Source organism: Scardinius erythrophthalmus, assembly GCF_964197995.2.
Source record: "Scardinius erythrophthalmus genome assembly, chromosome: 19".
NCBI lineage: Eukaryota > Metazoa > Chordata > Actinopteri > Cypriniformes > Leuciscidae > Scardinius > Scardinius erythrophthalmus.
The window spans coordinates 19,007,947-19,115,323 of NC_138239.1; the positions used below are offsets into that span (position 1 = coordinate 19,007,947).

The window sequence follows — 107,377 nt, forward strand, 5'->3', positions numbered from 1 at the left end:
GTTGCATTTTTATCTTTTGATGGGGTAATTTCATGCGTGGGCTTAAACATCCAAAATTAGGCCCATAGCCTACTTATAACATATGCTTGATAAAATAGCCATAAAAAAGGATTAGGCTACGTTATCCAAAAATAGCCTACTCACTTTCATGTTCCAAAACCATATGACTTTATTTTCTGATAGGGCTATTGTCGACATGTCTAAAACTATATCTAGGCTAACGTTATGTAAAATATCTATAAAATCTGTTGTTTTATGGGCTACTAAACTGTGGTTGTCATACTCACTAAGTGTTAATAAAGGCACGATTGTACATTTAACTACTCTGAAAATAATGAAGCTATTAAATTTTTTTTTTATATTCCTATAGAAATTCGTATATTCCTTATTGTCTTTGAAAATTCCCTATAAAAATGAAACTGCCATTCTCTTTCAAAAAATAATAATTGTATTTTTTGTAATTTATCAAAGATCAACGATCTGTTCTGTAATTCTGGTTAGGCACAAGTTTGAACAGCCCGCTTACGCTTAAGGACCCCTCAGCATCCAAACATGGCGGCGGTCACAAGGCTGTGCAGTGTCCTCCGGTTGTCATTTGAAGGTGCGTTTTGATTAGAACTCTTGTTGAATTCACTTTTTTTAATAACTCTATTGAGCGTATATCTTTATGTTTGGTAAAAGAGATAATGTAAAGAGTGTGTAGATTATAAGAGGTTTGAAGAAAAACTAGTGTGAATGCTAGCGGTCCTTGAGAGCAGAAGAAATAATGATTTGCCTTATTAAAATCTTGTAGGTAATACGTAACTCTAAAATGGCATATCATCATATAGGTAGCACAAAATTTCTGCTCTAAATAAATGCCACCCTAGACATCCCTGCCATAGCTGTCAGTCAGTTGTCATATTGACCACTGATATTTGAAGCATGTGTTACTAGTTACAGGATGTTATCTTCAATTGTTATATTGTGTACACTATGTCTTGTCTATATTATTTTAAATAAGTATGAGATGACATTATGTGGAGAACTTCATGTAAGCAGTTGCTTAGTATGGGAAGTGTTCATGTGTACCATGACTAGTGTATTCAATATAGCCGTTTCAGAAACTTTGATATCATATCTTTGGGCTTCTTTGTTTTTATCAGAAGTGTAAAAAGTACCTGAAATCAATACTTGAGTAAAATTACAGATACCTTAACCTTACAGTGAAAACGACTACATTACAAGTTACTTAAAATTTATTATTTCTAATACGACTTGAGTAAGTCCTTTGCCCAAGTTCACAGACAAGGCTTAAGCCTAGTCCCAGACTAAAATACATGTTTGAGCTGTCTTTACTGAAAGCAACCTTGCACAGTTTTTCCTCAATATGCACATCAGTAATGTATTTTTTTCTAAGCCATGTTTTTAAAAGCTACTTAAATGTCCTAATTTAGCTAAAGCTCAATCCTGACTTAAAGGCACACTATGTAAGATATTTGCATCAAAATATCCACACAAAAAAAAAAACACTAAAACAATGTTATATATTTTGTTGATTTGTGTACTTGTAATATCTGAAATGTTTCTAAGAATCCAGAGAAATAATCAGTTTTAAACAGAACACGGACCATGTCCGTGTGTCGCCTATCAATGACATAATACCCGCGTTACCCTCGATTTCCGGTTTTATTTTGTAGAAACCATGGAAACAACAAAGACGCTTTAATATATTATGTGTTTTATTAGACAGGTGAGCAACTGTTTGGATACATTCATTGTCAGAAAGCGAATCATTGTTATACAGCTCAACACAGTTAGTCTTTTTGTTTAAATCTCGTTTTCTTGATTTACTGCGAGTACCATATTTACCATGCCTAATATCGATCTAGCTCACTGCAACAAGTGTCTCACTCATATAGTAGCCGCCGAGCGAACGCACAGAGTAGCATTATAACAACTTTTATCACACTCAGATGTATCTAATATGATAAAACAGTGCTGCGTTATCTCACATACGCATGGCAGGAAGAAGCGGAAGCGGTCGTCTGCGGTATAATAAAAGCTCCACTGCTCTCGAGCTGTGTGTCGTGCTTGTCTCTCATTAGCAGTTGAGTCATTCTAGAATTGGGGGTACATTTCGAGTCTCCCAGATAAACCTTCTTTTATTTAAATAGCCTAATAAAAAACTTTTTTGAATCAATTTTGAATAATAACACAAATTATATTACACTATCACTAAAAATAATGCTTTATGTATATTTAGGAATACAATTTAATGGGGAAATATTAACTAAATGACTCCTACTGCACCTATTATTGACTGTCTCCGCCTCCTGATTCATACATTCAACTTGAATTATCATGAAACAATTAAGTCTAATTTTCAAATATTTTTTGTGTTTACTCTTTTAAGTTATATAAACAATTGCATAGAATATATATTTTCTGTATTATTTGTAATTTAATTAATAAATAAATAGATTTTCTGTCTGTCCCTACATTCTGGTCAACTCTGTTACCTCTGTTATAAAAAAATAAAAAAAAACCTCCAAAGCATTTGTAGAAAAAGCATGTGACTTGCACCAAGGGATGTCACTTCCTCTGGTGGGAAACTCTGGAAAGCGTGAAGTATTTCATTATTCTTCTCTCATTAATTTGTACAAAATGTTTAGTATACACCAATCGTAGATTAATTATTTGTCAAATCTATTATTGTGATATTGCAGTGAATCTCTCATTCAATTTTTAAAAAACGATAATATGGTGAAAACCCATAAAATGATGATTTTAGACATGCCATGTGGTATCTGGTTTGAGTTTAGCATTTTGAGATAAAGCACAAAATGGTGGAAAATGTCAACTCTGTTATCAACCCATATAAATCAACCCATTTTGTCTGTAACAGAGTTGACAGATTTTTACATTGATGTTCAGTTAGTAAATTGATGTTCAGCATTAATATTTTAAATCTTACAAGTTTAAGATCAGCAAATATTTAAAATGTTGAATTTAAAGTGCCTTCTATGAAAATCAAAAGGTTTAACAGAAAAAGAAAATCATATTTTTTGTTTTCTTTCTATACTTGAAATGGACCCGCAATTCTGGAATGACTCAGTTGCTCCAGCGCCATCGTTCCGCTCCAACAGCTTTCATAACGTTAATACATTACCAGTCATCCATGAATATGATTTCTGCCTGATGCCGTCGTATTTTCCACTGGCTGTAGAGGTGAAGACAACAACAAGACAACCATGATTCAGCAAAATCAAGGCATCATCAAGCTACACCTTTGTTTTGAATAAACGACCTCTAGTGGCGAAAAATTACATAGTGTGCCTTTAATCTAAGCCCTTCTGAAACCGGGCCTCAGAGTATCTGATATTAACAGTACTTAAGTATTTTACTTGTACTGAATATAGGCTCAAAGATGTACTACTCAACACCTAAGAGACATGCCTGTGAAAAATAAAACTGAACAATATTGCAATTGACTTAACAGCCTGTTAAACGTCTACTACAAACACTCAAGTCTCAGTTAAAGATGTTGTATGTAATCTTTTTGACTGAATATGTTTGCAGAGGTTTAGTAAACATTGTATGTTCACATTTTTCTCTGAAAAACAAAGCTACAGCCAGTTATTGTACTTTGAAATGTGCGTTCCGTGTCGGAATGTCTGTTTTTGCTTTGGTCTGTGCCATACCGCACTTTGCCAATTTGCCCAATAGTATTTCGACACCCGAGTTGAACTTGCCAGTTGGCGGAATACGCAGCGTATTGCAGCCATGGAAGCCAGCAAACAAACTAAGTCAGAGATCGCAGATTCTACCCGACCTAAAAATCATCGGCATCCATTTAAAAAGCTCTATGTCCAGAGGCATGTTAAAACGCTGATAAATCAACTCATCAACTTAGAGTGTACGGCTTGTCGCCCTACATTGTCACTTGCGCTCATTCCTAATATTTCAACTCAATATTACATACTGCACCTTTAAGCTCAAGTGCTCAAAAAGGGCACAAGCAAGCCAATATTCTTCAAAAAGGTTGTTTCAATATAACAGACAAAAAATTAATGTTAAGTAAAATTAAGTAGTCAAAATTAAAGGTGCAGTGTGTGATTTTTGTGTGTGAAAGATGTCGTCGTCTGAGACAGCAGAGAGTAGCCAGTTAAGCAATGAGGTTTCTTTACAAAGATAAATTAAGACATTATGTTTACTTAATTATTCAGTAACACGATATGTTATTGCTAATATTATTGTTACTTGTTCATCATTGTGTCAGTGTTTTATTCGCTGACTTTAGTTAGCTTCTTTGCACAAAGAACAACATAGTGACAAAACGCGTTTGTCCATTTAGGGCTACTGTAAAAACATGTCAGCGCAAAATGCCAATTTAAATGTAAGGGGAACCACGGTGTATGTAGATAGAAATGGCTCATTCTAAGGAAATAAAAACATAACGGTTCATTATGTAAGGTATTCATTACCACTGAAAACATAGTTATGTATATGATATTGCATTTCTGTCAACAAATCCTCCTAAATCCTCCTAAATATTACACAATGCATCTTTAAGTAGTCAAAGCCTATTTGCACTGGACATGCTGGTTTCAGCCTCATCACCGGCTGCAGCCATGTATCTCCATGCATCTGCTAATGCACTCACATTTGCGTAAAATAGCCTTGTTGACAAGTTTGGGTAAGGACAAAACACACAATATACAGTAGTACCTTCAATGCCCTGCAGAAAAAGTTAGGTGCCATGCAAAATGTAACGAGTAATTGCATTAAACTGGGTACACACTCTACGTGTTTCTTGTCAGACTGTACGAACATGACACCCATGTCACACTGTAGGATCTCAGTTGTCATTAATGTCAGTCAAGTTACATTAAAAACGGACACACAAATAGAAATGGTGGCTAGCAAAAAACAAAACAAAAAATATCTCGCGTTAATTTTGATCATGGGTTTTCTTAAAAAAGAAAACTGAAAAAGAAAACAAAGATGTGTGTGGAGCAAGTTGTGGTTTGTTGTTGTCTCACTAATTGAGTCATCAGGTTTGGCAGTCCTATTGGTGTTTTGATTTGACGGTTGTTGTCGAAGTCACTGCAGCACTGTGTGTCAAATCTTCTGACACTGGCAGAATTTTAATGGAGATAAAATTTTATCGCAATGGTCATTAATTGGCTGTCTGCGAAAACGTCAAACTAGTGATCAAAGACTACATATTTTAGCCTAGGATCAAAAGAATCTTTTAGGATTCTCATAATTTGTCTCAGACTGCCAAATCATGGCTAAAATTGTACAGTGAACCCTGCTTTACTCATCAAGGCAAGGTAAGTTTATTTATATAGCACATTTCATACACAGAAGTAATTCAAAGTGCTGTACAAACAGGAAAACATTTTTAAATAGGAATAAAAATGGCTTAAAAAATGCCTAAGAAATAAAAATAACAATTGTTATTGTACATCACAAATGTACTGGAGCAAAGAGTACATATACTTATTCAAAAATGCTAATATCTTTGATACTCAATCAAACTACAAAGTAGTTATAAATATATAGAGTATAATAACTAATTACATTTACTTAAATACTTTACACCACTGGATTTTATTGTCTTTGGAACTCTTAGGTGATCTGATGCAGTGATGGTTAACAATTTAAGTTTTTGGAGTAGATAGTGAACTCTTATTTGTGCTTTTTTTTTTGTCACCACAATGAAATCAAAATTGACGGTTCTTAAATATTATGGAAGATGGCAGTATTTTTATCTGTGCACATTATTATTATTTTTTAAGTCATGATGTGCCTTTGTCATTTTTAATCAAAATAACTTCCTTCTTGCTGAGACATCTCTTCTCTGTTGATGTGTTACTGCTGCAACGGCGGGGCAACCTGTCATTCACATGTCACAATAGCAAACCACAGTCGTTTCCCGATGGACTAAATCAAGACTCCTGCCCTACATTTTCTCTTGTTTAAGAAGCTGCTTCACTCTGATATACTTCACAATAGGGAAGAAAAGACTATTGCAACTTCCGTTTTACACCGACTTTAAGAAAAGTCCTGTCCTCTGTCTGTCTTGTCCCCAGGTGTCGGAGCACTGAGAGCTCTAGGGGACGCTGCTCACCTCTCCCACTTGGCCAGACGCAGTCCCACCCAGTATGCTCCAGTCACTGCAGCCCTGCAGCAGAACAGACATTCAAGCTTCTTCAACAAATGTAAGCATGCTATTATATGCTTTGTTTAGATGATTTTAGACGGTCCCTGCATGTACTGTACCATAAGTTGCTTTAAGTGTCTGTTAAATGACAAGTTTCCAATCCTCATAGCGCAAAACATCCCAGCACAGCTTTACAAATAATGTCCCCTAGATATTTTGAAATGGTCTGTAAAATGATACATTTTTAATGGAATTAATTACATCATATGTTGTTTAATTGCATGAAATGAAGGGCCTCTATTTAAATGAAATGAAAATAAATTATTCATTTAATTTTTATCGAGCTATCATATTTATTTTACCAATCTACTGGTCACAGTTGAAAGCAGAACTCAGAAATGACTTGTATCCATTGGGCAGGCAATAATATATAGTAATTATAAATAAGTAAATAAATAAATGAAAGTAATGGAGCAGCAGCCAGGTTCACTGCATTTTTTTCCTGACTGACTGCGAGGCTACAGGCTGTGGGCACGTCAATGCCATTTACTTTCTGGTCCAGTCTGGTTAGAAAATAAATCCCATTGGGTCAGCTGGGTTTTTCTTTAAAAAAAAATATTTATGCATGTCGGGTTCGGGTATGAAGTGATTCGGGTCGGCTACAGATTTTAGGACTCTAGAAGACCTCTAATCTAGTCCAGAGCAACTTATTTTTCCGATGGTAGCAAAATTACTTATAGGTCATGGGGCATGGCTTGCTTCTACATGAATCTTGCTAGTATGGAGAATATTGTAGAAGTGATGCACAGACAGTCTTTTGCGAGTCAACAAACCATCTTTGCTGGACCATGAAATCTGAATATAAATATGACTCTTAATTTGAGTGAATTAAAAAAAACATCTGCTTAAGAGCCCCTTTATTCTAATATATGCAACATCGTTTGTTCCCGCATCTCTTTTGCTTGTCTGCTTTCATAAGGACCTGCTCCTCGAGACATGAACAGTTTTTCATTAACATAGTGCAAGCTTAAGAAAATGATACAATTATAAAGAAAAATCTGTGCATCCAAAAACTTTTTGTTTTGTTTTAAACTTTTAGAACTGCATAGGGATGTGCCTTCAGCATCTCTCTTGCAGATGGTGTGGTTGAGTCTACCAGCATAAGTGCGCTTTTGAATGCTTCGGTTTTATGTGCGTCAGTGTGTATTGGGGATGTTTGGTTGTCAGATAGAATTATGAAATTTCTTGAACTGCTTTTGTTGGAATCGGATGCTTCATTAGGCCTGGCAGGCCTCTCGGTCTCATCTAATTAAGTCCTAATTAAATCAAAACAACATCAAACAACTCCCAATGTCCCAGATTACCAACCCCTCTACACACACACACACACACACACACACACACACACACACACACACACACACACACACACACACACACACACACACACACACACACACAATATGGATAAAAGTTCATACTTGCATGGTAAAACCAACTGCTGAAATTTACATTTTAGTGTGCAGTTGTTAAATACACTGTTTAAAACGATACCAAGGGTTTATTATTTATTCTTCACCTTATTTGAGCATGTTTGAGTGTTAATAGACTGTTAGTGATGTGTTGCTGTAGGTGTGTGTGATTTTTATTCACATCCATTTATTCCCTTAGTGACAGCGGATGAGCTTTGGCGGGGTGTCTTAGCCGAGTCCGGTGCTGGAGCCAGAAAGGGAAGAGGAAAGAGAACCAAACGTAAAATGAAGAAAGATCTCAACAGAGGCCAGAACCTTGGAGAAGGTACATCCCACTTTTGATCAATTTACTACTTTCTTGCTAAATAAACATTTTAAAATCTTACTGACCCTTAGCCAGTTTAACCAGTAGTGTACTGTACATGGCCATTTTGCCACTCTAAACAGGCGGTTTTTGCTACTGTTTGCTACTTTAAGACTTCTAAATTATCTTCGTTATGATTGTCTAATCCTCACCATTGTAGTTCACACTACCGTTCATCAGAAACACTGTATAAGCATGCATTGATATATAAGTGTGGACAAGTAAAAGGTGATATACCATTTTATGACCTGTTTTTGCAGCATACAAATGATCTGAGTGAACTGAGTGAGCTTGTGTAGTGAACTTTTGAGGCAATGTATGTCTGCATTAGAGCTGTGCTATTCTGGATAATTTGAGAATCACAATGTTTTTGTCACTATTCTGAATAGACAACTAAACAAATTTAGTAATGGTTCTGACATAATGTTAATTCTTTTTAAAAAATATGTAATTAATTTGAATTCATTAAAAAAAAAGCAGTTTGAATGAATGATTCAATGATTCGCTCATAAAGACTTTACTTGTTTCATTTCTTTACTTGTTTCTTCCGGATAATTAAGCATTTAGGAAAAGTCACTGGTTGCTTTCTACTGGTGTAACAATGTAATTGATATGATATTTATTTGAAGTGTCAAGTTACTTTCAAAAGGTGATTTACTCAATCGCTATCGTAGACATCAGTGTTTATTTCTGGACTATAAACTTTTATCCAAGTACTTGATCATTTGAATGTTTTTACCACATAATGATATTGCGTTTTTGAAAAGACTGTTTGTGAAGACGTTTCATACCCATACATGACAACTGTTCTCTCTGGCTCAGTGGCAGCACCAATTCAAATTTCGAAGTTCGCTGCCATCATACTTGTCAAATTTAAAACACATAGCCGAATCATCGTCATTTAGGAATAAAAGCATGTGGGTGTTTGAATCAAGATTGTGATCTTTTAACGATTAATGCATCTCTGGTCTGCATAGTACATCAAACATTAAGGAAAATGCTGTTTAATAATAAACTCTAAAAAAAGAACTACTTTTATTACCCACTCCAGATTTGGTGTTCTCTGGACAGATTTAAGGCCAACACTAGATTAAAATGGCTATAAACAACAATAACCATTAGCTGTCCATTTCTTGAGGTGTTTGCGCCCACCATTCCAGTTAATGAATATCAATCACGGCTTCAAGTCTAGAGGTTTATATCTCCCGTTGGAATCTAACCATCTTCTAAGCTGACATCACTCACTGAGTGCCACAGTTATCGAGTGCCATTATTTACTTTCACTTAAAAAGACCTCAGGGGAATCTATCGATTTATTTTTCTTCCTCTCTCACACTCTCTCATGGAGGCTTTTCTTGAAAGAAGGTAGAAACTTACAGTAACATTAAGTGCATGCACTTAAATGGTTTCTTGTGTCCTCTTCAGGTCGTGCTGGCTACCTGTGGCCCGGTCTGAATACTCCGGTGTATAAGGATGGGTCCGTCCAGAAACCCTCACAGCGGGGAGAGGCAGAGCAGAAGGAGGTGGCAGCAGCCCTGCAACGCCAGAGGGATGAATGGGAAAAACGCAGGAAGACCAAGATAAAGAAAGAGAGAGGCTGGACCGGCTACTCCTGGGGTGGGATAAGCCTTGGCCCGCTGGATCCGGGGCCCAACGGAGGTGTGTGTACCTTTTTGATTTGTCCCATTCTACTGAAAATTCTTGGTCAGGGAGATGTATAGCTGTATACTTGATTTATAATGAATGTATCTGAAATAGGCAAACACTTTTATTAAAAAGGGTGTGTACACAATCTTTGACCATATAGTAAGATGTATGGCGCAACACCTGCATCTACACGCTTCGGTTGCTTTAACACTCAGACACGGCGAAACGAGATGCAGAAAGTGCAATCTCCTTGTAATTTACACAGCTGTTCATCTCTGTTCTGCCGCTCACCATCTTGCCGCGCGAATGTATTTCCTGCCGTCTGTTTGGCCGATGGGATGTAGGTGCAATCTCTGGTAGTCGTGGTGATGGATTGCCCAGCGACGGTGAGGCCTGGAGTCTAAATCATGTCTAGATCTGTTCCAACAACTTCTCACCCCTGAGTCACAACAGCAACACCCCCCTCCTTTAAATCGAGGAAATATGCTTGTCTCAGAGGCAAAATGAAACACCTGTAATGAGTTACTGCAGCAACCGAAGAGCCCTGGGGTTAGAGGTCATAACAGAACACTCACATAATCTCATTTAACACGTTTGCTGTCCCTGATCAAAAGCAAATAGGCTGTGTGAGCCCTTTTCACAATCTCAACCTGTGCTAATGACTTTTGGTGTTTATTGTCTTTTATAAAAAGGTGTGACTGTGCTTTGTCCTTTTTTTTTTCTTTTAGAAACTTATGAAGATTTTGACTCACGCGTCATAGAGGTGAGTACGAACTGAACCATGTATTTTGTAAACATGAAACTGCATTAAATTGTACTTGTTTATCCCCCCCCCCCCTTAATTTGTTTAAAATTTTTGTACTTTATAAAGGCCGGTCTACAGATGAATGTTGCAAATTTAGCTTTTGTACAAACACTATGATACTTGCATTGAATGGCAATTGCAATTTTCCAGTTGTTTCTATGTGTGTATCTGTCCCTGTTCAAATTTACCATGAATAAATTTGTGAGTGAAAGGGAAAATACTTCATCAGGATTTGATTGGATTGTGAATTGTTATTATAAGTTAATATTATTTTCCTCTACCAATGACAAGAGATTGAGTTTTTGTGCTGGTTTGGCCTTTCTGATTGATTTATCTGCACAATATGCAGCAGCTTGTTTTTTTATTTTATTTTTAGAAATCAATACTTTTATTTAACAAAAATGTGTTAAATTGATCAAAAGTGACTTTAAAGACATTTCTAATGTTGCAAAAGATTTGTCAAATTGTTCTTTTAAACTTTTTATTCATCAAAGAACCCTGAAGAAATATAGTCACTGTTTCCACAAATCTGTTTATAATTAAGCAGCACAATTACTTGATAAAAGTAAGAAATAAGCACAAAATCAGCATATTAGAATGATTTCTGAAGGATCATGTGACACTGAAGACTGGAGTAATGATGCTGAAAATGCAGCTTTGCCATCAGAGGAATAAATGACATTTTAAAACAAATTTAACACTTACATTTTCCCTTGGCTTCTTTTCACTGAGGTCGTCACAGTGCATTTTTGGATTGCTTAATCCACAAAGGACACTGTGTTGCCTTAAAATTGCCAAAAGGAAGTAAAATGCTTCAAGAGGCAGCATCATTTTGCCTACTATTTGAAAACAGCCTTTATGTCGAGAAAAGGCCTTAAAATGCTGCCTAGAAAAGTAGCTAAATAGGTTTGGAACAGAGCTAGTGTGTTAGTGATGTCGTCAAAGAGATGTTCTTTGGAGATATTTGCAACATTTCATCTTTTTTGAATTCAAGAGAATCAAGAGAAAGTGTTTATTGTTTGGTGTGTGTATCTCCCTCGTGTATGTGATTGCATGTGTGTATTTCAGAGCTTCTGAACCAGTCTCTTGAACTCCTAAATGGGAGGCAGTCGGGGCACAAAATCTGCTCAGCACAAAATTATCATGTAGTGTGTAGTATCAGGAGAATTATCTAATTATACACAACAATGAACGTTTGATAAACAAATCTCTGTGTAGAGCCCCTGGCTGGCACCACAAGACCCATTTGGCAAAGAAATGTTGCTGAGTTTAGAAAGGAAATCAGAACAACAATTCACCTCGGGTCCTCATCTCTCTTTCACTGTCTTTTTGCTCTACTGCATTCTCTGTCTTTCTTTTGTCCTCTGATTCTTTCATTTACATAAAGCTTTGTTGGCAAAGAAGTGGACAGCTTTACAGCCAAAGGTTTTTCTTCCCTATCTGAACACTGCAAGGAATCAAAATGAAGGCTGATGATTTAGGGGAATTGTCCTCTTTTTTTTCTCTTTTTCTCATTAGCTGTGTTTCAAAACTTGGGGATCTGCCTCAGTGCTGTGGTAGATTTTCCTTACGCACCTGCCCTAAGTTAACCTGAGGGCGTCTCCTAATCAACACTTACAACTTTATATACTCTACTAGGCGTCTCCTCTTCAATACCTGCTTCAAGTCGGAAAACGCCTTACCCCCTTTGAACACTTGGGAGTAAGGTCTCTAGTGTTCCACTTAAGCACCATCACTTCAGAATGGAAATAAGATCTTTAGTGCTCCAGGAAACACTGTCACTTGGGAATGGAAGTAAGATCTATAGAGTCTAGTCGGCCGCGCAGCAGTAATCAAACAAACTCCGAACAATGCCTTTGAATATGCTTTAATCACAGCCGGGTGGATCTCAAATCAATCACAGAGAATCCCTTAGATCAAAAGAGTACAACAGTGTATGGCAAAGGTGGCATGATTCATTACATTATTTTATCTTATATGACTGGTTCTTCTTATTTATAATTCTTTGTTACTAGGTAAAAGCAAATTTGGATTCCTTGATACTTCAGCTTGTTGCTAGGGTCACGAAGTTTAATATTTACGCTGCCATTCAAAGGTTTTTGATCAGAACGATTTTTTAAATGTTTTTAAAAGAAGTCTCTTCTGCTTACCAAGGCTGTATTTATTTGATCTAAAATACAGTAAAAACTGTAATATTGTGAAAAATTATTACAATTTAAAATAACTGTTTTCTATTTGAATATATTTTAAAATGTAATATATTCCTGTTTTGGCAGAGCTGAATTTTAAGCTTCATTGCTCCAGTCTTAGTTTCTCATGATCCTTCAAAAATCATTCTAATATGCTGATTTGGATTTCTTATTATTATCAACATTGAAAACAGTTCTCATTAATATTTTTGTGGAAAATATGATGCATTTTTTTTCAGAATTCTTTGATGAATAGAAAGTTTAAAAGAACAGCATTTATTTGAAATAGAAATCTATTTATAAGTGTCTTTACTGTCTTTTTTGATCGATTTAATGCGTTTAATGCTTGCTAAATGAAAGTATTAATTTCTTTCAAAAAAGAAAATCTAACCCCAAACTTTATTTTTTGTGCAAGGTGGAAACATGTTTCCATGGTGTTTAATTAATTCAATAATTACTGAATCAAATCCACCTTGGATTTATTTTTTCCACTGAGCTTGTCACCGTGCATTATAGGATTGCTTACTCTATAAAGGTTACTTGCGATGCTGCCAAAAGGATGTGTTTTAAGAGGTTGCATAATTAAGTTACCTTCTTTTTGAAACAGAATTCACGTCAGGAACGTTGCTGTGATGCCTTAAAATACTGCCTACAAAGGCAGCTCTCTGGGGTTTAGAACAGAACTATTCTGTTGCTCTGTCTTTTCCCATCTCTCTCGTTCTGTCATTTTGATTGACGTTTTAGGGCCGCTGGCAAAAGTGACTAGAATGAACCACCACATACTGTGAGTCAGACCCCCTCAGTCTTTTGCAGTGTCCAGCACATTAGCTCTGAGTCTGGAGAACAACATATCGCATGTGACCGGGCACATGGTGGCGTGTTGTCCTAACATTACCCCCAGAGCTTATGAGAGAACCCAGTACACACACAAGCGGGCTTGCACAGAAATGAAGAGTTTTTGCTGTTCTCCAGGACCTCTGTTTCTGGATGCAGATTAATTTGAAGTGGTTTTGAAAAGCTTGGTGACATTATCAGACATGCATATAAAGTGCTGCGCTTTTCCTTTCCTCCATTTCGCAGTCTCCTGGGTGTCCTAGACAAGGCACAAGTAAAGTCTGAAAGGGCCCAAGTACTTATAAAGCCACATTAATTAAGCCAAATATTTCCTGTAAACCCAAGAACCTCTCCCAAGGACACACGATGTCTGCCAAGAGAGAGGGAAGAGAGCCATAGTGCTGTAGAGCGGATGATACATGAGCAAGACTGAGAGAGCGAGACAGACAGAGCAGGGCAAGAGAAATGGCTGATAGTTAAAGGAAAGTGATAAAAAGATAGAATGGTTATGAAGATAAATTAAAGCAAGAGGAAGAATTTTACAGTTTTAGGCTCCCATATGCAGTTCATCATGTCTTGTAATAGTTAAATGATCTCATTCCCCTTTACCACATCTTACACACCATTTCACAGTCACACTTAACATTGTCAAGTTAATTACATTGTTATTGTCATACTACTCTTATATACTACTACATTTTACACCTTAAAATTGACTAGGTCTAATGCATTAAAAAACAACCAATTTTAGATGTAGCAAGGCCAGTGAATCTGCAAATAATGCAATGCTTTTTAACTTTCGTTGCAATTATTATAATTCATTAAACAAAATTATAAATGTTACTATAAGAAATATTACTCACTGTAAAATGGGTTTTTAAGGAAAGTAATATAAAAAAAAAAAAATCAAATATTAAATCATAGAGCTCATATTTTGGCGGAAAACTTGGTTGGAGCATAATTGTATTCCCAAATGCGGTTGTAAGCGATCCAAACTCACAGAACATGCAGAGATGGGGTTTGTGTGGGGCAGCATTTACTGTGAACTGAGACACTCTACAACAGTGAGAACACCTATGTACTTTAAAATAACACAGTCACACTTCAATTTGAAACATGCAACGAAATATGGCTTCTATTCATTTTTGGTAGATATATGGAATTTGTTGTCTAGTCCTACTTTACACTGTAGTCAAGTTTACACTTGTGGTTCTTAACTTGTTTGGCCATGGGACCCACATTTCCCCATGGTCATTAAGCCATGTTTTTTTTAGGATTTTGAACCAAGAACATTTATTTATTAAAAAATGGTTAACACACAAGTCCCACTTAACATACACATAAATTGTAAGAATATCACTAACACTGACGAATAAAACAGTATTTTAAGGTAAGGCTATTAAATAGCAGTTCCAAACTAGTTTTTGTTAATACAATAAAGTTAAGTTGGTATGAATTACCACACAGTCATCAAAAATATAGAATTGGTGGTATTTTGGATTAAAGGGATAGTTCACCCAAAAATGAAAATTGTTATCATTTACTCACCCTCATGTTGTTCCAAACCTGTATGAGTTTCTTTCTTCAATGGGTAGCCATTGACTTCCATTGCATTTTTTTTCTTCTACTATGGAAGTCAGTGGCTACCATCAACTGTTTGATTACCAACATTCTTTCAAATATTTTCTTTTGTGTTCAACAGAAGAAAGAAACTCAAGGTTTGGAACAACATGAGGGAAGGTTATGGAAACTAACAGTTGTCATTGTAAATACACAATACTAACAAGAACTGTTAATAAAACATATGGACGCCTATCCTGATGAATAGAGTTAATATCATACCTGCGTTCAAATCCTAGTTTATTGGTACTTTTTGATAATTTCATGACTCACTAATGGACAACGTAATGATGTTGCACTCTCGTAATTTAACATTCATTGTGAACTGGCCCTAAACAAGTTAAGAAAATATTGTTAGAATAATGACACTGTCCATAATAACCTGTTGCGTTTTTAGAATGCTGTGTCATGCAAAAGGCTTTGAAGAGGCAACAGCTTTCATTCACTTAATTCTATTTTTTATTTTATTTTTATGCAAGACTTTTATTTTGAAAGGAGTTTTGTTGTTGTTTGAAAGGAGTTTTGTTGTTGACTACACTCCATGACCCACTCAAAACAGTCTCACGACCCACTTTGGGGTTGTCCCACTGGTTGAGAAACACTTCTTTATGCTGTAGCCATGGTTGCATTGTCTACATATTTTACACTGTACTCCAGATTACTTTCTAGACATACTTCACACTCTATGCTCAGTCCCATACATGCATCATTTCATTCCACATACAATTTCTCAGAAATTTCTCAAAAGTGGTTTACATTGTGCTATGCTCTCTTTAGCATGTATTAAAAGACACAAAATGAGAACTGTGACACCCAAATTTGCAACAGTATAGGAAACAATTGGAAGCTATTTCTAATTACAAATGGGATTTGAGAAGAGCTATATTATATAATCTTGGTTCGCTAATATGTCTGACATATCTTTGTTATGAGGATGTAGTACATGCAATTTATAATGGCTGATTAGCAAAGATAAACACACTCATGTGCACTTTCTTTTATCCCTGAGCAGCATACAGAGGTGGAGTTGTTGCATTTCATTAAAATGATAATTGCGGGTTAGGACAACGGTTGCCGTGATTACATAATGACATGGCCTAGACCAAGTACAGCTAATGAGCAGATGTGTACAGTTATGTGTCTATACAAACCTTTGTGTTTGGTTTTCCTTCAGATGAACAAATGTTTTGCTTTTACTGAAGGTGGTGTGTATGTGTTTGTCTAAGCCATCTGAACAGATGGCATGTGTTTCAGCATCACACTGACCAAATGCAGGTGGGAGTCTCCCCCACCCAACTCTCCCTCTCTTTTTAAGAAAACATTGTTGTTCTTTTTGTCCCGTCATCGTTTTTGTTTAGTGCTTCCATTTGAATAGCACAGTGTGCCATTACTGAGACCTCAGTGATCTAGAAACCGAGCAAATGACTACAGTGGATCTTAGAGAGAGTGTCACCAATTATAACATCTAGCGATTTAAGTAAGTGTGAGATAATGAAGTAGTCACATGTATTTCATTGGATGCACAGTGGTTCTCAACCTGGGTGCTCTAGAGATGCAGATAATGACAAAGTAGTAAAATTAGTTAATCTTAACAGTGTAAATGGATCATTTGGGGTCAGTATGATCTTACTGACCCTAAGTTTTTGAACAGTGTTGTATTTTTTCAGTTATGCACTTGTAATGAGATCCCAAAGTGTAGAGTTTAATTGTATGAAGTTGGATTTCAAAAAGTGACCAAAAGGGTAGAGAAGAATCACTGATAAACAGAAAAACAGCTGAACATGGGAAATTAAATGATACTGAAGATTTAGGATCACCTTTGGCAATCTTATGCATGTGTGCCACCATTGGCATGAAAATTTGTAACCATTGGCGCAAGAGAGATTAATACTGTTTTTTTTTTTTTATTTAGAGATGTTAAACTCCCTTGTGTTTGCATGCGGAACTACCTCTTGTGGTAATCCTTATCCTCACACAACCTTGTCTATTTAATTATGAACTGTATGAAAGCCAAATAATCCAAATGAACCATGCAGTGTGGATAAACCATGTAAACTGGCCTAGTGGGTTGCACAGGGGCACTTTGAGTGATGTAGTTATTTTGCTGTCAGAATAATACTTTATTATAAAAAAGAGGAGACAACCAAGGGTTTAAAGCAAGGCTTTCTTGCAGAATATGACGAGTATGTATAGATACGAATATAATAATGAAACAAGATATGGCACTTCAAAGGGTTGCCGACTGCTGGTTTAGAACATATTCAGCTATATAACTTTGTGCTTGAGCTCTTTGAACAGTCTTAAATCCACCCTGTAACTTCATCTGAACATGTTTAGTTCTTGCCAGTGGGTGGCTTTTTCTTTCAGCACAAAGATCTCATCATATCAATAATACTCCTACAGCAAACCTTACATAACAGATTTCAGTAAGGAGCGGGAGCAAGAATGCTTTTATTCTGTATTACTTTATACTATACAATTACACACACATCTACAGCCTAGAGAGAGAGAGAGAGAGAGAGAGAGAGAGAGAGAGTGTGTGTGTGTGTGTGTGTGTGTGTGTGTGCGAGAGAGTTAGAGAGAGAGAGAGAACGACTGCAAAGTTTTTTACACAAGGTTTGTGTTCTCGAGCCACCAGGCACTGTTGTTGTGCGGATGAGCGGGCCGGAGCGCGTTAAGGGTTTTCTTTTAGAACGATGTCGTGTTAGCGGCCCCTAAGTTAATAACTGACGACAGTCCATATTGTTAAAAGCGCTATATTATAAAAGAAGGTGACTTGACTTGACTTGCAGTGTTTCAGATGCGTTTCAATGGAGCATATTAGCCTTGGTTTGTACTGCCTCCTGTTGGTTGTTTTAAGGAAGTACACTTAACAGAAATCAAGCCCCTGCAGCTATTGGCAATCATGTGTGATGTTTGTTATTTGATTGACAGGTCAAGAGTGTGTTTAACGTCACAGCCAAAGAGAGCAGGAAGAGATCCATCAGTGCTCTGGTCGCTGTGGGCAATGGAAATGGAGTCGCAGGTAAATCCGGACACGTGCACCTTTAATGATGATCCTCTAGCCTGAATTTCTTAATCTAGATTCAGGTCCTGTATACATTTTTTGTTGTTGTTTTCAGCATTTTTAGCAATAAATTCACTCATATGAAAATAACACAGCAATCCATATCTTAAAAATTATGATTATTATTTATAAACAAAACACAAGATTAATGCAATTCCTGTCCTTCATAAAGTTAGAAAGCCTCGTGTGTTCACAGCAGGTGTTCTTTATTAAAGTAGCCTCCACTAGTTGTTCAGATAACTCACTGACTAGTCGGTTTTGAAAATATGCACTTGTGCACTTCTTAAGTCTTGAGTATATGGAATAATGCAGTAGTTTAATATGAGGCTGGGAGAAATACAATGGCCATAATCAGTGTCAATGAGCTGTTTTGTTCTCTGCTTCTCTGCAGGGTTTGCACTGGGGAAAGCAGCAGACAAGAACACTGCACTTAGAAAAGTAAGCCACAAGTCACATGCATACATTTTCACGCCCACCCAAAGTCTCATAACGGACACTGATTGCAGGCACAATTCTCCTCTCAAACAACCTGAGGTTAAACGACTTGCTCAAGGGCACAATAATGACAGAACTGGGCTGTGAGCTCAAGAACTCCTCAGTTCCCATGGCACACTTTGAACCTTCAGCATTTCAGTGTTAGAGCTACCAAATCAGGTTACAGTGAAATCATCTTGACATTAAATACGCTGCTTTGTTTTACAGGCAAAGAACCGAGCCATGCATTATCTCTACTACATTGAGAGATACAACAACCATACCAGTGAGTCACACTCTACTCTGTGTGCGAGTGTTACACACGTGCGTCACTGTCTCTCATATGTGACCCTGGATCACAAAACCAGTCACATGTCGCACGGGTATATTTGTGGCAATAGCCAACAATACATTGTAAGGGTCAAAATTATCGATTTTTCTTTTATGCCAAAAATCATTAGGATATTAGGTAAAGATCATGATCCATAAAGATATTTAGTGAATTTCCTACCGTAAATATATAAAACATCTATTTTTGTGAGTGAATGCAGCACAATCGTGAACATAAATGCACAACTTTAAAGGAGATTTTCTCAATGTTTCGATTTTTTTGCACCCTCAGATTCCAGATTTTCAATAGTTGTATCTCGGCCAAATATTGTCCTATTCTAACAAACCATACATCAATGGAAAGCTGATTTATTCAGCTTTCAGATGATGTATGAATCTCAATTTCATAAAAGTGACCCATGTGACTGGTTTTGTGGTCCAGGGTCACATATAACAAACAGACATTGTAAATCATTGTAATTCATAACACTTTCACGTTGATTTTGCTGGCAATATGAAATGAAGCAACGTCATTAATATTAATATTCACTTTTTACTGTTTTTATTTTAAAGGGGTGGTTTATTTCACTTTTCTAACTTTAGTTAATGTGTAATGTTGCTGTTTGCACATAAACAACATCTGCATTTATGTAGTTTACAGATAAACTACATAAATTCATCAACTCACCATTCAGAAACATCCTGTTGCATTCTGCATGTTGTCACTTCTTCTTGAGTCATTATTGTGTGACTCCGGTTTGAACATACACATTGAAATTTTCAGTGCATGCCTGTGTGAGGTAAAAGAACAGGAGCTCTTGAAGCTCCGCCCCCTGTGCCGGGAGCAGCAGCTTTTAAAGGGACAGACACAAAAATGGTGCGTTTATGCTCACCCTTAAAAAGTGACAACTTTAACATGCTATATAAAAATATCTGTGGGGTATTTTGAGCTAAAACTTCACATACACAGTCTGGGGACATCAAAGACTTATTTTACATCTTGTGAAAAGGGCATTATACCACCCCTTTAAAAAATGAATCAATTGTACAATACTGCAAAAAATGGTTACCTCGTTTAAAAAAAGACAACTATTTTCTAAATAGTCCTATTTTCTATGTAATTTACTAAAATTACAATGCATTTTTATACACTAAAAGATTTCTATTTCAAATAAATGTTCTTTTGAGATCCTGAAATTTTATTTATAAATATTAAGCAACATAACTCAGAATTAATAATAAGAAATGTTTCTGGAGCACCAAATCAGCATATTAGAATGATTTCTGAAGGATCATGTGACACTGAAGACAGGAGTAATGATGCTAAATTTAAACTTTGTCATCATAGGAATAAATTCCCTTTTTTTAAATTCACTGAAATAGAAAAGTTATTTTAAGTTATAATAATATTTCACAATGTTACTGTTTTTATTGTATTTTTTTAAATCAAATTTGGTGAGCAAAAGACTTTTTCAAAAGCATAAACTAAACTTTTCAACAGAGGTTTATACTCAAGAGAGAAAGTGTCACATGACTCTGAGTTTGCAGACTTCTCTTTCTATGTGTTGTCAATGTCTATCTTTTCATCCTCATGTGCAGTATATCATGACATGGAGTCTAAGTTTAAAAGGACCACACTCAGAATGAAGAAACAGAACAAAGGTAACTCGCACACAATCAATCACAGTTTGCGTAATAACAGAGCTGTGTGCCCAGTATGTCAGAGCTTATCCTGTATGTTTTGCAGTCCACATACATCCACCACATTTTCAAGTCTAAAACCTAGTAGCATGCTACTGTGCCCACTTTGGATCAGATTTTGAAAGGAATGATCTCTGATTTTGTGACTGTGTGCATCACTTGTGACATCAGTCAGTACTGCATGTTAATAGTGCAAAAATGGCAGTTATAAAAAACCTTTGTCATTTCAAACTGTCAAGCACATGTATCAGATTTCCCTTCACGTCTAGTCTGAGCCACAATGGATTTAAGGATTTCAGACATCAGAGCTGAAATTGTACAATTACGACTCATACTCATAGCTTTTAAGAGCTGATGTTGGTATTTGAGATGGAGTTCTGAGTTCAGCTCTGATGTGACTCAAATCCTCAGAGTCCATGTCTTACCTCTGACACTTAAGTAATGAAACCTGGCGGGAACTGTTATGATTGGACCTGAAACTCGCAGAGAACCTGATCTGCCACCTTTTCCATCTGTAGACTCTGTCTTGTAATGTGTGTTTAATATTGTTCTTGAACACAGCCATGGGATCACACTTACTCTGGATGTCTGTTCTTTTGCTTTCTCTCCTCCAGTGTTAATCTCACCCATTTTTTTTTTATGGGTTTTTTTTATTTCAAGATGAAACTAGATATGCTAGTTATATGATGATGATAAACAATTTTAATAAAAATGTACCATTAATGAAAATGTCAAGATAAAAAATAGCAAGGTATTAATAATGCACATGGTCTGTAATGTACTACCTAACCACATACAGTATAATGGTCTTAGTTAAAGGGATAGTACACCCAAACAATTGTATTCTACCGTCATGTCATTCCAAACCTGTTTGACAGTTTTTTTCCTTTGGAATATATTTTGAAGAATGTTGGTAATCAAACAGTTTCGGTTACTGTTGACTTCCACTGTATGGACGAAAAAACAATGGAAGTCAATAGGACCTGAAACTGTTTTGTTACCCACATTATTAAAAAGATCTTCTATTAAGCTCCACAAAATAACTAAAGTCATAGAGCGACATGGTGATGAGTAAATGATGACAAAATGTTCATTTTGGATGGACTCTATATTTAGATGTTATTTTTGTTGATTTAAATTGAGCCATATAAGTCTCAATAAAATTACCTGATATTAATGAACATGACAGTATTATCAAAGTCTTGACTAAAAATGTTTTTCAAAAGTAAAAAACGAAATAAATAAAAACGTACTCGGTTACTAACGTAACCTCGGTTCTCTCTAGAAGAGGGAACGAGTACTGCGTTTTATCAAAACGCTACGGGAAAAGTCTCTTTTCACGAAACACTGAAGCAAAAATTATCCTTTAATTTTCATATATGTAAAACGCGTTGCGGCAGCAGCAGACAGCTATGGCGAGACGGCTTGCTCGCTCATTGGCTGCTCTGCGGCAACTGCTTAAGCCTATCGAGCGAGGCCTGAGATGACATCAGGCCAATGAGGGCGCTTCGCGCCCTCCTCGCCACTTCCCGCCGAAACGGGCGTGGCTTACCTCTATAAAAGGAGCTCGAGAAGGCTGACTCACTTGATTTTGATCGCCGAAGCGAACCAGAGTGAACCGTACGCACGGCAGAGAACGCAGTACTCGTTCCCTCTTCTAGAGAGAACCGAGGTTACGTTAGTAACCGAGTACGTTCTCTTACGAGAGTCCTCTCGTACTGCGTTTTATCAAAACGCTACGGGAACCCCTTGCAAAACGCCGTGCGTGCTGGGATAAAAACACTGATCACCGGAAGCTATTTCAGGCATACAGTGCATAATCACCAGATTGACTCACACAGAGTCAGGGAATAAGGGCGGGAGCCTTGATTCCCTAAATTGTAGCGTCGTAGAATAGACATGTCCACAGACGCAAGTATAACATCACATAGACAGGGTAGGGAGCCTGAACTAATGTGGAAATGTGGGTCTTACACAGTTCTGCCCAAGATAGTCGGTAGCGCATAGCGCGTGAGTTTCAGCGGTCTGACTAGACGGCTGAACGGATTACACCGACAAAAGCTTAGCCTGCAAGGCGGGAACCTCTAGGTTATAAAACCTGATAAATGTAGACGGCGAGGCCCAGCCTGCCGCCGTACATATATCCTGTAGGGAAATCCCGCTGGACCAAGCCCACGAAGAAGCCACGCTTCTCGTGGAGTGCGCTCTGACTCCCAACGGGCATGGAATGCCCTTGGCAGTATAAGCCAGCGCTATGGCGTCAACTATCCATCTGGATAGACTTTGTTTCGAAACAGCCATTCCTTTGGAACGTCCACTGAACGAGACAAAGAGCTGCTCTGTCTGTCTGAAGACAGCAGAGCGGGACATATAAGCTCTTAAAGCCCTAACAGGGCAAAGAAAACTCGAGTCCCCTTCCTCACTTGATGCCGGCAGGGCAGCCAGGGAAATGACCTGAGCCCGAAAAGGCGTGTTGAGGGATTTCGGCACATAGCCGTGCTTAGGTTTGAGTATGACTTTAGAGTCATTAGGACCAAACTCCAAGCACGCCGGGCTCACAGAGAGCGCGTGCAGGTCGCCTATGCGCTTCACTGAAGCGAGAGCCATCAAAAACACTGTTTTGAAAGACAAATGTTTGAGGCTAATAGACTGGATAGGCTCGAAAGGGGCATCTTTCATGGCCGCTAGGACCGTAGAAAGGTCCCACAAAGGAACTGAAGGAGGTCTAGGCGGATTCAGTCTCCTAGCTCCCCTGAGGAAGCGGATGACTAAATCATTCCTTCCCAGCGACTGACCCAGCGTTGAACCAAAGAACGCTGAAATAGCCGCCACATACACTTTGAGCGTGGAAGGGGATCTGCCCTTATCCAACAGCTCTTGTAGGAAGGAGAGAACCTCCGTTACCTCACACTCGAGGGGTGAAATGCTCCGAGCTGTACACCAGCCGGAGAAAACCGACCACTTCGAAGCATAAAGCCGCCGTGTCGACGGCGCTCTAGCCTGAGTGATGGTATTCACGACTCCCTCTGTGAGACCAACGGGTATCCGTTGAGCACCCACACATGAAGGGACCACAGTTCCGGGTGTGGGTGCCAAATCGAGCCCCCGGCCTGCGAGAGGAGATCTCTCCTCAACGGCAGTGGCCATGGATCGATATCTGTCAACTGCATAAGAACTGGGAACCATATCTGGTTCTCCCAGAACGGAGCTACAAGCAGGACTGGGCATTTCGTTTCCCTGACCCGTTCCAGCACCTGTGGCAGGAGGGAGACGGGGGGAAAAGCGTATAACGGGCAGCGCGGCCACCTTCGGGACAGCGCGCTGTCGGTTTTTGAAAAGAATGCGGGGCAGTGCGCGTTTTCGCGGGACGCGAAAAGGTCCACCTCCGCTCTGCCGAATCTCTCCCACAACAGCCGGACTGTTTGTGGGTGTAGAGACCATTCGCCCGGGGGAACATTGTTCCTGGACAGTCTGTCTGGGCCCACATTCTGAAGCCCAGGTACATGCACTGCTCTCAGCGAGCGTAAGTTGTGCTGAGCCCATAATAGGAGGCGTTTCGCCAGCCTGTACAGGGATATGGATTTCAGACCGCCCTGGCGATTTATGTAGGACACCACAGCCATGTTGTCCGAGCGGACTATGACGTGTTCGTCCTTGATGCGGGGACAAAAACGCGTCATCGCGTTGTGCACTGCCAGCATTTCTAGGCAGTTTATGTGTTGGAGCTTTTCTCGTTCCGACCACAGGCCGAAGAACGGTCTGCCCTCGAGCAGAGCTCCCCATCCCGAGGTGGATGCGTCTGTAGACACCATCCTCACTCTCGAGGAAGTCCCCAGGCTTACACCTGATTGGTACCAGTCGTCCGCCGTCCAAGGCGTCAGGGCTGAAACACAGCTGTGATCGACCTTGAGGCGTAATCGACCGGTCGCCCACGCTCTGCGCGGTACCCGCGCTTTCAACCAGAACTGCAGCGGGCGCATGCGGAGCAGGCCCAGCCGGAGAACTGACGATGCTGAGGCCATGAGACCCAGCATCTTTTGAAACTTCCTGAGCGGGGTGACAGCGCCGCGGCGAAAAGACCTCGCCGCGCGCTGAATGGCCAGCGCGCGCTGTGGTGACAGCCGCGCTGTCATAGACTGTGAGTCCAGAACGACACCCAGAAACGAAATCGTTTGACTGGGGTTCAATGAACTCTTCGTCCAGTTGACTGTGATACCAAGATTCTCGAGGTGATCGAGTAAAATGGTTCTGTGCTCCACGAGCTGTGATCGTGATTGAGCTAGGATCAGCCAGTCGTCCAAATAGTTCAGCACTCGCATGCCTCTGAGTCTGAGAGGAGCGAGCGCTGCGTCCATGCATTTCGTAAATGTACGAGGTGCTAGGGACAAGCCGAATGGCAGGACTGTATACTGGTATGTCTGACCCTCGAAGGCGAATCTCAAGTATCGCCTGTGGTGTGACGCTATCTGTATTTGAAAATACGCGTCCTTCAGATCTATCGACATGAACCAGTCTTCTCGGCGAACGTGCGCGAGAATTTTGCTGGTTGTGAGCATTTTGAAACTGCGTTTCACTAATACTCTGTTCAGCCGTCTTAGATCCAGTATGGGTCTGATACCGCCGTCCTTTTTGGGGACTAGAAAGTATCTGCTGTATAGTCCCCCTTCGCTTAGAGCTGGGGAAACGCGCTCTATCGCCCCTTTGCTTATCAGTTTTGATATTTCGGCTCGAAGTAGGTGAGCTACTTCCAACGAAAACGTAGTTTCGACGCGCGCTGTGAAGCGGGGAGGGCGTCGGCAAAACTGTAGCGAGAAGCCTCTCTTTATAATGCCTAGCACCCAGTCCGAAACCCCTGGGAGCGCTGCCCATGCATCTGCATGGCTGGCTAGGGGCTGGATACGGAGCGCGCTCTGATCGCCGTGCGACAGAGGCGCTTCGGGGGATACAAACATAGGCGTTATGCCTGTGGCATTTGAGGCGGGGCGCGCGCTTAATACAGCGGGCGAGACGCTCATCCTCGACCTCGCTACAGTGCTTAGCTGAGTGAGGGAGGACTGAGAAAGTCTCATAGGACCCATGTGAGCGAGTAGATGTGGGCTGGGAGCGGGCACATTTACTGCTTTGGGCGCGGCGTCTGCCTGAGCAGAGCGCGCGCTCACAGTTCTCGTTTTTACAGAGAGCCTGTGATGTGTTAGACATAGTGTTCGTGGGCACTGGGAAGTGGGCACTCTCACTATGCTGGAAGCGCAATCGACCTGAGTCGATTTTATGTGCGCGAGCCCTAAGTGTAGGGCTGTGCTTACGTGCAGTGATGGGCACTGAGGAGTGGGCATCGAGACTACATTTATAGCACCATCGGCCGTGGCCGGGACACCAGAAAATACACTCTTTCTGAGATTTATCTGGGTAGCCGTGAAAACGGCTTTTGTGTGCAGGCAAGCGGGCAGCAGTGCGGGCTTGCTCTCTGCAGAAAACACTGGAACAGTCGCAAATCTTGGGACTGAAACAGTGGGGCGCTTGGGTGAGAGGCCGGCCGCAACGGGACTCACACACCTGCGCTTTCCTAGGCTTGCTAGGACTTCTTCGGCACTTCAGGCTTTACCACGATCTTCGATCGCGGCCCGCGCGAGGAGGGGCGCCGGGCGCTGGACCGAGAGCGGGGCCTCGAGCTGCGCTGCTGTGGCTGCTGCGATGAGGCGGCCGAAGGCGGGGGCTGAGGCTGAGAGCTCCGCGGGGTCCGTTTGTCACGACCCGCTGCAGAACCGGAGCGCTTCGGCAGGAAGTGCTTGAAGGCTTGAGACGCTTTTTGGGCCTCGGTAAATCTCTCCACGAACTCGGAGAGAGAAGAACCAAAAAGGCCGGTGGAAGACAGCGGGGCATCGAGAAACGCAGTGCGCTCGGAATCGGCCATCTCCGTGAGCGTCAGCCATAAGTGTCTCTCAGCGACAGTGGCGGAAGCCATACAGCGTCCCATGGCTTGTGCGGCGGCTTTAGTAGCTCGGAGCGTGAGATCTGAAGCGCTCCTTAAATCCGCGATGCAGATAGCGTCAGGTCCCATCTCGTCCAGTTTACGGAGGAGATCACCCTGGTAGATCTGCAGCGTAGCCATGGTGTGTAGCGATGACGCGGCCTGCCCAGCGGCGGAGAAGATTCGCGCGAGCAGCGTCGACGTCATGCGGCAGGCTTTAGAAGGCAACACCGGTTTAGCCCGCCGTCCAGCAGAGGGCGGGCAAAGGTGGGTCGCTATCGCCTGTTCCACCGGCGGAAGAGAGAGGTAGCCTCGGTCTCCGGCATTATCCAGAGAGGAAAATGCGGGTGACACAGATGAGCGCGTCCGCGCAGAGAAGGGCGCGTTCCAGGCCTTCGCAACTTCTTCATGTAACTCAGGAAGAAAAGGAGCGGGCTTAGATTCCGGAGAAGTGCGCTCACCAGGGAGGAAGCTACCATCCAGCCGGGTTCGAGAGGGGGGCTCCGGTGCAGACCACTCGAGGCCGAGGCTCGCCGCGGCCAGCGCGAGTACTCGCATGAGCTCCTTCTCAATGTTGGCTCTCGTTGAGGGCTTGCGGGCAGGAGGCGCGAGGTCCTCAAAGCTCGCCCAATCCTCGCTGCCTGAAGCTATCAGAGAGCAGGAATCCTTCTCCCCCGACGCAGCCTCTGAACCGACTTCCTCTGATGAAGCGGCGGCAGACTGCGGGCGCTGAGCATCAGGAAGTGATTCGAGAGAGGCCGGTGAAGCTGGCGGGCGAACCGGCGAGCTTGGTCGGGCTGGAGCGGGTTCCGGGACCCGCTGCGAGCGGCGCTTTTTACGGCGCGGCATTGCGGCGGTGAATGCAGGCTTGGAAAAGGATGCCAGGCGAGTCCTCAGAGTCACCATCGGCAAAAGCTCGCAGTGAGGGCATCCGCCGTCAGCGAGCGCGAGCGCTGCATGGTCCTCACCCAGGCAGGAAACACAGATGACGTGCTTGTCTCCCTCGGTGGGTGGGGCTCGGCACGAGCCGCAAGAAGGCATCTTAAAAAAGACGCAGCTCTTTTAGGGGTGAGTGTTGCAGAAAACACACACACACACACACAGAAAGGCAATGAAAAGGATATAGGCGCCGGAAAGCGCAGCAGGTACGGCTGTAGAAGGCGGCGTTGGCCAGCAGCTTCGAGGGCTCGTCCCGCTGATGTGCTTGCTTCAACGACGCTGCTTCCGTGATCCAGCGATGCGTGCGCTTCGCTGAAGAGATTAAAATCAAGTGAGTCAGCCTTCTCGAGCTCCTTTTATAGAGGTAAGCCACGCCCGTTTCGGCGGGAAGTGGCGAGGAGGGCGCGAAGCGCCCTCATTGGCCTGATGTCATCTCAGGCCTCGCTCGATAGGCTTAAGCAGTTGCCGCAGAGCAGCCAATGAGCGAGCAAGCCGTCTCGCCATAGCTGTCTGCTGCTGCCGCAACGCGTTTTACATATATGAAAATTAAAGGATAATTTTTGCTTCAGTGTTTCGTGAAAAGAGACTTTTCCCGTAGCGTTTTGATAAAACGCAGTACGAGAGGACTCTCGTAAGAGAACTTGTACAAGATCTTTACCTTCTCCCTTTACTGTTTTCTCTCTATCAGGTTATGGTCTGCATTGTCATCGGGCAGTGATCACTCTCTGTAAACTGATTGGGATAGAGGATATGTATGCAAAAGTAGACGGTTCGGTCAACCTCCTCAACATCACCAGGGCTCTCTTCCATGGCCTGGCCAATCAGGTGAGAGATAATAACAGTACCATAACCTATAAGATCAGTCTTTGGACACGTCTCAGTGGCTTGTTTGAAATAGTGACTGTGATTTTGCCATGTATGGTGTGTCCCTGCATCAACATCTTTGGTAGACTATTTACTGACTATTTGCCTAAAATATAGCAATGTTTACTTGTTGAAAAATACTTGCCATTGTTGTAATTTTGATGATAATATTTAACTGGTTTAAATAAGTAGCTGTAGTATTATTAAAGGTACACTGTATTTTATTAGCTAAAATCATTGTCTTTATTCATAAATATGTTCTCATTGGTGTAAAATTCCCTCTGCCAATGATCTGACTTATCCTCGTAAGCGAAGAATTTTTTATCTTTATTTACATTTGACAGGTAAGTCCTTGGAAGCTTCAATGTCGTTCCGCCATTTTGAAAAACTATAATAGCAGAGAGGGACAAAAAGCATTAGCCTACCTCAATGTGTTTCCACAACGCGTTTTCGTTCAGAGCCAGCGTCACATGACTGAAACCAGCTGAAACGGACAAGGAGATCAGTGAGAGGCGCTTGTCACTGCCCCGGCAAATTTAAAAAGGCTGCACTGCACGGTACTTCATAATGCAGGATCATACTTATGCCGAGCCACAGGAGAAGGAATTCTCGTCGTCAAAAAAGCGTGACCAGCGAAAACCACATCACCCGACAGACTTGATGAAGTGCTATTGGAAGACATGTTGTCATAGCTTCTTGGTACGTAACGGCTACCGTTAGCGAGGCGCTAGAGAGCACTATTCGTCTGAATGCAAAATACAATTTCACCGCTAGATGGGAAAAATTCCTACACAGTGTACCTTTAAGATTACTGAGATTTAACTGGTATATGTAAAAATTGACTAATGAATTTTTGGCATCATGATAAACCTAACCCCACCATTAATTACCTCTTAAGTCAGAAATATATTATGGGTAAATAACAATGTTGTTTAAGCCCCTACTCCATTCTTTATTCTCAAACTAAAATCAGATTGATGGTTGATGGGAATGTTCTTCCAGGGACACGTGGTGGTGCCAGTCATGTTTTTTATAGTGTGTAAGCTGTACCAACAAGATTTTACTGTGGAGTCTTTTCAAAGTAATTTACCTTAAAATAAACTAATAGAAGGTGAATTTTTTCATCTGAAATGCTACTCAAATGTAAAAAAGTGCAAAAAAGTAAAAAAGTGCTAGTATCCTTTCTCTCCAGTGGGCCAGATGTTGTTGTTGTTGTTTTTAGCGCAATTTTCCACCGGACAAAATTGCGATTGTTAACTCATGATTTCTGTTCTGTCTGTGCGCACCAATCTTGCACTTCTATCTACTCCTCAACCAGACCACCTAGAGACTTCGGGTTTTCGGCATTATGTTAAGGAAGGTCTAATCTCGGGAACGCACAAAAAAAATCCAGGAAAAGATTTACTATCTCTTAGTGTTGTGATCCCATGAAGTCAGAAATTTGCGCTAAAACACTCACTGAGTTTTTATTACTTGTTTTGTTTTTTATTCAAATGATGTTCACCTGCAGCATTTGTGCTGTGTTTGATAACCCTTTTTTAAAGTAACGGAAAGAGATCAGGCTAAAGGAAACAAAGGACACTCTAAACTGGCTTGGAACTGACTTCCTCTCCCCTGTCCCTCTACAGGAGACTCATCAGAATCTGTCTGATAAAAAGCAGCTGAATGTGGTGGAGTTCAGGGACGAACAGGGCCCTCTGCCCATCGTGGTTGCGCGACCTCAGCTCGGTGCCCGTAAGGAACCTGAAGCGGAGGACGATGTGCCCAACCCACGTCTGCACTGGGCTGATGTGAAGGCCGCACAGGGTGTTCAGAGATCAGTGTGGGCAGGGGTTAAAAGGACCATCTGGTGATCTGAACGGGGATGTCCAGCTAAAACGCACTGCAGGCCGACTCTCTAGTACCGAACTGAAAACCGTTTGCTGGGAAGAGTGTTGGGGCATGTGCTTGGATTGGAACCATGCTGCTAAACTTCCGTTTCACCAAACAGTCCAGAAGTAGCCCCAGAAATGTGTTGATGTGTCCATAACATGAACGAGGAGCGTGGAAGTGAATGTAGACTTTGTACTCACTTACCTAAGACTGTAAATGCACCAATAAATCTACATTAAAACCCCTTTACATGTCAGCTTTTGTTTTTTTTGTATAAAAAGCTTTTTTGCACAGAATGCGTTTTTGCATTTAAAAATGTGTGATGCTGCACAATGATCGAACGTGTCTATTAAGTACATACAGTGGGGAGAACAAGTATTTGATACACTGCCAATTTTCCAGGTTTTCCCACTTACAAAGCATGTAGAAGTCTGTAATTTTTATCATAGGTACTCTTCAGGAGTGACGGAATCTAAAAGGAAAATCCAGAAAATCACATTGTATGATTTTTAAGTAATTATTTGCATTTTATTGCATGACATACGTATTTGATACATCAGAAAAGCAGAACTTAATATTTGGTACAGTAGCCTTTGTTTGCAATTACAGAGATCATACGTTTCCTGTAGTTCTTGACCAGGTTTGCACACACTGCAGCAGGGATTTTGGCCCACTCCTCCATACAGACCTTCTCCAGGTCCTTCAGGTTTCGGGGCTGTCGCTGGGCAATACGGACTTTCAGCTCCCTCCAAAGATTTTCTATTGGATTCAGGTCTGGAGACTGGCTAGGCCACTCCAGGACCTTGAGATGCTTCTTACGGAGCCACTCCTTAGTTGCCCTGTCTGTGTGTTTCGGGTCGTTGTCATGCTGGAAGACACAGCAATGACCCATCTTCAATGCTCTTACTGAGGGAAGGAGGTTGTTGGCCAAGATCTCACGATCCCCTCAATACGGTGCAGTCGTCCTGTCCCCTTTGCAGAAAAGCATCCCCAAAGAATGATGTTTCCACCTCCATGCTTCACGGTTGGGATGGTGTTCTTGGGGTTGTACTCATCCTTCTTCTTCCTCCAAACACGGCGAGTGGAGTTTAGACCAAAAAGCTCTATTTTTGTCTCAGACCACATGACCTTCTCCCATTCCTCCTGTGGATCATCCAGATGGTCATTGGCAAACTTCAGACGGGCCTGGACATGCGCTGGCTTGAGCAGGGGGACCTTGCGTGCGCTGTAGGATTTTAATCCATGACGGCGTAGTGTGTTACTAATGGTTTTCTTTGAGACTGTGGTCCCAGCTCTCTTCAGGCCATTGACCAGGTCCTGCCGTGTAGTTCTGGGCTGATCCCTCACCTTCCTCATGATCATTGATGCCCCACGAGGTGAGATCTTGCATGGTGCCCCAGACCAAGGGAGATTGACCGTCATCTTGAACTACTTCCATTTTCGAATAATTGCGCCAACAGTTGTTGCCTTCTCACCAAGCTGCTTGCCTATTGTCCTGTAGCCCATCCCAGCCTTGTGCAGGTCTACAATTTTATCCCTGATGTCCTTACACAGCTCTCTGGTCTTGGCCATTGTGGAGAGGTTGGAGTCTGTTTGATTGAGTGTGTGTACAGGTGTCTTTTATACAGGTAACGAGTTCAAACAGGTACAGTTAATACAGGTAATGAGGGGAGAACAGGAGGGCTTCTTAAAGAAAAACTAACAGGTCTGTGAGAGCCGGAATTCTTACTGGTTGGTAGATGATCAAATACTTATGTCATGCAATAAAATGCAAATTAATTATTTAAAAATCATACAATGTGATTTTCTGGATTTCCGTCTCTCACAGTTGAAGAGTACCTATGATACAAATTACAGATTTTGTAAGTAGGAAAACCTGCAAAATTGGCAGTGTATCAAATACTTGTTCTCCACACTGTATTTACATAGACAATTGAAAAGCAGCACAGTGGAATGCAAATTTGCATTCTCTGTCAATACTGTATACGTAAAGATTTGCACTCAGCTTTATAATTGAGTTAGCTGACAATAATAATCAAATGCAAAAATGTTGAAAGGACATTATATTGTATTCCAACATTGGTGATCTTCATTGGTGTGCAGGTAATAACAGCTCAGTTTCTATATCATCTCATACTCATAGCTTTAATAAAGTTAGTTTTGTTAGTATTATTTTGGAAGCTGGGGTTAAATGCGAGTGCTTGAGTGTATTTTATGTTAAAATCTATATTTTTGTGATATTCAGATGTGATTCACCTTCACTCATTTTAAATGAGTGCATTTGCACAGAATATGAATTATTAGGACTTGACTTACTTGAACTTGTGAGGACAACTGCATTATTTTTGTGTGAAAAAGCAAGTTCAGACACTTGAATGCTACTCTAAAAAGCTGGTCTCACATCATGCAAACTAAAAAAAAAAAAACCTGAATAAATTACACTTTACAAAATTCAACATCAGAAAATATTGAGACTGTGACTGACATAATTTGCCTGTATCAAAATGCATAATTTATATAGTCATATTTACAGGCCAAACATTATCAGCCTCAGGAATTAATTACACAGGGAATTATGTCTAGTTCATATTCTTTTATTAAAATATGATGATGTTCATAATGTGTGTAGTAGCTAAATATAAAAAAAAGATTTATCTGTTACAAAGATACAAGAAGTATACAAAAAACCCGGATGTTGTTTTTTCATCTGCATCTACACAGGGAGTTATCATGCTAGTACAGATACCATTTTAAAAAGTTTCCCTTCTCCCAAATATAAGAAAGCATCATCATTACAGAAGCAATAAGGTCAGAATAATCTATAAAAAGTGTTAAGTGGGATTATTCCATCATGATTGCTGTGGTTTTTGAGTAGAGGGCGCTCAGGACTGACCCCTGAGATTCATCTCTCTCAGCCCCTAGTAATTTTACAATGTTTTTCAATATATGTCGAAATGATTTCCTTTTGATCAGATTCTTTGATTAGAAGGATTTCCACCGCACAGCAGAAAGGATGCAGTGGATGAAGTAAAGCAATGTGGCAATATAAGAGAACACCTGAAGGAGAGAGAGGGCAAAAATTTAGTCAAACATTTGAACTTTAAACGGCTTTAAAAATCATTTTAAAAATGGACATTCATTTTTGGATTTGCTAAAGATCACCTTTAATAGTGTTTATAAATGATTAGTATTCCCTCATCCTCTCCTCCCTTACCTGTAACCTTACCTCGTGGGTCAAAATGACCCGAAGCCCAATTTTTTTGTCCAGAAAGCTCATATCACTTCATTTGGATATCTGTTCTATTTTTTAATGCATTTTTTTTTTTTGCATTATTTACCTCTAAATTACAGATATAAATTTAAGCCCATTCTTCACATTATTACAACTTAAATACAAAATGCAATTATTTGCAGTATTTACTCTGCAAAAAACTTGTTATAGCAACTCAAAGTCTCACACTGGGTCTCTCTACTGAAAAATATATATCATGTCAATGACTCTTGCCACTAGATGGCCTTATAACCACTTCATATCTGTGTGCAGTCTGCATTGTGACTGAATGATTTTTATTTAAAAAAACAACAACAATAATAATAATACATTTTATTTATTCGCCTTTCTGGACACTCAAGGTCGCCTGTATATTGCAACATATAACAACATTGCCCCCACTATATGACCCCCCCCCCCCATTATTTTTAATGGGAATTCCTAGGTGTGTGTGTGTATTGATCCACAAGTGAAGGATTTGTTACTATTTTTATTAAAACCACATCAACTCCTCAAATTCAGGCAAAAATTGTGTGTATTCCAAGTTCAAGAGCGACAAAAGTTCCAAGGTAAGTAAACACTCGTTTTTTAAACACTAAAAAATTAAAAGAAAATTAGTTTTTGGTCAAGATGACCTGAGGAGAGGATGAAGATTAACTTTATGTGAGCATTAGATCTCGTTAATCTAAATATAAAAATGGGGGAAATGAGCATGAAAAAAACAAAACTATTCAACATCAACATATAACAACAAAGTGTGTGTATTTTGTGCTTACCACAGCTGCAATGTCGATTTGATAGTACTGAAAGGGATAGACTAGAAATTGTGCTGAAGTCAACGTTTTCATGCCGATGGTCACATAAGCCAGGATCACTGAGGCGCTCAGATAGAACATAACAGCAATAAGGTGATAAATAAAGTCCTGCACACAGAAGACATCATCAAAGCCAGTTCGTTTATATATATAATATATATATTATTTCGCCAAATGTATTTACTCATGAATTACAAGGGCAGGAAACTGATTATTTATTTAATTTTTACAGTTCGTGCCAAATTAATGTGACAACTTCTAAATTAACTGGTTTGAAGTGAAAAATGTCAGTTAATCTGAATATCAACCTGACTATTACATTAACACAAGTTATTTTTGTGGGTTAGATAAAGTAGAAATAAATCATTGAAATTATTCCAGATTTTCCAGTGTATTTTTTAGTGTGTAACTGTATGTATGTGTATATTTTTAAGGCCCCCCTCTGGACACCACATTAAAAATGTCCTAGAGGCCCAAATGACACACATACACACACCCACAAACTCGCACTATAATCTGCTCTCTGCTCACCGCTGTAGCCCAGGCGCTGCTGTTTTTGTGCCCTCCACATGCGAAGATGATGAGCCAGAGGAAGGTCATCACAAAGCAGAAGACTGATACAAACATCACCCATCCCTGAGGGTTATTCTCAGTCACACGTGTGGATGCCACCAGGATCCATACTAACCCTCCAAACACCTGTAGAACAAACACACACACATGCAAATTCAGTATAGTAATTTGCGCATTCCCATTGTGCAACCAACCAGACTAGACCTTTCGATTTAGATAATTAGCCGGTTAACACACTTATTCTTATTAACACTTCCTAGGTCATGAATCAGTATATTGTGTACACACATTCAGGCACTGGTAATGTCACTAAGGATGCTGATGGCTCACTAAACATTGGGACACTGATGACTCATTTCTGTCAACATTACATCCTCATTGTACAACATCACTGCTGGCAATTATGAACTGACATTATGTTTGAGGGTACGTTTACATGACAACGATATGCTTAAAATGTAGAGTTTTAAAAATAAGTTTTTCCTTTGAGTTTTCCACGTATAGGCAACAGACGACACCATCACGGATCCGCGAAAACGACTAAAAACGCTGTATTCTGCTGCCAGGCCATTAGATGGGGATGAAACACTATAGATTGAACACGTAATACGCATGTGCATGATGTCAGGTCATCGTCTTCGTGTTTTTGTTGTTTACACAGAGACCGTTTTCAAAAACTTGCACTTTGAAACCTTTTACAGTCTATGGGGCTGTTTACATGACACCGTTTTCAACTAAAAACGGAAAACTTTTTATGCGTTTTGACCGTTCGTTTACACAACAACGGCGTTTTGGATGCCTGAAAACGCAAACTTTTGAAAACGGGTTTCAAAGTGCAAGTTTTTGAAAATGGTCTCCGTGTAAACAACAAAAAAACTCGAATCTCTGAAAATGATGACGTCATGCACATGCATATTACTCGTTCAGTCTATAGTGTTTCATCGCCATCTAATGGCCTGGCAGCAGAATACAGCATTTTTAGTCGTTTTCGCAGATCCGTGGGATCATTTCGACAATGGTGTCGTCTGTACGCGGAAAACTCAAGGAAAAAAACTTCTCCGTTTTAAGCATATCGTTGTCATAATGGCCAAAACTTGAAAACTGTCGTGTAAACAGCCCCTCAATGTTATTTAAAGGAACACTCCACCGTTTTTTTAAATGGGGCTTATTCACCTTCTTTCCTACATTTAGATAGGTGGGCAAATGCATTTTTGTCTCAGTGCATGCATTGTTTTAGTTTGACAGGGTCGGCGCTAGCTTAGCTTAGCATAATGAATGGAATCCTTTGTTGCCAGCTAGCATGTCCTGAGTAAAAGTAATATAAAAAATAAAATAAAAACACCTAATTACTTCTTGTGGCCTGCGTATTCACAACAAGTACAAATAGTGATGCAGATTAACACTAGGCGATTTCCTATGCAGATATTGACTTGGGACTATATTAGGGGGAAGCACAGGCGAAGCACTGCTTCTTGGGCGCAGAGATATCACACCCAAGTAGCAGTGCTTCGCCTGTGCTTCCCCCTAATATAGTCCTTAATATATAAGTCAATATCTGCCTAGGAAATCGCCTAGTGTTAATCTGCATCACTATTTGTACTCATTGTGAATGTACACAATGCATCACACACATGACCGGCGTCGGCCAATAGTGAGCCTACGTGGTGACATGTAACACAGACGCGCAGTGCAAAAACACTACGCGAACCAACTAGAGGTCCAGAGAGAAGAAAATGAATAGTGGAATAAAGTCGTTATTTTTGTTTGTTTTTGCGCACAAAAAGTATTCTCGTCACTTGATATACTTAAGATTGAGCCACTGGAGTTACTTGGACTATATTAACGATCTCTTTAATAACTTTTCTGGGCCAGCAAGTTTCGGTCACATAGAAGCCTATGGAGGAGTGAGACATGGCTCAGATTTCATCAAAAATATCTTAATTTGTGTTCCGAAGATGAACGAAGGTCTTATGCGGTTGGAACAACATGAGGGTGAGTAATTACTGACAGAATTTTCATTTTTGGGTGAACTAACCCTTTAAGTAAAAGTACAGAAGTAGCCTACTCGTTTTTAAAAGAATTTAAGTATCAAAAGTAAAAAGTAAATGTCAATGCATTGTTTTATTATTGTTTCATTGTTGTGTGTAATAGGCTACTTACAGTACCTTATGCCTCTAAATCTATGCCTGCCTACCTACCCTCATATTAATATCAAATGTATTTCTATAACACAGTTCCAGTGTGACTGAATGTGAGATTGAATAAGTGCACTCAGTAACATCCACAATGGTTTCAGACATGGCTGTTCCCTCAAATAGTGCCCTATTTAAAGTTTTTTGGCTTTTAAATATGTTAGCCTTACTGTTATCTATAAGCTAGTGTGCTCCAAAACAATGACAAAATTCGCATTTATAAGACCAAACCCAACGTTGAAAATGAAAATCAGGTTGATGTCAGAAACCAACAACCCGAATTTCATTTCCAACCCAACCCAATCCAACCAAAATCCAACGTCTGTCTGATGTTGGGTGTTAGGTTACTACTTTCTACTCAAGGACCTTGACAGAAATGTAGTGGAGTAAAAAGTAGCCTGATATTTGTCTTTCAAATGAAGTGAAGGTAAAGTAAAAAGTTTACAGAAAAATATATACCAGTTCAAGTAACTTACAGATACTCAAAAAGTGTACTTAAAGGTGCTCTAAGCGATGTCGCGCGTTTTTTAGGCCAAAACATTTTTTGTCACATACAGCAAACATCTCCTCACCATCCACTAGCTGCCTGTCCCCTGAACACACTGTAAAAAAATGCGGTCACTGTAGACACCACAGGCTCCACAAACGGCAAGAAAAACAAACTGGGCTAACCCGCACCACGAAACATAACAAACTGCTCCACCAATAACCGACAGGAATGATTTAGGGGTGGAGTTTGGGGGGTTAGTGCGCGGATGAGGAGGAGGGAGGGTCTAGCTAGCCTCCGTTTTGTTTGACAATACTTTAAACATCAACAAGAAGTGACATCACCCAACATCACTTAGAGCACCTTTAAGTAAAGTATAGGCTTACTCAAGAAAATGTACTTTGTTACTGTCCACCTCTGCCTATTTTCCTGTTTGTTAACATGATATTCGGCATAAAGCCTATAGACAGCTGATCTTAAATTTATCCTCATTGATTGCCCCATGCTCAAATCAGTATTTCATGTCCACGCATTTTTTTGTGTGTAGGCTATTTGGTATTTTTTAATCTCTAAATAAAAAAATAAATAGCCTAGTTTACATTAAGTTGTCTGACAGTGACAGGTTGACTGTGCATTATTGGTCCACGTATTTATCTTTACCATATGTAAAATTATCTAAATGGCCAACTGTAACAGAGAATCAAAACAAAGAACAAAAGATGAACAAGCACGCAAACGTCTGTTTTCTCTGTGTCTCTTGCACATATCCTCCAAACAGACAGACTCATATCGCCTTTCATTTGAGCTACTGAATCTGATACATGACCTAAACTCACATTCATGCCCTTCATAGCTTCTACTGAGCTCAGACAAGAGCCACAACCACAAAACAAACTCCTCTTTTTTAAACACCATTCTTTGATCCATCGTTACAGGTTAATTCGGAGTATATGGGTTCCGTAAGTGTATTGTGTGTCCCTCATTAACCTCGGTGTCAAATGCTGCTGTTGTGGAGGTGCTGGGCTGAGACCTCATGTCACCAGAAACCCGCAGTCAATTACAGTTTGTAGTAAATATATATGTAATAATAATTAGAGAAATAGAATAAAATTCTAATAAATAAAATGTAATAATCGTAAAATAATTTATATTTGAACTTCCCTTCTCCTACCGTTCCATTCTCCTATTTAATATAAATAAAACTAAATGAAGTGGAACCACCAATAGCTACTTTGGAAACATATATCAAATTTGACCTTGAACTGTAGGCTCTAGCCTAAATATATATATATTTTCGCTTTACGTTTCGCTTTACTCTTTTTCCATTTCCGTTACCTTCAAATGTTAAAATAGAAAAAAAAATGCTTCATTAAAAATAAATATAAAAATAAATAGCAAACAATATTACAGAAATATTCTGAAAGATTATTTTAATATTTACCCATATTCATCTGATATGCTAGTTTACAATAACTGGAGAGAAAAAAAACAAGAAAAAAAAAAAAACCATGAAATGTTCCGTTCACGCACCAGTTCGGGCAGGTAGAAGATGTCCGGTGCGGTGGTGCAGATCCGGAGTCCACTGGGGAGGCTCGACATCTGCTGCGTGACCGCTGCCATCGTCGCGCTCCAGCTATCCTCAAGAGGAATGAATGGAGTAACGGAGCCACGGGCGCGTCTTTTCAATGTCCACTGGAGACCTGAAAAACCTGCTCTGTGTGAACACACCCTACGCGAGGAGAGCAGCGTACCTCACTGAGCGGGCTGTGATGTTGAGGAACCGGGTTTCGTGTATGTGGGTGCAGTTTGGCAACGGGTTGAGTAATAGCCTACTGAACTCAGGTCAATCAGCTCAGGTGTGCGCAAATACACAGACACACTCGACTGTGGAAGGGAAGATGTTTACTTAGTGAATAAAGTTAAAAGCAGAGTCAAAATCAGTTAACAAAGTGGTAAAATTATTGCTGTTTAAAAACAGTTATAAAGACCGATAAGGACAAGGAGTGTCCTCTTTATTCAAGTGCATATAGTTTTCAACTATGTCGACATCATAACTTTAAATAAACATGTATAAAAATAGGGTGAGGTCCAACAATAATCGGTAGGCCTACTGGGTGGAACACGATTCTTGATGCCCTTACGAAATATAGCTACATCTTTTGACTGTAGATTCGTGATTTTCTAAAACATCCAGCTTGTAAAGTGTTTAAAGCTGCATTTCGTAACTTTTTTGGGTTAAAAATGATCCAAAATAAAATTTTGAGCAAGAATATAACCAGCCAGTGTTCAAAACTAGGCCTACCTGCCTTAGCTCATTCAAAATGGTAAGCTTGTAATAATGTTTTCAATTCTAGTGGTACTGGTGGATTTCCGCGGGAAATTCAAGCATGTCTTTGCGTCATTACGTCACATCTGTACATAAAGAAGGTGTCCCGGCTAGTAGGCTATATTGCATGTGAGGATGTTAGAGGTGGAGATTTATAGCCTTTTCTCACAGCACTTGATATAATTAAACTTATCAATTTGATGGCGGATCCAGAAAGGTGCAAGACAATCACCAGTGACAACTGCGATTCACCCGTTGAAAAATGCAAAAAGAGACTGCAACCGGGCCCATGCGAAAACAAGGATAAATATCAGAAGGGCATTAAATGTAGTCACGCAATGCTGATTTTGTTAAAATTAGCAATTTGAGAACAAAGTAGGCTATAATTTGCACGGTTTGATGTGATATGAGCGACCGTTAGATTTAATCAGCGCGATTTACTGAAATGCTTTTTTTTCCCATTAGATGGTCAGAACAAAAGTGGATGTTACTTGTTCAGATGACATTTTCTGTTGAAAATTTATACTTCCAAAAAGTAGGATCTGTGATTCCGAATGACAGTATGTAGTCTACACCGGCGCGGTGACCATAGGCGGTGACTGACAGCCGCACATTCTCCTCAAAACATTGGATTCATCCGCGCTGTGCCGTGCCAAGGCACAACCCACGTAAAGTTGATAATAACTGCAATTGCAGATTTCGAACAGAGATGGCGACAAAGAGGAAAAAATACGGACTGCAGCTTTAAACAAAACACTTTATTTAAAAATCACTGGACAGCAATATAAAAAGAAATGACAAGACGTTTCAGTGTTCGTCCAAACACCATTGCAATGGCTCGCAAAGTCACCCTGAAGATGGAATGTCCATGATGCTAACGAGATGATCAACACACCTGGAAGAAGATGTGGACCAACTAATTATTTAAGTTGAGTAAGAATCCGTTTGTGTGATGATTTTGATTGATTCTATCAAACTATAGGGCTAAGTACTGATATACATCTCACAATTTGATTAGTTACTGATTTATTCGAAAATATTTCAGGTAAATCGAAAAGAGTTAAATCTCTTTATACTATAGACTATAGGGACTCTCACTACTTACATTATTGTAAAAATAATAAATAATCTAGTGATTAATATTGAAGAAACTTGAGGGTTTTAAAATCCTAACGCAGAAATGACAACCTTAGATGCTACAAATTGGTAAAAGTTGCAACAGTTGTTCTCTAAATAAGAGAGAATGTGTGATAGCTTTGACGGACCAGGTCAGAATATTCTCATGCAATCCGATTAAAGATCTCAATACAGGGCAAAAAGAAAATCTGGCTAATCATGAAAATGAAGTCATTAAATTCTAACAAAATATGATTAGGAAAATGGTAAGATCACGCAGAACACACATAAAGCTGAATAAATGCATGGGATTGTCCTAAATGACATCTGATGTTGTAATTTGTTAGTGCATGGGTTCCATTCTTTTTGGCACTTCAAAGGTTGATTTTGTTACCACTTTATAAACCGACAGAGATGTCTATGTCTCACAAAAACAGCAGATTGCATTTCTTCATTGAAGTGATGATATGTTTTGAACTGGAAAGATTAATGGGATAGTTCACCCAAAATTGAAAATTCTGTGATTAATTACTCACCCTCATGTCGTTCCAAACTCGTAAGACCTTCGTTCATCTTCGGAACACAAATGGAGATATTTTTGATGAAATCCGATGGCTCAGGGGTGCTACATTGACAGCTATTTAATTAACACTTTGAAGGCCTAGAAAGGTAGGAAAGACATAGTTAAAATAGTCCATGTGAAAAAGAGTACTTTTTGTGCGCTAAAAACCCCCCCAAAATAACAACTTCATTCAATAATTTCTTCTCTTCCATATTAGTCTCGACGCATGCATGTGTGGTGATGATGACGCAGGAGCAGGCGTTCTGACATATGACCCGGAAACACAGGGCTGTGTTTACAAGCAGAGGAAGATGCACGCTCAGATCATCAGTGCCAAGCGATGCTTACTGGACAGGAGAGTGTGTCTTGCATCGATTGCGATATTGTCATGCCACATCTTTAAAGTTTGGATAATTCAGAAGATGAGACGACATGTATCTCGCTGTATAACAGAGGATCCCGGCTTTCCACACGCATGCATCGTGGTGCTCTCGTGAATGCGTGTCGGAGACTGATACGGAAGAGAAGAAATTGTTGAATAAAGTCTTTTTTTTTTTTTGCACAAAAAGTATTCTCGGCGCTTCATAAAATGAAGGTTGAACCACTGTAGTCACATGGACTATTTTAACAATGTTTTTCCTACCTTTCTGGGCCTTCAAAGTGTTAATTAAATAGACCTAGAACATTTTTTGAGCACCTGTCTTGCCTGTTCCTTTCCTTGTTTTTCTAACCTTTTATAGCAGTCAGTATCAAGTGCCGTATATCATTTTAAACAGGAGAACTTGACATTTCAATCTAGCTCATTTAAATTCCCAATTTTTCATGTATTTTGTTTTAGAATGGATGAATATACCAGATTTGTATATATATTTGTTTTTACTCAACTCAAACAAAACCTCCTGAAGTTTGGATTTTTTTCTTTTAGAAAGTTTTACTTGGATATTCTATATTTCCAGATTAAATTTTGTCTACATGTAACAATCCCTAAGCAAGTTATAGCCATTTATTACAACATTATTATAGACGATTTTCAGTGAAGGTGTTTTTTATTTACTGATGTAGATTTAATGTAGATGTGTCCAAAAAAGTTCAGGAAGTAAAATAAGAAACATTGGTTATATAATAAGAAATAAGGGATCGTATTTAATCAAAAATATCTTGTGTTCCGATTCCGAAGATGAACGAAGGTCTTGTGGGTTTGGAATGACATGCGGGTGAGTAATTAATGACAGAATTTTCATTTTTGGGTGAACTATCCCTTTAACATGATGAATATGTATGAAAGAATGTAAAATACTTTTAAGTTGATTAATAATAATTAAAAGGGAAAAAATGAGGTGGCAAATAATTTTACTTCATGGAATGTATGTGCTTGCATGCAACAGACAACTGGTCTAAGTGGTAAAGTACTGTGTGCTATTTCTAACGTCAGCAGTTCGTATGAACTGAAAATGTCTCTCACCTGGTTACTCCACATCCTGCTATTTCTTAGAAATGGTCCCTCTGTCTTGTGGTCTAGAGAATAAGAGATGTTTTTGTCTCCTTATATGGTATAGATCTTCTTTCTCAATAAACATAACAGGAAAACAGCAGAGTGAGGTTAGTGATGTATAAAAAGGCAGCCCTCATTCGGCAAGGTTGCCCTCGCTGCAGAAAACTCTGATGTCTGTATGTGAATGGCCTTCTTGCAAGAATAAAACTCAAGAAAGACATGGTTTGGTCTACCTGGTTTATTGCAACTCACAACAAATATCTGAATATAAAAATTTCCATAACAATGGGGGGGAACAAAATGTACCCCATGCCCATGGTTAAATATACTGCTGGATTCTGCCTAATGAGAAATGTCTGCCTGTTCCGTGTCAGCCAAAAGTGTCATTCCTGAGAGATTTGTCTGTCCTTGTTCATCCTATAGAGTTATTTTTGAAATTCTTGTCTGCACTGCCCAGTACTCCAGCCCTGCGTACACTGTCTCCTCTCAGCCCTTCAGCTCCTCCCGCACTGGCTCCACCTCCCTGCCTGGATTTGTCTTGGGCTTTGTATTCACCAGTCCATCCCTTGAGTATCTACCCACTAGCTCCATCCAGAACCTCCATGCCAGTCACTGCACCTTGGCCTGTTGATAAGTCGCCTCCACCGTGGATCTTTGCCCCCTTGTCTCCACTGGGAACCCTCATCCCTCCGGCTCCGCCTTAGTCAGTCGCCGCTCTACCTGCGCCATAGACATCCGGGACTTCAGCTGTGATTTGTACCTCCACCCCTTTGGCTCCGGCGCACTCCTCCTGCCCTCCTGCTTCGTCTCCGTGTTCTGGTCCCCTGGCTCCACCTCGGTTGCTCGTTTCTGCTGTTCTGCCCTGCCCTACAGGACCTTCGTCATTGCCCGATCCCTACAGTCCCTGGGTCTCCACTCCAGCTGGCTTTGTCTCGTTCTGGCATTCCCCTAGTTTTATCTGGCAAGGCTCCCCATGGCTCCTCCGTCCGTCGACTCTGCCTTGGGCCTGCGTCCTGGCCCTTCTGCTGAGGGTTCCACCATGGCTCCTCCCTCCTTCATCTCCACCCTGGCCCTGCTTGCTCCATGTCCCTGCTCTGTGTCCGCTACTTAAGCCCCCACCCTCCCTCCACAGTTGGACTATAGTTTCAGCATGGGGCCGTGCCTTCTGGGAGGGGGCATGGGACTAGGTCAACATACACAAGCATGGAACAGAAACAAATCAAGGGGGCACCACTCTAAGCGACAAGGAATACTATTAGCTCTGGCAGGAATATTATGTGGACAACTTGGTAGTCATGTGACTTCTACGTGTGGGGATTATGTTACTTGTGTATATTTGCCAGAGTTACTTCCTGTGTTTTCAACTGAATATGGTGTTTGATAAAAATACCAAAACATGTTTATTTTTATGTAGATCAATAATTTTTTTTAACTTTACATAATGAGTTGTTAGAACATACATCTTTTAACTATCTCACAGTTTTTGTACCTCCTTGTCATTATGATATCAAATAATATGGACTAAGATTTCTGTTTTTTTTTTTTTTTTTTTTTAGGAGGAAGGCTCATAGGTATTAGATGCACACTTTCAGTACAATAATTGTTTGTTTTTTTACAGCTCAAACAAAGCTGAAATACATTCATGGACATCAGATTACATATAACCAGAATGTCAGAGGCATTGAAGGACTATAAACACTTCATAATCTTTAGACCAAAATTAGTCTTTAAAGATCATCTAATTCTCAGCTTTAATCTGTTGCAGAATGCTCTAGAAGCATTTGGCCATGCAGAAGCGTTGAGAACATGTCTCTCCACCCAGTTTTATACTGAGCACCTCCTCAAAAATCCCATTGTTAGTTGGTTAAAGATGGGTGGCTAGTTAAAGTAGGAGCTGGTTAGTTGGCTGGTTAAGGTAAGGATCTATCCCCAATATTCACTTGATTGGTTTGAGGTTGGTTTGTTTGCTTTAGAGATAATTGTTTTGACTGATACCCAGCTAACAAGGAACGATCTAAGAACTTTGCTAATGTTCTAGCAAGGTTCTCTCAATTGGCTCGTTTCCACTGAGCAGTACGGTACGGTACGGGACAGTTCGGGTCTGTTAACCATGATCTGGCTAGCGTTTCCACTGCCAACAGTACCCTTACTTGATAGGCGTGGTGTTTCGATCAACGTCATTTTAGCGCGAAGAAGAACATAGTAAACTACAATGGATGACATACAGCAGATCTTGTTCTTGCTCCTCGACATGTTTGTCACAAGAAGACAAGCGCCGACATTAAGCTTTTCTCAATATCAAGTACGCAAAGTTTGTACTTGCCATGTGCGACTCCTACATGCAAATGGTACAGCGCGTTCTTAAAAGCGTCACTCAGCTCGCTCTGCTACTCCGGTTATCTCTGTTACTCTGTATGTACATTTTAAGCAACAATAAAACGAAATATGTTATAAAACACCACTCTGCCTCTTTTCGTTTTCATTTAAATAAATGAAATAAATGTCCCTATAATGTTTAATATTTCATTTAATATTAAACATTATAGGGACACAAATGTGGTTCATGCGCAACGCATATTGATTATTCACTGCACGTTATACGTTATTCTATTTATAACAAAACACAACCCTAACGTTACCTCTTTTCGTAAAAAAAAATAAATAAATTAAACATATTCCAGGCAATATATGCATTTGTACAAATGTTGCAATAAACATCAGTGATAATCTTGTAATAAAAAAATGACAAGAAACCATATTTCTTTCTGTAAAATTTCAGTTTTATCAATAATAGCCAATATAAAAGTTTAAGTAAAAGGTACAAGAAGCTATACAATAAGAAATAAAGCAAACAATTCAGTCAAATATCCAAATGCAGCGCTCTAGTCTAACATTACAACAGTAACGTTAAAGTTAAATACAAATAGCCTATAACATTAATATAAAACTAAACTTAGCCCTCAGCCAAAACGATTGACAGGGAACGAATTATATATTCACGAGACCAAAGATCGCCCGTTAGGTCTACACAAGACGAATTATATCTCATGTTTAACCACTACCGTCAGCGGCGAACGTCAGAAGAACTAGCCGAGGAAAGGCTCATCCAGCCGGGAAACATGAGCGCCGAGCGCCCGCTGACCGCATGGATCTCACAACCGGGGGGAAAAAAAAAATCATCTTTATAAATAAACCACAGATTTGAGCTTTAAACAACTACATTCTCGCCTGAAAAACTCTTAAAAATTACATTTCGTGATACAGTAACAGTAATATTGTAGTAAAACTGTATATTAAAAAATGGCACCTCTTATGTTGTCATTCCCCTTGTAGCATGTGCAAGTGACGATTCTCTGTCAACCAATCAACGTCCTGCAGTGAGTCTAGCTCCACCTTTTAGAACCGTTCCACTGTGCTAGGTACCCCAATGGAAGAGTACCTAAAAAGTGGTACGGTACGGTTCGGCATTTTGGTACCATTCACAACTTTTGATAGTGGAAACGCAAATAAATGCGTACCGTACCGTACCGCTCAGTGGAAACGAGCCAAAAGTTATGAACAAAAGTTCTTCCAGTAATGTTAATAGAACATTCGTTCAGATTTATCTGGTCTTTAAAAATATTCTCAAAATGTTGCCACAAAAATGCTTTTTTTATACATTGTTCATGCAAGATTTTTTTCTGAAATGGTTTAGTTAGATGTTCGTATACTATTTTTTTAAATGTTGCTACTTATTTCAGAATGTTTAGATGGATAACATTTAAATGGAATGTAAGTAAGGTTTTTGTAACTTAATGGGAATGTTAGCAAAATGTTTATAGAACATATTTTTGTTATCTGGGTTTTTTTTTTTATAGAAATTCACACTTTTTCACTAAATAGGGTTATCGGCTCTTAAATATCTGGTTTACCAAAAATGGCACCATCTGGCCATCTAAGTCTTGAAAAACAGTTTCAAGCAGTGCCATTACACCACTGTGCATTCAACAGGAAACAACATTGTTTACAGGTAAAGTAGCATAATATTTAATGTGCTATTTGCATAAATGATTTGAAATTCAAAGCAAAAATATTAGTCTCCTAACTACAGACTGCTCAGCTTCAGACTGTTCACCTTGGTTATTGTGTCAAACGGCAGAAATGGAACAATAAGTAAAAATCAGTTCTGCACATTTGCATATCTTTCATAAAAACAATATCATCAATATGTCTGTTATTTGGTTCATTGAGGGTTTGGCGGTGATGTTCTGTTGAATGAGTGTTTTAAAGGGCTTTAAATTTGACTACACAAGTTCAAGAGGACTTCCCTCGGAGAGCAGAGCGGACTGCATGAATCCAGTACAGTAATGTGACAATGAAAGCCATCACCTGTAAACAAATGAAACACACCTTATGCTACGCTCCAGTTAATTCACATCAATCATTATAATTACATTTAGGCCTGGAATAGTCTGGCACCTGTACGCTAATGTTTGATCCAAAAGTTCCAGGCTACACACTAGGCTACATAAAGAGCCAGGGCAAGGTAAACTTTTGAACAGGACAATCAGTGTAAATTGTTATTAATTTGTTCTAAAGGGCAGTACTAAATAATTTTGACCAAAATAAGAACAATTTACACTGATCATCCTGCTCAAAAGTTTACATCTCCCTGGCTCTTAATGTAGTATGTTGCCTTGAGCATAAATGAGTGATATAAAGATTTTACTTTCATTATCTGTGATGAACGAGTCCTTGTTTTGAGATTTTGACATTGCGGCAATGCCATGATATCCAACATCCTTAAGAGAGCAGAATACAGAACAAAAGTGAGAATGTATGTCATGTCCAGGACTTTATTATTTGGTGCCCTTAATAAACTATTAAAATGTCTAGGTCTACATTTGAATTAATGTTGGTCTGATTAACCAAACTTTGAACAAAAAAGTACTGTGGTGGAACCACGGTTCAGTAATGGTACCGTATGATAATATTGTGGTACTCCAGAGAATACAGTAATATTACCATGCATGCTGTCTCCAAAACTATGTCCAAAAAACATGCTAAAACCATGAACTGATGTTTTATTACCAAGCCAGGCCAGATGCTGCTTTGGTTTATGCCAGTAATACATGAACCAGAGAGTGCAGGAAGCAGAAAAGGGCCTTGATGACCCAGCCCTGAGGATTTCCTGGGTTCATATTGGTGGAGGCCACCAGGGTCCACACCAATCCACCAAACACCTGGAAAAAAACAAACATACAGTAAAACTAAACACAGTCACTCATGTATATATATTAAAAAAACATGTATATAAGACTACAAACAAAGTCGTATGATATGTCGTATGATAATTTTCACTCCTGCTGATAATATGGGCCATCTCTTGCCATATGCAAGATTGTCCATGAATTTTCTTGCCGATGATTTTTCTGAGGTAGGTCACCAGGTCTTTCCCCGACCCTCCACATTACATGGTTTGGGACTCATACCCAAACACGTATTTACACTCTTCATGTTTTTGGATTGTGGGGCAAACTGGAGCCCCCAAAGGAAACCCACGCTGACACGGGGAGAACATACAAAGTCCAAACAGAGAGGACTCCTGGATTAGCCGGGGCTCAAACTGGGGACCTTCTTGCTATGAGGTGACAGTGCTACCTAAAACAGCTAACAAAAAGATATTCTACAGTTGTAATTTAAATTATTAAACCCCCATCACAAATCAGGTTTATTGGCTGTTTGCAATGAACAAATGTGATTGAAATGGCTTAACTAAACAAATGTTTCAAGTGGTTTCCCCAAATTCAACTGAAAATGCAACTCTTAATGACTTCTGCAGTCTCAAAATTATTCAAATCCTTCATGGCAAGCATCTTTAGTATTTAGCAGAACACCATTTTGCTGTTATGATCTGCTGCAAACGAGATATGTAACCAGACACCAGCTTCTGGCAGAGTTTCTGAGGAATCTTAGCCCATTCCTCATGAGCAATGGCCTCCAGTTCAGTAATATTCTTGGGTTTGCTTGCTGCAACCGCCACCTTCAAATCCCACTAAAGATTTTCTATGGGGTTCAAGTCAGGTGACTGTGATGGCCACTGTAGAATCTTCTAGGACTTCTTCTGCAACCAAGCCTTGGTGGAATTTGAGGTATGCTTGGGATCATTGTCCTGTTGGATGGTCCAATGACGCCCAAGCTTTAGCTTCCTCACTGTCGGTATGACGTTTTCTCCTAGAATTTCCTGATACTTCAATGAATCCATCTTGCCTTCCACAAGCTGCAGGTTTCCATTGCCAGAGGATGCAAAGCAGCCCCAGAGCATCACTGAGCACCACCATGCTTGTAGATAGTGTTCTTTCAGCATATGCTTCAATCTTCTTCCTCCAGGCATACTGCTGATCAATAGGGCCGAAATGTTCCACAGAACAGAATCCCAATACTTCTGCGGCTTATTTATATGATTTTGAGAAAATTTAATCTATTGAGTCAGTAGTGGTGTACGACTTGGAGTTCTGGCATGCGTTTAGTACACGCCTTACTGTGCAAGTTGAAACCTCAGTGCCTGGTGCCACCAAGTCTTGCTGCAGGTCTTTTGCAGTCACTCAAGTGTTTTTCTGAACTCACCTTCTCAGAAATCTGGTTGCAACCGTTGATAGCTTCCTTTTTCTTATGTCCAGGAAGTGTAACCACTGTTCCTTTAACTTTAAACTTTAAACCAACTACGCTTCCAAAGGTGTCTCTATAGGAACATTTAGTGCCTCCTTACATTTTTGTATTCTGTTCCTTGTTTGTGATGGTGATGATATCTTCTCTTAACTTTTTGGACCATTCTTTTGACTTAGCCATATTTGTAACATGCAGTCAAACATGACACTCAACAAACCTAGCCAGTTCAGGTATTTCATGTGTTCTAGCTCAAGCATACCTAGTGCAACTAATGAAGCCCTTGATTAGTTGCATCAGGTGTGCTTGAGACAACACCTGTTTTGCAGATTTTTGCTGTTGGGAGGGATTCTATTCAGGGTGTTGAATAATTTTGAGACTTCAGAAGTAATTAAAAGTTGCATTTTCAGTTGAATTTGGGGACATGAAACATTAGTTGTGTTGAGCTATTTCAATTACTTTTGTTTGATTTGTTCATTGCAAACAGCTGAAAGTCTGTAAATTTTGTAAATAAACCCAATGGGGGTTGAATAATTTTGATTACAACTCTATATTCCAAGAACATAGAAGCATTTACCTAATGTTCCCATTAAATTATGAAAACAATTTTGGAATGTTTTTTTAAGGTTCAAAGCATCCAGTTTTCAAATGTTTTAATACAATTTTGAATATCATTTGAACAATTTAACAATATAATTGTTTTTTTTAGAGAAAACATTAAGGAAACTTTCAATTTTAACATTTTGCAAACATTATGGAAACTTTTAAACAAAACTCTGTATGTTCTGAAACAAGAAGCAAGTCATGTTCAAAAACGATGTATTAATAAAAATTTTGAGAAATTATTAAAGACCAGACAAGTTTAAATTAACATTCTATTAACGTTACTGGAAGAATGTTCATAACTCTGAGAGAATCTTGCCAGAACATTTTCCAAAGTTCTGAGAATGTTTAATGTTTGCTTGGTATATTCAAGGTATTAACGATTTGTATAACAGTATTTTATAACAGATGTGAATCTCAAACTGGTCCATTCACACAGCAGCTGATATGAGCCGTTTAAATGTAAATTCCAGTGTCTCTGCCCTCATCATCCGGCTCTGGCAGGATACTTCTGTGAGTCCTGCTGGTGTTTTAATTCATTTAATAGGTGTGGCAGGCAAATAATAGGCAAATTATGTCACTTGTTAGCTCCAAAATAAAGCAGCCAGAGATTTTTACTGGATAACTTTGGGAGAAAATGTTGTTCCTTCAATATGTGCATCAATAATCTGTCACTCATTTTTGTGTGGATCTATCAGGTTGTTCAAAAATACATAAAAAAAATGCAGTTCACACACAAACACACAATATAGGTGCGGTAACTGTCTGGAGATTGTAGAGAAAACATTTTTTTGAAAATACTAAAATACTTCATATAAAAAGTCGAATTAAAATGCTGATTTTTAGTTTGTTTTTGTAAAACACTAGTGGTTCTCAAGAATGAGAGATTGTCATGTTACCTGTCCGTATTGGCATCCATCTACCAAATGGAGGATAATTTGCACCAAAATACCATAGAATAGCGTTTTATTGGACACATGGGAAGGTTTTTCTCCTCCCTTTTAAAAGTTGATATGCCTATTAATTTTGCTATATTATAGGCACGGTTATAACTAAGGTTAGCTGCAGTTTATCACTTGCATTTAACATTGTTTTTTTCTCTGCAGTTCACCAATAGACATGAGAAGCCCTGTAATAAAGCACAATGAGCTCTATAAACAAACAAGTTCCATCACCATAATATATTTCACTATAATTAATTTATTTCTCAGTATTAAAAACTTGTTTTGTGTCTTACATGGCAACTGGGTTTAATGCTACTAATGAAACTGATGTTTAGTCTTGACACAAATCCTTAGCTAACTGCTTCTGCAACTGTCAAAAAGACAATACATGCCATTTCCTGTAAGTCTCTAGTTTCATAGTAGTTACATTATAAAAAAATAAAATATAATTGGTCACAAGGTGTGTCACACAATAAAGTTTGATTAGGCAAGTTAATCCAAATTGTTTATAGGAAATAACTGCCTTGACTCATCTGACAAATTTATTTGAAATGTATTAAATAAATTAGGTTGTAGATCATTAAGGCATCACGCTCACTGAAGAAGCCATTGCTTGTGTGTGGTAAGATTGAAAGTTGAAAGGGATGAACTGAGACTTCATAAACCATTTCCTGATCCATACTGTCCCTCCCTATCCTGCTTTTTGCAATATTTGCACTTCTCATTATTCAAACATGCGTGTTCCATTGAACACTTTATGTTGAGAAAAAACGGTCAGATTAGATCTTCTAAATCTAGATCTTTTTATTAAAAATAAACATTTTCTCCAAACTCAATGTTTCAACAACAAACTAAAACAAAAACTAAATATTCTGAAATTAAATGTAAAATTTTCCCTCATCAATGCATTTGCAGTACAATGTCCTTTTCTTAGTACCAATATATTACAGATAAAAAAAGCTGAAAAAAATCTATTGAATATTGCACATATAACAACACTAGATATATGTTTAGATTATGAAGGTCTAAAGGGCTGATTTGAAAAGGAACATTGGAATACATAAAGCAAGCAAAATAAATAGTCTAGATCAACCTAGATTGTACCCTATATTGTAATATTAGCAATTCTGACAAATGGGTGTTTGATTGCCTTCTGTTGTATTGTATTTTTGTAGTATATTTCTTTAACAAAACTATTTTGACCAGAACTAGTCACAAACTGAAAGTAAAATAAGTTACGTAAGTGCAAGAATTGTCCAGGTGCTGTAGGACATAATGCAAAGCCAGATTTACATCATTAAGGAAGCGAGATGTGGTTTTGATTGGATGCAGGAAGATGTTGGGAGCCATATTAGAAACCTGTGTGAATGTATGTGTTGGTTAAGCTTTTGTGTTTCTTATTTTCTGCATGATCACACCAAATCAGTTTATTTCTCTAATTTGAGTGAACTGCAGCAGTAAGCGTTCGTGTGAATGTAAGTTTGTAGATTTGCACATCTTTGTGTTGTAAATCATGCACGAGTGGACGAGTATCTGAGCAGCAGTGTTCAGTTTGAGATGGTGTACAAAATATATGAGCACAAACTAATGATTAGTTGTTGTTTTTCTCAAAGGTGACTAACAGCTCATTACTAAACAAGTTCTCCTTGAGTAACCCGTTGACTTAAATGCACAATAGTAAAAACGCACACTACAAAATTTTAATCTAAAGCCTTCCATTTTGTAACCTAGTTTTTAACCACCAAGCTACATCACCTTCTGTTCTGTCTAGTAAAGACAAATCCTGTTTTTCATACCCCATGAAGACTAATTTTTTTAGCAATAGATTTAATTCTAGAACACTCGTGGTCATCTGAATTCACTTGATTACTGGCTGCCTCCCTCAATATCAGCTAAACCTTAAGCACTCATCTAGTCTGGTTATACCAAGAGGAGTGATGGCATGGCAAACAACTCTGGCTTGACTAGGCATGCTCTCACACTCTCCATCAAGTCCTGATCCAGACCCCTCAGGATGTACATCTTAAGGAAAGGTAGATACTGTCATTACATACTGGTACAAACTGGCCTGATGTAAAGCATCTACTGTACCTACCCAACCTCAGTTAGTGAATGGCAGTCTAACGCTCAAAATAATCAATTGGTTTGAGTAGGACAAACTTAAATTAAACTAGTTCAGTCAAATTAACTTTTATGAGTATTTAGCACTTTATTTTTCTTTCAAGTTCACAGAACTGATATATTTTATATATCAGTTATATACTGCGCCACAATATATATCAGATATATTTTTATATCTGATATATATTATGGTGCAGCTCGGCCACCGCCTCAGGGGAAAGACCCTGGCCCTGGTCTAGGTCCTACAACAGATTGGCCTGGTAAGCTTCTTACACGACCAATGTGTGCAACACGCAGTATAACGCCTAGAGGCTTTGATGGCAGATCCTGAGGCATCAGTGTGTCGATGCCTAACCCACAGAGAGATAGTTTGCCAGCATCTCTTACAAGGATCAATACATACAGTATACGTGCTCACGCATCCCCTCTACAGTTGTGTAATTCGTGTGGGCTGAAAAAGGTGAATGCAGAACGAATATGGTTTCCTCCATGATCTCTCTACCTCGCCTTGGAGATACGGAAGAAATGGGTGACTCACTGAAGCGGGGCGGTTATGTCCGGACAGAAATCCCTCATCTAACCCGTCGCAAGTGACTTCACATCTCTTGAGCCTCCACGTCAGATCTAATCTGTCTGAGGCGCAGGGCATGACCTCCAACAACTCTCATGCGGGGCAGGCAGGCTGAGAGGGCTCAACTACTTCTTCGCCCTCTACAGCCACATCCGGCTCTTCCTGGCTCTCAGCCAGCAGAGCGCTACCCGATGGATCAGAGGATGTGAGTGACAACAAATCGTCATTGAGCAGATCGCACTTGTCAACCACTGAAAAATGAGAAATAGCCACACCTTTCTCTAATTCCTCGACCAGCTCCATCTGTGATCCCCAAACGAGAGCAGAGCTCTCACAATGCTCGCATTCAGCCCCCTTGAAGACTGAGCGTGCATTCTCCTCGCCCAGTGTGTGTCATCAGGAGTAGGTTAATGCTGACTCGGATGCACAAGCTTTTCTTTCACTACAATCCTCATGATGATCCCCTTCAATACATCACAAACAAACAGCACCTGAAGACAAAGAAGAGGATGACGTGTACTTTTAAACTGAGGTTGCACCGGTAGATACATCATGGGCTGTCACCAGCAAACATCATTGTCGTGTTAAGACAGATGCCTCAGACACTGGTTCCCCATAGTGGGAACCATAGTGTCCAGACACTGGTTCCCCATAGTGTCTTTTTAGACACAGTGCGAGTTCCCATTTAAAAGGGAACTAAGCAGCAGCTTATTTATTCAAATGAAAAACCATCAGATGTGAGCTGTCACAGGAAATTCTGGGAATGTCAGTTTATGGCTTTTCGCTGTAATTTATAAGATGATTTGTTCTTTTTTTTACTTATGAAAACGGTATATTTAACAGTATTTTACTGTAAAATTAATTAAATGTCCTGTTAGGTTTATTACAGTTTTTCCCATAAGATTGGTTAAAAGAACTTACTATTAACCAATTAACAGGTTTTTACTAAAGCATTTTAATCTTCTACGGTTAAAACTATGTTGATTTTATGCAACTATTAATGAAATTCCAAAAGATTGTTTAATGCACTTTAACTAGCAAGTTATCTAGATATCCACACAGGCAGAATTGTATACTACATTGATGCTCAGAGGGAAAACATGTTTGGAGCACCATGCATTTGAGTGAGCCCTTGAGCGAGTAAAAAAAAAAAAAAAAAAAAGAGCAAATAAAGAGATTAAAATGAACTCCCTTCAGGGCCCTCTGTTTCAAATAGAAAATATTTACTATGCGGAAACAATTCAGGTGAATGTTTAACCTTCAGATCCAGAGAGCTCAGTCAACACAAGAGCAGCATGCCTGTGTGTGTGTGTGTGTGCACATGGTAAATGTGTTTCACTGATAAAATGTTAGGTTTCACTATAGCTTTTGCAATCCCAGACTTATAGAGATACACATCAGCTGGCTCAAGAGAGAGATGTCTGCAAACACGCACACACTTACAAACACTCTCTCTCTTTCCTCAGGGTGAGAGGCTGTGTGTCGGACAGACTGGACAGAAACTTGTCTGAGTGGCTGGCGGATCTTGTGTCTGATGAAGACACACATACACACCTGGTTGCTCATGGGAACACTTGTAGCGTTGCACAGCTCCAAACAATACTTGTTTGTTTCTCTTCTGATCTGGTTACCTAAGGTAACAATGACATGAAATTTTTATGAACGATAATGGTTTTCTATTGCTTCCTGTGGTAGCCATGGTTCACCATCACTTTTGTGTAAATATTAATATATAATATAAATCTGTTGTGAGATAAAAATGTAAAATTAGTTATAAAGTCACAATGTGAGTATTAAAGTCCCAAATACAAGATATAACGAGAAATACAGTTGCTGTAAGAATTTTTTGTTGCTGTAGAAAAATGGATAATGTCCTGGCTCAAAATTAACTGTACGTTTACATTTAATTTGACATATCCTTCAACCCTAAAACAGAACACGCATATTCAAAATATGGGTGACGTATGAAAAATCAAATGCAGAAAATGCCTTACGATTTAAACTGTAAATTGGGCCGTATTTTTAAGGACTTTTCATAGAGCATAATCACATTGTTTTAATTCTTGTAATTGTGACTATAAGTCCTACAAAGTCCTTTTACTATTTTTTACTCTGATGTTGAAATAGGCTTCTATATTAAAAAGTAGCATAAAATAATAATAATAATAAAGGGTTTAATGCATTATTTATGCTAAATAAAAATGACCAGTCCTAGGAAACAATACAGGTGCACAAAAGCCTAATATTTCACAAAATGAAACATAGATAACACGTTCGTTTAGTGAACGATTCAGTGCTAAGCATGAATGACCTACGAACCTTGTGACCTTGAGCATTTCTCCATGGGAATTGTGCCTGCAAATAGTACACCGTAATGTATATATTGCTAAAAGTGGAGTAATTTTGCATGTCTCTTGTTCAGGGTTTGGGGATATTAACTATAACAGATCAAATGCGATTTTGGGGCCACAGCCACTTTTTGTTAAAGTTAAAAAAGTTCATTTTGACTTCAGCTAAAGTGACTATCAACACACAAACACATATTCACAGATACAGACAGTATTCTCTTTAGTTTGATTTAGGATTAGAATAATTATCTCCAGCATCTATCATCTCAGTCCAGACAGTGTGTGTGTGTGTGTGTGTGTGTGTGTGTGTGTTGACTTTGGGCTCTAATGCTTTTCTATCACCACAGCAGCAGGTCACCCGGGCGTGTCATCTTACTAACTCGGGTTTCATGAGCAGTGGTGAAATGTGAACGCTCTGGAATCCCTCCCCTTCAGACAGTCCTGAGACACACCCGCACACACATAAACACTCAATCTTCCCCAACAATGTACTGATGAAATTAATCAACTTATTAAAGGCTTTTCTGTTCATGTTGTCTTACAAATTGAGGATGGAAGAATTATTTTAACTTCTGCCTTTACAGGTAATTTCCTCATGATCGGAATAAGCGCTGAACTATTAGTAAAGAAACTATGCTAATGGAGAGGGTGGAATTCTAACTGGTTAATATTAAAAGATGGAATGTGGTCAGACTAGTCTCTATTATTTCTCTATAAACACTGGGAGTGTGGAGACAGAAACCAACTGGGAAAAATACATTCCTGGTCACACTTTTTTTCAGCACACATAGACAGACTGTTACAGCATAATTAATTATGTAATGTAATATTTAATTATGTACATAACTTTTTACATTCAAGATTATGCATGAAATATTGTGAAAATATAACAGATAAGTGTTCATTTTTGTCCTGGAATGTCAGAACCAGAATGTCAGAGAAAAAGAAGATATTGTGAAGAATGTTTCAACTTTGTTTTAGATGTTGGACAAAAAAACAGTAAGTCATACAGGTTTAGAATGACTTGATGGTGAGTAAATTACAGCATTTTCATTTTTTGGGTGAACTATTACTTAAGGCGCAAATAGTGGATTCTGACGTTAACAATGTTGCTAAGCGAACAGCACACATAAATTGGGTCAATTTATCACATGTTGGATACTTTGAACTATTTAATCTATTTTGCATCTATTTATACTTACAACTAAGTTCATCTATTTTGAAAGATTTTCCACTGAACTTGTCGCAGTGCTTTCTGAGATTGCCTTCTTCAGGCAGAATCGTGTGATTCTGATGCCAAAAAAGCATCTTAAAGGTCAGCATAATTAAGTTATCTACCTTTTTGAACAGTCTTTGCATCAGAAGCATGCCTATGACACCTTAAAATGCTCCCTTTGTTAGCAGCACACTAGTTCTTGGAACAATTTACTGCAGAATCAAAGTCTCAAGGAGTAACTAACTAAAAGTAGTTAATGTAGCAAAAAGCTAATGTAGTTGAAATTTACATTAGCTAAAAAGCTCATTTTTCAGAAGCATATCTGATTCTTTAGCTGCTCTGATTAAAGCTATATCATGTTTAAAAAGATATTCGAAGAGCTTCAATGTAATCTGCCATTTTTGTTACTAGCTTGTAATATTAAACAGTAGCTTGCCTGTAGTTTAGCTACCAATTGTAAATTCTAAGTAGTTTGTAACTCATATTGATCAGTCTCTACTTGGATATTGGTTGCAGAACTATTTGTGACTACAGTGTACAGAACATATAATTGCTTATTACAGCACAGAAACATGTTACGTGTGAGCAGCAGCTGACTTATATAATACAGTATAAGAAGATTCAAATGTATCTGGCATGCATGACACCTCTTCCCATCAGTGATAATACGGTAATTTATTTCAGAACAATAAATGCTGATTCATGTCTCCATCTTTGTAAGCATATGACACCACACCTCGGGATGGCTGGGTGAGGCGGTGAGGCAGACACAGAGAGAATGGGTACTGTTTTCTAAGTGTGCAAGATGTTTTAAAGGAGTGGCATGTTTAAATAAGAGTCTTCTATTGAAGATGGAGGGGTGTGTACTTAAACCATGTAGTTATGCTTATGTGTGAGAAACAACAAGAAAAAAGAAAGAGGGAGGAGCTGTACTCAGGAGGTGTGGTACTTAAAATTAGGCCATTATTTAAGGTACAGAACACACACACACACACACAATGTTTGGCATGATTTCCCCATCAACAGAACTATGAATAAGCTTTCTGGCCAGAGAGTGAAAGATTAAATAGTTTAATTTATATTTTTAATACTTAAATACATTTTGAAAAGACATTTTTCTTTTGATATTGGACACTTATCTTTTGGAGGACCATGTGATAGGTCTGTCTCTAGAGTCAATGCTGGGCTCTGCTGATGAGGTCATAGGTGACCTGTGTGATGTCAAAGGCTTGATGTGAACATTGGGAGGACAGCATAGTTTCTACTGAGATTTTTTGGGAAGGGCTGTAGATGATACGAGCACGTTGAGACTCCACTTCCTCATCCGCCCAGCAGGGAGTGGGCATCTCCACAGAATACAACAATGGAAACACACTGCCCATATAAACGCTCACAAACATCTGCTTTAACACACTGATATCCCTCTGCAATACACAGAAACAGAAATACATTGTATGCAAACAGTATGAATAAACTTTTTATAATCCTAGTACTGTGGCAATTGTGTGACATTCTCACACAAAATCACATACACCTTTACCTTATCAGATCTTCTCAGGTTTCTCTCTGATTCGGCCCATGATTTCTGTAAAATCGGGTACAAGTTTAATACTTTTTATAACACCTACCCCATATTATACTCCCATGTACGTGATGATATAGTTTTGTCCCCAGAAGTCAATTTAATCTGAAAAAAATTCCCTTTGGTTCTCAACTGGAAAATCAAAAAACATTTTATATTTCATTTTATTTTTAATTATTATTAATAATTTAACATACTATTAATATGTTAATTACTTACTATTATTGTTTTTTAAATAACTTATATTTAATTCTTAAAAATTAAAATAATTATTATATTTAATGATTAATAATTAAATAACTTATATTTCATTCTTAATAATTAAAATAATTATTATATTTAATGATTAATAATTAATTAATTTAATAAGAGTATAATCTTTTAATCAATTCTAAACATGCAAAAAAAAAAGTTCTTTAAGGGTGGGGTTCAGGTTAGATTATAGTAACTATACAGAAACGAAAATAAAAGGTTTATGTTGAAATGAAAGTTTAGTAAATGCTAAGTAAACGTGTTTATGTAACCAGTCTCACCCTAAACGCATCCATCAGGTCTGGCTGATCTAGAACATCAGGAAAGGAGGATAGAACTGAGCTGCAGATCAGATCTGGGATGGAGAACACAGAACCAAATAATCTAAAGTTATTTACATTCACTTTTACATTCACATTTTCATTTCCATGTGTGTTTTACATTTGCTTTCATGCCAGACCCTTTCCTACCAAAGAAAACGCATATAGTGTTGTGATGTGACAGGAACCTTAGATACACATTAGATACACGTCAAGCACAAAGACAAAATATGTTTATGTGTGTGTTACCTGCATTACACATGGTGACTCTGTCAAGTAAAAGAGCATCAGCGAGTATTTGCCTGTATGTTGCCAGGAGGTGCACTGTGGACAGACTTCCTACAATAGTGTCTGGCAGCAGACTTATGAAAAAAAAAAAATTTAGGGAAACAAATATTTAGTTACAAGACCATAATTGCTTTTTCATGAATATTTATCAAAAAACAATGTGGAATCCTACAACTGGCAATAAAAATTAAAGTATACAAACGTTTTGGATCAGCACGATTAAAAGAAAATTAATTTAAAGTAATTATGCATTAAATGGTTTAAAAGTGATAGTACAGACATTTATAATGTTACAAAAGATTTTTGTAACAAAAGATTATGATTATGGTTTCCACAAAAACATTAAGAAGCACAACTGCTTTCAACATTGATGATAATAATAAATGGTTCTTGAGCAGCAAATCAGCATATTAGAAAGATTTCCGAAGAATCACGTGACACTGAAGACTGGAGTAATAATGCTGATGCTAGAGTAATAATTCAGCTAGGTCATCACTGGAATAAATTACATTTTTAAAATGTATTAAAATAGAAATGTATTAAATTTAATTTCACAACATTACTGTTTTACTGTATTTTTCAATAAAATAAATGCAGCCTTGGTGAGCATAAGATACTTATTTGTAAAACATTGAAAAAAAATTGGTCACACTTTAGATTAGGGTCCAATTCTCACTGTTAACTATTAACTATGACCTTTGCCTCAAACTCCTAATTACCGCTTATTAATAGTTAGTAAGGTAGCTGTTAAGTTTAGGTATTGGGTAGGATTAAATGACGTAGAACATGGTCATGCAGAAAAAGGCATTAATATGTGCTTTATGTGCTATAAACAGCCAATGTCCTAATGATATAATTGCTAGTAAGCAACTACTTAATAGTGACAAATTGACCCTAAACTAAAGTGTTACCAAAAACTCTTCTGAACATTAATGTATACACTGGTGTGAAGGCATTCTTACTTCAGAAGCACTCTGTTGCGTGTGTTTACTGATTTGAGCTTAACAACAAGCTTTGGCACCTTCCTGGACAGCAACATCTGCTGAAACACACCAGTGGGATAACCTGAGGAGAGAACAGAAGAGAATGGCTTGTATGTGAGAGAGTATGTGTATTTTTGTGAGAGAACGTTACCTCTTTTGGTAGATGTGGTATCCATATCGGTGTCTCTCTCAAATGGTGTGCCACCATGAATAGTAAGCTCTTGTGTCCTGCACACATGCATATACTAAAGTTTGTAAGCAATTATGTAAGGAAACAGTAGAACTAATGTGCATCAGTCAAATTGTAATAAGGGAATGTGTGCGTACCGTAAAGTAATGGGTGCTCCACTTTCATCAAACAGTTTAAGGAACGCCCAGCCACAGCTGAGGTCTCCTCTCTCCCCTGTGGACTGAAACAGAGCACATACACTTTTACACCTGCAGAACCATTGAGAAAAACAGAACTCTCTTGTCGCTCCAAACCTGTATGACTTACTTTCTTCTGTGGAACACACACACAAACGTCTCAGAGTTTTTGTCCATACAATGAAAGTCAATGGGCTCCCATGTTGTTTGGTTCCCAATGTTCTTCAAAATATCATCTTTTGTGTTCCGCAAAAGAAAGAAAGTCATTCAGGTTTGGCACAACATGATGGTGAGTAAATGGCAGAATTTTTAATTTTTGGATGAACTATCCCTTTAAAAAGGACCAATTATGCTTTTTACTTTTTCAACTTTTTTTAATGTATAATGTTGCTGTTTGCGCATGTAAAAGGTCTGCAAAGTTACAAAGCACAAAGTGCTCCACAAAAAAAGCTCCAAAGGGAGATTTTGTCTATATCAGTAAGCACTTTTTCTGAACTCCTTGATCAACCTCAATTGTAGTCTTGAGTTTTCTTCCAGTAACATACACATCACAATATCCCTCATTTAAAGCTACAATATCAAATTTTTTCGCAGCTAGGGGTCGCTAACCTCTTACAATAACAAAGGTGTAGATTGATGACGCAGTGATAAGCGGAATCATGGAACTATCTTGGCCAGGACACTCCTGTAAAAGAGATTTTAATCTCAGTGAGGTTCTCTCCTGGTTAAATAGAGGTTAAAAAAAAAAACCTTGGCGTCATGCTGATCTAATAATGTTTATGGATTTTTCATGACTATGGTATGAAGCAGGTCGCGATTGCTAATGAGACAGATCTCAGCACCACACGCGAGTCTCGCGTATATAAAGGAATGAGGACATTTAATTCTACCAAACTACCTGCAAGTGCTGAATTACTACTCACACAGGTCAGTTTATTTGATGAATTTAACTTGTGAGGTAACGCAGTGCTGTTTCACTTGGTCTAACGTTACACTATCATACTAAACAGCATTTGAGTGTGTTGAAAGTTATAATGTTATTCTATGTGTTAGTTAGTTGGCTATACGAGACTAGCAGTAAGCTAGATCAACATTAGAATAACATACTGATCATATTCTAACATTTCATCATGTTGAGCTATATAAAGCGGAAACCAGGGATAACACGGATATTACGTCATTGACAGGCGACAAGTGACAAGGGACGGGCACTATTTAAAATTGTGAATTTCTCTGAATTTACAAATTCTTGGAAACATTTAGAATAATCCAAGTACATAATTGAAAGAAATATATAGCACTGTGCAAGTGGTTTTTGGATATTTTGATACAAAATTTGTACATATTGTACCTTTAAATAATTCCTTCCAATGGCATACACAAAAAAAAAGGGACGAGGCCTGGCTGAGATGCACTGTGTTGAAACTCACTGTTGGCCCTGTCCCAAATGGCTCACTTCATATGCACTTTCGGTCATGTGGACTTACAATGGCTGCCGCGTGTATGTGTCCGTTAAGTCCGTGAGACAGTAGGGTGTCCCATTTGTCATTTTAGGTCTCAGAAGCCCCCTTTGCGGTTGATATGCACCCTCGATGCGCAATTCTACCGAGTCCGCGCTGAAGCAGGCTCCGCAGCAGACTTCTTCCCGACAGTCAAAGCGGCGTTACGTCACGAAAGTGCAGACTCGCAGGAAGACCGCAAGTGCTTAGGGTGCCGTTTGGGACAGGGCAGTTATGGTAAGGGACGTGACATTTCCAAAACACACTTGAAGCGGTTGACCAATCACAACATACAAGTCCAGCTGACCAATCAGAGCACATTGTGTTTTTGGAAGGAAGGGCTTCATAGAGACAGAAACTAAACAGAGCGTTATTCCCAGACAAACTGGGAAGAGGAAAAGGTGCTGCAACGAATGTAAAATGTGTGCAAAATGTAAAAAGCATGAAAACCTATTCCAGTAGACCCTGAAAATCTAAATCAACACTTTGTAAAAGGGTAAGGCCTCTTTAATAGAGATCATTGAGTGCGTTTATGTAAATATATGAGAGGGTAGGAGAAAACAGTTCTTTTGTCTTTCTGAGGTTAGATCAAGGTCATGTCCTCAGTGATCAGAGTTTGCCATATAATTGTTTAAATGATAAGATTTTTTTTGCAAGAAACTATTGCTTACATTTCTTATGTAGGTCACACCCAATTCAAACAGAATTCCAAGATCAGGAGATTCAGAGTCACAACGCAGGAAACAGTCTCCATCCAGTAGACAGGGAAGCATTCCAGTCATCTAAAATACACACATACATAAACATGTAAAAAATGAACATGAATTTCAGAATGTTTTAGTATTTGGTTTGCCCCTCTTGTGCCTGCTGCCTTCAAACTTGCATGAGGTTCACAAGTGTGTAAAACCTGATGATCATGTTCTCCAGCACCTGTGCTTCATTGGAAGCAAGAATATCTGACTGTCAGTACAAAGAGTCACATTATCATTATCAAATATTTACTTCATGCTTACTGACCTAGAAATAGTGCAAAACCTTAAATATGTATTGTTGATTTTAAATGATAACATTTATTTTTTTCGAAATGTCAATATTAAAACCTTGTTTATTTTCAAGTTTAAATAAGATTTCAAATCCCAGATTTTTAATGTGGCCTCAGAAGTTTGGACATGTGTTTGCATGTGTTTAAGTGTACTTTAGTCTTACCCGTGGAGAAAAACTCCATGTCTTTTGGCTCTTGAAGTTGTAAGTGGCTCTGACTGTGTGAATGTTACTCAAAACCTGATAGGGGAGAGGAGAGAGAGAGAGAGAGAGAGAGAGAGAGAGAGAGAGAGAGAGAGAGAGAGAGAGAGAGAGAGAGAGAGAGAGAGAGAGAGAGAGAGAAACAAACAAAGGCACCATGTACACAGCATGTCACACAACACCTGTTTACAATAAACATGGGGAAGACAAATGGGATATTTTAAGGTACCTTTCATGACACTCAAGGTAACATTACAAGCAAAAATAATACAAAAGTAAATAACAATAAACAATACAACACCACAGACGCAGGTTACATAAAGAACGCCATAACGACAAAAGGCCTGAATAAAAAGTCTTGAGATGAGATTTAAAAGTATGGAGACTATCACTATTGTGAATATCAAGGGAGAGAGAGTTCCATAAACAAGGGGCAGCATAACTTAAAGTTCTAGCTCCCATTGTGGTCAGGCGTATACGTGGTAAGTCAAAAGAAATTGAAAGTGAAGGTCTTAGAGAGCGCGAAAGGGGTGTAGATGTGAAGACCAGTAAGGTACGGAGGAGCAAGATTAAGAGCCTTGCATGCAAGAAGCATCATTTTAAAATCGATACGATACTTCACTGGAAGCCAGTGCAATTTCTGTAGAACTATAGAAATGTACTCCATAGAAGAAGTTCTAGAAAGAACCAGTTCTGAACCAGTTGAAGTTTCTAAAGGAATTTGGAAGGGAGACCAGTGAGAAGAGTACTTTACAGTAATCATTACATTTAGTAACCAGTGCATGAATAAGGATTGCAGTGCTATTCATTGTGAGAGAGGGACGGAGACTATTAATATTACATAGATGAAAGTATGCAGTACGTGTGATGTAATTAACATGAGCTTCAAAGGATAGAGTGCTATTGAGGATGGCACCCAGACTCTTATAACCTGCAGGGGAAAAGTTGTTTTTTTGAGTTTTCAATAGCCACAGAAAAGCAATCAGATTTTGTCAGAATAGATTTTGTGCCTACAAGGAGGACTTCAGTTTTATCACTATAAAGTTTTAGAAAATTAGCTGAAAGCCAGTCTTTAATTTCAGCCAAACAGCTGGACAGAGGAGGTGGAGGAAAGGAACTTGAAGGCTTAGAAAAAAAGATAGAGCTGGGTTTCATCAGTTTAGCCATGAAAATAGATACCATATTTCCAAAATATAAGTAAACAAGGAAGAAAAAAAAAAAAAAAAAAAAAAAAAAGAAAAGGACCCAAGACAGAACCATGAGGAATACCAATTGATTTTGACTTTAGATGATTTTAATTGGAAATTTTAAAGTTGAACGAACTGTGTATGGATACTTTAAATTCTTGACGATTAGTAATCAGATAGAATTCACATTCACAGAGAATTCATAGATTTGTGAAAGACAAATATTGTAGAGATTGTCAAGTTCACGCGCATTGGTTTAGTACCTATGATCACGCGCGTGAACTTGGCAATCGACTACTTTGGACTTCAACCGAAAACAGGATGTAAATACAGGTATTTGCGCTGGCTTAAATAACATCATTTTTATCCATTTCTTTCACATCTACTGCAGTCAGATTCACTCGTGTTCACTCAGAAGGAATCACTCACATTAGCTGTGCACTTGTAATGACACATCAAGGATGTTAAGAGGCTAAAAGCAGGTTTAAATATTGCCCCATTGAAGTCAACAGGGTGCAAATTTTAAAAATAGGATAACACGGTGTAGGCAACACCGATTTTTGTCGTTGTTCTCTGTATTGACAGCACTCCAAATTGACAAAGAAATTAGCTCAATGTTAAAATTGACCGGAGTTCTCCTTTAACACTCAAGACTCAAATATGCGATCTAGTATTTTACACTCATGCTTTTGGATTGCACCTGTTTTAATTCAGGCACCCAAGCCGTTAATACAATGGTTCTTTATTATTTGCCTTTTGTTACAAATGGTCCACCCTGATTACTGTTCCACATGAGTAACACATGATGTCAGAATCATTACTCAAGCTTTTCCTCAAACCATTAGTATGTAAATATCTCTCTTTTAAGGTCAAAATCATTTAAGGGTAATCATTTTGGTTGTAGATCAACCAGTATGTATGTGTGTGTGTTACCTGGGTTCCATTAAATGCACAGAGCCGAACGTGCCTGCTAAGCACCTGTAACCCAACCCCAGGGGCTGGGATCATTCTACAGCTCCACAGGGTCAGGATTAAACTCACTCTAGATGGGCGCCCGTGAACCTGGACAAACACACACTCACCTTATAAATGTATAATAATATTAATAATAATAATGCATTGAATTAATATAGCACTTTTCTCAACACTAAAAGAGCTTTATATATGGTCGGGAAGAATCTCCTCAACCATCCACTTGAATGCCCATCACTATATATTTATATATGCATATTTAAAAAAAACATTATAATGTATTTTTTTTCCTTCATATAATTAAATAAATATTTTAAGGCAAGACACCCCAGGTGAATAGGGTAAATAATTTAACTAACACATATCACCAAACTTCCCCAGTTGGTTGATTACATTAAGAATTGCAAACATTGTTGTGCTGAAATATTGTTTAAATATGCACATGAGGCAGTATCTAATTAAATATGCACTATTTTGCATACATTTCCAGAACAGAAATCAGAACATTGGATAATCAAGGTTCAAAATTCATGTTTCATTTTATTGTCATATCAGAGTTAATGGTTTTTACAGAGGGTATTTGTATATCTCATTTTATCACTCCATAAATCCGAAAATACTGTCAACAGCCAGAAAAATAAAATAAAAATCACCATGGTTTTAGGAATGAAATGTTGTATGAAATCAGGCAAATGATATATGAACAAATCTGTCTGTAAAAATCACCAGAACATAGATAGGAATAAAACTGTAAAGTTTGGTTTAAGTGCTAATGTTGTGGAGATTTCTGACTCAAAGCGCAATAAAATAAACACATAAAAGTGTATTATGGATGTATTATAAACACTTTATAAAGAGCAAAATAGCCCAAAAATCACAAAATTGGCCAGTGCATGAAAAAATTGTTTATGTGCCTGTAGTGTCTTGCCTTAAAGGAATGTACATATTTTGTTATACATAACATTTTTGTAAATGTAGCTAGTGTTTGCTTTGCAGATAAGTACCTTGCCTGTGTCTGGGTCCATATGGAGATCTTGAAAGGAGAGTTGTGATTGGCTAAGCTTGGGCTGAATGAAGTGACTTGCTCTGTAAGATGTCCCTGCTCAACACAAACACACATACAAACAGTACATGTATAATACAAGTATAATATACTACTATAAAATCTGAATTCTTACCAGATGTTATAATGTGGTATAAATCACACAAACTGCCTTCTGGTTAACTAAAAACTGTAAATGGCCTTCTATCTATAGGTTTTGCCAAATATAGAGATAGATAGTGACCTTCTTCTAGGTGTCTGGAGAGATTGGAGGGTCTGAAGCCTGGAGGGATGGCACCCATCGCTGCCAGCACATCAGTAGCATCTATCTGCAGACACAACATACAAGCACACTTCAGTTTGTGTCTGTTAATATATATAAAACGTGTGCATTAGTATTTAGATTATTAAAGGTGGTATAAAAACGGAGGTTGTGGGTTTTCTACCCTATTGTGACGTATATACATAATACAGGAAAATAAGTATTTGAACACCCTGCTATTTTGCAAGTTCTCCCACTTAGAAATCATGGAGGGGTCTGAAATTGTCATCGTAGGTGCATGTCCACTGTGAGAGACATAATCTAAAAAAAAAAAAAATCCAGAAATCACAATGTATGAATTTTTAACTATTTATTTGTATGATACAGCTGCAAATAAGTATTTGAACACCTGAGAAAATCAATGTTAATATTTGGTACAGTAGCCTTTGTTTGCAATTACAGAGGTCAAACGTTTCCTGTAGTTTTTCACCAGGTTTGCACACACTGAAGGAGGGATTTTGGCCCACTCCTCCACACAGATCTTCTCTAGATCAGTTAGGTTTCTGGGCTGTCGCTGAGAAACACGGAGTTTGAGCTCCCTCCAAAGATTCTCTATTGGGTTTAGGTCTGGAGACTGGCTAGGCCACGCCAGAACCTTGATATGCTTCTTACAGAGCCGCTCCTTGGTTATCCTGGCTGTGTGCTTCGGGTCATTAAGACCCAGCCTCGACCCATCTTCAATGCTCTAACTGAGGGAAGGAGGTTGTTCCCCAAAATCTCGCAACACATGGTCCCGGTCATCCTCTCCTTAATACAGTGCAGTCGCCCTGTCCCATGTGCAGAAAAACACCCCCAAAGCATGATGCTACCACCCCCATGCTTCACAGTATGGATGGTGTTCTTGGGATGGTACTCATCATTCTTCTTCCTCCAAACACTTTTAGTGGAATTATGACCAAAAAGTTTTATTTTGGTCTCATCTGACCACATGACTTTCTCCCATGACTCCTCTGGATCATCCAAATGGTCACTGGCAAACTTAAGACAGGCCTTGACATGTGCTGGTTTAAGCAGGGGAACCTTCCGTGCCATGCATGATTTCAAACCATGACGTCTTAGTGTATTACCAACAGTAACCTTGGAAACGGTGGTCCCAGCTCTTTTCAGGTCATTGACCAGCTCCTCCCGTGTAGTTCTGGGCTGATTTCTCACCTTTCTTAGGATCATTGAGACCCCACGAGGTGAGATCTTGCATGGAGCCTCAGTCCGAGGGAGATTGACAGTCATGTTTAGCTTCTTCCATTTTCTAATGATTGCTCCAACAGTGGACCTTTTTTCACCAAGCTGCTTGGCAATTTCTCCGTAGCCCTTTCCAGCCTTGTGGAGGTGTACAATTTTGTCTCTAGTGTCTTTGGACAGCTCTTTGGTCTTGGCCATGTTAGTAGTTGGATTCTTACTGATTGTATGGGGTGGACAGGTGTCTTTATGCAGCTAACGACCTCAAACAGGTGCATCTAATTTAGGATAATAAATGGAATGGAGGTGGACATTTTAAAGGCAGACTAACAGGTCTTTGAGGGTCAGAATTCTAGCTGATAGACAGGTGTTCAAATACTTATTTGCAGCTGTATCATAAAAATAAATAGTTAAAAAATCATATATTGTGATTTCTGGATTTTTTTTTTTAGATTATGTCTCTCACAGTGGACATGCACCTACGATGACAATTTCAGACCCCTCCATGATTTCCAAGTGGGAGAACTTGCAAAATAGCAGGGTGTTCAAATACTTATTTTCCTCACTGTATCTGAGTTAAACGGCTTCTTGAACAAGGAAAAATGTAGGACTTGATTTTTTTTTTTGTCCATTGGGAATTGATTGGATCGTTTGATCTCATGTGAATGACAGGTTGTCCCACCCACGTCAACAAAGAAGGGAAGAGATGGGGTAGGTATGTGTAAATACAATATATTTATGTATTTTTCATTCTTTCCTCTCTCTCCCCCCTTATCTCACTCTTTCTCTCTTCTTCTTCAAACACTCTGCTTTACATATATACTTCAGCACATACAAGATTGAGGTAAACATTCACAACACAACCTACACTTCACACATCTAAAACCTACTTTTTTGTTTGTTTATTAATTTGTTTGTTTTCAGGTTTATTTTGTATTTACGGTGCTGTCCTCCTATATTTTGTCTTATGTCCTGTCCAACAAATAAAAGAAAAAAGAAAAAGAGAAGAGATGTCGTTGTAAGAGGTAAAGTTATTTTGATTAAAGATTACGAAGGCAGTTCAAGGCACAATAATGAAAAAATTTTGTGCATAGATAGATTATTTATAAATAATACTGAAATATTCCATAAAAAAAATAAGATTAGTACATTTTGATTTCATTGTGAATTTAAGGATATAATTATCCAAATAGAATGTACCTCAGTAACAGCCTTCCGGACTGTGTTCCAATTGGATGTTTTGCTAGTTGGAAAAGAGACAGTTTTTAATCATTTTCTTTAATAAAGACTTTATTTTAACTTAAACTTGTGTTTAATTCATTTAAACTGGAATTAATTATGAACTATATTCAATGCACTTTAATAAAGAAAAAAAAACAATTTCAACAAATTGTGAAAACAATGCTGCTCTCTAGTGGAGAGAGAGGGGACATTACCTGGACTTTATGTCAGACTCCTCCTGTTCCTCCTCACTCTCCTCCTCATCTTCATTCTCTCTCTCACTCTCCTTCTGAGAAGACTGAAAGTTTAAATACATCTGCAGATGTAATTCATCCATGCTAATTATCTAAACACTGGTCTGGTTTCCTATGTGATTGCAAAAATATATATAGAAAAAGGTTATTTTGTATTTTTATAAAAGTGCACAACCTGCACCAATCCCTAACTGTTCTGAAACATGATTCAGACAACGTAAAAGTATAATATAAATGTTATATAAATACTTTAAATGCATAATGTGAACATCTCAATCAAATCGGTAATAAAACAGTATAAAAACCATACACTGACTGCAAGAAATCAGTGTTTACATGAAATCTGAAATGCAGTTTTTCCTCTAATATTGATTTCCACATTTACACTAAATAAACTGACAAAACGCTGATCTGAAAAGCAAAACTGATCAAATATGATACCTCATCAGGCTTTTGAAGAACGCTTAATTGTACATCTCTCAATCATTATCGCATTGCACTGATCATAAAATGATCATATAAATGCATGGATGATTTCATTTAAATACAATCTTACTAAGACATATTATTGGGAGATATATAGTTACAACTGATATTTATATGCATTTAATGGAAGAACTTATACAAATCTAATTGATTTACATTACAATCCATCAGAATTTAATCTTACCTTTTGGCCATACAAATGTCAGCAAATGTTTTGCTTCTGAATAAATTGTTTTTTTCCTCCTTGAGTATGAGCTCCACATTCTCCTGAATCATACTATATGAGTCATAAATGTCTAATGTATCAAATATGACTCCACAAAAAAACAGATTTAAAGATTTTCTTTTGTCTGTAAGTTCAGTAAACTGATCCTTTTCAAAATATTTGATTTTTCTGACAGGCTTTACAGGGTTAAACCATTTATGGCATTTCCCAACACTAAAAAACACAGTTTACGGCCACTGTTTATATGACCTTACACGCTATCAAACATACTCACTGAGTATCTGTGATATACAGACCTTGAGGAAGGTTTTAGGGACCAGGCCCTTCTGGCCATTTGAGTTCTGAGCCAGCCACCATCCATCCTTATTCTTAGAGAGAACTTTCAAAACCTCTCCTTTCTGACACAACACAAAAAAAGAAATTTCTCAATGCAAGAAAATAACTATTTAAGTGTAAGCATTTAATAACTAAAATAAGATGCATAGATGATTACCTGGATGCTGAGGTCCCCTTCCTCCTCTCCTGTAAATGCACTAAGAGCAACATAAGAAACAGTCTCCTGTCCTGTGGCAGGTTGACCGATATCTGTATCCTCTTCATCACTGTCAGCACCATCATCATCTTCATAATCATCATGCGCTTCTTCCTCTTCTGTATCTTCATCTTCAGAGCTCTCATCTTTTTCATCACTATTTTCCTCATCGCTCTTCTGTTCTGTCTGGGAAGAACTAGGTCCGGCTATCCTATGGCCAGGAAACAAAGACACCAGAACTGTTTGAAAAAAAAACTCCTTAAAATTAATTTTCTTTTCCAAAGCATAAAGGTATATCTAAAAATGGTTTGCGTAATAGAATGCAAAAAAAAAGGCTGTAAACTCTGTTAGAATTAATTTATGAGGCTACTTACTCATCCTGAGGTTGCAGCTGAAGAGCTAGAGACTGTAGACGCTCATGCAAGTCCAACAAACGCTTCTCCTCGTCCCTCTTACACTGGTCATAGTTCCCCACTGGAGCTGGCTCATCTGCCTACACACACACACTTATATACTTATACAATTCATGTAAGATGTATTGACAATACAAGTACACAGACATAAAGATTTACTTTAGATAATTTCTTCAGAGTCTTCGTCATTTCCTCCACCGCGCGCTTTAACTCTTTGCACCTGGAATGCAAACAACATTATAAATCACATTGGATATATGCAAAACAATATACAGGGTGGGCCATTTATATGGATACACCGTAATAACATGGGAATGGTTGGTGATATTAAAGTCCTGTTTGTGGCACATTAGTATATGTCATGGTCACCACCCATCTTGAGGAGTTTGCCCCCTCACATATATTAATGTGCCACAAACAGGACTTTAATATCACCAACCATTCCCATGTTATTACGGTGTATCCATATAAATGGCCCACCCTGTAGAACTCACTTAAGTTACTCATTATTCAACCTGGTTCATGTAACGTTAGTAGGCGTTCAAAAACAAAACAGTCTTCTGTACCTCTCAAAGGTCTCAGTCCAATCTGACGCATCTGGTTGAGCAGCCTGCTGTACCAAAGCATCCACCTAACGTTACAGGACAGAATAGAATAGAGATATAATGTAAAAATCTAATGCGCACCAGCAAACGAACAAACATTCGCTTCAATCAGTTCAACCTTTCTCTTGATGACATCCGTATCTCTTTGGACCGTCTGAAGTGGTCCTCTCTTTTTCGGAGGCATCTTCTATTCGTCTTCAAAACAATACGACATCAGGTTTGACACAAACTGTATTTTAAATGCGAGATTTAAACAAACGTCCCACTCGTGCTCAGATTTACTGAAACAAAACGCAACGGCGACGCCATCACAGACGCTCCGGTTAAGTTGCTAAGATACTTTACGTGACGTTGTTATTACCTCATCACTGTGCGCGCGAGAAGACGTCTGCATCTGTGAATTTTATTTTGAAACTTATTTTATCTGGTAAATTTCACATGACTTGTCTAAATCACGTGTAATGTTTTTATAACTAAGTCCTTTAAATATATGTAAGCAATAAGGTACGAGAGGCTGTGCTGTATAAGTCACGGCTGAAGGGCGTTGTTAGTTAGGCACGACGCAAAGCGGAATTTAGAGATTTATTTAAAAAAATAAATCGAAATGTAGTATTTGCTAAAAAGTTAAATTTAATTGAAGAGTAAGAGTTTTAAGTGCTGTCATTGATTTTTTTTTTTTTTCAAATCCTCGATTCATCTATGAGCTACAGCTGTGGTTTGTATGCTTTTTTTATTTATTTTATTTTTATTAATTTTTTATTAAATAGCAGTGGTGTTTGAAGTGAGGTAAAACATTTGTACACAAAATATCGGTTTTATTGTAGAAAGCATTTTCAAAGTCGCTTTTGCATTTGTATTCATTATAAACTTGTTTTGCGATGCAGAACATTTCAGAGGACCTAAACATCCTGCAGTATGGTTTCATTATGTCTGAGGCTGAGACTGACCCCCCTGCTTCATTCCTGCTTTGGGTTGTGATTGTCTAATCTGGTAAAACAGGTTTCCTGGAAAAGCATGTGGCGCTCACTCACTGCAGAGCCAAAATGGCGTCCAGCTCCACCTCTCTGGACGTCGTGGGTTGAGCTTGACCTAGTCCAGCTCTGTGGATCTAATGGAGAATGTGGTTGGACCTTCTGTCTAACTCCACCCATTACACCCACATTACATCTAGAGAGGGGGAGCTGGACTTCAAGTTCACACTAAACCCATGGTTCTGTCTCTCAGGAAAGTGCTTCTGTTTAAGTAAAAAACACATGCTCACCGAAAATGTCTAAAGCAGGGAACCTATGCAGTTTCTACATGAACAGTTTCCCTAGTCCTAAAAAACTTTTAAATATCAGGGAATTTGAACTGCGTGAATTCCAGGTCTGAAAAGTTATGTCATAAAATCTTACAAGCTTGTTGAGAAGATATGGAAATCTATAGACAATATAAATAATAAGCAAAGATATCCCAAAAACACGTTTCTTGATTTGAGGTTCTGTCAGTTCAATAAATGAATGTAGGAAATATAGTTGTTAACTTTTCAGCTTACTTTTATTGGATCTTGATGTCTCAAAAGTGAGCAAACGTCACAACAATAATGTGCATATTACATTTTATTGAGTCAACAGTTAATAAAACATTTCAATTATTTTTACGGTCACAGAAAAGGAGAAGGCACAGACATGGAAACACTGATTTATGGCTTTAACAAACATTAAGGAAAATGTTTCTCAGTGTTTAAAGTCCTTGAAGGTTGTATCACTGTCCTCCCGAATGCAGACTAGACTGTCTTTGATCCCAGGCTTGCTCCTGCTGAGAGCTCCAGAAGAGGTGCTGTTACAGACTCGTTCTGCTTGAGAAATCAGTGGCTTGATGACCAAAGTCACTAGAAAACGAAAAAGAAAACCTTTTATAGCTACCAACGAAAGCCATTTATCCTAAAATTATGAAAGGCGCATGTCTCATCTCACCAGGTCGGTTGCGTGATATTTTGTAACGTTATATCTGTTATGACAGGTCTAGCTTCTTCTGTGTTTCTGCGAGTTTGTCCTGTAACCGCTTTTTCCGCCAGTCCAAGAACTTTCTTCGCATTCTATTTGTCTGCCAGCCTGCGACAAATCCCGCCGCAAATGAAACGACTATAGCGACCTGTAACGTCCTCTCCGACACATCGGCCATGTTCACCTCAGCTGCTGCTGCTGGAGGAAAAACACGCGTGTGAATGGAATCACGTGACATGGCCGTAACCTGCTGCGCGACCGTGACGAAAATTTGTAGGCCAACTAAATAAAGACTACATTTACCACAACGATAACAGTTGTAGGACTTGTTTAGAAAACACATCTGCTCCAAAATTCTCGTTTCAGGTACGACTGTGCACCATTTATGTTGTTGAACAAGTAGAGCGTGAAAGTGTCTTAAAGAGATGTTAACTGAAGACCTTATAAACAAAAAACCCACTGAAAATTTAAAATTGCTTGGCCTAATTCTCTTCCAAGTTTTGAAATAAAATGTATCTACCAACTAAAAGTTGAATATGTTCAGTTAGGAAGGGCATCTTTTTATCGTTATTTGTGTAATTTCTGTTGCCTGAGGATAAGAGATAAGAGACATGACTGCATCAATAGTGTGAACTATGCAAAAGTGGGACAGTTTTTGGTAGATATGTTACAGAGGACTGATAAAAGCTTAAAGGGTTAGTTCACCAAAACATGAAAATTATCCCATAATTTACTCACCCTCAAGCCACCCTAGGTGTAGGGTGACTTTCGCCTTTCAGCCAAACACAATCTGAGTATATTAAAAAAATATTCTGGCTCTTCCAAGCTTTATAGTGGGAGTGAAATGGCACCATTTTTTTAAGCCCAAGAAAAGGCGTAATTTACAGGTGGGACATGTCCCCACCACTTTTTCTCAGGATCTATATTGTCCCCCACCACTTTTTGAAACATTATAAGAAAATAATGAGGAAATAAATTTCACATTATTATACGTGAAAAATCTCAATATTAGTAGATCTCATTACAAGACTAATTAAACCCAATGCAACATTACTAAAAGATTTATAGACATCGTAATGTTATTTTTTTCACACACCTGTCCCACCCACTTTTTAAAACAAACTTACCAACAAACTTGGCTTCCATCCATCGTAAAAGTAATCCATACAGCTTCAGAGTGTTCATAAAGGCCTTGTGAAACGAAACAATGTGTTTTTGTAAGAAATATATAATTATGACTTTATAAACTGTAATCACTGGCTTCCGGGAACGGTCGCTTCACTTCAGAAGGCCTTTATTAACCACCTGGAGCCATATGGATTACTTTTATGATGGATAGATGTGCTTTTTTGGGCTTCAAAATCTACCATTCACTCCCATTATAAAACTTGGAAGAGCCAGGATATTTTTTAATACAACTCCGATTGTGTTTGGCTGAAAGAAGAAAGTCATATACATCTAGAATGGCTTGAGAAGGTGAGTAAATTATGGGTCAATTTTAATTTTTTGGGTGAACTAACCTTTTAATTCAGTCAGGCCTTGTGTGTTTTTAATACCACAACCCCAAGCACATGAACAATGATGTATAATTTAAATGTAATTTAATGCAATGGTCAGCTTGATAGATCAGTTTAGACCAGCTAAAAATTGACCAACATAATCTAGCTAGAATCCAAGTAAAGCCGGGTAACCATCAGAAGTGTAACCCATAAGCTACCATATTTATTGTTAGGTTTCAAAAATGAATTGTATTTCTCATTTGTCGGTGGATTTTCTGTTTGCTGAAATCAGTTAAATATTGAAACATGACCTGATGATTTTAGACAATTATTACAGACTGCTAGATTTTTGTTTTGTTTTTCCTCTTCATATTCAAGAGTCAATGAATCACAAAACTCATTTGTCTCACTCATAAACTAATTTGTCTTGCCTATTGATCATTTTCTGTATTCTTCTGAAGGGCATTTTTCAGGATCACCTTTCAAGAGCACGTTAAAGACAGTAGCCTACATCAACTAGCATCATTTAAAATCATTTTCATAACATTTATTTCCTTAACAATGATTATTTCTTCTTCGTTTTCATTACAATTAGTATTTTTTAGTAATAAGACGTTTCTGAAGGAATTTCCTCAATGGCTGAAGTCTGCAGATGAGGGGGATTCACGCCTTGCGGGTTGCTACGCAACAGCCGTCCTCTGTCACGCATGTGCGCGGTGCATAGTGGGAGTATCCGTGCGATGCTGAATCAGTGCAGGAGCGGAGGAGCAGAGGAGGCTGAAAATGGTGCAGCATCAACCAGGGGAAGAGGCGCAGCGGTCGCGCCAACGGAATTATGCGGCTCTCCTTAAACTCTCACTTTGAGATTTTACTCCGACGACAGAAGAACAGGTTAGTCGATCGTTTTTTGTTTGCCAAAATATTTTTTTAAACAAAGCGCTGCTCAGTAGCAATCAGCTTGTCCCGTGTATGTTGGCACCTTGTCAATTAGTGATGCTGCGCTGGCCCAGGTGCCCAACCGGGCACGCGAAACAAAATCTGTCACGGTCTTGACAAACTATTAAGGCACTCGGGCCCGAGTCAAAAATAGAAACTAACCCATATTATATATATATTATTTATGCTTAAGAAAAATCATGAATAATTTACATTACATGCCACATAATGCAGCTGTACGTCAACAGCTCACGTGGCCTGTCATTGGGAGTTGTAGTTTTTCCAGAGTTGACAATGACCAGTTCCGTATATGTCTATTGTCTCATTGATGAACGACATATCCCAAAGTGCTTTTCGCTTCAGGCTCGAGCAGGGGAATGTGCTGATGATTGTTAGGCATTGCCCCAATGGACGGTGATCAAACGACGGTTTGGGGGCGGGGCTTAGCCTTCAGGGCTGCTCATTGGATGAGCCCGTGTTTGGGTGGGGTTCGTGCAGACGGATCCTTTTGGCACTGCGGAGAAAGAAGCTGAAGATGTCAGGAGACTGAGCCCACGCAGTCCTGTGCGCCTGACATTTAGTTAACTCAGAATAATGAAGTGCTCTCTGCGAATGCTTATGCAATCAGAATGTCATTATCATTTTGTTAAAGTGTAGAGTTGTCCAGGCAAACAGGTGGAGAGCCTGCTGCATGATGAGACTGAGGTTTATCCTTTGGACCCTGCATAAAGTCAGGTTTTTTAATCAGGTGTCTGTGCATAAGATATTCAGCATAAAACACATTTGAAGATATTTCAAACCATCTGACTGAACATTATCAAATGATCTGCTGAGTATTATAAAGTAATGGATTTAATGTAAGTTAGGCCTATTATATAGCCTAGGCTACTGTAAAAAGTGTTATAGAATATGAGTAATTTTGATTGTACAATACTGATTTTTTTAAAATAAAAAGTATGAATTACTTTATAGTGATATTTTATATAACTGTTATACTTATATTCTTGCAATAAATTGATAAAATTATGTTTTTAGTAAAAAGGTACAAATTAACAAATTAAATTAATTTATGATAAATAGGCATTCCCACAATTCTTTGCATGATTGTCTCAGTTGTTTAGATTTAATTTAGAGAGTTTGTTTTTGATTTTTTTAATCATCATGCTTTCTGTTGCAAGCTTATTTTTTACGTAATGTTTACTATGCTTACTATAAAAGTTATTTTATGTAATGACATATAATTACGGAGAGTAAAATACAGCGAACAATATGATATCCCTTAGTGCTTGTAACATCACTTTTTATGTTTGTAAATGTTCTGGCAACCACAGCTGCCAGATTTTACTGTACATTGCCATAACATTACTATACATTATTTGTATAAATGATAGCCTACATTTATCTGACATTTAAAGCATTTACCTTATATGTGTTTTTGAGCAATCCATTGGATTGTAAAATAAGTTGATAGATTTTTTTCTGATGGTATAATTATGAATAATTATGTATACTGAAATACCATCCTGATTTGCTGTTCTGGATGGTAAGGGTGGAGAATAAGACGAGGTATTCCCTAAAATACCTAGGCCTACATGGCTATGAATTAACTTTCTCAGATGAAGGTGTCAGAAGTGTTAAGGTGAGAGTCTTTTCAGTTTTATTAATTAGATCCATTTATAACCCATCGCATTCTTTAGAGACAAAATTCAATTTAGGTGAGAGTGATTGTGTTTTATAACGGTAAACAGAAAGAAATGTCTAAAATATGTTATGGATTTAAGCATACACAGAGTATGCGAATATAAACTAGAAGCATGTGAAAAATAATCGCTGTTTCCATTTTTATATGGTTAATAAATGCCTGTAACATTATGAGAGCATGCTTAAGGGTGTAGTCCAGTTTTGACAGACAGGGCCTCTGTGTCTGACCGGCTCTAGTGGATACCTGATACTCTGCTGCAGACATTACAGAAATCTCGAAGAGGCGGTAGAGGATTTTTTTTTCTTGTTCAGGGTCTTTGAATATGTGTGACTGTTTTCAGAATTCTCTGTTTTTGTAAACAGCATGTTCAACAGTGGTTTAAGACTGTTGGAATGAATGAAATGTATGTTATTTTGGCCAAATTTTTGCAGTGAATGCCTTTGTACGACCTTAAAAAGGGTTCATTGATTATGGAAAAAAGCCCAGGCCCAGATTATGACCTCCAGAGAAACATATGTCTGTTCCTTCTGGTTGTCTGTGTTGTATTCTTCATTCTGGTAGACACAATGCTATTTTTGTTGTCACTTGTCTTGTGTTGGGTTGGTTTTGTAGATACTTCTTTTGCATTTAGAGCTTAAAGATGATGATTTTCCTTAAGCTATTCATTTGCATTCAAGTTTGTTTTCTGAATGTGTCAATTATTTTAGGGGAATACTTTCATGTCAGGATTTAAACCTGGAAATACTCAGAAAGTTTAAGTAAAAAAAAAATAGAAAGGTTATTATGAATGAATGAGGAATATGTACGATTTTGTAAGCAAAATGAGAATATTCCAAATACGAAAGCATTCTCAAATCCCTGTTGTTTCTTTCAGGGGGTATTTTTTACTCAAATTATAATTAATAATAAAAAATAGTTGTATTTGACTCCACAGTGCAATATTTTAAAATGCAATATTGTGGCATGCTAGTTTAGCAGTTGTGTGCACACTGTGTTTCAGGTAAATGGCAGGGTTTGGTAAAGTTCTGGCCAGCCGATGCAGTGCGTAGGGCCCGTTGTCCACGGCGACGAAAACATGAACGGGGCGGGGGAGCAGGTCGACATCTTGCCCCCCAACTGCTTGGTGAAAGAGCGCTGGAAAGTGGTAAGTGTGTGTTTGTCTATATTTAGGTGGGAGTGTGTTCATGGAATAAAGATGCCTAAAGTGTCTGTTGCCTTTGTGGCCTAATCGCACAGGACAAAATGGTCCACATATGACAGCAGATGCTTTTAAATCAACTCAGTCTGGCTTCTCTCCAAAATTCTCCCAAACCATTTGGTTGTGGGCCAGTTCATAGCACTTCTCCTTAAAGCAGATGTCCTCAGAAATGATTTGTGGTTGTTTTACTGTAATAATATCTTTGATGGGGATGGTGGTGGTCCGTAAAACAGAGTCTGACTCATCTGTTACTGGCTTAAACTGAATCCTGTCATAACCCATGTGATAAAGCATGTTTAAGCCAAGATTAACTGATATGTTTAGTGCATGCTACTAGAATTGAAATGCACAGAATTGAATTAAATCTTTCTTGAGTTTAGTAATATGCTCAGAGATCGGAGCAGCTCAAATAACTCAGACAATCAAATTTTGTGATACAATTTATTGCATGTAAGTACAAATCCAGCCTGTTACAATCCACAAAATCTTTTCTCTTCGGTGAATTTAGCTGTTTTAGCTGAATTTGTCCTGTTTAGCTAAGGGACTTTCTCAGGACATGTTTATTTACGATGTGCATTAAAAATAAAGGTCCTTTATTGGCATCTTAAGAAGGAGCTTTAACATTCATTTTCATTGCACAAAAGGGCCTTTATAGTGGAAAAAAGGTTCTTTAGATTATTAATACGTTCTTCACACAAATTTCTTTGGGGAACCCAAAATGGTTCTTTTATGGCATTACTGTGAAAACCATCTTTGGAACCTTTTTTTTTAAGAGCGTATATTGTGCGAGACCAGCTCTGACTCAAAGCATGTGGAATAGATGACACACAGGTGAAATCAGTGCTCTGCTATGACTGACCTTGCTATTGTTTGTGTATTCAGCTGAAGAAGATTGGGGGTGGAGGGTTCGGGGAGATATATGAGGCCTGCGACCTGTTGTCACGGGAGAATGTGGCTCTTAAAGTGGAATCCGCCCAACAGCCCAAACAAGTGCTAAAGATGGAGGTTGCTGTGCTAAAGAAACTTCAAGGTGAGGAGACTGAGAGGATGTGTATGCATTTAGTGTCATATTCAAGTTAGCTAATCAGATAGCTGTTGACAAACAGCACAGGTCATTGTGTCACTTGCAGCATCAAACTGTATTTGAGTTGAGCCATTATCCATCTCATCCATCTCCAAGACACTAAGGGCCAGATTTACTAACAGCTTGGTGCCAGTGCAAACCCTCTTTTGGCATTAAAAAACTACTGTCAGGATGTACTAAAGACACGCAGGGAGAAATTAGTGCTGAAAAGGCAGGGACAGGGCTATTTTTGTAGCTGACCCTGTAGGAGTTTCCCTTTTAGACGCAACATTTATGGGAGGAGAGTATTTAAATGAATTGAATCAGGTTTACTAAATTTACTAAGGTTTGCGCTAGTCAATTTACTGGTGCTTGCGCTATTATTTAACCCCCCAAAAAAGCTTGGTAGATTGTGTTATAAATAAAATAAAACAACATTTACGTATCCTCTATAAACTTCTGATAGTACACCTTTTCACTGAATCAGTGTTTTCTTTAGTAGGCATATTAGAATGATTTCTGAAGGATCATGTGACACTGAAGACTGGAGTAATGATGTTGAAAATTCAGCTTTGCCATCACAGGAATAAATTATATTTTAAATTATATTAAAATGGAAAAAGTGATTTTTATTTGCGACAATATTTCACAAGGGCGGCAGTGGCTCAGTGGTAGGTTGTCTACAAACCGGAAGGTTGGTGGTTCCATCACTGGTTCCACCTGACCAAGTGTCGAGGTGTCCATGAGCATGACACCTAACCCCAGCTGCTCCCGACGAGCTGGATGGCGCCTTGCATGGCTGACACCACCGTCGGTGTATGAATGAGTAAATTAATGGGCGAATGTGAGGCGTATGTAAAGCGCTTTGGTGGCCATGGGTTTATTGAAAGCGCTATATAAATGCAGTCCATTTACCATTAAAGGGTTAGTTCACCCAAAAATGAAAATTCTGTCAGTAATTACTCACCCTCATGTTGTTCCAACCGCGTAAGACTTTCGTTCATCTTCGGAACACAAATTAAGATATTTTTGATGAAATCTGAGCCATGTCTCACTCCTCCAAAGGCTGCTATGTGACCGAAACTTGCTGGCCCAGAAAAGTTATTAAAAAGATCGTTAATATAGTCCAAGTAACTCCAGTGGCTCAATCTTAAGTATATCAAGCGACGAGAATACTTTTTGTGCGCAAAAACAAACAAAAATAACGACTTTATTCCACTTTTCATTTCCTTCTCTCTGGGCCTCGTAGTGTTTTTGCGCTGCGCGTCTGTGTTGCACGTCATCACGCATCACACACATGACCGGCGTCGGCCAATAGTGAGCCTACGTGGTGACGTGTAACACAGACGCGCTGCGCAAAAACACTACGCGAACCAACTAGAGGTCCAGAGAGAAGGAAATGAAAAGTGGAATAAAGTCGTTATTTTTGTTTGTTTTTGCGCACAAAAAGTATTCTCGTCGCTTGATATACTTAAGATTGAGCCACTGGAGTTACTTGGACTATATTAACGATCTTTTTAATAACTTTTCTGGGCCAGCAAGTTTCGGTCACATAGCAGCCTATGGAGGAGTGAGACATGGCTCAGATTTCATCAAAAATATCTTAATTTGTGTTCCGAAGATGAACGAAGGTCTTACGCAGTTGGAACAACATGAGGGTGAGTAATTACTGACAGAATTTTCATTTTTGGGTGAACTAACCCTTTAATATAACAATTTTTACTGTGGTCTTAATCAAATAAATGCCATCTTGGTGAGCATAAGAGACTTCTTTCAAAAACATTAAACATTAAATATGGGGTAGTGTACAGTACATCTTTGTATTTAGATAATAAGGCATCAAGCAGGATCTGGAAAAATATGTGACAGTTCATCTGTTGTTAATATGCCAATCATAATGTTTTCAGATGTGCACATATGAAACACACACACAGAGACACACTGTGACTTTCATGCCTGTCAAGGCAGTTAGCCTCAGCTGTAGTTCAGGCATACCACTGGGAGTTTGTATGACTAATGAGCGTGAAGAACTGAAGGAAAGTGAGGTTACCACACTTTTTCTCCCTCCCTCTCTTTTTCGCCGCTCTCACATGTCTTTATAACCTTCATGGAGGACATGCTGGAATTCCTAATGTCACCGCCTCTGTACCTGCTCGCCGAATGTGTTTCGTATGTGTGATTTCAGTGTGATATCTGTGACATTACTGCTTTCATTTCTTGTGCAGGAAAGAATCATGTTTGCAAATTTATTGGATGTGGAAGAAATGACAAGTTCAATTACGTTGTCATGCAGTTGCAGGTACAGTATTTTTTAAACTTCTTATTCGGATGTGTGTGTGAAAGAAACTGCAGCTGATTCTCTCTTTCTGTAGGGAAGGAATCTGGCTGATCTCAGGAGGAGTATGCCTAGAGGGACGTTCAGTATGAGCACGACTCTACGGTTGGGGAAACAGATCTTGGAGTCCATTGAAGCCATTCACTCTGTGGGCTTCCTGCACCGAGACATTAAACCTGTACGTCTCACTGTCTCATCTCTTATCTTTCCCAATCCATTTACCTGGCTTCTGTCAACTGATTCTGGTCTCTCTCTTATCCTTAGTCAAATTTTGCCATGGGCCGATTGCCGTCTACCTGTAGGAAGTGTTACATGCTGGACTTTGGTTTGGCACGACAGTACACTAATACAAATGGGGAGGTGCGGCCAGTAAGTATTGCTTTTGCTTTATTATGTGGTAGATTCTTCTTCTTCCTTATAGACCTTATGTAGCTCCGCCCCTTTTCAGCGCTGCGCTCATTGTCTTTTGACTTCCGGTCTGTATTTTCACAGCGTTTTGCGTGTTTATTAATGAACGGCTCGTTTTAAAATCTTCCCGGTCGATTTACATTTGTTAAGTCATCTGCTTTAAACATTACAGTCCTCATGATAACTTTCGTTAACTTTACATTAAGTAAATCCACTTAAAAAGCTAATTACTCCTGGACAGAAATGCCATATAAATATACAGAGCGACCGCAAAACGGAAGTTAAAAGACAATTTTCCAAAGATGGCGGCGCCCTTGTTTCTCTGGTGCATAAGGTCTATAGTCTCTCAAATACTATTTGTGTTAGTTTTTAAATGTTTATTTATTTAATTTTTTTCAATGGAAATAGCTCAAAAATTACTATCCTAATAAGCAACATTTTTCACATTTGGTTCTTGCATGTGCAGTTTTTATATTTAGTTGTGATGCTTTATGTTTCAGGAATTATTTCTAGGGATGCACCGATATCACATTTCTGGCCAATTCCATTAAAGGGTTAGTTCACCCAAAAATGAAAATGATCACATAATTTATTCACCCTCAAGCCATCCTAGGTGTATATGACTTTCTTCTTTCAGCCAAACACAATCGGAGTTATATTAAAACATATCCTGGCTCTTCCATGCTTTATAATGGGAGTGAATAGTTACTGAGATTTTGAAGCCCAAAAAAGTGCATCCATCCATCATAAAAGTAATTTGTATGGCTCCAGTGGGTTAATGTATCATGCATCCCTATTTATTTATTTATTTTATTTGCCTTTCACTAATAAATGTTATTATTTGTATGTTTGAATTCATTTTTATGTTTCACTTTTCTCAGTTTTGTTTTGCAGTTCTGTTTTGGCTCTCATGTTGAATCGCATGCTCCCTCGCCAAAGATGTTTGTCCCTGTTACCATAGCGACAGTCATATTGTGAGTTTTCCAAAATTTTGGAAAGATTCCTTCCTTACCCTCTGAAGGCTTTTAGAAATTACACAATCCTCCCTAATGGTTGTGCCCTTAAATTTCAAATGCTGAATCCTGCAACATACCCCTTTGGACATATCCACACACCCCTGCCGTACCTTCTCATACTGTACCTGAATCATACACCTTTACTATCTCTATGTAAGAAACTTAATTCTCAATCTCAACTTAATTCTTAAAACTCAATCAGACTAAGAATCCCAAAAAACTTCAAAAAATTATGAAAAGTAGCTATACATAATTCCTGTTGCTCCACCCTTCCTTATATTTCCTTTCCATGTTTGCTTTGTTTTGATTATGTATTTACTTATTCCAACCAAAGTGTTAAAGTATAAAATGAAAGTGATATGAATTCTTATTATGAGACTCTTTTAAATGTTCTGCTTTAGCCCAGGACGGTGGCTGGGTTCAGAGGAACAGTACGCTACGCTTCCATTAACGCTCATAAAAACAAGGTAAGTGTAGTGTCAGCCTCAGAGAGGACGCCCACTGACCAAACACAATCCAAACATATTCATGAAACATGTTCATTTGGCTTTATGCAATATCGAACTGGATGATTCTTGGCCAGAATAAGATACAATGAGATTTATTATTATTATTATTATTTTTTAAAAGAAGATTTTACAATTTTAAATTTTTTTTTTCTTCTTCTTCTTAACAGGAAATGGGTCGTCATGATGATTTGTGGTCGTTGTTTTATATGCTGGTAGAGTTTACTGTTGGACAGTTACCATGGCGTAAGATAAAAGATAAGGTAAGACAGTTGTTTCACACTCACATTAGCCAGGGACTATGAAGAAAATAGAACTGAATTGAGTGAATTAACCCTTGTTGTACTCAGTCTTAAGAGCTTTTTGTTTAAAATATTTAAAGCCTTCAGAGTTGTTAATTGTGTCTATAATGTGTGTCTGGTGAACAGGAGCAGGTGGGACAGATTAAAGAGCGCTATGAGCACAGGATGTTGTTGAAACACATGCCAGCTGAGTTTCATGTCTTCTATGACCATGTGCTGGATTTGGATTATTTCACCAAACCTGAATATCAGGTAAACCCTTCACACACACCTCTAATCACCCACTTCCTGTGCTCTTACCTCCTTATTGAATTTTGTTGTGTGTGTGTGTGTGTGTGGCAACAGTTAGTCAGACCAACCGCTAGATGTTTGTACATAGCTTAATGAGCATATTGATTCAATTTGGGAAAGAGTTTTTGTGGTCGTCAGAGAAAAAAGATGAAGGAATATATATATATATATATATATATATATATATATATATATATATATATATATATATATATATATATATATATATATATATATATATATATATATATATACATATATATACATTTATGTATATACATCAAGTGACAGTAAAAACATTTATAATGTTACAAAAAGATTTTTACTTCAAATAAATGCTGTTCTTTAAAACTTTCTATTCATCAAAGAATCCTGAAAAAAATCATTGGTTTCCACAAAAATATGAAGCAGCACAACTGATAAGAACACTGATAGTAAGAAATGTTTCTTGAGCACCAAATCAGTGTAATTTAATGATTTCTGAAGGATTATGTGACTAATAATGCTGAAAATTCAGCTTTGCCATAACAGGAATAAATTACAATTTACAAATGTTAAAACAGAAAACAATTGTACTGTATTTTTAATCAAATACCTGTAACTGCAGCCTTGGTGAGCATTAGAGACTACATTACAATTACATTTGAAAAAACATTATCAACCCTAAACTTTTGCACGGCATATATATACAGTATATACGAAGACTTCAGTCTGTAAATTAATTTTCTTTCTTTTCTTCTTCCTGGTCTAGTTGCTAATGTCAGTATTTGAAAACAGCATGAAAGAAAGGGTGATAACAGAAAATGAGCCGTATGACTGGGAAAAATCTGGAACAGATACGGCCCTCCCCAGCAGCACACACACACCACCGCAACAAAACACACGGCAAACTGCTGCCATCGTGGGGTAAGATTACGCTTACAACAGTATTAGACCATTTCCACAATGGGATTTGAAATGACTGTGATTCTTATATGGTTTTGAATGATATGGATGCCATTCTGATAGGGCTTTGAATTGTCTCTCTCAGGGTGGTGAATGTGACACTGGTACCTGGTGAATTACCGAGGGAAAACACTGATGATGTTCTTCAAGATGAACAATTAATTGAAGATGACCAAGAGAATGCCCCACCTGCTTTGATACCCAGGAGGCCTAGCGAACCTGCTCCAGCCCCACCTGCTGGGGAAAGATGGGATGAAACTGACTTCAATCGTAACAAACTCAGGATCAGCATCAGTAAGGTACTATTTTTAGATGTATAATGCCCAATTATTCAAATTAATTGGATTCTAATTAGTTTGAAACATGCTTTTAGATCAATTAAGTGTTTAAAACGGCTTTTCCTCCTAGACACAAGTAGCATCAGAGGATGGGGAAGAGCCTGCCGGAGGAGGGAGGTCAGTTTCCCCAGCGAGGGGCGGAGAAGCAGACGCTCAGGCCCGCCCTCCAAGGTACCGGAGAGTAAACAGCCCAGAATCAGACCGCCTGTCTGCTGCAGAGGATAGAGGAGATGGTGCAGATAAACGGTAAAATTTATCACTCTATCCCTCTGGCTGACATTTAGCTTTCTAAAAGTCACTTGACCTCATGTGTCTTGTTGGTAATAAAAGCATTCAAAAGTGGCTTTCTGAGAAGAAATCATGTAAGGTTTTTGTTTTGTACTATAACATGGGAATTTACTGAAAGGAAAGTGCATGCTTGTCTTATTATGGAAACATATGACATTTTTAAGATCAAAATGGCTTGGCATGCTAAAAAAAATACAAAAAAGATTAATGCAGTTTTTAATGGGTATAATGAAGTATAATCCTAAGATATATTTTTTTCAACCCTTTTTGTTGACATTTCTGACTAATCTATCATTAATTATATAATTATGGAATTATCTCATAGGACTGTTAATTATTATTAGTGATAAATATTATCATATTTGATATAGTAAACATTCACCATATTTATTGGTGTCTAAATTATTAATTATTAAATGTAATATTAAAAGTTTACAGAAATAATAGCACATTGTAGCTAATTATGCCAAACAACAACATTTGAGCACAGTTCAGAAAATTTGTTTTTAGGGATATAGAGATTAAAGCGAGATTAAACTCGATGAAACACAAATATAAAATTATTATAGTTATTTTGCTGTAATTTTATTCAAAACATGCTGTATAGATTTTTTTGAAAAAAGTATTTTGTGCTTCTCTTAAGCTACATTGGTTTTTTTGAATATATGTAACGTTGTGAAATTTGAAAATAACAGTTTTCTATTTTAATATTTTTTATGTCATTTATTCCTGTGATGGCAAAGCTGAATTTACAGCGTCATTAGTCCAGTCTTCAGTGTCACATGATCCTTCAGAAATCATTTTAATATGCTGATTTGGTGCTCAAGAAATTAAACACCAGTACTTTTGTGGAAAGCATTACACATTTATTTCAGGATTCTTTGATTAATGGAAAGTTCAAAAGAACAACATTCATTTGTTCCTTTTCATTTGATTACCTGACCTCCATTGAAAGACCAGGTAACCATAACTTAAAAGATCAAATGAATGTTGTATTCTTTTATAACATTTAAATTGTCTTTACTGTGACCTTTGATTTATGCAATTTAAATTAAACACAATTTAATGCATCCTTGCTGAATACAAGTATTAATTTCTTTAAAAAACAAAACAAAATAACAGTAGTATTCTGTAGTAAAATACTTTTAAATATATTGTTGTTCAGTTGATTCTGTATCTTAGTCTTTGTGTGTTTTGTGGCAGCTCTCGTTTGGACATGCTGGGTTCTCCATCCAGGCACGTCTATTCTTCCCAGCCTGCTCAGATGTTCTCTTTAGACGCTGGACAGGGAGAAAGACTGGCCGGTGGCCGCCATGATGTCTCTGCAGACGGTGACCAGGAGGCCCACAGCAATGCCTTCATCCGCTCAGTCCCTCTAGCAGAAGAGGAGGACTTTGACAGCAGGGAGTGGGTGATGATTGATAAAGAAACTGAGTTGAAAGACTTCCATCCTGGGGCAGAGCCCACCACCTCAGGCACCACAGATGAGGAACCAGAGGAATTACGCCCTCTAGAGGACCACGAGGAGAGAAGAAGGAGAGGAGCGGTGCACGCGATGGGTGGAGCTGAGGTTGTTGTACGGCCCAAAACTCAACGTGGGGTGATGATTGTAGCAGAGGAGCAGGGTCTGGGACCAAGCCCCGCCCATTCACCTTGTCACTCGTTGCCTCAAACCTGCCCAGGAAGGAGGGAGTCGGAGCCGTTTGGACCCGATGGCCCGGTAAGTCACACCTGGGTGTGTATGTGTGGGCAAGTGTGTGTATTAATGAACCTTATTACTTTATATGTTTGATGATCTTTAGCACCCTGATAACAGCTTTTTGAAAGCTTAAAAGGATTGTTCACCCAAAAATGAAAATTCTGTCATCATTTACTCACCCTCGTGTTGTTCCAAACCCATAAGACTTTGGTTAATCTTCACAATACAAGTTAAGATGTTTTTAATGAAACCTGAGATGTTTCTGTCACTCCATTGAAAGGCCAGGTAACCATAAACTTAAAAGATCCAAAAAGGTTAAGGCGTCGTAAAACAAATCTATATTAATCAAGCGGTTTCATCCAAACCTTGTGAAGAGATATGATCGCTTTATATGATTTTACAGATTTAATTTACGATGAACAGATTTAAATTAATTTTAATGTATTGGTTTTCATGCATCACGCACACATGAGAACCAAGCGCGTGACTCATGAATTTATATGTGAATAAAAGCCTGAATAAAATCTTTAATTAAAACTATCTTAATTTGTTTTTCGAAGATCAACCAAAGTCTTATGGGATTGGAACAACATGAAGGTGTTTTTTGGTTGACCTATCATTTTAAGTCTAGTTTGAAATATAATTTATTGCATGTTACAATTTTTTCACATGCCATTGGTCTGCGAGTACATGCTTGTTTTCATGAGTACTACACGGCTCATTTTAGTTTTGTAATGTGACATATCTGAGTGAAATAGGATATTCAACAACAACAAAAATTACTGTAGCAAATGGGCTGAAAGGATTGTCATTTCAGAGGAAGAGCAATTATTATTTTTTAATTTTTATTTGTTATTTAGGCTTTTTAGAATAACGATGAATAGATCAAATTAATAGTTTACTTTATTAAAAGTAAAGATGGCCATTTTTGATTTCATGTTGTCTTTATAAGCCTTTTAGAGAAAGACTACATGCTTCTTAGGACCCAACACCTGTCTAATTTTTGTCTGTACTCGGTACACTGGTTTGTTTTTTGGTTTTGTTCCATCTTTGTGAATAAACACAATAAACAATAAAAAAACGGTAACAGCTTACAACAAGGGTGAACATTAGTACATGCATTCGGTACAGAATTTATTAAAAATATTGTTATTATATATTACCTTTTTGGGGTCGATAAGGTTTTTAATGTTTTTGAAAGAAGTCTCTTCAGCTCAATAAGGCTGCATTTATTTGATAAAAAAATATATTATTACAATAAATAAAAAATAAAAACAGTTTTCTATTTTAATATATTTGAAAATGTAATTTATTCCTGTGATACACAGCTGAATTTTCCAATAAATAAATAATAATAATTGTGTACATTTTTAACATTTCAAGTTTTATTCGTTAATTTAATATGAACGAATGTACAAGTGTTGTTGTACATGAGATCTAATGCATTAACTAATTTTAACAAATAACAAACAAACCCTGCTTAAACAAGATTCTGTGAAGTTCCTGAAATCTTGAAAGTCACTTTTTGAAACCACAAATATCCCTCACTGGGTGCTCTAGTGTGTGTGTGTGTGTGTGTGTGTGTGTGTGTGTGTGTGTGTGTGTGTGTGTGTGTGTGTGTGTTTAAGGTTGTGTTTAAGTGTTAGGATATACTACTAGTATTTGCTCCTATCTGCTGGGTGGGTTAGGGTTGGGGTTATTTTATTTTACATCTCATTTTTTTTGTACAATGTCATATTTTACATAATGACATTACCAGTACAAGTACAGTACTTTTAAGATACTGATAACTTGTATTGCAAGATAAATAGCATACATTGTTTGTATATGAGTGTTTATACGCCCCCCTGATGTATATGTGAGTGTGTTATGTAATCCTATACATTTGTGTTGAGTTGCTTATTTTAGGGTTCTATGGTTGTGTGTAGGGCTGGGCGATATGGCCAAAAAAAAATATCACGATAATTTTTTTTATATCAGTCGATATCGATAATTATCACGATAAAAGTCAAATCTTTATTTCTTTCAAGTTTAAAGGCAGATTTTTTTCAGACTTCTAAGTGAAAGTTGTAGAAACCAGAGCGTTAACTGGTTTTAAACTACTCTTTATTGTCAGAACATATGACAAACACTTGCCAAAACAGGTGAACATTTCACAAATCTGAGGTGGAACATTCAAACATTTGTCATTTTTCCTTAACAAAATAAATATCTTTATTGGACAATTAATTTCTTAGTTTTTGCATGTGCAAATTTTTATTTGGTAAAATGTAATATTCTGACTGTTTGAGTTTTATTAAACTTAACCATTGGTCATCCAGTATCATGCATTTAGATCATGATAACCACAGATAAAACCAGGCATATAGCCTGTAGCACCTCACTATCATGGCAAAATGTAACTTTATGGTTTCTATGGTATTTGTATGAAAAACAGTAGCCTAAATGCATTATTAAATACTGTAATGATATTCCATAAGTCCTTTAATACATTGTCTACATTAATAATATAATACAATCCAATATGTATATCCCACATTTCATGGTAAGGTTAATATTACTAGGGTAACGTTACAGTAAATCCATGGTAAATGATGGGAATTTGTAGACGGAAAAGCCTTCTGACTGTATCGTTGCGCACAGTGTTTCTCCTGTTTGTCAGCGCTGTTTCATCTGCCTTTAAACTGGAGACATTTGTGTTCTTCGCTGAATTCAAGCGCTTCTCAATGGATCTCGTGACGAGAGCGATCAGAGTAAACGCATCTGCTCTAGTGAGCTCGCGCTCGCGCTGCCGTTTGGACTTTGAGCCGAGCGGATAAACGGTCCGTGTGGCGCGCGGTTCAAATGAGTTTCGTTCCGCTTTTGGCGCATAAACATTATCGAACATTTATCGAACTCTTGATATCGTTTTATCGAGAAAAATTATATCGCGATAATTATCGTTATCGTTTTATCGCCCAGCCCTAGTTGTGTGTGTGTGTGTGTGTGTGTGTGTGTGTGTGTGTGTGCACGTCATGCTCAACAGTTTACAGCCAAGCTTAGTTTGCTCATTGGTCATACGGTCGCCGTGATTTTGCCAAGTAAGACATGTTTCTGGATCAACATATTTTGTTGATCCTGGAACATCATTTCTGTCTGAAAATATTGTCCTAATCCCTATCTTTACTCAGAGGGATCAAAAATCTGAGGGAAATGATAGGTGAATAACACTGATGTAGAAGCACCTAACCCTGGTTGTAAGCCTAAACTAGACATAAACTGTAATCTTGTCCCCAAAAATCTGATTGGTTGATCGGAATGTTGTTCCAGGATCAACAAAGACGTTGATCAAGGAACATGTTGTACTTGGTGAAATCACGTTCACCTCGGTGGTCCAGGGGTCTGTGTGCACACGGTGGCTCCTTCACAACATGTAGAATATACATTCACTCACACCTAAGCTTAATCAAGCCTGTCTTTAGCGTTTAGACAGATGTGGGCTGGTCTTGTCCTCTGAATGAGTTACAGCACATCTATGTGTTTGTACCACCCATTTGATATAATGTATCGTATATCACTTGTTTTTTATTGGTGTGTTTTTGTGTGTGCATCACACATCACACACAAAAAAGACAAAAAACACGATTTTTTTCAATACTTCGCGTTTTAGTTTTTCCTCAGCCTGATTCCTCTTTTCCTCCACTCTTATTGGTCTTTTTCAGTTGGAGGAGGACAGGCCACACCCACATCACTCATTCCCGAGGCCCGCCCATTTGAGAAGACTGGCGTCGTACGTGTTTTCCTCCAATACCATGGACACGGAGCACTTCCCCCACGACCCCGCCCTCGGGGCAGCGGCCATTCAGCGCAGCCGCTCAGCTGAAAGCAGCCCCGCCCACCGTCACGCCCATCGCAGACACATGCCCCTGTTGCAGGGCAACCCCAGAGCCCGGCATTCTGTACTAAATATACCACGCCTACACATTCAGCAAATGCTGGCCAAACTTATGAACAAGACATGATTCACCCACCATCAACGTACACAGATGCACACGTGTGGTGCCGTTTTAATAGAAGAGGAGTACGGTGCCCGCTTTTGTGCCCATAGATGAAAAGAAATCATTATGGAAGCTTGGGCAATAAACTTGGTCTGTGATTGTGAGATCGGTGTGCGTGTGTGAGAGATTGTGTGTGTGTCAGCGAGACATGAGATCCTCTCTAGCTCCACTGAAATGTGTTATTGGATATTTTAAATTAAAAGGTTCACCCTAAAATTACAATTGTGTTATCATTTACTCACCCTCATGTTGTTCCGACCCCTATGACTTTTGTGGAACTCAAAAGAAGATATTTTGAAAAATGTCCAAAAGTCAGTGCTGTTTTTGGACCACATTGTTCTTCATTGCATGGACGAAAACAAATATCTTCTTTAATGTTCCACAGAAAAAAGAAATTCATACAGGTATGGAATAACATGATGACAGAATTGTCATTTTTGGGTGAATTTTCCCTTACTTGGGACAATTGGAGAAAGATAAATTATTCTCCAAAACAAAGCAATTATGTACAATGCTGTAAGATGTATTTACTCATAAAGACACTGTACACTAAATATTTTGTAAAAAAAAAAAAAAAAAAGCAAAACAAATAATAATTTTTACCTCCTTAGAGGATGTTTGCAGAGCTGCTGGTGTCAGGTGGGACGGGCACATTGACTAAAGTGATGAGAATATAATTTTTTGTTGTTGTTGTTGTTGCTTTGGCCTCTTAGAATCTCATAACACCATCATGTTCTGTGTAAGAGGACAGATGTGATATTGGCTGATAGTGTGATTGTGTTTTCAATGTTGAATGTCGGCCAAAAGCAGTTACTTAAAAAGGGTGTGTTCACCTGCTGTTTGTTCGTATAGGACACTAGAAGGACAGTGAGTGCTTGCTAAGCTATTTTTGCACAGTCTGTTCGCATCAGTATGATCTCAGCATATATAAAACCTGTCAAATGCCACAACATGCACCTCCAGGCGGGATGAATGGCTTTCTTAAGCAAGCATGACAGAATTTGAACTGATGGATCTCTTTATATAGATTCTCATTGGGGTCTTTCGTAGCCGAGAGAAAGTGTGACATTAATCATATACAGCATGTGCAGGGTTCAAAGGCTTTGGACCTATAAAATAATCCAGTTGCTTGGATCCTCTGGCATTTCAAGCAGAGTGCTTTCAATTTATAGAAGAGAAAATGAGTAAAGAAAGAGAGAATGAGTTGTGTGTACACATGTCCAATGTGTGAGTAATAGGCCTGAATTAAATGCTCTGCATGGATAAAGTATGTGGACACACATTTCTATTTAATGAATTTGGCTGTTTCAGCTACATCCTTTACTAACAAGGCTGCATTTAAGTCTACTTTTTTTATGCCCTTCCCCCATCTCGTTTACACGGATGTGCATCATTGCTTAAGTTGCGCGATTGCCCACTACTGGCGGAACCCTTGCAATGTGTTTAAATGCAATACTTCTTCTTGTTCTCCTTCTTCTTCTTCTTTTTTCTTCTTCTTCCGACTAATTTTGCATACAGATAGAGGACAGTCTGAACAATAACTACAGCAATTTTAGAGTCTCTAACTTAATCCCTCTAGTGCCACCAACTGTCCAAATTTGCACTCACATTTATGCTAATACTGTTTGAACCTTAAGGGCTAGAAACAAAACAAAAAATCCGCCATTTTGAACTTTTGCAAACTCTTCCACGACCGTTCGTCGAACCAGATGATCTTTAGACGATGCAGACAAAAATTCTGTTTTTTTCAATTCTGAATTCAAGTTGATTTATCAAACCGTTCTCGTATAATGGTCAAGCAGATTTGACGAAGAATACGCCAAAATAGACAATGCTGCTCCACAATGCTGTTTCGTATCCAGACAAAACTTGGTACGTATAATCGCAAGCATAACTTGAGGGTATGTGCAGTGTTTCACCACTGTGTCACCTAGTGGTCAGGAGATATGAAAATGGATATTTTTGCTTATAACTACTGAACAGTTTGACCAAAAATCAAGAGACAAAATCGGTGCAGCATGCCTATTGTAATGATACTGCTCTTAATAGATTCCCTGAGTCATGCTGAGAAGATGGATACCAATTTTGTCAGACTTGGCCGAATTTCCTGTCCTCCATTTTGATTTTCTTTAAAAACGTAATTTTTCGAACTCCCCCTAGTTCGTCCGATTTTCACCAAATTCGAGTCAGATCATCTTCAACCTATGTCGGCAAAAAGTTGTGGATATAGTGTCAATAGACAAAACCATTTTCGTATACCGCATCAATGAATTTGATGGCATAATTCCAAACTGCATCTGAGGCTGTATCTCTGGAAATATTTGACATATTGACACCAAACTTTACGTGTGTAATTATCACTCAAGACTGACCACACCCGATCAATTTGGTGTCAGTGCCCCCTATTGGTCAACAGTAGCAATTATGTTACATTACAAGTGATTGTATTTATGGGCTTTGAACAATTTTGCTTAAAATCGTCCACATGGTCTATGGATCTGCCTGAAGCATACATATTGAGTAGATTTACTCCCTTGGTCAAAACCAAATAAACTTCCCTCGCTCACTTGACAAAGTTGAACGCACAATGGCGATGGGGATCCCCCAGAGGGGAAATGCTTAGGGAAGTTCACGAGTATATGTCTAAAAGTGGAGTCAAACGCAGCCCAGGTATACAGCCGTACAACCTCCTCCTAAACATTTTTAGGTAAATGGCCATGGTTTAAAAAAGGATATGCTTAACAATTGAATGTCGGTTTGGTGTGTGTTTACATACTTTTGGTCATGTAGCCTAGATTAATTGTGATATCACATTGTCTTCCATATTAGCTATAAAAATAAATTTAAAGATGATTTTCTCTGCCATAATTATTTAAGTCAGTATTACAGAAACATATGCATATTGCTTTCAGATAGAGGGATATTAGGTTCTATGTGAACTTAAGCAGTGTTTATCTGAGGGCAAGAAAGACATAAACAACATCCTCTATGTCAAGACATCTGACTAATAGTTAGTGAGTTGAGAAATTTATAAAGTTCTGGAATAGAGACATATTATATATATTATATATCAAAGTGCAATAGAGATCAAGGCAATAGGAGCGTAAAAGGAAGACTGAGCCTCTTTCTTTGGTTTTGTCACCCATGCATTAGTGGTTTGATGCACACATGCAGATATTTGAACTTGACTATAATTTATCATTCAGCAAATGAATGTTGCCATTTTTGTTCCTGGGCCTAGACTTGACATTCTATGTTAGTGTTTAAAGTCACAATAGTCACATAAATCAATGCATAAGCTTTTGAATAAGCTTTTGAATGCAGAAGCTCAGTATCGGTGTCATAGAAATTAGATCACATATTGTGTAGTAATCAGGCACGATGCAATAAATTGACAAGTGTTACGTTTTTTTACATACATAAATACATACATTATAATGTTTATTAATGTTTTGAATTAGCTTTTATTTTTATATTTGTTGTCTTATTTTTCATTTTAGATAAAGTTTTAGTAATTTTGTTATGCATTTTTGTCATGTTTATTTAACTTATTTTTTTGTAATTTTAGTACTTCAACTTAAACATTTATTTCAGTTAGTTATTATTTCAGTAACATTTCTCATTTTTAATAGTTTTAATTTGAGTTAACAATAAAACACTGGTTCTGATTGGCTAATTGTGTCACATTTTCACAGACAGACAAGTTGGTTGTGCCTGGTTAGTGCACAGTGTTAGATATTTCCTATGAAAAATTAAGTAGCATTCACACATTATTGAAATTATCGCTTTATCCTTTAGCCTCAGTTCAGTTGAGATATGTACATATCTGTTGGGAGATTGATTTTTTTGTCAGTGTATTAATGTTTCACTTAAAATTCATGCTGTAGAAATGCTATATGACTCAATGCTGGATATCAATGCATATGCGAGCCATCTTGCTGAAGATGTAGAATTTCTTCTTAAACTATAATTTGCCTCGCTGGGCCAACTGCACCAAACTCTGAGTGGTTTGGAACTCAGTGTTCAGTTGGCTCCTAGCATCTGTGCTGCTTTGCTTTGGGTGTTTTAATGCAATTTACACCAACCACTGTTTATCTGGAATCACCAATGTACTGTAATGTGTATGTTCAGAAGAGTTTGTAGTCTGAATTGTGTGAAACAGCTGATCCAAATGTCTTCCTAACGGAGAAGAGTAGCACAGACTGAATGAGTGTATATATGTATACAAAAGCTCAGCTGTAAATGAACCCGGGTTTTTATTTGTTATGCAGGATAATAGTACTGGTAATAGTAATGATTTCTGCATCCCAAAGATTGTTAATTGATGAGGCATCAAATACACTACTGTTTAAAAGTTTGGGGTTGACGATATTTTTAATGTTTTTGAAAGAATTATCTTATGGTCAGCCAGGCTGCATTTATTTGACCAAAAATACAGTAAAAACTGTAATATTTTGAAATTATTAACTGTTTTCTTTTTTTATTATATTGTAATGTAATGGCAACGCTGAATTTTCAGTAGCCATTTCTCAATGTCACAGGATCCATCACAAATTCTTCTTCTCCTTTTTTTTTCTTCGGAAATCATTTTAATTTGCTGATTTGGTGCTCAAGAAACAATTCTTATTATTATCAATGTTGGAAACAGCTGTGCTGCTTAATATATTTGTGGAAACTGTGATACATTTTTAGGAATTTTTGATGAACAAAGTTCAGAAGAACAGCATTTATTTAAAATATAAATATTTTGTAACATTATAAATGTATTTACCTTTTGATCAATTTAATGCATCCATTCTGAATAAAAGTATTGATTTCTTTTTTTTTTATCCCAAACTGACCCCAAACTTTTGAAAGGTAGTGCTTATACACATTTGATCAGATTTAATCTTGACAAGACAAATATCTTTTTATTAGTATATTTAAATTCTTTCAGTTTCTTAGGAAGGAAATGTAGTGTTTCCACGCTGATAAAGATTTAAAGAGTCACAAATTTCTTCTCTGTTTTACTGAGAGACTGTAAATAATGATGTCCATTACTTCTGAATCTTAGTGTTGTTACATGTAGTACCATGTTTTATGCTAAATTCATTATAAGCCGAACAGCTTTTCATTGCAGTCCTGCTTCATGCCATTCAACATTCATAACCTCTCACATTCTCTGTCTCTAACTGGGTCAGTCTTTGAGCTTGTCTGAACTCCCCAGAGACCAACCTTGAGCTCCGAGCAGCGTGAAACAGCGTTTAGCAACGTCTGTTTGTATAGAAAAACGTTAAAATGTATTCTTTCTATCTATTTAATAACGTGCTGGGAAAAGTCTAAAACCATGTAGATGGCTTCTCACACATCAGTATTGTTATGAAGAAATTTGAAGACATTTTTTGAGTCAAAATTTGTATCATACGCTGGACTTTTTATTGCTGATAAATGTTACTCGTCATCATCAGCTAATCCCAGACCTGCTCATAGAAGCGTTACATGTGTGAATCAGGGTCAAACTTCAACTGCAAGAGTCTTTCACAAAATAGCTAGTGCAATAAACACCATAGGGACTATATAGTAGACTTAATAGTATTATGTACAAGCATGTATTTTTGGCTTTTGTAAAAGTATAAGTCTTTGGACAGATAGCTGAACATGCTGCTGTACTAACACATTCCTCTGTCTCATTCTCTCTGTGTGTGTCCATCGCTGTACATACTGTTGGCTGAGCACTGTCTTTGAGTCTACACTTGAAATCACAAATGGGCTAAATCATTTAAAAAATATTACACTGTAAAATGGACTTTTGTGCCTTTTTAACTATGTATGTCATTCTAAAAAGACAATCCTGCAAAGCTTGTATACAACCAAATCACAAGTAAATAATCAGAAAAATGACTAAATTGTGGTCTCTTCTCTCACAATGTGGTCCAAAATTGTTTTTTTAATTTCTGTATTCTTATTGTGCATATAAAATTATATTTTTATTTATTTAAATATATATATATATATATATATATATATATATATATATATATACACACACAGTTGTGATCGAAATTATTCAACCCCCTTTGCAAATCAGGTTTATTGGCAAAATTTACAGACTTTCAGGTGTTTGCAATGAACAAATCAAACTAAAGTAATTGTATATATGCAGTATGCTTCATTCTTCTTCCTCCAGACATACCGCTGATCCATAGTGTCGAAAAGTTCCAGTTTTGTTTCATCGCCTCACAGAACAGAATCCCATAACTTCTGTGGCTTATTTATATGATTTCGAACAAATTGGAGCTGACTTTTCTTGTGCTTCTGGGTCAGTAGTGGTGAATGTCTTGGAGTTCTGGCATGGAAACCGCATGCGTTTGGTACGTGCCTTACTACCTGTTGCCACCAAGTCTTGCTCCAGGTCTTTTGCTGTCACTTGAGGGTTTTTCTGAACCTGCCTTCTCAGAAATCTGGTCTCAGAAAATATAACCACTGTTCCTTTAACTTTGAGCTTGCAAACTATGCTTCCAACGGTGTCTCTAGGAACATTTTAGTGCATTCGCTTTTTGTATCCTGTTCCTTGTTTGTGATGGTGATGATAACTTCTCTTAATTTTTTGGACCATTGTATTGACTTAGCCATATTAGTAACATGCAGTCAAACATGACACTCAACAAACCTAGCTAGTTCAGATATTTCATGTGTTCTAGCTCAAGCACACCTGGTGCAACTAATGAAGCCCTTGATTAGTTGCATCACGTGTGCTTGAGACAACACCTGTTTTGCAGATTTGTGCTGTTGTGAGGGATTCTATTCAGGGTGTTGAATAATTTTGAGACTGCAGAAGTCTTCAAAGTTGAATTTGGGGAAATAGCTAAGCTATTTCAATTACTTATGTTTGATTTGTTCATTGCAAACAGTTTGAAAAAGTCTGTAAATTTTGCCAACAAACCTGATTTGTAATAACGTTCTGTCGTTCAAAGGTTTAAGCTTTTTTTGGAAATGAATACTTTTATCCAGCAAGGATGCATTAAATTGATCAAAAATTCAAGTTTTAATCATTTTTATTATAATTTTCAAAATTATGAAATTATGAACTTTTGATCAATTTAATGATACATTTTTGATCAATTTTCAATATATTCTACTATTCATGATACTTTTATTCACCAATAATGCTTTAAATTGATCAAAAATCAATCGCAGCGTTAGTTCTGGCAGGTCACATCAGTCAAGCTCGCTTACCCTAATCAATTACCCTCCTCCATCCCCAGCTCCTCCTCTCATCCAGTCAGGACTTGGCCTTCTGATATTCCTCTTCGATTCAGACTCATTTCTCTTGAATCATGTTGTGCATTACATTATTGAACATTAATGATTTCTGCAATACATTTATGTTGGTTCTGTTCTGTTTACCCTAAGGGGGGTTATTGCTGCTGTCCCTTCTCTTGTCCTTGCTAGGCTGCAGGGAGTTCTTGCCCAGAACAGAACCATACCACCAATCCAAACTGTATGCTAATTTTCAATCATCTTTGATGATAGTGGTCCTGACAGAAGTTGTATATGAAATTGCATTAAGCATTAAATTGCATTAAGCAAAAAAATATTTATTTTTCTAATACTAATACTAATTTGAACTTATCCAGCTCTTTTAACATTACTTCACTCATTTATTTTCTCTTTTTCTTGCATTGTTACAGGAGATCGCAGTGGCTGAACCTTCACCGTCTTCCTCTCAGACGCGTATGAAGCGAGTCGACTTTGTGTCCGGTGTGTTGATGTTTGACGATCTCAGAGATGAGGGTGCAAAGAATGGAGGTTCTGGCAGTGACGGAAGCCCGCGCAGTAGTGAGGGAAGTCCGGAGGGCGCTGCGTCTACCCTACTCGCCCCCGCCCACCGGGACCACGACCAGGAAGAGGGCTCACGCACGCTGGTGCTTGTGTCTGCTGGTAACGGGCAAGTCTCACCTGGAGACGGGCAGGGAACACTCGCCGCATTGACACCGCAGGGAGAGCGGCCCATACCAGAGGAATCCGAACCCGGGACTCTTTCCTCTGTTATTAGGTCTGAGCCCAGACCTATCATCATGACATCTGCAGCTGTAATCACCAGCGGTTCTTGCTCACCGCCTTTCACCAAGGTGGAGCGCACTTTCATCCACATTGCTGAGACTACACATCTCAATGTCATGACAGCCAGACATCGCCCGCCTGGACTGGATGAGTTGATACCTAAGTGTGAGGTGACGGGTGGAGAGAAAGAGGAGAGGGAAGGGGTCAGTGAACGAGAGCAAAAGGAGAGCAATAGAGAGAGGATTACAGTAGAACGGGAAGATGATGAGAGGAAAAAAGAAGAAAGTGAAGCTGAAAATGGCAGACAGGCTGAAGAAAAAGTAAATAAAAGTGGCAGAGAGGAAGCAGAGACTGTGTTTTTAGTTGAGTCACATGACCAGCCAGAGACTGCAGCCATTGAGGAGGAAGTCTCCAGAGAAACCAAAACGGAAGGTGTCGTTCCAGAAGGTGTCGTGCCAGAAGTCGCCCTGCAAAGGGAACAGGAGCAGGAAGAGTGTCAATCTCCGACCCCTGAACAAAACAAAGATACAGAGGTGGAGGATGAGAAGGACATGTCTCCACCGGAGGGGGAGTCACCCAATAGAAAGCCACTCCCACAGAGGCAGAGCCGTATTCCTGTTCTTATGTCGGAGGATGAAATGGGCTCAGACAAGTCATCGCAGAGTCAGGAGCAGTTGCAGCGAACTCGCAAAAGCCGACAACAACAGCTGGCCCGCTTCGTTCTGGAGCGCAAACAAACACATCTGATTCGTTCTCGCTCCGCCTCCTCGCCCTCCCCTACACTCTCAACCACCGCATCTGAGGATGAAACCCACCAATCAGACGACTCTAAGAGAGGAGAGAGAGGAGCAGATGGGAGAATTAGGAGCAGAATCCCTCGGCCTGTCACACCCATCAGGGGGTCTTCTGACCAACTGGGGGCCACGACCCTCCTGCAAACCCAGAGATCTGTGTCTTTCATTCAATACAGGTTGGTGGAACAGAATTGCAATTTAGAAGTCATTCATTTGAATCTACACTACCAGTTAAATGTTTGAACACACTGAATTTCACTGGATTTACGTTTTTTATGATCTTATAAACCTTTCCATCTAAAGGCCTATGGATATGTGTTTGTGATGTATGTATTTATATATCAGTCAAATATAAAATGTGCCTGCCAGAACCGATAGACTTATGGGCAGTGCAGTTTGAATCGCATCTCGTGGTCCACTATACTATATAATGAAGGAAAAAATGGCAAAAATATTTTTTTTTATAAATTGAATAAATATATATGTAACAAAATGATGTACATATATATTTTTGTATTCGTTTTTTAAGCTGGACCTTTTTTTTTTTTTTTGAATACATAATTCCCTTACTCCCTCCGTGGAAAACCATTATAAAAGAGTATAAAAAATAAGTATAGCAAAATTTTATGAATGATAAATATACATAACAAAATAATTATTAGCTATAGTTTTTATGATTCTTCCCTGGTTTAACAGTACTCTCTAATTGTGGGTTATAAAAAAAAATAAGGATTTATATAAAAAAACTGTATATAAAAATATACAAAATATATAGCTGCCTTTATATTTTAGGACAGAGGCATCATCACATTTGGATGTCTGTTTATAAAATCTACTTACTTTCTTGAAATTTCTTGCTCGTAATGTGAAATGTAAAATTGTGAAAACTGAACCTCAGATTTAGCTTGGCACTTTTACTGACAAACTATGTAAGGAAAATTATACAGACTATCCTATAATAGCTCTGAGTGATATGACTCATTCTTTCCTCTCTCCAACAGAACCAAAAGTTCTGTCAATCCCAGGATTCAAAAGTCTGCAAGTCTGCACACAAATATCCATCAGCAGCCACCTAAACCTCAGCTCCGCCCCTCAAAAACACTTCCACCCCGTCCTCCATCTTCAGGCCCCTCCCACTCACAGGGAAGTCGGACCGCCACACGTACTATTACTCGTACCTTAACTCTTAATTCCACTCGAAGCATTAGCACCTCCCCGCGGAGCCACGCCACCTCTCGCACCGACAGCCCCTCGCCTCAGCGCATTCGCCGACAGCCTATAGCCAATGAAACGCAACGACAGCCCCAGCAGCCCAGACCTCCTTGCCCGTCGCAGTCCAAATCCAAACCTCAGGACTCCACCCCCAAAAAGAGCAAAACCCACCCATCAACCTCGTCTCAAAAAGCGAAGAAAGACTCACCGGACTCAAAGACTACAACGAGATAATTACACTGCATTGAAGGACTTCATTCCTCCAGATGATCTTCATCCTCAGCATCATCATCATCATCACAATCAACAGTGTTGGACTGCACCTCTCACAACACACAACAGATTCAACCAAACATGTTCGTTATTCAGCCAAGTGACTGCAGCAGCTACTGAAATACCTCTGATGAGGAGAACCTCTGACATTCATTCACACAGTGAGTGTACAAAACTGTGTGAGGGGAGGGCGAGTTGTCATTAATGAAGTGTGTTGGACTGATGAACACACCTCACATGCCTTAAACCTGCAAAGGAAATAATTGCTGCCATCACAACAAAGCTTCCACAGGCTCTATCCTTCTGTCCATGGCGCTAATGTCACTATCATGTTCAATAATACAATCGATCCCATTGTACAAGTTAGAATCGGGTTTTACTGCAGCTTTAAAGCTTTTAAATGCATTACTGTACATGCCATTTATTTTATTTAAATATCACTTCCCCAACTGTTTTTGACTAACATCACAATGTCAGAAACTGGAAAAAACATAGCTTTATTTAAACTTACAAAAACCTAAAATGTATCAAAAGTCCCAAATTGTCTAGTTGGTGTTTGGGACAGTGCTAAAATTTGTATTTATCTCAAACATAATTATAATAATCATATGCACCTAGACTTGGTGGTTCTGTGCAGAATATACTGGGGGTAAAATGTCATAAGGTACATAAATCTGGTATTAATACCTAAATGTAATCTTGATGACTAATGTTGCTGCTACAGTTTGATGTCAATCATATAATCATCTTGGCCCCGCCCACTGTATGTGTTTCTCTCTCTGATCGATCCATCTGTGACACTCGTCTGCTAAATTTACTTATAACCGGATCCCGGACCAGCGGTATGCATTTGGGAAATGCTCGTTCTGTTTATCGTCTTTTGCAAAACTGTAGATAATGTAAGCAGTACTTTTGAAAAACAAATTTATATTTTTGTTCCAAAAAAAAACAACAAAAGATGAATGGATGAAAATAGGATTAACTTAGTTGCATTTTTCTCAGTCTCAGACTGATCTGTATGCAACTTTTGCAGTTCAAAGAACACTGAAGGAAGCTGAGTGAAGGTCAAAGAGAACATCAAAGCTTCTCAAAAATGACACACACCAAGGAGAATAAAGCAGCAGGAACCAATAATGTGTGTTAAAGCAGCATGTCTGGGGTGTGTAAATGTACTCTAGGATGTTATTTTTTATGCAGTACCGTTACTCCCGAGTGTCTACAGCATGTGTTCAAAGGCCGGTAATCTGACGTGGAGTTTAAATGACTAAGGTGCTATAAGAGTTTTCCTTCATGCCTGCTCTAGTCATTGGTGTTTTTCCCCATCCTGTGCTTGGAATTAAACCCGAATATTCATGAAGATTCTCAAATCAACGGAGGAGAAAAATGTCCTTAGTGCACACTAGCCAGTGTTATTTGTGAGTTAACTTAAAGGCAGTGCTTGATTTGAACCATGCCCCACTGCAAAACCATTGCATGCTGTTGTTTGGATGAAATAAAAGGAAAATACTTTCTGCTGTATGTTCCAGAATGTTCCATCCGCAGAGAACTTTGAAGACTCTCTCTGCTCTTAATACAGACAAGAAATGAGGAAAGACATCTCCTCGTGGTTGGTCATCTCTTTTCAGAGTGTCGCTTTAAGAGAATATGCATGAATGTGTTTCATGAATCATGATTGACTAACTTATACTAAGGAGCAACCTTTCTGAGTTATACAATTTAAAATTATTACAAATTATCAATGATGCCATTCAATAAACGCTACTTTCATCACTGTTTCAGTTGATGGTTTTGTATCTTTTTTTTTTTCTTTTTTTTTCAGAAAAGAATAGTGGATGTTCTGCATAGGGAATCTGCATGTCCTGGCTGTTGTGAAAGTGAGAGTGAATTGAGAATCATCTGCACAAGAATTAAGCAATAACAGAGAAGCCAGAACACTATGTAATCACATCATCTTTGATCTTAAGGTGATGATACAAAGGGCAACTTTTTGAGCAAATTGCCGTCAACGGGCAACCAGATGAGACACAGGGCCCACGACCTATCTAAATTATCCAGATAGAAATTTATTGCCCATTTCCAATGGGAAAGTGCCCTAGCAACAATTGCTCGACAAGATTGCCCAGCAACATTGCTCAAAAAGTTGCCCTGCATATCATCACCTTTAGTGTCCTTCAGACTAGTGCAAGCATTACCAGTTCAAGATGTTTCTGTTAACCATTCCCTAAAAATCATTAATAATGGTGGGGAAACAATAGGCTAGCAATAAGGTTCAAACGTTTGGGCTGCATTTATTCATTCAAAAATAAAATAAAAACAGTAATATTGTGAAATATTAATGCAATTTAAAATAACTTTTCTATTTGAAGGTATTTTAAATTGTACTTTATTCCTGTGATGGTAAAGCTGAATTCCCAGCAGCCATCACTCCAGTCTTCTGTGTGCATACCTCATACCGATCTAAGCTGCATCATCTAATTTTATACTAAATGCCAATAATAGTACAGTTGACAACATTATGTAATCGCATCTGATTTCCGTGTCCCTCAGACTGGTTCATGGATCACAGCCAGAAATTGTTGGATCTGTTAACCTTTTTTAACCAACACTTATAACATTCATTCACTGAAAATGTCATTTTAAAGTCTAATCTCTAGACAGAACAACCTTTTCAAGCACAAACAGTTGTTAAGATGGGATTGGGGCAAAAAGAAACTTTTAAACATTGTCTAATCTTGCCTCTACAGGTTTGGATTCCGTCTGCTAGTTGAGAAATGAAAGCTTTAGCGTAAGTTCTGCCAGGAAGACTCAAGCAGTCACGTATTACCTCACTTCTAACCAATCATGTGCTAACACTCGCAGTATAAAAGATCTTGTCTGAGTTTGCAGATGCTGACACTGCCAATTACCTCCATCCTCCCCAACCACCACCAAGATGGTCCCTTCCTTTACCTCCAGGGGGTCGGCTGCACCCTTGCCTTCGTCTTCAGGCATGATACGCAGCTTCCGCTACCCTCGCATTGCGCGCTAAGGACGGGGCCTACGCCAAAGAACTTTATAAATGTATGCTTGCTGGGCTGTTAATAAATATACGCTTGTTATATCAATTTATCTCCTGAGTCTTTCTGGTAGAACTGCAGATTAATAGGTATTTTGTATAGTCAAACATGGGATCACTTATTCTTTACTTGGTCAGTTCATGTTGCTGAAGTGGTTTTGTGTAATAAATTGATTGTATAATACCTGTCAGTGGTCATTACAGTGATTGCAAGTTAACTGTTCATCATCATATTCCAGTCTGATTACTCTGATTGGAATTTCAGTGCGAAGGGATTTACAGCGAATCCCTGTGGTTAAATGTCCCTCTCGGTTTCCTGTGAGGATTTTACAGAAAAAGCTCTAATTCTAAATTCTGATTGTGCTTGGTGTTGTTGTATATCATGACAGTATTGTAGAGACATTGTACTGTACATTATTCTGTAGGGTAAACGGATGGATAGTGAGCAGAAATGAAAGGGAAAAAAAGTTACTCAACAGCCAAAAACAGCATATCTCTCTATGACCGAAGGAGGCAGAGAGGGAGGAAAGATGAAGGGAGTTTGGGGAGGGACTTCATTTAGCCTTTATTTGAAGTACTGTTCATTGTTATCCTCCAATATCCTTCTGTCTGTTTTGACTCTGCTTGTTGAAGCTCTTCACCATCACGGCACTCTACAAAGATCATCCACCCACTTCAATAGTCAAGCTGAAGAAGAGGTGAGTGTCTTTTCCATCTTAGATGTTTTTTGTTTGTTTTTTAACACTGATGGAATAGTATCATATTGCTTTTAAAAGCACAAAAACACAAAAATGATCATTTATTGAATAAAAGTCTACATCTTCACAATGGACCATTTTAAAGAAAATATTCTTTTTGTTTAAAGTCCTGACTGAAAGCTGAAAGTGTTGATTAATGTGAGGATT

General features: G+C 38.4%; 5 protein-coding genes and 1 long non-coding RNA gene across 7 annotated transcripts; 2 read left to right on the forward strand and 4 right to left on the reverse strand.

Moving 5' to 3' along the window:
- The first annotated feature begins 493 nt into the window (after positions 1–493).
- On the forward strand, positions 494–30,552 carry mrps5 (mitochondrial ribosomal protein S5). Its single transcript, XM_081394419.1, has 11 exons — positions 494–601; positions 6,081–6,209; positions 7,823–7,948; positions 9,413–9,646; positions 10,363–10,397; positions 18,017–18,107; positions 18,541–18,587; positions 18,852–18,909; positions 20,553–20,615; positions 28,250–28,386; positions 30,054–30,552. The coding sequence occupies exons 1-11, from the start codon at positions 553–555 to the stop codon at positions 30,276–30,278; spliced, it is 1,194 nt and encodes a 397-aa protein (XP_081250545.1). The 5' UTR covers positions 494–552; the 3' UTR covers positions 30,279–30,552.
- A 2,321-nt stretch (positions 30,553–32,873) lies between these two features.
- Positions 32,874–39,519, reverse strand: LOC308707446 (myelin and lymphocyte protein). The gene is made up of 4 exons (XM_081393958.1): positions 39,166–39,519; positions 34,915–35,082; positions 34,345–34,491; positions 32,874–33,354 (listed from the first exon to the last, which is right to left on the reverse strand). Exons 1-4 carry the CDS (start codon positions 39,253–39,255, stop codon positions 33,280–33,282), a joined length of 480 nt encoding a protein of 159 aa, XP_081250084.1. The 5' UTR covers positions 39,256–39,519; the 3' UTR covers positions 32,874–33,279.
- Positions 39,520–46,012: 6,493 nt separating this feature from the next.
- Positions 46,013–49,482, reverse strand: LOC308707448. Its single transcript, XR_014032167.1, has 3 exons — positions 48,202–49,482; positions 47,840–47,912; positions 46,013–47,499 (listed from the first exon to the last, which is right to left on the reverse strand). It is a non-coding gene; the product is annotated as an uncharacterized lncRNA (long non-coding RNA).
- A 7,694-nt stretch (positions 49,483–57,176) lies between these two features.
- Positions 57,177–72,942, reverse strand: nphp1 (nephronophthisis 1). 2 transcript variants are annotated; one of them, XM_081394275.1, is made up of 20 exons: positions 72,666–72,942; positions 72,509–72,573; positions 72,102–72,162; positions 71,904–72,022; positions 71,491–71,740; positions 71,294–71,395; positions 70,247–70,329; positions 70,011–70,053; positions 67,557–67,641; positions 67,275–67,369; positions 66,232–66,360; positions 64,076–64,150; positions 63,541–63,651; positions 61,332–61,414; positions 61,156–61,232; positions 60,984–61,086; positions 59,983–60,095; positions 59,695–59,768; positions 59,120–59,164; positions 57,177–59,003 (listed from the first exon to the last, which is right to left on the reverse strand). In XM_081394275.1, the coding sequence occupies exons 1-20, from the start codon at positions 72,729–72,731 to the stop codon at positions 58,755–58,757; spliced, it is 2,028 nt and encodes a 675-aa protein (XP_081250401.1). In that variant the 5' UTR covers positions 72,732–72,942; the 3' UTR covers positions 57,177–58,754. The 2 variants fall into 2 exon arrangements, with proteins under 2 accessions (XP_081250401.1, XP_081250402.1); XM_081394276.1 differs by having other exon boundaries at positions 70,247–70,320; positions 72,666–72,925.
- Positions 72,943–74,132: 1,190 nt separating this feature from the next.
- lnc.lemp (lncRNA encoded micropeptide) lies at positions 74,133–75,287 on the reverse strand. Its single transcript, XM_081394234.1, has 3 exons — positions 75,271–75,287; positions 74,503–74,730; positions 74,133–74,417 (listed from the first exon to the last, which is right to left on the reverse strand). The coding sequence occupies exon 2, from the start codon at positions 74,708–74,710 to the stop codon at positions 74,540–74,542; it is 171 nt and encodes a 56-aa protein (XP_081250360.1). The 5' UTR covers positions 74,711–74,730; positions 75,271–75,287; the 3' UTR covers positions 74,133–74,417; positions 74,503–74,539.
- A 1,494-nt stretch (positions 75,288–76,781) lies between these two features.
- Positions 76,782–103,378, forward strand: ttbk1b (tau tubulin kinase 1b; the record flags this gene model as incomplete). The annotated part of the gene is made up of 15 exons (XM_081394106.1): positions 76,782–76,922; positions 79,670–79,813; positions 80,750–80,897; positions 83,156–83,229; positions 83,303–83,443; positions 83,530–83,634; positions 85,091–85,156; positions 85,366–85,458; positions 85,624–85,749; positions 86,540–86,694; positions 86,819–87,032; positions 87,142–87,317; positions 88,563–89,079; positions 100,766–102,108; positions 102,934–103,378. Exons 2-15 carry the CDS (start codon positions 79,706–79,708, stop codon positions 103,376–103,378), a joined length of 3,711 nt encoding a protein of 1,236 aa, XP_081250232.1. The 5' UTR covers positions 76,782–76,922; positions 79,670–79,705.
- Positions 103,379–107,377: the final 3,999 nt, after the last annotated feature.

Excerpts from the sequence above, each read along its gene's own strand:
- nphp1 (XM_081394275.1), bottom strand. The coding sequence starts at position 72,731 with ATGCCTCCGAAAAAGAGAGGACCACTTCAGACGGTCCAAAGAGATACG. Across the intron at positions 67,642-70,010 it reads TCCGGAAGGCTGTTACTGAG|ATAGATGCTACTGATGTGCT; the intron begins GTACATTCTATT and ends TTGTGTCTGCAG. Across the intron at positions 63,652-64,075 it reads CATGGAGTTTTTCTCCACGG|ATGACTGGAATGCTTCCCTG; the intron begins GTAAGACTAAAG and ends TGTGTATTTTAG.
- lnc.lemp (XM_081394234.1), bottom strand. The coding sequence starts at position 74,710 with ATGGCCGATGTGTCGGAGAGGACGTTACAGGTCGCTATAGTCGTTTCA.
- mrps5 (XM_081394419.1), top strand. The coding sequence starts at position 553 with ATGGCGGCGGTCACAAGGCTGTGCAGTGTCCTCCGGTTGTCATTTGAA. Across the intron at positions 10,398-18,016 it reads TTGACTCACGCGTCATAGAG|GTCAAGAGTGTGTTTAACGT; the intron begins GTGAGTACGAAC and ends TTTGATTGACAG. Across the intron at positions 20,616-28,249 it reads AATGAAGAAACAGAACAAAG|GTTATGGTCTGCATTGTCAT; the intron begins GTAACTCGCACA and ends TCTCTCTATCAG.
- LOC308707446 (XM_081393958.1), bottom strand. The coding sequence starts at position 39,255 with ATGGCAGCGGTCACGCAGCAGATGTCGAGCCTCCCCAGTGGACTCCGG. Across the intron at positions 35,083-39,165 it reads TCTTCTACCTGCCCGAACTG|GTGTTTGGAGGGTTAGTATG; the intron begins GTGCGTGAACGG and ends TTTGTTCTACAG. Across the intron at positions 33,355-34,344 it reads AAATCGACATTGCAGCTGTG|GTGTTCTCTTATATTGCCAC; the intron begins GTAAGCACAAAA and ends TCTCTCCTTCAG.